Here is a 144,179-nt window from a genome sequence, read left to right as displayed (position 1 = left end):
ACTGAAAACTGTTTAAGTCATCACAGAATGGCTGAGGCTGGAAGGGACCTCTGGAGTTCATCTGGTCCAAACTCCCTGCTCTGGCAGGGTCACCTAGAACACATTGCTCAGGATTGTGCCTAAAGGGGTCCTGAATACTTCCGGAGACGGAGACTCCACAACCTCCCTGGGCAATGTGTTCCAATGCTCAGACAGTAAGGAAGAATTTTCCTCATGTTGAGGTGGTACTCCCTGTGTTTTAGTTTATACACTAAAACTAGTTCAGTTATGCACACACTGTAAGAGTTATTGCTTCTTGTCCTGATACCTCAGTTGGTACCACTGAGAAGAGCCTGGCCCCGTCCTCTTGAAACCCTCCCTTCGGGTGCTTATACACATTGGTCAGGTCCCCTCTGAGTCTTCTCTAGACTGAAGCCTTTTCTCATATGGGAGAAGCTCCGGAGTCTTAATGATTTTAGTAGCCCTCCATTGGACTTGGTTCAGGAGCTCCATGTTCCTCTTGTCCACTTCTGGGCTCTCAAGTACACACCAAGTACACAGTACTCCAGATGAGGCATCACCAGGGCTGAGCAGAGAGGAGGATTATCTCCCTCCATCTCCTGGCAATACTCTTCCTAATGCAGCCTAGGGCACCATCAGCCTTCTTGGCCATGAGGGCATGCTGTTGCCTCATGGACAGCTTGGTGTCTATCAGGATGCTCAGGTCCCTCTCTACAGAGCAGCTTTCCATCAGGTCAGCCCCCAGCCTCTAGTGGTGCATGGGGTCATTCTTCCCCAGGTGCAGGACCCCGCACTTCCCTTTGTTGAATGTCAAAAGGCTCCTCTCTTCCCATCTCTCCAGCCTGTCTAGATCCTTCTGAATGGCAGTGGGTATCACACACACAGCCTCCAAAGGATAATACACTTGTATGGCTGACTAGGGAATGCATATTCAGGAGCACTTTGTTGCTGCTTCCTTATGCCTAAATTCAACACGTCCACATGGAAATCTTCATATAGCAACATTTCAGTGGTTGGATAACAGCAGCTGTGTTTCTCTTCTACGTTTCCTGTGTGTTTTCTCATCTGACAGCTCTCAGAAAAATCATTCAAATGAAGTCTAGAGCTAAAGGGAATCCCACCTATCATAACCTCAAATCCCAGTGCAGCGTCCTCACTCCCACTGTCTCAGAGCGTGAAGAGTCATCCTATATATACAGCTGACCTATGTTCCAGGTATCTCAGTCATTCCCAGCACAAGAGGTTACAGCAGATGAATCCAAGAGCTTTTCTCATGTTGGAAATTACTTGGTTGCCTGCAGTCTGCCTTCAAGGGGAAGGATTTAGTTTGATGTGGGCCACTTTAAGATAGGGGTAAGGGAACTGTAGTTCAGCTTGGTCATCAGCCTTGGTGGGAAACAAGGTCATAGCCTCTATAATGGAGAGGAATGTTGCATAAAGCAGTATGTGCAGCAGTGGAGAAAACAATCATAAGTACTGTGTTAAAAAAGATTATGCATCCACATTATATTTAACATTCTTATTTAGTAAAAAATGGGCATGTTTTCATTTGTTACTGAGAAAGCACCAATATTAATGGGTATCATCCAATGGTAGTTACTGCGGTGTGGAAACATGAGATTTAGTCTCTGACAAATTGCCGTAAAGGAAGTCTACAACTTCTTTTTCTCTTTTTCTTCCTTCAGTACTGGTCTTTCAGGTACAATCTTGTTCTGATCTGCTGGCAGCAATCAGTAATGATGTATAAGCTAGTGAGTACATAATCTTCCCATTTTGCAGCATAGGTCTGCCTTCTTCTTTCAGTGTGTTTTCTCATCTGACATTTCAGAAATGTCTCTTTTACTCATCTAAATCCCGTCTGGAGCTATTATACGACAGACAGATTATAGCGTTCGTGTTCTCGCATACTGAACCTAGCTACAAATGAAAAATAAGCCTTGCCTAATCTTGAGATCTGGTAGAAGTGTAAATATTTCCCACTGTCTTCAGCAGCAACTTTTACTTGGTTTAGGTGCGTCTTCTCTAACCCACTTAAGGAAGTGACAATAAATGTTCAATTTGTAAGGCTTTTGACTGGGCTTACACAGCTACCTGCAGTGCCAGGCTCCCAGCCAGGCCCCTCAACAACTGGTTACTGCCGTGATACTCTGGACCTCTGTCATGTCACATTCATAAATCTAAAGTTGGGCCTCACAGTTCTCAATCTCTTCTGTTCCAGAAGTGTGTGTTTTCTGCAGCAGTGTTTAATAATCCCCAACAAGGATTAGAGCCGTACTGTTTGGCACAGCACACAAAGGCAATGTCTGCCCTTGAAAGCCTGCAGATAATAAACAAAATATAGCAGACAAGGAAAACAGTCAATGGGAATAGAATACGGTACATGTGTCTTCATTCATGATCACAGTAGAAACCAAAGGCAAATGTTTGACCTTATAATCTGCCTTCGACTGATATTTGTCATCCCATGATAGTGTCAGAATTCAGGTTATGGACCCAACGAATAGTTCTTTAATAGGGTGACACCAAGACTGGCACTAAGGTGACAGGATCAGAGTCTTTCCAATTCCTGGATGCAGCTCTGACCCCAGCACCAGCCATAAGGAAACCTCTTGTCCACACCTTCTGTTCCTCAGTTGGGTTGGAACAGCATCAGCATCAATAGTTATCACAATTAATGAAGTATACTGTGATCAGGACCCACACTAAAGCTACTTTGTGCTGCTTCAGTGTTATGACATATTTTAAAAAGCATGACTAATTTCCACCTGCTATCTGTGTGGATAGAAGTCTGTAAGTTGGCCTCAGTGTCTGTGAGAAGCCTGCTGCTAATAAACAGTTAACAAGAATTATTATAAACATTATCATTCTCAAATTCAAGAAAATGAACATATTACATCCAAGACAGTGCTGTGCAGCATCATAGCTGATCTCAATTCATGTGTTAATAGGACAGTTTCGGTGTGATGCAAGAACCCTATCAGCATGTGGTGTCGGCCAAGGAAAGTGGGAGAAGCACAGGGCTCCTCATCCTCAGCATGACCCTTCCAAACCTGTGCCAGAGTGTTTGTGGTCAGTACAGGAGAGTTCGCCCAGATACCACTAGAGTTCCAACTGTTCTGTGACAAGTATTTTTTCCCTTGCTTGAGCTGTCCCTTCAGGCTATAATTTATTGCTATTATTCTAACATCTGCAGGGCTGGTTGTGCTGGGTATTGTACTAACATCCGAAGTGCCAGCTCTCACCCTTCAAATCTGCTGTCAGAGACAAGGTAGAGCAAATGGGCAGGAAAAACAGAAGGCAGGGGTTGAGAAGAGATGGAGTAGTACGAATTAGGTGTTTGAATACGCACTTCTTGGCTGTTTGCTTCCTAAGCTTTAATAACATTGATGTGTTGATATGTACGAAGGCTTAGAGAAAAGGAAGTTAACATGATTATTAATCATATGTATACATTTCTGATAATATTTGATAACCCTAAGGATTTTTTTAGCAATTGATCAGTATTTTTCATATTTTTTTTAACCTGTGGTGTCTCTGATAGCCATGTGCAAACTGACTTTAATCGTGACAGCAGGATATTTCAGCTCAGCTGTATTTTTGAGGCTGCTGTTAATATGATCCTATAAAGAAGTGAGCAGTATTACTCACTGCCAAAATTAGTTCTAAGCTTTCCAAATGCCTACATCACAAAAGCTCCTTATCTAATTACCTGATACCCTCTTTCAGTGTGTCATTGTATTACTTTTTTTCCTCTTTTTAATATGGAAATGTGAAACAACTTGACCTTGAACAGATATCTTATGGGGATTCCTTTAATATAGTCAGTGAATTATATGAATGTCCATTGACAGCTAAAAGAATTTTACCTCTTCTATTTCATAACAGAGCTTTGCACTTCAGAAGCAGCAAGGTTTCTGGCCTTGAAAGACCATTTGGATGTTCTCATTCATTGCTTATATTATTAATTTGTGATGTGTCAACTGAATAAGAGATCTCTTTCACTTCTGCTGATTAAAAAGTTCTATTAAGAATCTGGGTGATAAATACGTAAGATGTGAAATGAACTGAGCTGTAAGTCCAAGATAGAGACACAGTGTAATAGAACGCCTTTTCCTCAATATCCTACTCCATTTTTCTAATGTCTACTCACCTATTATCACTTAATTATTTTAAGGCAAGATCAACTTTAATTAATCAAAGCAAAGTAAGACTGGCTTTGTGATATTAAAAAATAAAGGCAAAATAGACATAAGCATTGTTAATTCAGTACACATATAAGAACACAAGACTGAGCCATTATAAACTGAGCCATAGTAACCAATGATGTAGTCAGAGTTAATACTTCATTGACATGAATACGAACAACTTGCTGTCTTAATCTCAGAAATAAGCATCGTTGTCTCAGTTGTCAGATGTACCATGCAGAAAGCCTTGCGTAATGTCTGGTGTGCTAGGAGAGGGATGCACCTGAAACTTCAAGCAAAAATGAGCAGATGTCAAGTTTATTACCACGTTTTTGAGTTATTTAATTCCTGTATAAAATCCCTCTAAAATCATCAGCCAAACCCGGCCAGTTAATGAATTTAAACAAGAATTATGCATTAGAAGAAATCTTAAGCTTGCTTTTAAATAGCTTAGATTGGTTTATGTGTGGTAGTTTTGGTTTGGTTTTTCCTTTAATGGATTCAAGCTATGTTTATTCAAGGTCTGCTCTCTGTAAGTGAGGGCTTTTCGGAAGTCGCTATTAAGCTACAAGCTGAGTTTAATTCCTTCCCATTCAGGCATATCAGCTGCTGCTTCAGCTTCCATGAGACCTCCATTGAGTCAGTATTTGAAGCTCCTGCTTATCACCACATGAACTGTGTCCTGAGGAGAAGCAAGATCCACAGACTATGTCCATAGTGCCAAGCCCTGGAGGAGAAGGGTAGTACTGACAGCACCTTCATCCACACAAAGTCCTTACCTGCTTGTTTCAAGTGCCTAGACAAGGGAAAACCAATGCCTGCAAAGGGGATGCTAGGGACTGGCAGGCCCCTGGACTGACTCAGCTCACACCCCATTAGCTCCATGTGACACCATCTGGGACATCAGGTAGGATGAACAATGTCTCCTCTGTGTCCACCCCCTCGCTCAAGGGTGGTGGATTTGTGTAAAGACCTTGAAAATTACATTCCAGATCGAGAAACAAACCATCTCAAAATCCAGGATTGGTGGGAGGTGTCCAATTTTCCCTTTCTCATTTTGTGCCCATATATTTGGGGGAGAGGGGTGGGGAAAAAGAGGAGAATACATTCAGAACTGAATGTGGCGAGCATCATTCGGTTGCTAGTGATGTTCACGTGTCAGTGGTTCAGCCACACTTTATTCTCACAGCAAATCTGCCTGACTGGCTTTTCCTCACTGGAGCTTGATGGGGTTTTATTTTTTTATAATTTTTATTATTACTTTTTCCCCCACACAGCTTTAGTGCAGTGTTTTTGTGGCAATTATGTAAATTATATGTCACACCACTGCATATTTTCCACATCATTTGATTTGACCTTTAAAACTAATAAGAGAATTATCATTTTTACGGGTAATTTGTGTTTCACGGTATGAGACAGCAGGACAGGGACTGACGGGGGGAACAGCAGAACATAGAAGTCATGTTGCAGACTAGTATTAGAGGTCCATAAGTAGGTATCCAGCACACTACAGTGGCTGATGTGAGCTCCTGAAGAGTAAATCAAAAGATATATTGTGAAATAAACTTCCTAAAAGGGGGAATTTCTTTCTAAAACCATCCTGTTCGTTTGGTTAGTATTTATTTCTAATACACGCATTGATATCTCAGTGTAAGCAATATATAGATATGGATGTATATTTCAAATAACATAATCACGGATATTACTCTTTCCATACAAACGCTGATAGATTATACCTATTGGTACACATACATGTCTAATCCCACTTCACCACACCAAACCTCTAACGACATTATCTTGAGTTAGTTTTGTTGATTAAGCATATACTATATTTTTCAGTTATTTTTTTACTCATTTTAAAGCTACTGGATTTAACTTCTCTCTGCATCCACCTGTTAAACTACAAAGAAAGTCAAGGTGTTGAAAACAAACAGAAACATCTATATCTTTTCTTCCTCATGTTGTGCAGAACAAGTATTATTGTCAACCAGTTCATCAACAGCACTGAAATAATCCTCTTTCAGCCTCCTTCTCCCTCAAAAAGACCTATCGAAAGTTCAAAGTGTCAAGAAAATTGTTGCAGAACTGTGATAAGACATGAAGTTCAAGCAGTGAAGACTTCCATAACACTAGCTAAATGTCTTACTAATCTTACAGATGTCAGATAAGATTTTCCATGCGTTTAGGATGACAACTGGCAGGAGCGTAGGATGTTCTGTGTGGGCTGTGGTTCAGGGAGGGTGAGGAGTCTTCTGACTGAAACTTAATACTTTAATGCATTTAACAGTAATGGGAACTACCCATATGTAAAGTCTTAGGAAGTGATAGGAAAGATTCCCAAATGGGGTAAGATACACCAGTCACACTCATCACTTCCCAGCTTCCCCCAAGGATGATTTTTACATAGTATTTTCTTTTTCTTATTGTTGGGTTACTCAGAAATAATTTTGTTTGAGATTTTTTTTCCTGTTTCTCTTTCCTCATTCCTCAGTCCCTCAGTTCCTCCCTGGACTTCTTTGCAACACGTCTGCTGTTCTTGTACCCTCCATATTTTTGGTAGGTACTTCTATGTCCCACCACAGCAGAGCCACATGGCAGTTCAAGTACTTGAGCAAGAGGTTCTGGTTTAGGCTTATAGTGGAAGTATCTTACAGGTCAGTGTTAGCCCAGCAGAGCTCGGGTTTCCTAATCAGACAGAAGCAGGAGACATATTTCTCTTTATTCAGTCTTTCTTGGTGGTGTTGCTGATGACATTAGTTCATTCTCTCTTAAGTGCTTGTACAGTATTTCATCCCTGGGCTTTCCTGTGCCAATTTTTTGACCACAGTTAAAATATGTGAAGCTTATACTTCCCTCAGTGTGCTGATTTTGTCTTTATGGAGTCCATCGAATGAACACACTGAAAACCAGGGATTTAAGCCAAGCTACTGTCCTGTACAAAAAAAAACTAGCATTGAAGTAAATCATCATTGGGAGATCTGAAACCAAAGAAAGTAAAATCCCAAGGGCTTTTTTTTTGCATAGCCTGGTTAATTTTGCAGTTCCGTAAGACATGCGAGTAACCTGCAAACACTTTTCTCACCTTGAAAAGACGTTTACACCTGTTTCTCCACATCCTACAATGCATTTAGGTTTTTTTCCCCACCTTCATCTGAGCAGGCTTTTTTCCTTCCCTTGACACAGCATATCTTCAGGCTTCTCTTCACATAGGAAAAAAAAACCCTACAGAAATATAATGAAAAATATGAAAACCATCTGACTTAAAGATGGAGGCACCCAAAAACTTCATGCCAAGTTCCAGCTTTTTCAAGACAAATTACAAAAAATGCTAAAAGCTTAGTAACTATAGCAGCACAAACACCACCACTACAATATGCCGCAACAGATTGTTCATATGTCACTATTTTTCCAAAGTTCCTTGGCAAATGTTTCCATCAGTAAACAAGTCAAATGAGAGAATTGTAAAATGGCCAGCAAAAAGCCTCACTCTTTGTTGGCTAATGAAGTAAAATTCTGGTACTTATCACTAGTATTCTGTTCTTCAGCCCCTCTTCCTTCACCTGTGCTGACAGACTACATTTGTCTCTGCTTCTGCCTTCTCAAAAAGGCTTCTGCCTGTTATACCACCATCCTTTTTATATTGCAAGTTTATCAAAGCAATGACATGTCTAAATGTTTGGTCAGATTCTCACCTGGGGTGAAAACTTACATAGATCCATTAACTTTGTCAGAAAGATGCCAAATTACATGAAGAAGTGAGCTGGCACTTCATGTTTCTTGCAGCATGGTGCCCATCAATGGAATTGACAAAACACCATTAATAATGCCAGTCCACTAACACTTCGAGGCAGACTGGTAGTTCATTTATTTCCTATTGTCTATTCTGTTTTTCTGCTCAATGTGTTGGTATCATCAGAATTTATTGTTGAATGAAGTGTCTGGGGAACAGGCCAGCTTGTGCTCTATGGTAATGATGGCCAAATGCTGAATGTTTAGGGGTTCTGTGTTTGATTATTGCTGGAATAAGCTCTTGAAGCTGCAAAACACGTATTCCTACTGTTCCAGTACATACAGCATCTGTAAAATTGGGATTGAACCGTCCTTCTCTTTATGGAAAATCAGAACCTGATTGATCAACATTCAAAACATTCCTTCTGGGTGAGCAACTGTGGCGGTTTTGCCTGATATTTATAATTACCTGTACTTTGATTGTTCTTTAAAGCTAAGGAAAATTTAGATTTGCCTCTTCATAGATTGAAATAACTGGGAAAAGTCTTACCTTTATGGAAGTCAGTGGAAGCTTTGCCACGAGCTTCAGTGTGGAATGAATTTAACTTACAACTCCTTGACTTCATGCAAGAAAGGATATTCTGGCTGTGCTTTGACTTTGGTATTGGCTGCAGTGCCAGGTTGCAAGGAGGGGTTAGAAAAATAGTAAATGTATCTTTTACCAATGGGGGGGAGGAGATATAATTTGCCATACATCTAAAATGTGAACTTATCCATAGCATGTTATCTTTAATAATAAAGAAAGTATAATTAAAAAAATATTGGAGCCATACAAACAAAATGCAAATGTTCATATAAAATGCGCAAACAAGACTTAGGACAGGAACTGGAGCACAGCACCCCTTGCTCCCTCTTCCTGACCTCATCAGTGCTGAATTCTTCTTTCATAGGACTGGTGCAGCTTCTCAGAGAGGAGCAGTGAGAGCCTGTGGAGCCCACCACCAGGTGAAAAAGGCTTTGGGATTTGGAATTGTTGCATCCCTCTCCTTCCCCATCCCATAGAGGGCCTTGAGTTTGTGTTCTATTCCTGAGGCACATGCAGTAGTCTCATGTACATGCTTCAGTGTTAAAGAAATGGGCAACGCTGCTGAGAAACCTTTCTCATTGTAAAGCCCAGCTGTAGTTTTTAAAGGGCACGGGGAACTGGACATTCTCATGAGCCATAATGAATATGAAGTCTTGTATTAAACTTCAACAGTTGCTTTTATGCAACCCATCCTTGACTTACCAAGCATAATGGACTGCACAGGCAGGCCTTTTTATCTGAGCTTCCAGAGAGCTACATCCATACATCATCTTCCATTTATTTCTCCAAGTGCCTTTTTCCAGTGCTCATTTCTTTCCATGTAACATAGCTATAGTTAAACTTATCTGCCATAGCTATTACTTACTTAAATGGCACCATGAATTGAGACTCCTGTCGTCGCTACCTTAAGTTAATTATGACAGTATTGGCAACAGGACGTTAAGATTAACTTTTGCTTGAGGAGCCTACACAATTCACACACAGTTCACATAATGAAATAGTGTTTACAGCATGGTTGGTGTTCTTTCCAGCGTTTATTCCTGTATAGCAAAGCACTGAGCTCACAACAAGCTTAAAAAGGCAAGTGTACAATACAAACCCATGTGTGACCTTCCTGTTGATTTATTCTCAGCAGCTAACAGGTGCCTCGTACAGAATTCAAACTAATAAATGCAGAAAGACAAAACTAACAACCTTACAATGAAGCATGTCAGGGACAACTTCTAATCCTCTCTGTTTTCATAACACTGCTTATGTTGAAAAGATGAGAGGGAAAAAAAAGGAAAGGAAAAAAAGGGGGTAGAACAAAGAGGAAAATCCTGAAAGAATGCCCCAGAGAGCAGCAAAATGATTAACTATTCTTTTTTTCAAATGCTAAGCATTTCCTTCTCAGTACTGGATGACAATAGAATCATAACTTCATCAGAATTACTTTGAATAGTCTCATTAGTGACACATGGTCTTGGTTTGTCCCTGCCTCAAAGTCTGATAATATTTTCATACCCACTATTGAATGTGTGTATAGCTTTGCCCTCCTCATTTGTACAATACTTTCGACATATCAGATCGTCTGGTTTTGTTCTTGGATGTTCAACAATTCAATAAAAGTTTAACAATAAAAAGGGGGTAAAAGTGAGGGGGAGGATAAGATGAAAGTTTATTTCCAGTACAAGCTAACTAAACAATGGGAACGAAAGTGTATTATATCATTTGTAGAAAGCAGCCTACTCCATCCAATTCTAGCCACAGAGGATATTCAGAAAGCACAGGCGTTAAACAAGATTTATTGAAGAATAGCCTTGCTTTTGTTGTATAGAGTAGAGGCTTTTTCTTCTGAAATAGCTGTTTAACAGAGCAGCTCCCTTCCGAACGCCTGCACAGAGTATTCCTGTCAAGCCTCTACCTTATGTGAGTATTTTTAATTAATATATGCCTTCACCAAATACAAGGAAAAATTAAGCATTAATGATCACCAGAGGCCCTGCTATTAACGTGATTATCTGAGATATAATTTCATTTGTAGATGCCATTAATGTATTTTTAATAGATCACTCATTTACTTTTATTTATTTCCTTTTCAGGTTTTGCAAATAATTTTGCTTCCAAGACCCGTGGCTTTCCCCTTCAAGCTCTCTACTCTCTGCAGTGTGTTTGTGTTTATATTAGCCACACCACTGCAAGCTAAGATGCCGATTCATCTTCAAATGTGCCACAAGATAGAAGTTAACGGTCCAGCTGAGGGACTTGAAGCAGGGAACAGTGTTAGTGCTGCAAGTCATCTGTTCTGTTTGCCAAAGCAGTAGTTGTGTCACATAGGAGCCAGCTGCCCTTGAAGTATCTTCTCTCTGCATGAGTGGCAGTGGGTATTGTTGCGCAGTATATAAACCTCCTTTTGTCAGCTTGCATTAAGCACAGAATTGACTTGTAAGACATTTGTACTTGGAGAGAGATGAGCGATGTCTTGTCTTTAACAAAGGATACATCAGTGCTGCAGCAGACAGGTGAGATACCAGAGCTGGTTTCTTGGAAAACGACACCAGTATGGTCAAAGTTTTCTGCTGTCAGAAAGCAAGTGTAGTCCTGTATGATCTTCCTGCACTTCTACAGAATGAGAGATGAGAGATAAGAGATGAGAGATAAGCTACTTCTTTCCTGCGGCAACAGTTACTAGAAGATATCTCTTCCATGCAGATCCTTTCTGCTACTTAATTTCTGAAATACTCCATGTAGGTATTGCTGGACCCCTACTGGGTTGTGGTTATCATGAGAGTCTTGCAAAACCATATTGTATCTAGGAATGGGATTCCTGTAGTTTGCCACTTAATCTGAAATCATAGAATCATAGAATAGTTAGGGTTGGAAAGGACCTTAAGGTCATCCAGTTCCAACCCCCCTGTCATGGGCAGGGACACCTCACACTAAACCATCTCACCCAAGGCCTCGTCCAACCTGGTCTTGAACACTGCCAGGAATGGAGCATTCACGACCTCCCTGGGCAACCCATTCCAGCGCCTCACCACCCTAACAGGAAAGAATTTCCTTCTTATATCCAATCTAAACTTCCCCTGTTTAAGTTTTAACCCATTACACCTTGTCCTATCACTACAATTCCTAATGAAGAGTCCCTCTCCAGCATCCCTATAGGTCCCCTTCAGATACTGGAAGGCTGCTATGAGGTCTCCACGCAGCCTTCTCTTCTCCAGGCTGAACAGCCCCAACTTCCTCAGCCTGTCTTCATACCGGAGGTGCTCCAGTCCCCTGATCATCCTCGTGGCCTCCTCTGGACTTGTTCCAACAGTTCCATGTCCTTTTTATGTTGAGGACACCAGAACTGCACACAATACTCCAGGTGAGGTCTCAGGAGAGCAGAGTAGAGGGGCAGGATCACCTCCTTCGACCTGCTGGTCACGCTCCTTTTGATGCAGCCCAGGATACGGTTGGCTTTCTGGGCTGCAAGCGCACACTGAAGCCGGCTCATGTTCATTTTCTCATCAACCAACACCCCCAAGTCCTTCTCTGCAGGGCTGCTCTGAATCTCTTCTCTTCCCAACCTGTAGCTGTGCCTGGGATTGCTCCGACCCAGGTGTAGGACCTTGCACTTGGCACGGTTAAACTTCATGAGGTTGGCATCAGCCCACCTCACAAGCGTGTCAAGGTCCCTCTGGATGGCATTCCTTCCCTCCAGCGTATCAACCGAACCACACAGCTTGGTGTCATCGGCAAACTTGCTGAGGGCGCACTCAATCCCACTGTCCATGTCAGCGACAAAGATGTTAAACAAGACCGGTCCCAACACCGATAGTCGAACACAAGTACATACAGGGGAAAATCTATTCATAACAACCTAAATATTATTGACACTCTTAAAATAGGCAGTGTTAAACCTTTAGGCAAATCATAATTTCCTCTCTTGTCCTTTTTAAATCAGCTCCAGTGACAACGGTCTGCTGAATCACCATACATCCTGATGAGGAGGTCAAGGAATGCAAAGTGCATCAAAAACTGTGAAGAATTTCCTGATCGGAAAGCTAATTCCTGGGGAGGCCTGTGAGTAACTGCAGAAACTGAAGAGCTCTGGGAATGAGGAGCACTTTCTTGAAGACTGTGCCATAGTGTGACATGTTCTGTCCATATCTAGAAATGCAGTGTTAGTCTGTTCGCTTGCCAGACCAGCAGGTCTCACTAGCTCCAACTCAGATACATAGAAAGTTAAAATATTCTGAAGCAGGAATGAATTTGATAAACGAAGGAATGAAGAATGTGGGGGAAAATCCCAAGTTTTAGCCAAACTGATGTGAAAGCAAATTAAAGTAAGAATAAAAGGTTTGCTAGCTCCATTATGAGTCCACTAACAGTAAATACAAAATGCAGCCTGTGTAGAAAGAGCTACTGATAATGTCCATCAAGACTGGAAAGGATAAGTACTCATACCAATTGCGGCCCTGGCAACATCCCAGGGTTCCACTTCCATAGTGCCCTCTTCAATGGACTTACAGAGAAGACTGTCCCTCTTCTCCATAGCCAATTCCAGAAGTTATTTTTGACTGCTAGGGATTTTAAGTTTCATCTAGATGCCAAGGTAACCTTGAAATATGTTAAGGAGACCTGGCTGTGATCATTCATGTGTGGGTGACAGACTGGTTGTGATGAGAGACTGACTATCATCAGTTGCTGCATCAGCCAGCTATGGTGATGAGGGTCTGTGAAGAGGTCAGGGAGCTTCAATAGAACCTGGAAGTCTGGACAATTTCCAAAATCTTGGCACTAGAAAACAGTCTTCTGTTGAAATAAGTCACACAAGGAAGAAGCCTGCTGTATGAGAGATAATGAGACCATGGGTTTAAGATCTGCAGAGTCTGAAAAGGGATTTGTTCCCAGCAAAGATTGTCTTGGTGTTTACTTTGTGAGCCCCAGTGTGCAAGGACTTATGTAAACCATAAAATTTTCCCTTAGACTACGAGCTATGTCAGCTACTGGACAAGGAACAATTTACCCATGGTTGTCCCACTCCACAAATACAGTGCCTTTTAATATATTCTGGTGTTATATAAATGTGGGCTAGATATTTTTCCGGTAAAAACTTGGGCTTTGATTTCTTTTTATTGCTACAAAAAACATATTTGGCCATTGGTTATTGCAGATGAAACACCTGCTGTGCAGTACATGCTTTCAAGGAATGCACACAGGCATCACCATAAAGGTAAGCTTGACTTCTCTCCATTTGCAGAAGAAATGTTGGTTCCATTTAGACAAATAAAAGATCATGATAATAGCTGTGCTGGTTCAATCCAGGGATTGTTATTCACTCTCCTATTTCCAAATATTTTTGCAGAATGAAGTGTCAGGGTAAATGGAACACAGGGACCTCTGGGATATCATTACTGCAATCAGTGGCACATCCCTGGTCTTCTGCCTGTTCTTGTTCACCAGCATATGAATGTACTGTAAACAGCAGACATCCTCTAAATGAGCGAGCATCCTGGTGGGCTGTTGAGGTCCACACCTTTCATCATCATCCTCACAGTCTTTAGCAACTTGGATTGACTGGATTCTGATGAAAGGCTCCAGGCAAAGACACTCTGCAAAATCATCACCTGCTTCTTCCTTGTTGATTCTGGCCTCATCGAGTGGCCTCATGTTCATGTTTGGCCTCTACAATGTCAAAAAAGATCCCTTACCGAGAGAGCGGAGAAGGCAAGACAAGGAACTGATACCAAGTGAACTGTCCCCAGAGTACATAACTAGTATCTATGCAAATATCTGTGAGCGATATGTTCCAGCTTGTCTTTAGCTCTTCTGTCCACTAACCTGAACTAAGCACTCTTTCAAGTTGTGTTTATTATGTCTGTTGAGCAATGGTGTTGTCCGGAATGCAGCCTAATTTATTTTAAATCCTAAAGAATAAGGCGGATTTTACTCTGACAATGGTGATTAATTGCAAATCTTTAAGTCTATTATGGACTGGAAGTGTTCAAGATTATTCTTGATGAACTATTGAACTGATTAATCTTTTGTTTCCTTTTGTCCTGTTTCTGAACTGGTGAGCTTTTCTACGAGTGTGTTAATTGCTAAAAACTTCTGCTAACTCTTGCCAATTCAAGTAAAAATTATTACAAAGGTTTTTGATGAATTATCCCTGCTACTGTTTCTTTAAGAATCTGGTATTTTTCAGGCATTAGATTTGTCTGCTTAGGCAAGTCTTCTGTTTCTACACTATGTTTAGATAATTTAGCCTGCTAAAATGAGAAAATAACCAAAACCATCTAACCCATAATGACTTGCGATATTACTTTTCAGCATGGTTTATTATTCACTGGGTATTGTGAATTATTTAGGATTCATAAACATCTTCAGGGCTGGAAACATTCGTCATGCAGATACACATATGCAGTTAATACTAATAAGCCACAAATAATAACTGAATGAGCTGACAGTGCTTATGACAAAATTATTCACTGTTTTTTTGCGGTATTTAACCAAGTCTGCTTAGGATCCATAAATAACTGCTGACTTCCAGATTTTGAAGGCCTGATAGAACTGTTGGATCATTTTCCTGATTTTCAAGGTAGTATAGACCAGGTGCTACTCTTAGTTATGCTGGATGATGATTATATCTATGTGCATTGACCATTTTAATCCTGCTGAGTATAGATAGACTGCAAAGGTCTAAGTAAAAGCAGAAAAAAATCTGGTATTGTCATTGATGAGACTTTATGAGGAAAAAAATGAATGTTTAGTATAGCAGTTTCGTATCTAAACAGTGAAGCAGTCATGTCACAGTTGAAATTTCCTCCATATAGAAGACAGAAGGGTTTAGGGAATTTCTCCTTCCTTCTTTTTGCAAAATCATATAGAATCATGATGCAAAACAGATTCCAGAGAACAGCGACAGTTGTTCCTCTGTAACAAATGGGATTGCTAATGGAAAGAAATGCAAGACAGCCATCTGTTGGCTTGCACAGTAACATGCTTGGTTTCCAGGTCCCAGTGTGGGCTGTCAGTAGCCCAGAAAGGAATAAGAACAGTACTCATTGCAAAGGCAGATGGTGTTTGTGGACAGTTTAAATTCAGGCTGAGCAGAAGTCCCCTAAAAAGGAAATGCATGTGTCTGAAAATGGATCCTGGGATTGCTGGAGACATCTGGGTTGAAGGCAAGTCTTTGTCATCAGCGTGTTACTGGTTGTGCAGAGGTTTTCTGCATCTTTTCACAAGTAACAATTCTATACTGCAGGACTGTGTGGCGAGCTCCCTTCAAAAGCGATGGATTCAGCACTGATCCACTGCTTGGGGAGAGCAAACACACAGCTGACCTCAACATGCATGTCAGTGTAGAGCAGCAGATGAGCTTGCCCCTGGATGTGTATGACACCTTCATATATGTACTGTAAAGAACATACTAATGAAGATTACAACCATGTTTATCTTTAAAAAGTTGGGTTTAATGTAAGGTTTGACCTAGATATTTTGAATCCTTATCTTTTGTGTATTATCGGCTTTTATTAAAAACCTTTTCTGTCATATTGGTCATTAAGTGATACAGTCAATAACTGGGTCTTTGGTTGTCCCAGATCTACTGATCCAAATCTGCAATTTGATAAATTAGCCTATTTGCACATCACTGCCATTAACGCTGGAGGTCTGAGCCGGTATAACATCTTTCCCATCCAAGATACTCTGACAGACTTCTACTTTGAAGTGATTTTGTACCTTTCTTAGATCTGGGGCCATTTAAATAGGCTTAGTTCCCAATACCACAGAGGTGATTGCATTCTGTTGTTTGTCTCCAGATCTTTTTAGTAGATGGCTATAAAATAGTGGATATACTGGTCCCCCTCTTACCACAGTCGTCAGTGTAATGCTCATGTTCATGTTATCTCTCTTCCAGGTAACAATAATACAAAGGAGAACTTCTGATACGGTACCAGGGTGCTGGGGGTTTGGGCAGGGATTTGTAAGCGTCGTGCATATTGCTGTTGTCACTTCCATTACAGCTGCAAGCTGGTACTCAGGACTAAGCTCTGAACCACAGTGATTTCAATGGAAGTATTATCAGTGTTTTTATCTGTCACAAACTGTGCAATTTTCAAGAGCTTCCTGGCTTGCCTTTACTTATTTTTTTTGTCCCTGCTGAGGCCAATTACACTTAAAGCTGGAAAAATTGAGCCAGTATTGAAAATCACACCCTATGTGTTCCTCTGAGTACCAATAGACTGAATTTCAATTAAAAATGAGTGAAGTAAAAGGTCATTTGTTAATTCTAATGAAATTTAAATGGATGTAAATTAATTTTGTTTTTCTGTGTCTTCATGTTCCATCACGTGTTCTTTTGTAGGTCACTGAAATCACAAGAATGGGTAACAGCCCATGGATGTAAAAGGTAAAGGGATAGGGACAATCATAAGAAAGGTATCAAAATAACCAATTATACTAAATATTGGAGCAGAAAACCATACTGGTTGAGCTGCACAAGTGATTTGTTTGCTGCATTTTGTGGCAGACATCCATTGTGAATATTTGACACATGTGATTGCTTTGGTGAAGATATTCAAATCGTTTACAGACACTGAGGATATGACCACTGCATTCCATGTGATAATCATAAATCTCATATTCTGCATTCCTGTGCTAGTTTTTTTTTCCTCCAGTAATTTGGCTTAGACTTGACAGCTTCTGCTTGTGATGCATTTATCCCATATGTTGTCATCAGCAGATTAATATTATGCTCTAAATAAGATTCAGCTGATACGAAACTGATAAAGCTGGAAGGACAAAGGTACCAGCTGGGCTAGGCTAGCTTGTTAACATCCCAGGAGATCTTGCTGTGAGCTGAATACCTGTCACTCAGGCTGTAACTTCCTGAGAGTTTTAAAATTACATAGGCAGGCTTTATTAATTGTAAATTCTGCAGCCCCTAACAGAGGATCAGAATTAGTCTCCAATGCACTTGATGTGCAAAAGTGTTTGTAATATGTGTAGAAGGTAGATCTTGTGGTTTCAGTCCAAACTCAATGAACAGTTCAGTTGGAAAGGTATTTCAGTCTCTGTATATGCAAATGTTAGGAGTTATCCTCACGTCCCTCTTGCTAATAAAGAATCTTCTTACCTTAACACAAGGCCACTAAAAGGGGAGAAGAAAAAGGTCATACAGTTTCAGGGGAGATGCCTGACAGATGGTGCACTAGGTCTAAGAGAAGCTGGCTTTTCTGCTATGAAAGGTTTTATTCTTGCTTAGTCAGCAAATTATATACAAAAAAGGTCTTGTCTGGTTCTGGTTTTATGTTATATTTAGTATGAATTTCACGACTTCGCCTCCATTTTAATCTATGAAGCCTGGATTTTCCCCTGCAATTTAAGTGACCTGGTTTTGAAATTGCTGACTGCTGCTGTTTGGGGTATTCACTTCCAGAAGCAGGAAGAGGGACTGATCCCTAACCTCAGAGCAAGATGTAAGTTTTATCCTGCATAAATAACTCCATTCTCAGAAGCAGTCTAGAGGGGAATATGGGAACTGATTTGTTTTGAAAGCAAGGGAAAAGTTAAACAGCTTCAACAGAAAGCAAATAGCCACATTACGTTTGCTGAAAGCAAAGAAAAACCTCAGAAATTTGGGAGCAAAACCAAGCCCTTTTTTTTGTGCTAGAACAGTTTCACACTAATTCCAAATATGTTTGCTAATAACCTTCTCCAAGCTTGGCCTTTGATCCCAAAACCAAAATAGGAGAAGGTTTTGCCTTCGTTGCTCAAGGCGGATGAGTTTGTTAGAGGAAGATAACAAATGTGGAATATGTCACTACAAATACCGAAGGGGAAGGTGACACTTCAGGTGCTTGCCTCTGGCTAAGTATGTAAGGCCAGTGCTATATTCTTATCTAGGTACAACCTTTCCACTTACCTTACAATAAATTAAACTGACTGCTTGTCTTTGCTAAGGCTAAAAAAGCCATTTTTTTGTATGTGTTTGTTTTTCTCCTTTTAACCTCAGGGTAACTAATACATCTCGGCTTTCCTGAGGTAAAAACATAGGGAAGGAGAGACACTTCAATTTACAAGATCAGTGCTATACCTCTGCCTAAGGTTGACTTAGCCAAATTCATCCCACAGTAAAACTGAAGCACTCTGGCATTGCTGTCTTTTCTTTTTTTCCTTCTTTTCCTCACCTCACACAACCTTGTGTGCGCTAATTACAACACAGCACATCTTGAGCAATGAACGGTTTTAACTGCAGCGTACACAGGTTATGTTAGTATGGAGATCACAGTGCTGATGGTACAATACTTATCTTGAATGTAATTTATCTTTTCACATAGGCAAGCGATATTCCTCCTTCTCTTGGCTCATTTCTCAATTGTATATTTCAATTTGATTCCCTCACATGTGGCATTCTGCTCTTCTCCTTGCCAGATGTACCTGCTCAGATTTAGCTACTTCTAAAGTGCTTCTGCAGCTGTGGGCCTTCTGTGACGCTGCGATCTGCTCTTCACTGAAGCAAGTGCAATCAGCATAGGGACAGTATTTGGCATCTCTGCACAATTTATCCTCCCACCCCAGAGTGACAACCTGAGATTTTCTGACTTCCCTGCGCTTAAAAACCCTCAATTTCCTGTGATTCTTTTTCAGTTGTTTTTACTCTCTCTTAAATATGAATTAATAGCCCAGGATCCCGACCCTATTTCTGAGCTTCTTCATTTCACTCTACAATAGAAAAAAGTCTGTACATCACTGTAAAAATAAATTCTTTATATTCCATCCCCACTGCATCCAGAGTTTCCTGACTGTATTATTACAGACGCTATACCGGGTTATTCTGGGTATTAACACTGGTAGATCCCTCTTAGTGTATTGTGCTTCCCGAACTTGGAAACCTCTCTCAGCTCTTTTCCTAAAAGTTCATCTATGTGCCCACTCTTCTCTTGACATATCTCTCCAACAACCCACATCTGGTTAAGTTGCACTGAGTGCCCTGAAGAGAGTCATAGCATTACAAAGAGCTTTCTAGCACATAGTCTCTATTTATAACAGTCAACTTTGTTGACTAATGTGGTCAACAAAGGTTGACCATATTTTTGAGGTCAACAAAATGCATAAAGTGTTTCAGCTTAAATATTCTTATGTATTGCTAGAAAATACATTACCAGCAATATTTTTTTGTCTACTGAAGAGAGCCAATAAGTTGATGAGTGTCCAACTCTTTCCAATATAGATTAAAAAATCCTTCTGCCTCACCAAACTGAAAAGTCTTCCACTAAGTCTGAATTCAATTTTACTTTCTCTGCTTAATGGTAAAACAAGTTTTATCTTCTTCTTCCAAAAAGTTTTAGGTATAGATTTGATTGGAGCCAAAGCCAGGGGCATCAATCTGTGCTAATAGTGGCAGTTCAGAAACCAAAATTCAAATGAGCATAAGATGGATTTAACATAATGCTCTCAAACATAATCAAATTTTTGATAAATTGGCCAATTTTCCTGCTAATTGTGTGATTATCCCAGAAAATGAACTGTGAATTATATGCTCGGTAATATGTTTCTGACGCTGATGTGAAAGCCATTTGATGAAGGAATTACTTGACCCAAAATGTTTATTATTTAGATGTTTTTCAGACTGTACAAATCAATCTCAGTATTAAGGACACTCCAGTAATTGAAGACATACACTTGAATTTCTAGTCTTAAATAATGATGCTTAATATTAACCCATCATCCAACTGGCACAACCCAAGCCAGGGCAAAAATGAAAACCAACATAGATGATGTGTATGTGCATATATGCTGTCTTCTAATTTTAAAGTCTCTAAACATATACATATGTATATATATGATTCACTGCATTCTCAGGACACTTTAATGTGCTGATACTATTAAATAACAAATTAAAAAGGGTATATTTCTGGATGTTGGAATGTATCTATGTGAGAGCAGGCTATAGCTCAAAGGCTTGCTAGCCATCAGTGCTTGCTGTCTGTGCAGCAGCAGGTCTGCAAGTGCCACCCAGGCACCACTTTTCAACAGTTCTCTGGCAAAAGGAAATGTGACTTGAGTCACTCACAATATTCTGTTTCTTCACCTGCAAATGAGTAGTTTTCCTGTTGATTTTAGACTTCACCCAAGTGCTGTGCTGCACCACGCCAGCTGTATTTTCTCACTCAATTCATAGCACGTAATATTACCTGCCTGTCAAAAACCTAAGCAGTGTAAGCTAAGAGCTCATTCTTTCATGACCACTATGTCCTTTGCTTTTTCTTGCATAAAACCACACCTGCTTGTATTTAAAGCTCACAAGTAGTGATATATCTTATGTCACAGAAGTCTCCGATACATTTAAACAAGGTTCTTGATTTTGCAAAAGCCCGATTCTCTGACAGCATAAAATCCTGGAAGAAGGTGGAAACAGGTGCAGAGAGGATGCTGTGATTTAGCAGGGATTTTTGCCTCAATGGCTGTTTTTTTTCTCTATGACCACTTTAGGCTTAAGGTGCTTTTGAGTAAAAGTGCATTATCCAGCATCAGGTTCTGACTAGCTGGGATTGGCAAGAGCTTTTCAGGATTCAAATCCTGTCTTGCAAGTTCAACCTTTTAAGTCCCCGTCTTTACATGCAGTAATATTGTGTAGTAATGAGGCTTCTCTAATTTAAACCAAACATTGAAACGGTGTCTTAATGGCCTTGTGTTATCAAGTTGGCATAACAACCTCCTTGCCCTTTCCCTGCAGAGCAACTGAACCTCTGTAATTCAGGAAAGGCTCTTGGTAATGTCTAGGGTATGAGGGTTGCTGTGCCAAGACTACTGCCTTTATACTTCCTTTGGGAAAATGAAGTTCCATCAGAATAATTTTTTGCAGGACTATTCCCATCCCAACTGTACCATTGACAGATATGTTTGTAAATGTTTCAAAACAATCAACGACCTGATTTTGTTTATATTTTCTTATTGACTTTTGCCTTTCTCATTTCCTTTTATTTTGAGAGGCTATTATGTTGCATTTTCTGGTTTAATACAAAATAATCAAAGGCATTTTAGAATTGCAAGTCTGCTTAGTATTTTATGAATATCAATTTTTCTCCAAAGTAGGACAAAATAAAATTGGGAAAAGTCAGACCATCCAACAAGATGGAAATTCTGTAGCTGGTTTCATGTTTCCCTCTGTGATTTTGAGCTCCCAGGACCTGATTCAGTGCCCAGCAAAAGAAATTGGAAGCTTTCTCTCCAACTTAATTACTTTGGACTCAACTTTAAGACCAAAAATCTTTCAATCTGGTTATAGAAACCAACAGGCTTTTATTTTCTCTTTTAGTTTTAAATATTCCTGCTGCTATGAAAACCCAACTGGCAAGAGGAAACTTGCACTGAACATCCATATTTAAGTCAATGTAAGAAAGTGAGGGGGCTCCCAGTGTCTACTGAATCCCAACTAAGCCAGAGATTTGAGTTGAATTAGTGGAATTCGCCATGAACCATTACTTCCCTCCAATGCCTTGTTACTGGATCTCTATGAACATTGTGATGTTGAATGTCCAGGAACAATGTTTTAGAAATGTTTTAGAGATATTAAAGATTTTGATGTAGGTTGCTTTTTTTTTTCCTTTTGGGATTGAACAGGTTTCCTGAGGCAGCTGGTATGTATTGGGGGATTGAATATGGAGTTGAGATGGACACTGGTCATATGCCAGTATTCAAGTACGCTGCCTGGAGTGGTTCACTGTTGCGCCTGAGCACTCTAACAAGTTCTTGATGTCACCAGAAGTACTTCAGGACAAGAGATCAGGTCACCACCTCTATTACAATTGCATGAGTCACTCTGCCTCATCAAGGTAACACAGGTAGAAGTGATAAGAGATTATCACATACAGAGTGCTGCTCTCATCACCATCCTTACACCCCATCCTGCTCTGTAATGGGGTGTGGGTTATTTCCTCAGCTCTGCCTTGCTCTGTGCAATGTGGTCAACCAAGAGGAAATAAAGTCTCTAACTTCTCAGCCATTCAACCCAAGCACTGAGAGTCAAGCTTCACTTTGTAATTTATATCTTGAGTCACCCAAGTCAGCAAATATGACCCTTGACATTAAGAGGGTGTCACTTTCACAGAGCAGTTTTTTACAAAGGAACAATTATACTAGTGACCAGCTGATTTTCTTGGAAACTTAGTGGTCCATTGTTGGAAAGGCAAAAGAACTTTTGCTTATTTGGACTGTGTTCCACTTCTCCTGTAATGCTTTTGTGAGATGTGATTCTTTCGGCCTGCTCAAAAGGTAGGTGTTTTCTACAGTCTTTGATAGATATGCAAAGTAGGTGTTTGGCTTGCAGCTTCTTCCTGCAGGTAAGGTACCATTGCACTTGTTTCTTTCATTCCCAAGCTTCTTTTATCAAGCTTTTGGAGCTAGTTTTGATCTTTTTAAGACTCAAATGTTGGTGTTTGGGGTTTTTTTTTAGTAATAGTGACATTTCCACTTAAGAATCTGAAAGTTGCTGCTAATCAGAGTCCTGCATAAAGCCCTAGAAATGATCAGAGTTTGCCTCTGATCATTCTGACAAGCCCTTTGGAGAAAATCTTGACAGAATGATGATGACTGCCAACCTTTTTGGTTAAGTTCATTCTCACAGCTTAGCAGTACTAGGAAATCAGCTATTCTATGGTGTATTTTGCCCAAAGAAGTGGTAAATGCTCCATCCCTGGCAGTGTTCAAGGCCAGGCTGGGCAGAACTTGGGCAACACAGTCTAGTGTGAGGTGTCCCTCATGTACATGGCAGGGGGGTTAGAGCTATGTGACCTCAAGGTATTTTCCAACCCAAACCATTCTGTGATTCTATGATTGTGAACTCGGTAGCCATTTCATGCTTCATGTGTTTTCTTCCCTGTGATCAGAAAGATGAACTCATGTATAAAGATGGAATAAGCTGGACAGGTTTTTCAATAAAACCTTCTTGTGCAGTTTTCAAACAGCTGAAAGAAAAACAGACTTTCCATTGGCAATAACTTTTCTTGCAAACACTTGTATACATTTTCATTATGCTGTCAAAGGAAAATGATGATGCAAAGCAAAAATAACCTCAGGACTCCCTTGTAAATCATTTGGTTTCCGTCTTGAAAGAGCTTTTTTTTCTTGTGGTGTCAACATCATTTTAATCAGAGTACTGGAGCTCCTAAGGAAGCACAAATTGCACTACTGTTTCATACACATTCACAGCCATCAGAGGTCAGTACAAGTTCATTCATCTGAGCAGTTTTAAGGTCCTTTATTCCTCCAGTTTTACATATCAAGTTTTGGATAAATAAGAAAATGAGCCTTCATGTCTGTGACATCTTAGTAGATGAGAAGCTTCTCGAGAACTTAAAAAAGCTAATAAACGTAAAATATATGCTTACACTAATATCTTCATGCCATATAACATGTCAGGAGAAGTTCCATTTCGTGTTTGTTCAAATTTTGAGAGTCAGCAACTGCCAAAGGAATAGAATAGATCACAGAATGGTTGGGTTGGAAGGGACCTTAAAAATCATGGGCAGGGACACCTTCCACTAGACGAGGTTGCCCCAAGCCCATCCAACTTGGCTGTACCACAGCTCTTCCAGATTTTGGTTAATACTTGTGCCTCATTGAGATCTGTTTGACACAAATCCTACTGGTTATGAACCTAAGTTGTTAAGAGTTAGTACCAAGACAGCTACAGCAATGTATTATTTCATATTTTTTATTATTTGGGTCACTTAAGCCCAATACTAATGATCCCCAGTAAAGTGCCCTCTAAAAAAACCATCTAAATATTCTTCAGTTAAACAGAATGAAGGTTTAAAGGCAACTTTCTGTGGATTTATAGCTGATTTTACAATATGCTTTATTTATTTTGAAAAAAAAACAGCATGCTGTAAATTGGTAAAATAGGGAGTATAAAAAAACTCTGAGGAACAGAAAGTTCAGGAAGTTCTGAACTTATTTTCCCAAACCAGTACTTATTCTTAATGTGTTTTATTGAAAGATGCTCCTTAGAGGAACATGAATAAAATTTTATTTGGCTATAGTGTGAGAGAGTGAAAGACATGAATCCAGTGGTTTGAGTGCCTGCTACAGAAAAAGGCTGAGAATCTGTTATGGATCTGGCAAAGAATGAACTTGAACTTCTGCCTCCCACTAAAAAAACAGTCTATCAGTTATGGGAACTTCTCCCTCTCCCTCCAGAGACAAATTCAAAAGGTAAAACACAAAATTGGTAACTAGAATGGGTTTAAGTGTTTGTTTAGGAAAACATTTTCTAAACAATTTTGGGTTTGACTCAAAAGGAATATTGAAAAACAAGAAAATTCTATGAAGTATTTTTTTTAGTTCCCTGGACAGCAGCAGTAGTAATGTGAGCTGCTTCTTATCTGTAACTAAGCTATGAAAATAAAATTCAAGTGTAGAAGGTCAGTTGAAAATTAAAAATGCAATTCATTAACTTGGGTTTATTGGAAGAAACACTCATCCAGGTCTCAGAGGATAATAACTATCACAAAATGCTGCATAGGCAGAATTGCCAAGGCTTCAGGTTCAAAGTGGATCTCACCAGACTGGCTGTTTATCTTGAAGCTTAGTTCCCACAGCCATGTATCACCTGAAAATCTCAGTTCCTATACTGTCATTTAAAACAAATAACCAACAAAAAACCAAACCAAACTATAAAGCTAATCTTACAAAGTCCCATTGCTCTAAGAGCCAAGACTACAGGAGAAAACATTAAATGGACCATTGATTAAACTGTGTCAGTTGGCAATTCCGAGCATGGGAAAAGAATCGTCTCTCAGTACCGAGCTCGAATGTGAGTCCAGTAAATACATATCAAGAGTATCAGCTTTGAACTGACAAAGAACTTCATAGTCCTGGTGAATTACTTGGGAAATCCTAGTATCTGATCCACCCTCCATCAGGATCACACATCATCATGTATGCCATGAGGTCAGAACAAACACTAAACAAGGCAGTATCCTGACTTTTGTTGCCACATCACCTAGTGTTAACCTAAGAGTCTTTGCTTTTTACTGGTGTTAGTTAACTCAGTAATAATTAGTGCTCTTACAATCTTAAAAGGTAGCAAAACAACTTGGATTTTATTGAATGTGATGCTGAGGGACAGAGGTACATACACAGTGAGGTCTTAGGAAGGCCATGACTATGGTGTACAGAAAATTCAAATCTGTAACCACATTTAATAATCATGATCTGAGAAACTTTATAATGGTCAGGAATTTTGCTGTATCTTCTAAACAATTATTCTCAGCCTTACCTTTACACTGTGGACAGCTGTAATGATTTGATTGGGTATATTCAAAGTATGCATGTAACAATAGTAGGAAGGCAGGGGTGTTTGCAAGAAAAGCTTTGTCTGGTGTTTTGGGAGTGACTGGTTAGACAAAAAGACTTAATTCAAAGCTGTTCAGTGTTATCAAAACGTCATTATGTGAACAGTGGTTTGAGTTCTTGTAAAGTCCAATGACAATTTTAAATAAGAATATATGCAAAACAGAAAATACGTGGATGATTTTCTTGCTGTTCTAAACTCTATGAAATCTGGGATTTCTCTTTGATTAGATTGCTTCCTGAAGTTAATTCAAGTATTGTCTGAAGCATCATTGGAAGGTAGTTTTGGTTTGAAACTTTCTGTGCTTGATGTCAGGGTGGATATCTGACTTTCTCATAAAGTTTCAGTAAAGCAGTGAATTAAGCTAGTAGGAATACAAGCAATCTTAAGCTAGGCCTAGATAGAGTCTGCTGTCAGCCTGTCTAGGTGTTAATCTGAATCTGGTTGGAGTGCCCAGAGTCAGTTGAGGTCAGTAGACTTGTATGTGTATTCTTAGTGAGAGGGCCATGACTCAGTGTATAGGTACCACAGAACCTGGGTTTTCACACAGAACTATTGATTTGTGTGTGTGTGTTTATGTCTTTGTCTCAAACATCAAAATCTGGACCTGGGTAGTCCTGAACAGACTGCTTAAGTATTACTTTTTCCACTGTTGAGGAATTCTGGTTAAATTAGTGGATTTTTTTCTTGAGAGAACCTTTAGTCAAACCCAGATCATTTATAGAGCACCAGGCTATGGTCTAGAGAGCACCAAACTGAGTAAAATTGTACTGATCTTGAATGAAGTGATCTAATGATTCCAGATTAATGGTGTCTCCTGGGCTCAGGAACCTCATGATGGTGTCATCTTCACACTGGTTTAAAAGGTTAAAAACAGTATCAGAATTCTGAAATTCTTACATGACAAGGAGCAGCACACATTCTACTAATCCTGTTGGTGTAAATCCGTTGGGTCATTGGGCTGCAGACCCCCAAAGTGCTTCTGCCAAATCTGTTTAATGACTGCCTTAGGTATAATGTAAAAGAGCTGGCAGCTAGGGCAATAAAATGGTAAAATGGCTGTGGCTCAGCTGTTTCCATTACCAGGACTAGAAATCTCAGGAGGTAAGTTGGCTGCTAGAGCTGACAAGGGAAAGGTTGGAGTTTGCACCGTGGTGGTGGCCGTGGAAGGGAAAGAAGGAGTAAGACCTTTTTCCTCATATTTAGTTCTCAGAAGTACAATAGTAAACCTCAGTCTCCAAAGCTTCTCCCAATCCTTGCTCCCCCCCACTTTCATCTGTACACCTGTATTCAATGAAAAGAGAGTCTATGGAGCTTCCCCTCACCTTCAGTTCTCACCTTCCCTGTTGAGTATTTAACTCTTGTCTATCCCAGTCGGAAGTCTTGAGTCACCTCTGTTCTATTTTCAGCTTGCTTTCCTCCAGCAAAGAGAAAGAAACCATACGCAAAGGAACAGCATTAATGCTGCAGTAAATCCATGACATCAGCTGCTGTTTGCCAGCATAGGGAATAGCAGGTGAGGAAAAGAACTACTTGAGGTAAAAGACTGTTTTGGATGTCTGTTAGCTGCAGTGAAAGCACCGGAACTGCAGGACATGCACTAGTCTCAGAGTAAGTTGCACAGGATCACTTAAAAGCTTGAATTTTCAGTAACATTGAAAAAGCAGCACAAGAACTTTATTTTTGGTTAGTCACATGTATAGGAAAGGTTGCTTTGAAACCCATTGGAAGCAGTAGACTGCTAAATATAGCCGGAACAGTAACCTCTCCAGGCTAAGGGATGAATGCACATAGCTGGAAAGTAGAATGAGGCCCATTTAAAAGTCCTCTAAGTCCCAACTTGCCTAGACTTCTCCAGTGATATAAAATATGCTGCTTTGTTTGACACAGAGATCAGTTTCGAAAAAGAACTACTGGAAAAAAGCAGCCCTTGGTTCCATTTCTTTACTGATGCCTGTCAAATTTACCTTGCATAATATCAAAATCAGAGATTACATGGAATATAAAAGTGAATAAACACTGGAGGAAAGAAGCTTTAGTTTTACAGCATCTTGGCATGGCAGTTACAAGACTCCAAATGTAAATTGGGTTCCTGTAAGAGTGTGTTTAATGAAAATATTGTGACTGAAACTGATGTATTGAAACAGAACCTGCTGCTCTGAGCAGCCTTCTTTTATTTGCAGGTATATGCACCAGCTGTGAGCTGAACTTGTGGAGTCCAAGCTCCTGAAACAGTGTTTTGGAATACCAGAGTGTGTTCCTAAAGCTTCTGTAGCAAATGTAGGATGGGTCAGACTTGTACACTAAATCTTAAATACAAGTACCCCCAAGTAAGGAACAACAACGTTTTATTTGGTTGACAAAATTCTATGGTGTGGTTAAATGTAAGGCTTCAACCAATCTCAGAAAATATCTGTCTCAGAACTCTGTGGATTTTTAAAATTCCTGGGATAATTTTGTAATGTTGGCATTCCTGCATTTGGCATCAATTTCTAGGATGATTTTTTAAATTCTCATTCACCCTTTCATCCTCCCATCTGACCCTTGGTACTTCTCCAGAGCCCCATTGACTTCATGGGGGCATGAAATCGAGGATGAATTGCTGCTAAGTCTGCTGAAAACAGAATGATGACTGAGTCTGCAGAACCATAGATGAAGCAGAAGTCTCAAAAGACACAAGAAATTCTGCACAAGTGAAAACAGAAAACAAATGGATTTGGAAACAGACAAAGTGAACAGTAATTTGGTTTCTTCCATCTGTTTGACAGTGTAGGGTAAAAATAACTACTGTCAACCATAGTAAAGTACCATGAGGCAACTGAATGAAGACATTTTAGGCTTTATAAGGCAACTTGGCTAATAGCTCTTTACCATAATGCCATAAACACAGATTATCTATCTATCTATCTATCTATCTATCTATCTATCTATCTATCTATCTATCTATCTCTCTCTCTCTCTCTCTCTCTCTCTCTCTCTCTATATATATATATATATCTATCCATCTCTCTATATCTATCTATCTATCTGTCTATCTATCTATCTATCTATCTATCTATCTATCTATCTATCTATCTATCCTCTCTCAGCCTGTATTCCCCTAAAAGGTAGGATATACAGAACTGAAATGATGAATAGCAAAACTACAAGCAACAATAGCAGGAAATGAGACTATAGAAAGCCCATGTATGGGGTCGTATTTAACACAACCCTGTGTCATGTCTTGAAATGCTTTGTTCACTGGCAATGGAGAAGGCAAATAATCTACTGTATCATGTCACTAAGTTTAGTACTGCTAATAAAAATGTGTTGAAGCATAACTACTACTTGGATGAGTAGGGTTATTGACCTCACTGGGTTTAATCCCATGAAGTGCTTCACTGAATGAGTAAGAATTGCAAAAGAGCCACTTGTTAGATTAAAAATGGTTTTGGGGTGTTTTGTAATGCTACTTTTTTTTTTTAACTGGGTACCATTGCTAGCCTTCATCTTGGCCTGTATAAATCTCTTGCCTCCAGAAGCACTAAACAATTGTGTTACAGGAACAATGAGCAATAACCTTTAAGCTTTGTGTGAAATCACCTCTTAATTTCCTGCTCTGAGACTTAAATTTCATCATTAAACGTAGGTTGAAGCTATGACTTCTGGTTCAGTTTCATTAGTAATACTAAGGAGATTTTTCTTCCCTGTTAAATATCAGTTGTCTTAATGTTCCAGATGTTTGTAGCTAAGAGCAACTTGTCTGAATTGATGTGGTGATGACACAGAGAAGGAACAGATGGCACAGAGCTGTCTTTGCTCCATTCATCACGTCAGTGACTGGAAACAGTGACAATACCACACTGGCTTGTTCCAAATTATGAAGCCTAGCAAACAAATTAGCCAGGCTGGCAGGAGGTCTCAGAAAAGTAGACTGGAATCTGCTTTGGACAGCTATAGAGGTTACACAGCTATGGCTCACAACGCTGGTGAAAAAGGTATGTAGAAAAATGGCCAAAGAAAGGTTTTGCCTCTCCCTGGTTCTTGTAAAGTTCTTTCAGCTTTTGGCTTGTGTGAGTATTTCTGTTGACTTCACTGGGTCTAGCTACACAAAGAAGTCTTTCATTTAAGGAGTGAGAATTACAGATCCAGCTTGTTGATCAGATACCAGGTAAGAATGTAGTAATGACATGATACTTGTAAGTGGAAGAAGCTAGAGCAAAAGGGTATATACTAGGCTTACTTATGCTTGCCGCTGTATTTTTGCAGCAGGCTTCTAGTTACCATACTGTTATTCTTTTTGTCTAGGTCTGTTTTTCTGTATTGCTTTTGGTTTTGTCTGACCATAACGTTCCAGTCAGATTCTTTTGTATTTTTGTGTCATAAGATAGGGACAGAACCATATCAGCTGTGCAGCTTAATCCTTGCAAGATTAAAGTTTCTGGTGCCACAAATGTCCTGGGGTTGGGTACAGATTCCTAACCAGATATGTGTACCATATATCAAAAATACCAATAAGTTCCTACTGTTATGAGTACTCACAGCTGACTGACATCTGGATACACTCAGATCAAGTGCTGCTAAGACTGCTTAAGAAACCGGGGGAAAGTACATTTATATGTATATGATTTGCAACTGTTTTCCTGTCATCTTACTGTACATCATGAAAGAACAAGGAGATGCAGGATTCGTAAGTAAAGAAAAGCAGATTTTGTTGTTCCACCAAAGAAAAAAAAGGAAATTTGTTGGGCTTTTTCTACTCAGACCTGCAGTAGAGCTTGTTACAGAACACCAAATACAAGGGTTTGGTAGAAGTGTTTATTAAGTTTCTTCTGTGTCTGGGTGAACACACTCTTTTTGTCAGGGCATACTTGTAGTTTGGGAAGGATAGGAGTGTTCTCATTGGTATACTTAAAAAAATAATAGAAAATGAGTAAAATCACTTGCTCGATAAATAGAAATTGAGGAAAGTTAACTGTTTTATCCAGATTGGAAAGGGAGATGTGGATAAGCTCTGATTGTCCTCTTTACAAGTGATAAACTGGTTACCTCTTTTACTGTTGACTGCTCTAGCAGAAGACTGTTTTGTACAGTGAGTGGAAGAAGTTAAACTTGTAATTCTTGTGCTAAGGGTGTGAATAGTTCCCCAAATATGAGAGTTTGGGGATTCAAACCCAAGGTAATTTCTACTTCTCCCCTTCTATTATCTGACAGGAGTTAAATATGTCCACCTGAGAAGGTCTTAGCAAAATGTTTGTACCAACCTCATTCTGCACTCAGGAGTAAGCAGAGTTATTTGAAATGAAAAAGTAAGAAGAAGTCCCTCTCTCCTACAATAATTCTATCAGAACATTGCAGCAGCATCTGTGTTTCTAACCTCCACCTTTGGAGCTGTCAGAACTTAACTTTCTGTCAGGAGAGAGCCCCAGCTTGCAACAACTGCATTAGTACTTGAAAATATGACTCAAATGCATCCAAGAGTTTTGGAAAGGAGAAGGTCTCAAATCATTATCATATTAAACTCATTCTATGGTATTTCAGTACCTAATATTAACTGTATCCAGTAAATTATGATAACAGTAATAAAATAATTTTGTAATCTACGTAACAACCCCGAAGCAAAGTAAAGTTAAGCTGGTAAAGCTAAGAGGAAAGCACAGCTGCGACTGAATTTCCAATAGATCAGGTTATGATGAAGGCAGACTGTTAATAGAGAGTACATGTTGTCTGAGGACTTATGGTAGAATAAATAAAAGGGAAAGAAAGGGGAATTTAGAAGCTCCATTTCTCAAGAGAAATATCCAAAATCAGTGCTTCTATGCAAACTTTTTAGACCATAAAAGGATATTCTAATTTAATTTTCAGCTTATAGACACTAAAAAAAATCCAAAGAGGGACTACAAAAATAATGGTAGTGACAGCAAAACAGCAGGGAACCTTATCCAAAGTTTTAATAGAATCATAGAATAGCTAGGGTTGGAAAGGACCTTAAGACCATCTAGTTCCAACCCCTCTGCCATGGGCAGGTAAACAGGTTTAAATGGTCCAGACAAGCACAGCCCTGTAATATTAATTGACTTCCAAAAATATCTATAAGAATCACATGCCAAGAAGACAGCAGAAACTGCTAATCATAGTAAGAGTTATCCTGAATCATGATGCTTTTCCTTCATGATACATCTGATTAACTAGTAGAAACTTGGCTACCTGGAAGCCTAGTGTTGTTGGGGTTTTTCCTGCTCATAACTTATAGCCTCCTTTGTTTACGTAAGTGAGCTACTGCAGATTTAGGATATTTAAGATCTGTACTTCTGATGATAAGCAGGGAAAACAACCCAACCAGAGAATGTTATTAATTTTATCTGAACAGTGGCCTAAATAGTAGATTTCAACATTAATGGCTGTGGAATATAAACTGGAGATGTGAAGTGTGTGGTTTCCTTTCACAGTTCAAGGATAACATCCAAAATGATGTGCGCATGTTGGTACATGAAGCTTAGGTTATGCCAGTCTGTCATCTTTTACTAGTCTATAGTAAACAAACTATGGATTTCATAATCTAAAGTGTTTTTCCGATGTCAACCAAAACTTATGCCAGCTGCTGACACACTGCTGGCAAATGTTAGGAGTATAATATCATTAGAAATTGAAGATGTCTGCTACAACTAGTAACTTATTCACAGGCGTTACTCCCCTGACATATATTCACTTAAATAATATATTATTATAGTGCAAATGGAGAATGAAACTTCGACACTTATGGAGGAGGGAATGACATCTGTGGATAGCAAAAAACAGGATGTATTTGTCTTTTTAACAGCTACACATTAAGGTGGTAAAATAACAGAAACGAGATACCTAAGCAAGAATCAGATGATCTGGCATTCAGACCTACAGTAGTGTCTTGCATAACTCAAATTAGTAAAGCAACTGCACTTAGTTCATGCATCTCCTTTTAGCTGCATTTGTTGCTCAGAGAAATGTACATTAAGGTTTCAATGCAGTTTCTCCCCGTAGTGCTGAAACAGTAAGTACAACCAAGGAGGGTGTAACAGAATGCAGCATTAAAATGAGAAACTTTATGCATACCATGTTTAGTTTGGGGGTTAAGATGTGTCCACTGCAATTGAGGGTACTTGGGTTATCAGTAATGATCTGGCAATTCATGTGATACTGTCTGCTTTGAATTAACTTCACTAGTGCATGTGAGTTCTGTTTGCACTGACATCAAACAGCAGAATTGTCTGGTGAGGTTTATTCTGCATTCCAAGGAAAGAGAATTTATTTCCACTGTTATACAAGCACTTGGAGGTGTGGTGTTCGGTATGCAAGAGCCCTGTTCTGAAGAGCCTACAAACTTAAATCAAAAGACATAGAGCTGGTGGGATGCCAAATTCAGACCATGTTCTGCACCACGGGCAAGCAGCATAAATAGAGCATCTGCTCTAGTCAGCAGTGTTTGAGCTTCCCTGTGAAAACACGTACTTTCATGTAGGTGTGAGGAAATCTTCTCCCCTTTCTCCTCAGAGAGAGCAATTAGTAGAAACATATCTACATGTAAATTACTCACACTTTACTCCTCTCTCGACAGAGGTTTCGTCAAACGTTCTTGCCTTTCCCTAGCACTCCAGTCCCTCAAACCAACAGCTTCTGAGGTAAGAACATTTTAAAACCATTTTCCGATCCCTTCATTAGCATAGTGTAATCAAGTTATTCAACTGAGTTCACCTCTGTCTTTACAGGAGTTATAAGCCTGAAGGAAATGTTTTGAAAGCATGTGGAACTGCCAGCCTGGGTGGTCTTACAAGTGTTCATACAGGGCACCTCGTTCTCCACATCTTTTCAATGGGTGCATTGATTTATGATTTATATGTAATGCAGATTTCACACAGGTCACATCAAAGTAAACCTTCAATTCCCAATAAATATATATATATCACTGCTTTGCTGCTATGCAATATGAATTCCCAAAATTTTCAGTGGCTACCCTGTGTTTGTCTGTGGGATTTTTTTTCCTGATCCCACTGAGGATTTTGTGGGCAGGCAGGATGGATGAAGGCCAAAAGCTCTTTGTGCATTACTGGGAGCCTGCCTGCAAAAATCTGAAAGCAAGAGAGAAACAATAGATTACGATGATAAAGCAATATGGATGAAATTCAGATGGAAAATGTAAAAGATCAAGTCTCTGCCTGCTTCATGCTGTTTCCCAAGAGCTTCCCTTGAGCCATCCATCAAAGAAAAGAGCTGGAGAGGATTAATGAGGTGCGTCAAGTTTTAAAGGTGACACCTGTTCTGGACTGCCCAAAGATGGATTTGGAGGAGTTTATAGAGGGTTTTTTTCCTTTTAGAGACAGGAGATCAGATGGCAAGCAGGGAGCAGAAAATGCCACCTCCATGGAAAAATGTGGAATTCTGTATTTTCTTTGTGGAAGTGCTCATCATGTATCAGTGTGCCTGTGACTTTCTACAGAGCTGTATTATGCTCCTCCTTGAAGAATGAGTCTGAAAGCAGGTTTCAGTCCCACCTCTGTGTAGTGATGTCCAACCTCTGTGATTAAAAATCAGCAAATCTCTCTGGGCTGTTGCTATACCGAATAACAACAAATTTTCAAGGCCCATTTGGAGGAAAAAAATAAGATAATCAGTTTTTTTCAATGCAAGACAGTTGCATGGAGTGCTGCAGTTTCATAGTATAGCAAATGAAATTTTCAGTCATTTATAGACCCCTCAAATGTGTGAATCCATGCATCAATACTGCAAGTTTGCACAATAGGATTTTTTTCCTTAGGTGCTTAAATCCATGATCCCTAAGAAGTCCTTGCACCCTGATAGTTCACAAACCAGAGTGAATTTTCTAGGGAAAATCAATGAAGCTCAGAAGGCTGGAGTCATATTTTGACCTATGAAGCAACACTTCTTCATCCGTTAGTCTTTGAAGAGGCTTTCACCCCTTTTAAGATTTAGTTGCAGTCTGAGATTTGAAGGAAGGACATCTGTCAGCAGAATGGCAACCTCTTTGTCCCTTAGAACAGGAGCAATGTTGAGGAAAACTCATCAAGACTCGATAGAGGCTTGTGGAGAAAAAGTTAAAGAGGCTTATGTAAGTAGGAGAAAAAGTAAATACAAAAAAGAGGTTGCTTCCTGGCACACAGTCATTTGTTCGTGCTGACAGGACAAAAGTGCTACACTGGCATTCTTGCTTCACTCAGGTTTTTATAACAAGTAATGAAGTGACTGTATAAGTCTAATCTGTCTCTTCAATAGATGGGTCCAACAACAGGCTGTAAGGATGTCAGACTGCACCCACCAAGTCCTTGCCTGCTGCCCTGGTTCCTAGGCCTGTACGTAGCTTCTTCTACCTGTGCCCACACTTCTGGCTGTGCTTTCTCTTGCAAAAATGTAAGCTTTTTTTGCAGTAAATTCAATGAACTTTATCTCTTAAGTGGTGCAAGACTTCCTTGTTGGCAGGACCTTCCTGTTCTGGAGATCTCACAACCTCTCTTCCAGATTTCACACAACCCAGAAAAACTGTAGGTTCCCCTGTGGTTGAACTTCCCAGACACTAATATCTGATGCAAGTCAAACAATATATATAACCCCCTCTACCTCATCACTGAGAAGCCTGTTTGTGCTCTTCTCTCCTCTCCAGCACCCAGTCTGCAGAGGTGAAAGAGGGGATCTGTGCCAGCCCCAGGGTTCTGCAGATGATGCATGGACCTGCCAGAGCTGGAGGAGCCCTGATCGTTGTACCATGTTGCAATGTCTCTGATGCAATGCTAGTTGCATGCATCCACCTATGCCGTTGGGTCTTGGTTCTGAGATGCTCTACTATTATTTCCTAACCAATTTCAAAGCTTTTTTATATCCACCAAAGGGTAATTGTGCAAGGGCACTTGAGGGGATCCATCAGCACTGGTGTGCAGTTTCATGCCCAGGTAATAGGGAGATATCCCTACTCAGATAGGGTTTAAAGAAGCATAGGTGGATTGAGGTTCTTCCATCTGAACATTTAAGAAGTTGAGCCTATAGCCAGTGTTGATGAAGCCTGGGTGACTCTGGAAAGACACCCAGGGAGATGACTGACCAGCTGATACCTGATGCTTGCTGTTGCTTATGTCAGTTTGTTGTTGTGTCTCCCTACTTGTTCATTTATTTCAGCCTCACTGGTGTTGCTATATTGTAAGTCATTTACATATCCAGTGCAGGAATTGTCTCCAATATTCATGGGTCCACAGGTACCCAATGTACTGGGGTCCTAAACAGAGAATAAGCCAAAAATGGTACACAGAATTTATAAGGCAGACTACTGTTGTAAGATAAACAATTGGGAGAGCAGGAGTGCTTTTTAACTGGGGGCATGCTCTGCAGCTAAACTAAATGTTATTAGAACCATGACTTTTAACAAAGGAACTGAGTTAGGCACCCAGTTTTTTGAGCTCTGGTTTGACACTGGTGTCTGTCCAATGAAAATAAGCGTAAAAACGGTAGTTGCCTTTGTGTAGCTCCTTATTGTTTCATGTGGCACGTAAATTTACACCTGTCATGAAGGGAAATCATCAAGGTCTTGCAACCACACTGTAAGACCATTTCACAACTATGCTGGAACTGTTCTCTGGGATGAGCACGGGCCGTGTGGAAATCATTCTGGCTTATGACATTACAGTTTCTGGGGATCAGCTCTCACGCTTTCTTGCAACATGTACTCTTTTTATCAGTAGGTAATCTAGTGGTGCTATCATGCATGGGGACCCTGTGGCCACCCTAATGACTCTACATGGTCTGACTGGGCTGGAAGTCTAATGGAAGGTTAGATGGTTTTGTCCCTATTTCTTGAATTCATCAGCCAAGGTCGACCTTTTAACCTACCCTGTGTAACAGTGGTAATGCATAGCAGAAAAGTGGTTTTCTTCAAGTACTGAGAGACTGCTCAGACAGAGCCCTACCCCTCCCTTCTCTCCCTGCTCTGTTGTTAAACCTCTGCTAATTAACTGTATATATTTTACTTTCCACCACACTCCTTATCAATTAGTCCCAGTGCGTTTACAAAGGATTTAAACACTTTTATCCGGATTTCAAGAGGTGAGTCAGCAAAGACCCAATGGCGTTGACATGATAACGACAAAGCAAAGGATAAAACTTAGATCTGGGGAATTCACTGATGGTTTTCCTACAGATTTATAGTAGTCCTAGCCATGGCTTACAAGCTTTACTGGCATCTGCATAGAGCATGGTGTGTGGTCTGCTAATGACCTTAGAAATTCATCATCTTGCCAATGTATGAAGGGTAACTTCTGACCAGAACCCAAGCCACCAAAGTGAGGAGCACATACAATCTTAGCAGGATTGGGGTCCCCTGCAGTTAAATGCACACAGTTCTTGTATAGTCAGCATAGTAAGGTTTTTTTATCTCTTGCCTCCCAGAATGGTAAAAAGAGACAGGGTACCACTGCTGGTCATTTTGGTGTTGCAAAGTACATTACTGAGTCCTTTCCCCAGTGTCCAGAATGCATAGACTTTCATATTTCAACTAGATTTAGACACAGCTAATCAGTAGCATGATAAATACGGTTATAGAAGCCTGAGTAACAGATGGTTTTGAATAAGATGGAGTTCTAAAGGGCACAATTCAATATACTTCTTTTTCTGCAGGAGAAATACCACATCCTGTTTACAGATCATCTGTGTGTATTTGTCCAGACTCATCCCTTCTGTAAATCTTTTGCTGTGAATGGAATCAAGGCAGGAATTTTACTCAGCCCTCAGTGGTATTTGTTTTGTGAGCTCTGGCTTTTACAGTGTGGTTAAAAGAGACCCTAAAGGATAGCTGTTTTCTGAGGGTTTTAAAATTGCTCATTTAAATTCTTATTTAAAAGTAGTCTATTTTTTTGTGGTGTTTGTGATCTTAAACATTACAGACATTGAAAGCTAAAATTAATATAGCATATTTAATTCCCTTTTTTATTCATATAAGGGCACTGATATTTCATAGGCCTTGAAATAGATAAAAGGTGTAGACTTACAGCCTGGGATTAGAGACAGAATTTGCATCACCTGAACTGTTATTTAATCAGATTCTACTTCCCCATAAACCTAATTGGAAAAAGAAAAAGAATAAGACACACCTGAGATGTTAATTATATCACTTTGTGCCCTGAAAGGTGCTGAGTCTGTTGGGAAGCATATATGGCAGAGGTGCTGAGACTGTTAAGGGAAAGAAGTCTACTCCGGTAAGTTTTCTTGTCTTTATCACAGCAGGATCAAGATGATCAGTCACTGTCTGAACAGATGATGTGTTTTACAGGGTTTAGTTTTGCTGTGACAGTCAAGGAAGCAATTCCCAAATGAAGACAGATTTTGGTGGGAGGGTGTTGCCAGGAGCAGAGTATGCTCTATATCATTGTGCTGCATCTGTCGTGGTACTATGGGTGAGAGAGATGTAGGAAAGTATTACTAACCATTCTTTCAGCCTTCTTCTGGCTTGTCCTAATCTCTGTTTTCTCCTTGTAGATATGAACTCCTAGCCCCTTATCATGACCAATTTATCTTATCACTACATATTCATGATTAATCTGTAATTGAGTTATCCTTGCAGATGCCTTAATGAAGCCTAAAAAAAGACTGTTTCACAAAGAAATGAGGCAGTCTGCCCTAGGAAAAAACACCAAAAAGACAAACCTAGGAAATCTGAGTTCTGATGGTGAATCTGGTATAATTGTGAAGCAAAGCATTTTGATGTTTTACTCTTTCTGCGTCATTCTGGTCAGTTAAGGGGCTATTTTCTTGACCAAAACTACTACTGTCTTATTAATTGAAATATGTAGTAGAAGGCTTCTTTCAAAGAATATAAAAATCAAACCTGTTTATAAATGGACTGCTTTTTCAGTTGGTGTACTCCATAGTGTATCATGGAGGTTTTCTGCAGGTCTTAATGGAAGTTTCAGCAGGCCACCTCTGAAATGAGGTGAAATGTAGAGGGGAAGATGCAGAGATACTTCTTTTAAACACATTTCAGGTCTATGTTAGGTAGGGACCAAAAGATTTCCTAATTTTCCATTGAAGATACACCACTTTGCAAACCACTTCAAAGGAGAAAATACATGCTAGCAAATCAATACATGACTAAGACAAGTTTTCAAAACCAATGCAGTGTGTTTCCCTTTACAGTGGCTCACTAAATATTTAAGTTCTACATGCTCAGGCTGTAGGCTGCTTTTTCTGTACATCACTTACATTTCATTGCTGACACGGTAATTTTTTCTAGTTAAAACACTCCAAGTGTTTTTATTCTCCCAGCCTTTCATCCTTACTGTTTTCCAAAATGGATATTATAATACGCTTTCCTTTAATCTCTCTCAGTAATAATTGTAATCATTTGGGGAGGAAGAGATTCTATCAGATGCTGCCAGACACTCTTACGCTTTCATGTTTTGCCACTAAAATCTGAAACATGAGAATTTGCTTCAGCAAAGACGCTATATGCGAGTATTTCCTCGTGTCTTAGAAGCAAGGATGTGTGTTAGTCCTGGTTAGTAATTTCATATGTGATTAAAACCTAACTTGTTTTAAAACTAGATGAATAAACTTTATAAAAGTCCATTTCCTCTTAGTTATAATAGCATGCCATTTATCCTATTACTGGCCAAACTGATTTTAAAGAGACAGTTCACTTCAGTAAACACCTGTGCACACATCTGTAGGATCGAGCTAAATATATTTTTTCTAGCTCTAGGTAAAATGCCATTTAAATACTGAAACGTTTTCCATTTCCTTGCAGGATTAATGTTGTTTCTATCATGCTACTTATATAAGAAGAGATTAAAAAACAAACAGAAAAGAAAAAAAAAGCTGTTCTGTTCCACTCAGTGAAATACTACTTTTTCAGCCAATACACTCTGAGCAAGATGAACCTTGTAATTTTAAAGATTACCCTATTTAAATTTTCCAAGCATTTTATTATTCTAAACGGAGTAACATAGCTCTACATTCAGTGTAACCAGGAGGAGAAACTCTAATGCTCCTCACTGGGAGATGTTTAAGAGGTAATGTATCTTTAAGTGTCTCCGCCTCTGAATCCACCCACTTCTTGATAGCTGCAGCAGCCTTGTTGACTCATAGAAGCTGTGTTCATACAATAGCCAGCAATGAGACGTATTCCTCAGAGATTTTAAGAGCACACGTCCTGCTATGTATTTCGCGATCTAGCCTGCTGGGGCTGAAGGTATATGAAAGAAACAGTTTTAGGTTTCTAAGGTATTGCAAAAGATAGATCTTCCTCTCATCCCGGAAAATCCTGACAGACCAGTTGGATATCTTTCAGGCCTTAACCAAGAACTTTATCTGCTCGTCCCACTGTCTTTTTTGTAGTAGAAAGACCTGAGATACCCTTAGAGAACTGGGAATCTGACTAATTTAAACAGATGGCTAATCCCAATGCTGTCTGCAATGGACATCTACATCACCATCATCAGAAACAGAATAACCTCTTAAAAAGTGGAATCTATAAGAAAAATGGAATTACGAAAGGAATGAAGGTAAGGTTTAATTGTTTACCCTAATTGCCTCAATATTGAAAACAAATAAGTAGTTGCACCATTACTTATTAAGCTAGTTTCATGGCAGTCTTGGTCTCCATTGAACAGGTTGCATGGATTGGGTTTATATGTTCAGTTTTACAATCTTGGGACCTGACACTGATTTTTTTTCTGTCATCCTAAACTGCAATGAGAGTTGTGAATGCTCCAGCAACTTATTGCTAGTCCTGCAGATTAACTAGTCTCTAGTTCATATCGAACACAGCAAACACTTGCACGCTGAAATGCAGTAGTTTCCTTCTTAAAGCTTAACCAATGGTGGAGTTGACTTTATGTTGCATTAACCACTAATGGAACGCTGTTTTATCAATTTAAAGTGTGTGTGGATTAGTTTATAAAGTGTGATTTATTGCTGTACAAGTACAACCAAAAAAAAAACCACATGCAGGGGAAGCTATCTTTTCTTGATGTTTACGTTACTGCAAGGTTGGTTTAACTGATGCCTGCACTTTACTGACGCCGGCTCTCTCCAGTCTTGTACTGCTTCAAATCTGAGCCAGTTTGCTTCCTAGTTTCTCAAGCTGTTCTCTTTGAACCAGTGCTCCCCATTTACGTGGACGTTTTGTAGCACGGTTGGCAGGTAGCAACCTAAAGAATAAACCACAAAACCAAAGGTTTGCCTCTGCCAAAAGAACCCAAATCTACAGGTTGTCTGTCTGTGATGCCTGTTCTGAGAACCTACAGCCTGCCTTGAAGTGTCCTAATTCTGGATCACGATGTGGTCATTAGTAGAAAGTCTTGTAGCGACGAGCAAAAGGCTGGCTTTACCATGGGGTGTGATGGTGAGAGGGGAGAGGAGAAGGTTGCTTCTGGAGCCTGAGCACTGACCTGACCATCCCTGCTGAAAGCTTTAGACAGTGGCTGTGGTGACGGCTCCACTGTTTTAGAACCAAACTGCTATCTTATATCTTTCTCGAAATGGGGCTCTCACACACCTAGCACTCTAATGAAGGCACACCCAGTGTCATGCTTAATGGTTGTCTGCTTTAGGTGTCTCCCTTGGTACCGGTGTTTCCCAATCTTTGGCTTGTGTAGTAGGATGAGGAAAGCAAAAATCCTTGTGCAATGATTGAAAGGCCTTTCTTGGGATTCACTTCCAGAAACCTAATCTGGCATCCTTTTATATGTCATCATTTTCCATATTAGCTGTTTGCCACAATGATGTCTGAAATCTCTGCTTTCACTTTGAGTGGCAAATTTCAATAAGCCTTGCCATTCAGTTATTGCTAACCTTCTGCAAGTGAGCAGCTTTGAAAGCAGTAGACTCCCATGAGGGGATTAGTTAGAATACCCTCCTTAATAGGAAAGCTGTGGCTAGAGAAGTAAAGAAGAATATTGCTGAGGGTGAGCAAAAAGGAAATAAAGATTGGCCTGAAAGGGGTGGCAAAGAAATGGAAGAAAATGTTAGTAGATGTATCTGCTAGATTTGTAAGGTCTTACAAACACCATGTGGTTGAAGGAAAAGAGGCTTTACCCTGCCATGTGATGTGTGAAAGAAGCACTGAACCACTGACAAATACCATCCATGGCTGAGGAAGTGGTGAGGAAGTGAAGCCGTAGAAAGTTCAGGAGGCTTATCGCAGGCAGATTTGGTATGTCCGGGTCTAGCACTGTGTTCTGAATTACATGCCATTTCACCTCTCTCCTGCTTCAAACACAGATTAGGAAAGAAGGAAACAATAACAGACAGGAGTCCTGTATGAACCAGGAATCTCATTCCTGGTAGGAATCTCCCCATTCCTGTCTGGTCTGTTTCTCCACCCCAGCTGCCTCACCCTGTTGGGTACTTATGCTTTATCCTATTCCACATGAACAGATACTGTTCCTTCCTACCTGAGCTGTTTACATGGCATACTGCTCTAGGTGCACCACTTCACGCAGTCTTCCAGGGTGTTTGTATTTGCAACACCTCGCTGAGGTGTGCTTCCCACTTCACAGCTGGGATCTGAAGAGTAGGCAGTATGGCAGCTGGGTGCACAAGGAATTCTGTGAGGGACCAGACCCAGGTTTGTCATGATTGCAGTCATCCTCCCTCCTCCCTTCTCTTTTGCTCTTTCTCCACCTTGACCCAATTTCCCCTAGCACTTTCACACACATGCACGCACACGTATATGTACTTTGCTGCTTATTGAATAAATTAATTCACTACTAAACACCTTATATTGGAGGTGAAATACAGTGCTAGGATATTCAGGGGACATGACTGATGCTGGTTCTAACACTGAAGACTTGTGGCAGTTCTGAAACTCTCGGGGTTGGTTACAGCTGTGTTACTTTGCAAGGAGGAGAGGCGAGAGTGCTGGTTTGAGAGAGGCAACTGGTGGTACAGAGGCTGCAGCAAGGGCATGGCACAATGAAGGCTTCTAAGCCAGTATTATGTAGCAATAGCTGCACACAACTGACTGACAGGAACATCAGGCTTTGCAGAAATCTGCCCCATAAACCCCTTTTTTCTAGGGAGCCCACAGGAAGCACTGGCTTCAGGAAATGCTGGCTTTGGAAACGCTGCTTTGGAAAACACTGGCGCAGGAACAATGTGTTTCTCATCTTAATGATGTAAGGGCATTTTTTGTGTCTCTGAGTGCACGACAGAAAGAGAGAAGCAATTCTGATACAGCAAAACCCCCAGGTTACCAAAGAAAGGATTTTGTTTAATGGTTTGGGGAAGGCAATTAGGGATGATCAAATGTGGGCGAGTAGGGAGGTTCTCTTTGCTTCTAGCAAGCTGTGGCATACCAAGGACAGGAAAGGAGGTATCCGAGTGATAAAGAAGCAGGGAAGAATCCTACCAGAAGAGATACTGCTTTTGTGGGGAAAGAGATCTACCCCTTTGGGGTGGGACTCCTGGTTGGAATAGCTTCTGTGATTATTTTAAGTCTGACTCACTCAATTCTAGCTGATAGCACAGATTCCCACATAGTAATGAACCCAGGCCTAACCACATCCCCACAGCCATGCATCCTTGTATTCCTTATAGCGTATATCCTTATAGAAGCCTTCCAATACCTAAAGAAGGGCTACAAGAAATTTGGAGAGGAACTTTTTACAAGGACATGTAGGAATAGGACAAGGGGGGATGGCTTTAAATTGAAAGAGGGGAGATTTAGATTACGTATTAGGAAGAAGTTCTTCTCAATAGAAGTGGTGAGACACTGGCACAGATTGCCCAGAGAAGCTGTGACTGCCCCATCGCTGGCAGTGTTCAAGGCCAGGTTGGACAGGGCTTGGAGCAACCTGGTCTAGGGGAAGGTGTCCCTGCCTGTAGCAGAGAGCTGGAACTGAATGAACTTTAAAGTCCCTTCTAACCTAAGCCATTCTGTGATGCTATGATTCATTGGAAGGTGGGCCACAGTGAGACATAAGCTTTGGCTTGGTTGAGCGCCATGTCTTTCACTTCATTAGAGCTTTTAAGATATGTTCTTTCAGAACTTGTAGCCTGGACTTGCTTTTATCCAAAGCACAGTTCAATAGGTAACCTATTTATTCATGCAATTGTAGTATTCAGGAGAAGGTACTTTCCTAACAATGGTTTCTTTTGCTGTTATGTTGCTGTTGATTGGGTGTCTATTGTTGAGAACATTGGATTTTTAAAACAATAAATATGTTTGTCTAATAGAAACATTTTTTCCTGAAGTACACATGCAGCAATTTTTTTGATAGATCATTTCCTTGGATGCCTTCAAGACAGTATAAAGCTATTTGCAAATTCGCTTTTTCTGTTCTGCACTAAGAATGGCATTAGCTTGCATTGAGAATGGCACTTCACTTGCAGTGAACAGCACTAACAGCCTTTTCCAGGGCTTTCAGTCTCCCTTCTGGAAGAAAAAAAAAAAGAGCTTAGGATTAGGTCAAACCCAGTAACATCTGCCCCACTTATTTGATAGCCCCAAAATGTGATAGCTTCTGCTATTTGGGGGCTCTACAATTCAGAAGCTGGTTATATTTACCCTCTGTCCTGTGACATCTGGACCCCCTCCTAACTGTTCTACTCTGCTATTGATTTGGTATTCCAGTAGCTGTCTTAGTACCTGTCATGCTTTTGGCTCCCCTGCTTTTCTTCCTCCTCTTTGTGCACTCCAATGTCACTTACTCCCTAGTGGAGATCTTAAAGAAAACATTGGTTGTTTAAAAAGAAAGTCATGAAAGGAATATGCCATGCAACTGTTCTCATAGGAGTCATTTTCTTGTATGCTGCAAATGCCCCCTGTAATTTCTCTGTGCTCTGTCCTCTCACATATACAGATAGCTCTTATTTCATGCAGTGGCTAGTGCAACTGGGGCATTTTGGATGCAAACTCAATACAAATGTTAATGAGTCCTGTGGGGAAAATATAAGCTGATTCCCACAATTAGAGTCACGTGATAAGGTTTATTAATGAGAGAAGATCAAGAAGAGAGGATTAAGGCTGATCAGACACAGCCCTTCCGAATGTTTGCAGCCTCAGCTGCACAACCATAAAGTGATCTACCGACAGAATCATCTTCTCCTGAAGTATCTTTGTTTCTTGGTGTTGCTTTGGGTAAAAACAAACTAAAAGGGGACTTTGCTGGCCCCAGCTTGTTTCATCTGCGGCATCTAAACCTTTTGAACCTGTTCCACTGCGCATGTATTAGTGGAAAGCTCAATCTTCATAAGCCCTCTGGGTTTCATAGCTGTAGTGATGACAAGTAAATAGAGAGAATTGGTTTCCAGTCAGTTCTCTACCAATTATTACACCTGTTGCTTCAGCTGCACCACAGACATGACCTCCTCATCCTCAGTTCCTGCCTTCTCTGGGTTTCGAGCCCCAGAAATTTGCTGCTTTGTACCGGCACTCTCAGCTAATAATCACAGGTCTCAGATCCACACCCTTGTTTCTGTCATTTACTCTGCTATGTGATGAGCTCAATGCATTGGAAGCAGGAAATGTTGAAGAAGTCTTTCTGCAAACTGAGATGTGACAAGTGTGTAGGCATGTTAAGCATTGCTACAAGAGTCACTGTTACATGTGTGTTGTATGAGACTTTACATGCAGGGCTAGGGATCACATGGCACAATAAGTTTCCAGTAGGGATGGACTCACTACCCTGTTAACACGTGAAATGTCTTAATCCAGCTAATTAAATTTTGGTAGTTTGAACCCTGCCTATATGCAAAACCAGCATATAGTGCTTTGCTTTGGCTTGGAAGACTGAGCATGTCAGGTCTTTAAGGACAGCCTCCTCTTAGTGCAAGAACATGGAACAAGTCAATGTATCAGGAGGCTGGCTCAGCTAAACAGATAACCCATGATTAAGCTCCAGTGCAAAAAAAACACCAGTATACAAAAGGCAGAAGCAGGAATTAGGTTATGAAATAGGAATTTTCAAACATTTCAGGGGCATGAAGGAATGGTATTAGGAAATACAAAGCTCACCCAGAGTCAACATTTGTGAGGAACATCAAGGGAAGCAAGAAGAGCTTTTACGGCTACATTAGTAGTAAATGAACAAACACATGAAATGTGGCTCATTGCTGAATGGCGTGGGTAACTCGGTGACTGCAGACACAGGTAAGGCTGAGGTATCCCATGCTTTCTTTCACCACTGAAGTCTTCCCAGGCTCTTTGTTGTCAAACTACCAGTAGCAGAAGACAATTGAATCCTGGATCTATTGAGAACTCCCAACCTATACAAGTGAACAGGATCAGAAGGAAGCATCCAAATGTGCTGGCTGATGTCATAGTGATATCACAGGCTACCATGTTTGACAGATATCAAAGTCCATCCCTGATAAGTTCAGAAAGACAAATGTTTCATGTGTTTTCAAAAGACAGGATAACTTTTAGGAAATGTAGTTTCCTATAGAGGAAGTTAAGGAATAGCAAGCACGGTTGTGACAAATACAAACGATGTTTGTCTGACTGTCTTCTATGATGAAGTGACCAGATTTGTGAATGAGGGCAGAATGATGGATGTCATCTACCCTGACTCTAGTAATACTGTCCTCTTCTGCTCCTTGGGACATTACGGTCTCAATGGGTAGACTACTATATGGGTTAATAACTGGCTGGATCATTGGGCTCAAAGAGTAGTGGTTAATGGTTCATACGTTGCCTGAAGGCTGGAGAGGTTTCATATATGGGGTAAAAAAAGCATCAACATACAGATAACAGCACTGGGACATGTTGCTCTGGAGCCTACATCATGGAGGCTTTCAGGACCCAGCTGGGAAAAGCCCTGAGCACCCTGCTGGGAATCTGGTGTTGAGCTGCCTTTGAACACAAGGACAAACCAGAGACCAGCTGAGGCCTCATCCATCCTAAGGGAGTCTGTGACCCTTTAGCATGAGGACACAGTATTTCTTTGGTGATAGTCAGCTGCAGTGATCTAAAAATGGACAGAATTGAACCAGAACCCCTGTGGGGCTTCTGTGGGTAATTACCTGGCAAGCAGCTTATTCTTGCTCAGTAGAGACAGTTTGTAAAGAAAGCCTTGAAGTGGGTAGTCTCATTGCCTGTCAAGTATGTCCCTTCAGCATGAGAATAAGCTACCTTTGTAAGTTGTAAACAGCAGTCTAGCTTTCAGATACAGGCAAGATAATGTGCATTTTCTATCTACTAGGTCAGCCAGGGACATAGCTGACTGCAGTCCATTGCAGAAGCAAGTTCATGAATATAATGGGCAATAGGATAAGATAATGGCTGTTTGGGGACTACCTGCATCTCTGTGTGAGCTGGCAGAGGCAGGAGCATGTTTATAATCCTTACCAATGTTCCATCATTTTCCCAAATTCCACCCCCTTTCTTAAGGCACCATTTCCACTGAGACTGGCAAAGCTGGAGGTGCCCATTTGGGATTGTGGGGTGTAGAGCAGGGAAATTTAGAGGCACGTAATAAACACATATAGAAAAAGGAGTGAATGGATCACTACAATAATGCTCTGAATTGGGTGTTCCATTCATCCTGTCAGGGAATTAAACCACTCAACCAGCCAGGCTCCACCAGTAGATGTTTTATTTGATGCTTTAAGCCCTCAAGATGCTGAATGTCAGCCTCCATGCTGGCTGATTCACCAGATGTGTTGAAACAACACATGCCTTCAAAACTGGAGCAGTGTTTATGGTGTCAAAGAAGGAGATATTCTACCACCAATCGATTTTGTAGTGTTCCTTGGTGTATGCCCGTTATCTTCCTGGAAAAAATAACAATGAGGACCATCAATATCAAAAGGACCCAGCATAGCATAATTCTGCAGTACAGCCTCTAGGATTTACATTTACATTAACTCCATTTCCCCTGGAGTTAATATTCTGGGAGAATTTCAGTGCTTACTGTATTTCATTCTGGAGGTGTTGTATTAAAATCATAGGGGTTTTGATTATGAACATTCTGGCTATTTAAGACAAAAACTGCTTTAGTAAGATGTGAACTCCAGTGTTCATTATTTTACTACTGGTTAGCTTATTTAATTGTTCCTTCAAAGTCCCGTTCATTCTTTCAATCAAACCATTAGTTTGGGGACGTTAGGCAATGTGGAATATCGAATCTATCCCTAGCCCTTGAGCACAGTCTTGGCTATTATGTCCAATAGAATGTATTCCTTTGTCACTTTATTTGATGGGGAGGTGTGTATTGATGAATGAGTTGTTCTAAAGCTTCAGTTGTGCTGTGCTGCTTAACATATTTGGTAGGTTTTGCAAAAGCCAGTCCTGACACCATATCCACTGCCGTGAATTCATATCACCGCTACCTCGACAGGGGCATGGGGCCTGTGTAATCAACCTGCCAGGTATTCAAGGCTCACTGACCTCATTCTATCTTTCCCCATAGCCTATATAATGCCCTTAAATGTAGCTGTGTACAAATAGCACAATTACATGTACATGCTTTATAAGTATGCAATGACTATTGAAAGCATTAGCAAAAATCTGTCACCACCTTCCAGGGTAGTAAATTTTTGCTGACTTTTTCTATAAGAGTAGCTATGTTTGGTACCATAACTGCAAGTGGGGGGTGACTTTATTCAATTCTTTATAACCTACAGTCATTCTCCAAGTGCTGTCTGGTTTTTGAACTGGTCAAATAGGATTATTAAAAGCAGTCATGTGTTCCTGAACAATTCCCACTTGCTGAAGCATCTGAATGGTTTGAATCATTTACTCTTTCCCCTCTGGAATATGGTAGTGTTTTACAGTTACCACCTTGCGAGCATGGGAGGCACAACAGGATCCCACTTTAGGAATCCATGCAAGATGGCTATGGATCAAATAGCAAATCCTGCTTGTGGAGTCTCTTGAATTAAAAACAGCCATTTAAAGTATCGTTTGTCTTGCCAACAGATCAATACCCAAGATAATACTCTTTCCCTGGGGCAATTAATGCTATCCTAGTAAATGGAATGGCGTTTCCTATTGCTAAGGTAACCTTAGGTCAGAGGGCAGGGGTCACATTTCCTCTGTCTCCACAGATCTGTGATGTGGCTTCTTTATTATTGCTATTACTGTGTAATGCAGCAACTTCAGCTCTAGAATCCATTACAGCTGACACGTGTAAAATCCCCTCAGACTTTATGGTTAAAGGAATATAGGGGTGTCAATCCCTCCCACACTAAGAGGTTACAGTGGCAGCAATTTGGGGGGATCTTCCAGACCTTCATTTCTGCTGTTTTGGCATTTTCCACTTCCCTGCCTTGAAGTGGCAGGCAGGGTGGAAGATGGAAACAGAGTTGGTGTGGCCAGGGGTGGATGGCTTTTTTGCTTAGGAGCTAACTTTCGCCATTCTGGTGATGTAATCCCATGTATTTCTGATTGTGGGACACCGGCTTGGACAAGATTATTCCACGTTTGTTTCCTCATCACCTGCAATGTAACTTCTTGGTTTTACCAGCTTTCATTTATTCACCAGCCACACGGATGGTCCCAGAGTTACAGCCCCAGTTTCCCTCAAGGTATTTGTTATGGCACCTACATGACCTGTATCATTTATGACTGCTGGTATAACCAAGGGTTTGACTGAGGTGGAGGTTCCTCTAGAAGCTGCAGTTTGATACCTCTTGTCTGACTGAATCCCATAATCAATACATGAGCCATCGTTGTTATCAGAATGTTCCCAGGTACAGCAGAGTGAGATGATGATCAGAACAGCAGGCAGTGAAAACAAAAAGCAGCCATCAAGGAGCACTGGACATTAACACACAGTAAGGTAATCAAGGCCCATCACAAGCACAGAAGCCTGCCGATTAACAGCTCAACAGCAAAAATAACTGTAAGTTTGAACTAGTACATTCCAATCAAATCTGTCTCAAACCCTTCGTGCCCCACATCGAGTACCAAAAAGGACTGACATGTTTTAACCCCAGCCAGCAGCTAAGAACAGCACAGCTGATCTCTCACTCCCCAGCTCAATTTGTTGGCAATACACACTATCAACTGTTCTGCAGTATCTTGCAGTCCATAGCACCTCTCTGCTTGAGTAGTAATTCTTGCACAATTGCCTTTGCATCTCATAAAGTTCTGGCTTCCTTTTTCCTTTCTCTTGTTTTACTCCATAATGCAACAACTTCACAGTCAAGACCTCCAAGACCAGTAACTAACAACCATTCCAATCTCCCTGTTAACTTGTGAGAAGAATCCAGTGCTGTTTTCCATGGCAATCCATACATAGCCATTTCAGTTATCTGGGGGATAACCACCACCCCATCACCTATTTCAGGCCATGCTTCTGACAGCGCCCACATAGGCAGGAAAGTAGCCACTGAGGTTCAGCACTCAGTATTGGACCATCCAGTGGAGACACAGGTACCATGGAAGTCTGTGCTAGAGGATGACCAAACCTGCTGTTTTCTCCTGTATTTCAGGGATCAGTGTAGGTGGAGTTTGCCCCTGTGCTTTGATCTGTCCTACAGCATGTCTCAAGCATGTTTGATTCTAAGTCAATCACAGGCCTATGCTATTTAAAGACAGATTTTCCACTTAACCAACACACACGACTAAACAACAATTGGTATGATATACGTGTGTTTTCTAACCTTCAGCTGCAGGTCATTTGACTATATTTATAATCCTTCCCACCAATCTTCCATTATTTTCCCACAGTCTCTATAAAACTGGAGTTTTCACCAGAATATTAGCTAACATCACACCACCTCTCAGAGCTTGCTGTTTGCAAATGTGTGGTGGGGATTCATAATCCTGTTTTATAGGCTATGAGACATACAGATCCCTTAGTTTATCATAGAATCAGAATGGTTTGGGTTGGAAAGGAACTCAAGATCATCCAGTTCCAACCCCCTGCCATGGGCAGGGATGCCTATGCAGGTCAGTTTCTGCTGCCACCAGAGGTATGAACTCTCTTCATGGCTTGTTATTTTTAAATATCTATTTAAAGAAACTTTACGTCTGTTGTGGCAAGGTCTGTGGCATTACCCAGCAAAACAGGAAATTAAACCTCCCTACAATGACCAGTGGCTCGGACAGAGAATTCCTGCCATTCCTGGCAGCGAATTTTTCCACAGGAAACACTTTTAGAAAGCAATCAAGCCAGACGTCTTGTGAGACTGTTGTCTGAGGGCTGTCACTGTGGGATGGATGTTGAATTGGGAAGGAAAACGTCATTTAAGGAGAAGAGCAGGCAGCAAGAACCAGCTGTGTTGTGCGCCAGACTGAAGAGGAGCTGGGGTATATCACAGGTTAGGATATATTAATCACAGAATGGTTTGGGTTGGAAGGGACCTTAAAGCTCATCCAGTCCCAACCCCTTGCCATGGGCAGGGACACCTTCCACTAGAGCAGGTTGCTCCAAGCCCCGTTCAACCTGGCCTTGAACACTGCCAGGGATGGGGCAGCCACAGCTTCTCTGTGCACCCTGTACCAGTTCAGCCAAACAGCTAAAGCATTCAGTGTGATGTCTTCACTATAAAACTGCAGGGAGAAGAGCCAAATTCCCAGGGCAGGTACCATCTCTGTGCACCCGTGTCTTAGCATAAACCTGTTCTGGCCAGGTGACTCTCTTCCTCTTGTAGCACTTTGAATATGTGGGAGAGCAAACAGTGTAGTCTTCTCTGTTCTTCTGACCATCTCAGTCTTATAAATTATTCAGCTGTACCCTTCCCTTTGTTCATTTGGCCAAGCACAGGCTTTGACATGTGCTCTGTCATTCCCCCTCTTCCGACAGATCTGTTTTTTTCCCCTTAGCCTACCAAGAAGTGAGGATTTATAGGAACATGGAACTTTGCAATGGGGAGCTGAGACTTTCAGTCATTTCAGCTGACATCATGCTGCACTCTGCTTCCTCCAGGAACTTCCACTGGAGTTTCTGCTTCCCTATTGCTGCTGCTGATTCATGCTGTCTGAAGTGCTGCCATACTTCCCTCTCTGTGACTCACACTTGTCTATCTGAGGCTTCAACCTGGGTAATCTTCTCGCAGCCTCAAAGCTGTCAGCCTGCAAGTGGAACAGCAGCAGCCATTTGTGCATTCTTAAGCTTCTTGGGGATGTTCTTCAAGAGTGCCTCAGCCTGTCCCTGTATTTCAGTTTTCTGTCTATTACTTGTGTTTCCACAAAACTTTGTGCTTGTATTCCGAAAGACAAATCCCAGTGTGTCTGAAAGACACGTTTCTCCCTCTGTGGTCCCCAAGCTGAGCTTCCTGATGACAAAGGTATCTGTGATCAGGCATTTGTGCACACTGTTTTGGGGGGAGATCTGTAAAGGTCACCCAAGCCAACAGCCATGTGTCAGTGACTGTAGTGATTTAGATGGGAATCCTGGGGGCCAGGAATGTAACTTGAGAAATACATTTAATACCACCCATGTTTGTCACATTGTACCTTATTGTCAGCTGTGCCCTGAAAGCATCCCAGCCCCTTGATGTGATCAAACACATCTCCTACTCAAGCCACCTGCTGATCAGCCTTGAAATCTCAGATACAGACTCCAACAATGAAACAATTCAAAGTGAATGAACTTTTGTTGAAGGGATTTCATGGTCCAAGAAAGCATTTGAAAAATCAATGTATTTTTCCAGCTTTTAAATATCATGTTCATGTAAGTTCATGAGTTTGAGTTTTTGAACTTCCAGCAGCTCTTGACATCAGTCATGCTCAAAGAGAACTTCTTACTTTGTCTCTGGCACAAAAAAACGTGTGTGTGCACATGTCTTGGTGTCCTATCTTCTTTATATAAGGCTTTGCTCTCCTGTGCAGTTCTATCCTTGCATCACTGTTATACAAACAGCATTTTGTTTGCATATGTGGGTGGTAAGATTGTTTGGGAGGTTCTAGCAGGTGCCAGGGTGTGTTAATCCCAGAGGAAAACCTTCTCGGCTTTTGTTGCTCTGCTTTGATCATGAAGGAGACAAACCCTGTTAAACTGTTTTGATGCAATCTCCACCCCTTTTCCTCTCTTCTAATCACAATTATTTATCACCTATGGGCCATCATCCTCAGTTTCTTTTCACTTGCCTTAGGTTACAAGAGAACCAATTGTGAGATTTTTATGAGTCTTTACGTGTTGCATTGGTGCATCGGGGGGTGAACATGTAAAGGGTGTTACAAAGTAGATCCGGCTTTCTCTGTGTGTGCAGTTTCATCCCAGGTTAAGAAATACACAGTTACGTTATTAAGTAACCCAGGAAGAATCCCACATGGGTGTAACTTGTCTATTGATAAGTTTTGGTTTTCAATGGAATTCCGAAACGGTGTCTCTCCAAGTTGAACTCAGCTTTTGCTTCTAAAATCTAATTCTTACCCATCATCAAGCAGGAACAATTACAGATTCCAAAGCAAAAATGATCATTTGCCAAATTCTACACCTTTTAAAGAAAATAGTTAACATTTTCACTTTTCATTCTGTAACAAGTATGCTGCTCTATATGCTAAATCTATTTGCTTGTTCTTGAAATCCACACGTGTTTTCAAGGGATGGAAAGCTTATGAATTCTGTAATCTATCTTTATTTTCAGATGTATATGAATGGATCTGGTATATTGACATACAGTAGTGTGAAATGCTGGATATGTTGTGTACATTAGTAAGACTTGGCAAGATAATTAGAGTGAGTTTGTGTCCTGAGACGGGAGACGTGATTTGGGAACTGAGGAGTAGCATTAATAAAATTCAGTTTCACTTGTGTTAAACCTTTTGTCCCAGGAGACGTGTAATTTATTTCGTCCCTCAAAAGGAGTTTGTTGGCCTCCTCACATCCATTGCTCACCAGTGAAAGCTAAAGAGATAAAATTATGCAAAAAAAATTACTGTCTTTAAGCAGAGGTATACAGGATCAAGAAGGGCTGCAAGGAGGCTGTTGGGTTTTTTTGTATGTCCAGTGTAAGGATGGATAGCTTACCCAAAGTCCTGGCCTTTGGGTATTGATGCTCAGTGTAGTAACCCAGCAGTGGACTTCTCATTATAGCAACAGTTTCCAGCATGAAGTAATGTCTGCAAAATCCCTCCATCTCCCTCCATGTCTACCCAAGCACACACGTTCACCCATCCATTTCCAACAAGCTTTTCTCTGCACTTCATTAGCATCTTGGCTCTTCTTAAGTTTCTGTTGTGACAAGAGAAATTTCTTTATTGCCTTACTATATAAAGGAAGCTCTGTCATCACCTCTTTGATTTGCTAAAGAAACCACCGTGGCTTTTACATTAGAGATGCATCTCTGCAGGTTACGCAAGAGTGAAAGTCAACAGACTCACTGCTAGTAAGGAGCAAGACGGCATTGCCGAGCATGGCAGGTCAAAAAATGGAGCTCTGACAACTTCCATCGCACCCCTAGCCCAAAGTATGCATTAATTGCTGGGATTTAAAATGTAGGTATGAACTGTGTTTTCAGCACAGAATAGTTAAATCAAGCAAATCAGAAGGGGGAAAATCCACTTTGCCCATCAATAGGTGGAAAATACTGTAAAATTTGCAGAAATAAGGTACTATCGGAATTTTTTATATCTGTGATTCAGTATGACTGGAAAACTTTTCAAAACTTTTCTTGCTGTAGGCTGAGAATTATATAGATTTATGTAAGTAAAGCAAAGCAGGTTTTTATTTCATCAGTATTGTATCAGAGACTTCGGCTGCTTTGATTGTTTCACTATATACCTGGTGAGAAACAAAGCCTTGTAATCCTGTGATTTTGTTATAAAGATATTAACATTTACGGGAAACAATATTTGATTCAATGACAAGATATGCGGTTGTTTAGCATATCAGGTTGGCTTGTCTTTATTCCCTGCTGAACACTTTATAGGTGTCAAAAATGTATGTGGTTCGGGAAGGGGAGTGTTGTATGAGGGGAAAAAAACCCCACATATGTGGTTTGTTCTTTCAGCATGGTATCAGTCAATCTTGGTTGGTTTTGGCTTCATTTCCTATAGAAATAAGACTTATTTAATGATACTATCTGTCAACTCCTTAATGACTTGTGAGCTAGTCAGCTGTTTTCAGACAGATCTGACAAAGGCTTATCATCCACTTTTTCCTTAAAGCAAGAAGCTAGGCACAGGAGAAAAGCCCTGAACATTCCCTGTTGAAAGAGAAGCTGCAGCATGAATTCATTCCTCCAGCACCCAAGAGAATCTGCAGTAGAAAAGAGATTGGATCTCCGCCTCAAATAAGACGGAAGTTTCTGTCAATGTTACTTTATTTGACACCAAACTCAGTCAACATAAGACAGATGTAGAAACCCAGAATTTATTATTCCCAGAGTTCAAGGTGCTCTCTTTATTCTGCTCTAATTCATTTCTGCATGGTGCGTATCTTACAATTGAATTTCTCTGGAATTGATTTAGGCTGTAAACTTGCTGAGATGAAGACTTTTTTTCTATCCTCTTGTAAAATGCTTGGTACACATAGAAGCAGTATCTGTTAAATGTGCCTTCATTCATAGGAATTTTCATCAAAGTTTGCCCACTTTTTCCAATATCACTGATCTGTTACCAGTATTGCAGTATTACCAGTAAAGCAGTTGACTTACCTCCTATTCTAGTTGCTGCTAGTAAGTCAGGATAGAAAAGTGTATCTTAGTCTTATTTCTCATGGGACATTTCTACTCTACCAGTCTAGCTACAGATGAAAATTGAGTTCAAGTTAAATGTTATACTTACTGTTTCTCAGTAATTCAATTCTAATTCAGTCATGCATCAGTTCTTCATCTTTAAAGGAGACTGGTCCAAAAGTGAGCAGATTCAGACTCATCATTTCCATCTGGCTGGTGTTCATCCATTTCACAAAGGCTGCATGATTTCAGTTAATCTACTGATCAAGTATCTCACCTACTCAGCAATGGCACCCTAGTGGGAGCTGTATTTCAGGACATCAGCATAACAGAAAGTGGAATGGATGCAAAAGACAGAAGTGGAATGTATGCATACCTTTAACTCTGACAAGTAGTTTCTGTAAGCTTCTGGAGGTTGGCAGTTAGGCATTTTAGAAAGCTTTGACTGTATCTTCGTTAAGATTTAGGTAATCGTAGTTAGAATATTTTGGTTTTCAAGGCTACCCATATAATAACTTGAATAGTGTGGAAAGCCATTTAACCAGCTTTTAACCAGATATCCAAAGAAGGCTTTTGCCTTAAAAATGTAGTCTAAAAGGCTGACAGAGGATGGTTTGAGGGTTCTTTAGTTCTCTTGTTGTTCTGAGTTTTGCTGGGGAAGCTAATCAAAATACCTCCTCACCCTGATGCTTCTCAGTAAGTAACCACCATGACTGACTGACAGTGATTTGTTTGCAGACTTCACCATTTGCTGCTTTTTTCTATCTTCCTTTGTTCCAGCCCTGTACATCTCCTGGCTTATGGATGACATTTCAAGGTTACGTTTAGTCACTGTTGTGCAGCGTGTTGCATTCTTGACTGTGCTACATTCCCTTTTAGCTGTGTGTCTAAAGAAAACAGGCCATTTTCCACAGGACTCAGACAGGGTTTGCAATGCAGCATTTCAGCAGAGGTATGAGAGATGAGCATCAATCATGTGTAGGCAATTGTATTTGTCAGCTATACCTTCTTAAAATAGGAATGAGCTTTATCCATGAGATCATGATGACAGTTACCAATTCTGATGATAAATCTTTGAGTGCAATTTCCTGAAACTATTGGTAGAGGCAAACGAACCAGTATTAATTTCAATGGTATTGGAGGAAAAACTTCTTTCTCTAACTTGAAACAACTGCTGGAGTCTTGTTTCTGTATTAGCCTCCTTTAGCCACGGTTAAAACAAGCAGACGCACCTGCACTTTACCTATTCACGTGTTCTGGCAGATCATTGCCAAACTGAACATGAGTTTGTGATTTTGGGTTTAGCTGGGTTTGTTCAGCCTGTATTGTTCAACATGTAAAACTCAGAAGAGTACATAAACAACATTGTTTTAACAATTGAGTAGATAAGAACATTGCCTTTGAAGACTTCGAAGCATTCTGTGTTTTGACAAGATAATTAAACTGGGAAAAAAAAACATAAAACCAAAATGGCACACACACATGAGACATTGGAAGGGATGGATGTCCCTAAAGCTGCCAGAAATAGGTCCTTATGTACGGGTACTGGCCACTTTTGGAATAGGAATATTAATTTCTCAGATGCATGATATCTAATTTACCTAATAGTGGTTAGTTTCGCATATTCAGATTACTCATCAGGTAGATACAAGAAACATGAGTGTCATAAGCCAAGCAGGTTACAATTATGAATAAACAGTTTGGTTTAGATCCCATTTTCACACCTGTTAAGAGAAAAGCATACTTGTGAATCAGGCATACCTGCCTGGCACAAGTTCTGATTATTCAAATGGCAGTGTCGGGGGCAAGGAATCATAGCTGAACTTTTGTAACTCCTCACTTTGAAGGCAAGTTCAGTAAAGTCTGTATAAGCAAAGGGAAGGGACAAAGAGCTCCCTCGCAAGTGACAGGGTAGAAATGGAGGAGTGAGATAAAGCAGTGGTTGAACTGGAGAGTCCGGCTTGCTGGGTTGTCCCAAGGAGCCAGCTTCATTGAGCAGTGCGGTAGTGCTCGAGTGGAGGGAGGTGGAGCTGCCCCAGGGAGCAAAATGCACTGTGAGAATTAGGTCAGGGGAGTGCCGAGCTCTTTGGGGGTGCCGGCATAGCCGGAGGCTAGAGAGAGAAAGCCAAGGGGAGGTGAAAGGTGGATGGGTTGAGTCTGCGGCAGGTGATGTCAGCCAGGATTAAGGCAAGGAACCAAGGAATGGTGCGAGGAGGGGAAGATGTAGATCTGTGAGCAGCTGCCATCTCAAAAGAAGGGTGTTGACTTATCTTTATTTTTAACTTCCTTTTTTTTGCACATAGCAAAGAAATAGGACTGGCAAGCGTAGAACTGCAGAAACATGAATTATCTCACAGCCAGCATGTGTACTGGGTAACACGTAGTACTCTGCAATGAAATGCTTTAGTGTTGACTGAGCGTTTAGTTAAAACAAAAGCAGCAGTGCTTGCCACGGCTGCTACTGCCAGCTTCTTAGCTTACTGCCATTAAAAGAATTCTAGCATAACCTTTCGTGTAACTCTTTGCAACACTCTTCTTCTGTTTGTGCTCATAAGAGTGCTTTAATCCATTCATTCACAATTTTTTTTCTAAAATATCACAATTTTCTTTCTAAAATTTCACAATTTTCTGTCTAGAATTTCACAATTTTCTTTCCAAATCCAAAATTCTGCTGTAGTGTTTCTGTGGAAGCATTGTCTCCTCTGCAGTCTGTCTCTTTAAGATACCAGAAGCAGATTTGAAGGCTGTGTGGGGACTGAGATGGATCCTAGAGAACAAGGATAGAATTGCAGGTTTCTGTGTAGGAGTGCGAGTCTTTCACATTATTCTACTGAGGTCTGTAGCACAGGAAACACTTAGCTTTCATTCCCTGCAGAAACACAGGGACATCTATGGAATTCCAAAATGATTCAGCTCTGCTTTGCAAACTGAGTCAGATTTTTGGAACGGCCCCCAACAGAAAGTAAAAATCTTTCAAAAATCTGAGGTTTGGCAGTGCAGGAATTCTCATGTCAAATCTATTCTATCTTAGCATGTACTTATTCTCCCAGAGGTTATATTCTGTTTTAATGCAAATGATCTGTATGGTGTGATGCATCTGAGTAAAGTACTTTAAAGATTTGACATTCCATTCCCATCAAGATGATAAGTGATAAACTGAATCTTAAGCTGAATCTTAAGTGTCAAGTGATAAGCTGAAACTTAAGCATAATTATATTCTTATTTTCTAAACCTTCCTGCATATCATCATTTACCATTGCACTGTCTGACAGTTGTACTTTCAATTCTCTAGGTATGGTGCAGGCCCCAATCTTACTGCTTGGCTGTCCTCAAGAGATTTTGGCATACAATGGATAGATCTAGCCAAGCCTATCTTTTTGGGCAATATGTCTATAGTAGAATCCCAGTTTGAATACGCTTCCATTATTTTTCTTTCTGAAAAAAAACTTCTGATAGGTTTTGTTCATTAACAAATAGGGTTTACTCTCATGCTTTGGCTTATAGTGATTCTGTGAGAATAAAGCAGTAACGCTGGGTAAGGCAAACCTGCAAGTAAACTACCTGAACACAGATTTATGTTGTATTTAACATGAAGTGACATAATCTCTCTTCACACTTTTCTCCAGCTCTTCAGAAACAGGCATAACTTTTTGTTGGTACCTTTCAAGGTCCCTCAGGGAAGCCAGTGCCTTTCACTGTAGATTTCTATATCATTTACACACAACAGCTCTGATGGGCATCATTATACTGAGCACTTAGCTTAATCTGAACTGCCTTAACCCTCCTTTCATCCAAAAGTAGAAATGTCCCATTTATTTACTTTTTAACTTGACTTGTGGGATTAGACCCTAGAAATGGATGGGATATGTATTGCCATCTCTTTCTGCATGGATGGAGGGAAGACTCAAGCCAGACCACTGCTCTGATTGAGCTGAGCCCAATTCCAGTGTCACTGCAGCTTGCAGAGGGAAGGTATAGCCAAGGTATCTTGCTTTCATAAAACTCATTGTCAGGAAGCAGATAACAAGCCCACCAGCTCCTGAACAAGCTGTGGGCCAGGATCCCCTGCATGTCACTGAGGCAAGACCTGGCATTGCAGAAATCCCCTGACACATGGCCTGACATACTTACTGGCAGCAGAGGACATCATGTGTGATCTCCTGCCAGCCTGATGTGAAAGCACTGCTGGTTAAAGAGAAGAGTAAGAAGCATGATTGGAAGCATCAGGTCCTCCCATAATTCAAGCAATTATTGGAACAGGTAACACAGGCTAATGACATAGATTAGTCTTTGCAGCTGATAGTTCTGTTGTTCTGGAAGCAAGATTCATCTCTTTTAAGAGTTTCTCCAGGGCCTTGTGCTGGTGCCTATAGCTGCATTTCCTGAGTACTGAGTTATGCTTTCAATGGAGCTCAGTGTCTTAGCCATATTCCCTTACTGATAAACCCAGGATTCTCCCTCATGAGACCATGCTGCTGGACAGCTCTACCTGAGTTTTGTTCTAAGAGCTTCCACTTTTTTTCTCTTGAGCAGAACGCAGAAAAAGATTAGTACGTAGGAACTATAAATACTGTTTTACTGCTTTTTATATTCCAGGAGCTGCTATGCTCTGAGATACTAGTTTTGACCTATGAAAATGAAGAAAAGAGGCAACCATCCAATCTGTTATGGATTTGGTCCCCACGGGGGGATAGTCTTGGGTTATGCTGGTTACTCTGCATGTCCCTTTTGTATTTCTTGATTTTGTATCAAGCAAATTTTTACACAGGCTAAAGTTATTCCATTAGTCCATAAGGGAGCTCTTAGGATGAGCACATAAAATTTCTTAATTCAGTTTAGGATGATTGAATTCCTGTATGAGAATGAGGAGATGCAGAGCTTCCTTCCCTGTGGAATGGGAAAGAATTTAAAATAAGGAGTTAATCAGAGCATACAAATATTGTTTCAGAATTCACTGTGAAGCTTTGTGTCTGAAACATCTAAATACTCCCCTACAGGAGTGTCTCCTGAGACAGATTTTGTGAGGATTTTATGTGCATGAGATTGTCTGGTTTTTTCCCCCATGGTAACTGAGTTTTATTAATTCTTTATCAGTTGATTTGTGCTATGGGACATGCTTGTAAGGTCATTTTGCTTTGCACATGTGGAATTCCTCAGGAGTAAATGGTCATAGAATCACAGAATGGTTTGGGTTGGAAAGGACCTTAAGATCATCCAGTTCCAACCCCCTGCTATGAGCAGGAACACCTCACACTAGACCATGTCACCCAAGGCTCTGTCCAGCCTGACCTTGGACACTGCCGGGGATGAAGCACTTACCACTTCCTTGGGCAACCCATTCCAGTGCCTCACCACCCTTACGGTAATGAACTTCTTCCTTATATCTAACCTGAGCTTCCTCTGTTTAAGTTTGACCCATTACCTCTTGTCCTATCACTACATCGTATTTTTCTCTGCTAGGTGGTAGGATGTAAGCACATTGTTCACCTTCTCAGAGTAGTTACTGGATGAATTTAAGTTGTCAGAAGGAATTTGAGACCTCTCTCCACACAGTTGAGACACCTGCACCAACCTTTTCTAACGGCTCGTTCTTTGCCTCATTGCACAAACATATTTATAGCAGCCACTCTAGAAGGGCACAACATTAATCTTACGTTCAGGTTAGTAATTTTCCCTTTTTCTTTTTTTCTTTTTCTTTTTTTTTTTGCAGATATATTGGAAAGGTAGAGGTGAAACATGAGGTCTTCTGAAAAAGGTTTCTTTATCTTCTATGTGAAGCTTTGCTGTGACTTGCTTATCAGTTATAACTGAAAATAACAACTATTATTTACGGAAACATGACACTGCTTGTTTTACTAGTACTTGAAAATCTTTGCATTTTAATGGCCTTTAAAACTATGTTCCTTTCTGAGAGAAACTTTTCAGGTTTTCTTGACAATGGTCATATTTGAGAAATAAAGATTGATGTGCAGGCATCTTCTGTTACTCCCGAAAATGTACTGGGTAGCTCAGGAAAGTGTATGGTTGATCAGAGCTTCAGCACATTCCTTCTAGATGGTTCTGCCTAGGCTGCTTTGCCAGCTACTGTTGGTCTGTCTTGGTACTTCCCAAATTTAGGAGCACAGACTCAGATGTGCAAACAGAAGTATTAGACTAATGGAAAAGTCAGAGAAACATCTTATCTTTCGGAGGATTGGTATACTAGAATGGTGCTACGTAGAGATGTAGAGACAGAGATAACAGAGCAGCACGCAGAAGATTGTCTACACAATCTGTTAAGCAGAAGCTTGCTCACTGATCTGTCAAGTGTGCGGAGCAGATTTACGTTCTCCAAATACAGACAGCTGCCAACAGCCAGAGTCATGTTAATTTTATCAGAAACTCTGTACATCTATTTCTTTCTTCCAGCATCTATGTTTTAAAGGTTCTCTCTGTCTTCTTGCATTTCATTCAGTGCAAAACGTGTTTTGTCTATTTTCAGTGTGGTCTGTCTTTTCTGTTCTGCTTTTTGTGTCACGGTAAGGTTTATGAACATAAGGTAGAGTGGGAAAAATAGGTAATAAGGCTTAAAAGTGTTTCTTCGCAAAGCAGACTTAGTTTTATCCAGAGCTAGTTTTATGCTATAATACCTTGAAGGTTATTCTGGACCCTCTTAGCCCATAAGCCATGCCACTGTACTGAGAAAGCACTGCTTTCTGATATCTTTTGCTAATGATATTAGCTGTGTCTATACGTAAAATGTTCCTGACAGAGGTTTGCTTTATACAGAGGTTTGCTCATATCTTACACACCTCCATTGCTTTACCTTCAAGTTTAACTGCTTTTATATGTTGAAAGTTCTTTCTAATATCTGATTTAGATCACCTTGGCTGTGATTTATGCATGCTGATGCTTCTCAGAGCATAATTATTCTCTTCCTCTTACACTTACTTTTTACATGCTTAAAGATTTCTCAGGCTGCCAGTTGTCAGGGTTTTCTCTTCTCTGTAGAAAGTTCAAATTCTTCCATTTTTAACTCATAACTTGCTTGACCAGGCTTTATGCTTTTCTTCCCAGCTCTCTCCATTTAGTTTACCTCTTCTTTCTCAAAAAGCATTGCCCAAAGCTGGATGGAGCACTTCATCCAACACCTACATACTGCTTAGTAGCACTGGAGTGGTTTGTCCCTTTGCCCTTATTTTCTTAAGAGATGGGTGGTTTTATTCTAACTCTTTCTAGCTTTAATATTTCTTCCAATAGGGTTGCCTGCTATTTCTGAGTACAGTTGTGCTCTCCTGAAATCTGTTATTCTGCTGTTCTATTTCCTGCTTTTCCTAAGTCCCTTGGTTTCTATCATTTTATGACCAGTATAAATGAAAACTTTAAGATACCCTAATGTCTACCTAAACTACCTTCAAGGTGTAGCAATGTTTTGAGTATTGTTTTTTAATTTACCTAGCAGCAATACGGGAAGAAATAATATTGGAGGTGAGACAAAGGCTTGTGAAATGTCCAGAGGTTTTTTTTTTGCCAAGAGCAATGGCTCTAATGAAATTTGATTTCATGTTGTTTTCTGTTAGGCACCTTCTACCACCTCAGAACATACCAGCTTCACTACCATGTTCTCAGGTCTTTGCCTTCCATGTCCCACCATATTTGCAGATGGGCAAGTGACAGAGTTAACCTTGCTCAGAGTTATGTAGATGCTGGTTCATGAGTCGTTACACATGTAATTCACTTGTGTAATTCACACCAAGAATGGATAAATAGCCAAGTTATTGCTGTCTTTCCTTCAGCACATAGATCTGGATCTCTGCTCCAGCAAGGTGAAATTTGTATCTTGAAGGACCTCTATTCTTCCATCACATTTGATTGAAATTGGTCTATGAGCTCAAAAAAAGCCACTAGAACGTTACTTGCAGGCAGAGGGGTGTCATGAGGGCATAAGCCATTGCTTTCTTAGAAAACAGGTTAAAGTTATTTAAATTCAAAGGATAATTCAACTAAATCTTTACTTCTTCTATGGATTTGAACATTCCTTTGCTGAATCAATAAAACATGCTTCACCTACCCCTTTCCCTCTGTACTCTTGCACTTGATTTGTCCCCTGAAATTCTGGTGTGCTGCTTTTTCTTATTTCATGTCTTCAAGAACCAACAGCTTGTAGGTGTTTGCCTCTAGGTAGATGTAAGTCCACTGATGAAAATTAGTAGACAGTAGGGTGAGGACTTTTCTTTTTGTCTATGCCTAGAATGCAATGAAACCTCAGGAGAGCACTTATTTGAGTGATTTCTGTAAACCTAATAGTGCCATAATGTTCAGATGAGAGAAAGCCAGCCATCCTCATCTTCAGTGCTATGACTTTTACATAATTACTGGAACAACTTACGAAGAGCATTTTAATGTATGATGTACCAAAAAAATAAATCATGTAACAATTTATTTCTGGATTCTTTTTTATTAATCTTCAAGTATTTGAAGTAGAATGCTATTATTTTTTTTTTTTTGAGCTCCAAGATTGAATTAGCCAATTTAAAACTGGTTAATGAAAATCATTACAATTAAATAGACATTAAGAAGTCATCAAGGCCCAGATCATCTTCTCCAATTGTACAGGGCAGAAATTTAAATCAGTGGGAAGAGAAAGCCTCTTGAAGAACTGTTGTACTACTTCAGGGATCCTGGAGAATTCCACTTGTGAGCTTCTCATAAGCATGGAAGTGGGCATTACTTAATCGTAATAGATTGAAGCTACCTTTCCTTGATAATTTCTAAACAAAAAGTAGGTAGAGAAGGATGTTACTGTTTCTGTAGAGTTTTAGGTGGAAAAGAAACCTAAAGTAAATAATTGGTTGTCATCTGCTGAAATATATAGCTTTTCTGTATTAGGGCAGAAGTTGTTGAATCCAGGTTACTTCTGGGGTTCTCACAAGGTAATTGGAGAGTAGGTGGGTTGCAGCACTTGTCATGTTGTTCAATTATTATTAAATGGTGCACTGATTTGGTCACATAGGCCAGTTCTGATGCTGGCTTTGGTATAGTCCATCTGACTCTAATTATGCCATGGTCACTGCTGCCAAGTTGCCTAACTACTGTTTAAATGAATTCCTGTCATCTTGCTTAAGACAGCTTCCCTTGTGTTTGAAGATGTCAAGCTATTAATTTTCTCAAGTTTATTCCCACTGTGATGTGCTGTGAAACTCTTGGCACGCTTATAGAATGCCAGTCTCCCTCATCTACCTCAAATTCTTCTGCCCTAAAAACACATGTGCTACACAATAAGTGAGCTTATTTTGAATGTTTTTTGTTCCCTGGGCCTCTTTTTTGATGCTTAAGTCCTATCCTACTTCACAGAAGGACCTTGTCTACCCAGATGGCTGTCTTCCTACTGAATTCTTGATTCCCCTACCTGCAAAACTAGCAACACAAAACCCAATTGCCTCTCTTCCAATTTTTCTTGAGAAATTCTGCTTTCCCCATCATTAAATTACTATTTTTTTAATTATGTTATTTCATCTCTCCCTTTCCCTCCCTCCATGGTATGCCAAGAGATCTGTATTTAAATGTCATTTAAAAATAGTTAATTACCTTGAAGAAATAGCATAAATCCAGCTATGACTCTGATTGCATTAACAGAATTGGCAGTGATTTTCTCTGTTGTCACGTTTCTGAAATACGATACTTGTTACTCCTTGCAATAATAGCAATGTCTTGGAGGGCACACCACTTCAACTTAACCCATGCATAACTCTCAGAATAAATAGAATAATGTGCAAATCATTCTAAAGATACGCAGCTTTCAGGTAGGAAGTGTGAATGCATTTGTGATCCTTTAACAAGGAACCTGTGCATTATGCCTTCCAGAAGTCTTCATCAAAGCTGATGCTGTCATCTTGGGAACCAATGATGGCCTGAGACTGTTTCTGCAGTTTCAACATATTAAGATTGAACCTTGTGATGAATTTGGCATGCTCCAGGCAAGTCCAGGGACACATCCATTCTGAGCATGAGCTAGCTGTGTACCCAGGCAGCCAAGAAAGCCAACAGCATCCTGGTCTGTATCAGCACCAGTGTGGGCAGCAGGGCCAGGGCAGTGATTGTCCCCCTGTACTGGTGAGGCTGCACCTCGAATCCTGTGTTCAGTTCTGGGCCCCTCACTGCAGGAAAGACACTGTGGAGCTGGAGTGAGTCCAGAGAAGGGCAATGGAGGTGGTGCAGGGCCTGGAGCACAAGAGTGATGGGGAACGGCTGAGGGACCTGGCGGGACTTAGTCTGGAGAAGAGAAGTCTCAGGGGGACTTTATCGCTCTCTATAACTGCCTGACAAGAGGATGTAGTGAGGTGGGGGTCAGTCTCTTCTCCAGGTAACAAGCGATAGGACAAGAGGAATTGGCTTTAAGCTTCACCAGGGGAGGTTTAGACCCAATATTAAGAAACAATTCCTCCCCGAGAGGGTGTTCAGGCATTGGAACAGGCTGCCCAGGGCAGCAGTGTAATCGCCGTCCTTGGAAGTGTTTAAACCCCGTGTAGATGAGGACCTTAGTGACATGGTTTAGTGGTGGCCATGGCAGTGCTGAGGTAAAGATTGGACTTGATTTTAAAGGTCTTTTCCAACCTGGTTGATTCTATGTTTTTATGAAAGCAGATACATGTCTCAGAATTAAACTGCTCTGATTTGTTATCTGTGCAAAATCCTGGCCCTGTTTGCAGCTGTTGTACTATATGGTGTGGAAAGCTCTGGGATTCAACGATTCATTATTATTATTGGTGGTAACAATAATAGTTTGTGTTATACCTTATTTACTGGACTATTCTTATCTCAGCTCGTGGGAATTACACCCTTTTGATTCTCCTCCCCATCCAGCTGGAAGCAGGGGGAGGAAGGAGGGGAGAGCAAGTGACTGCTTGGTTCTAAGTTACTGGCTGGGCTTAAACCACTACATCAGTTATGCAAGTTAGTGCATAAGATCTGTCTCTTCACCTGTAGTGTTTTGCTCACAAGGGAATTTTCTAGGGAGGGCAATCTGACACTAGTTAAAACATTCTCTGGTGTTCCTTGCTAATTCACTAGGTGGGAAACTGAGCTGGTGGACTGCTTCATGTAGACTGTAGCTCAGAATCCACATTGGGCAAAATCACCATAACAGTCTGGTAATTTCATCTCAAGTATCTTTCAATTCATTCACAGTCTTGGTCCTAACAAATATTAGATTCTTATAAAAAATGTATGAGATCCATAGAATGAATTTCTAAATGCTATATCACTTCTGGAAGAAATCTTCTCTCTTAATAGATCATCCCCAGTGACGTGCAGGAACTGACAGCCTTTGAAGTGGCTTTTCATCTTTTCGATTGTTTGTTTATTCTTAAAGCCAAAGCCATAGGATTTGAATGATCAAGAGATACTCTGATGTGGTCCGGCAGTGCAAATCTTGTAGCTTACTCTAAGCCTTGGAAATGAAAACAAAACACTTGCTGCAACTTGACGCCATGAACTATGTCAGGATTGCTGTAACCTAAGCGTTTCATCCTGGTCTTTTGTCTGATTCAACGTGCCTGGCTTTCTACTCTGTAATTGCTGTAAGGTTAGGAAATAGCTTCTGGTGTTCTTAAGTATCTCTCTGGGTAATGAACTTCATTGTATTGTCTTTAATAATTTGAAATTATTAAGCTCCCTTTTTGTCCTCATGCAATCCTTGTTATATTGAGTTGAGTTCGTTTTGAATTTTCTGGGAGTAATGGCAAACAGTAATAGCTGTATCAGGTACACATATTCCTTTTTCTTTCCAGTGTTTCTTGATATTGTTTGCATAGATGTAAAGATGTAAAGCCACTGGGAGAAGAGTTTACTGTGCAGGCTTTTCAATCTCCCATATACTGTTTTATGTGAGTGCCTTAGTTCATGTTGGATGGTTGGATAGTATCTGTTATGGTTTATATTGCAATTCCTGAAACCTAGTTCAAAGTAGTGTTTCCTTAGATTTTTGTCCCCACCATCACATTGCGTTTCCATGGGTTACTACTGTCATTTGTCCTGAGCCTGTGTGCATGACTCTAAGCTTCTGTGCTGTAAAGTTATGTATGTAGCTTTTCTTTTGATAAACACTGTAGTATGACCGTTCTGCAATGTGCAGTTCTACTCACTGGACTGAAGTCATACCAGGTGAAAACATGTGCTGATCTATAGGTTTTGTGAAAATTGCATACAGTAGGCAGTTTACTTAACAGTTACAAATAAACATTCACTGATGACAAAATTCACGTTGCATTTAGTGTATGCTGGGCTAGAAATTCATATCTTGACATACCAGGCTAAAAGACTTCTTGAATTAATAGAAATATCTTCATAAAAACTTGCAAACCAAAGACTAATAAATGCACACCTTCCAAGCTCACCTTTGTTCTAGTTTGGACCTCCTGCCACTGCTGTCTCTAGACTTTTACCAACTCCTTTTCTTCCTGAATGTTATTTAAGAGTAAGTCTTCTGCATCCAGGAACAGCCTCACACTCGCAGGCCCTTGTCCTCATGGGAGACTTCAACCACCCTGATCTGTTGGAGCGACAGAACAACCCGGCACAAGCAATCCAGGAGGTTCCTCGATTGTGTGGAAGACAACTTCCTTCTGCAAGTAACAGAGGAGCCGACAAGGAGAGGTGCCGTGCTTGACCTCGTGCTCACCAACAGGGAAGGGCTCATTGGAAATGTGACGCTCCAGGGCAGCCTTGGTTGTAGTGATCATGAGATGGTCAAGTTCTAGATCCTCAGGACAGTGAGAAGAGCATGCAGCAAGCTCACTGCCCTGGACTTCAAAAGAGCAGACTTTGGCCTCTTCAGTAGTATTTAGTAAGTACATTTAGTAAGGTTCCATGGGATATAGCCCTAGAGGGCAGGGGGGCCCAAGACTGTTGGTTGATATTCAAGGATCACCTGCTACAAGCTCAGGAGTGCTGCATCCCAACTAGAAGGAAGTGCAGCAGGAGGGCCAGGAGACTGCCTTGGATGGATAAGGAGCTGCTGAGGAAAATTCCAAGGAAAAAAGAGGCTTATAAAAGGTGGAAGCAAGGAAGGCGGCCTGGGAAGAATACAGGGACGTTGTCCAGGAAGCTAGGGACCAGGTTAGGAAAGCCAAGGCCCAGTTAGAATTCAACTTGGCTAAGGATGTGAAAGATAACAGGAGGGGATTCTATAGGCACATTGCGAATAAAAGACAGACTAGGGACAATGTGAGCCCTCTCTGGAAGCTATCGGGAGAACTGGCTGCCCTGGATTTGGAGAAGGCTGAGGTCCTGAATGACTTCTTTGCCTCAGTCTTCACTGGCAAAGGCTCTGACCACACCACCTAAGTCTTGGAAGGCAGACAGAGGGACTGTGAGAATGAAGACCTTGGGCCCACTGTAGGAGAGGAACTGGTTCGAGACCATCTCAGACCTGAATGTGCACAAGTCCATGGGACCTGATGAGATCCATCCGCGGGTCCTGAAGTAGCTGGTAAATGAAGTCGCTAAGCCAATTAGTCCTGCCTGACCAAATTGGTGGCCTTCTATGATGGGGCTAAGGAACTGATGGACAGGGGTAGAGCAGCTGATGTCATCTACCTAGAATTGTGTGAAGCATTCGGCACTGTCCCGCACCATATCCTTATCTCTAAATTGGAGAGACATCAATTTGATGGATGGACCACTCAGTGGATAAAGAACTGGCTGGATGGCCGCGCACAAAGAGTTGTGGTCAATGGCTCAATGTCCGTCTGGAGACCAGTAACGAGTGGTGTTCCTCAGGGATCGGTGTTGGGACCGGCCTTGTTCAACATCTTTGTCGCTGACATGGACAGTGGGATTGAGTGCGCCCTCAGCAAGTTTGCCGATGACACCAAGCTGTGTGGTTCAGTTGATACCCTGGAGGGAAGGAATGCCATCCAGAGGGACCTTGACACGCTTGCGAGGTGGGCTGATGCCAACCCCATGAAGTTTAACCATGACAAGTGCAAGGTCCTACACCTGGGTCGGAGAAATCCCAGGCACAGCTACAGGTTGGGCAGAGAAGAGATTCAGAGCAGCCCTGTGGAGAAGGACTTGGGGGTGTTGGCTGATGAGAAAATGAACATGAGCCGGCTTCAGTGTGCGCTCGCAGCCCAGAAAGCCAACCGTATCCTGGGCTGCATCAAAAGGAGCGTGACCAGCAGGTCAAAGGAGGTGATCCTGCCCCTCTACTCTGCTCTCCTGAGACCTCACCTGGAGTATTGTGTGCAGGTCTGGTGTCCTCAACATAAAAAGGACATGGAACTGTTGGAACAAGTCCAGAGGAGGCCACGAGGATGATCAGGGGACTGGAGCACCTCCTGTGTGAAGACAGGCTGAGGAAGTTGGGGCTGTTCAGCCTGGAGAAGAGAAGGCTGCATGGAGACCTCATAGCAGCCTTCCAGTATCTGAAGGGGGCCTATAGGGATGCTGGGGAGGGACTCTTCATTAGGGACTGTTGTAATGATAGGACAAGGGGTAATGGGTTAAAACTTAAACAGGGGAAGTTTAGATTGGATATAAGGAGGAAATTCTTTCCTGTGAGGGTGGTGAGGCACTGGAATGGGTTGCCCAGGGAAGTTCTGAATGCTCCATTCCTGGCAGTGTTCAAGGCCAGGTTGGACGAAGCCTTGGGTGACATGGTTTAGTGTGAGGTGTCCCTGCCCATGGCAGGGGGGTTGGAACTGGATGATCTTAAGGTCCTTTCCAACCCTAACTAGTCTATGATTCTATGATCCTTCCAAACTCCTATGTTGCACTCCAAAGTGTCATTTTAGCATCAAAATGTCAGTCTGAAAATTACATAGGAACATTATTGTTTTCCCAATTATATAACAACGTTTTCTATTTAACAGTATATTTCTAACATGCTTGTCATTCACATAACATTGGTATCATAATCGGCATTGCAGGACTTGATTATTTGGTGTTGAAAAAAATTTATTATAAGGTGAATATGTTGAGAGTTTCACTTGTGCTTAACTGAAAAATGATGCAGTTCTGGAAGGTGAAGATCCTGTTTTCCGTACCTTTATTGGCATGTGCCTGTAGTAAGCTGTCAAGTGTTTTTACAGAGAGGCTGCAAGTTTTTAGTCAGTAATTAGATGACAGTTCAGTATCAAATCAAAAGCCATTTCCTGGTACTTTTGAACAGTATGGTGAAAGGACTCAATCTTCATACAAACGTCAAGCAGCAGAACAGAACCAGCAGCAGTTAGCACTGTTTACTGGGTGAAAACTTTCCAAGCTCCTGAGTTGTTACTCCTAAATCTCTGGCAAGTTCAATAGCATGTGGATTCTTAAGTTATTTTGATGCTGCCTTATGTTTCCTAAACCATCTGGACAGCCTTGGAAATTTTACTCTTAGTCCTTATCGATTGCCTTACTACCAGGTGTATATTATTGTCCTGAAACTTCAAGAGAAATCAACAATCAGTCTAAGCAATGGTTCTGCAGACACACACTAATGAGAACTAAAGTTTCTTTGGCTTGGTTGCTTATTTAGTTTGGGTTGTGCAAAGATTCTACTTTCTTGTGGCGTTGTCACGTTGCAAGAGGCTGTGACCTTTATTTTAGCACCTTCTAGACAGATAAGTTTCACAGCTATTTGCAATTTAAGTCTTGTCTGTGCAGCACAGTAAGCTATGAATTCCCTCTGTGGCCATTTTTGACTCACATTTTAGAAACTTCAGTCTGTAAGATCTGAAATGTGTTGTAACAGAAAAAAAACAACCCATAAATTTAAAGAATATCACAAACAGTAACTGAAGAGATTTGTGAAGTAATCTCCATCTCCGCTCTCCTGACACCCCACTTGGAGCATTGTGTGCGGTCCCGCTGTCCTCAGCATAAGGTTATGGAGCTGTTTGGGCAAGTCCAGGGGAGACCATGAGGATGAGCAGGGGCTGAAGCACCTCCTGTATAAAGACAGACTGAGAAAGTTGGGCCTGTTCAGCTTGGAGAAGAGAAGGCTGTGTGGAGACCTCAGAGCAGCTTCCAGTATTTGAAGGGGACATTCAAAGATACTGGAGAGGTACTCTTCGTCAGGTATGGTAGTGATAGGACAAGGGGGGGTGGGTTTAAACTTAAACAGGGGAAGTTCAGGTTGGATATAAGGAAGAAGTTCTTTACTGTAAGGGTGGTGAGGCACTGGACTAACTTGCCAAGAGAAGTGATAATTGCTCCATCCTTGGCAGTGTCCAAGGCCAGGTTGAGCAGAGCCTTGGGCGACATAGTCTAGTGAGAGGCATTCCAGCCCATGGCAGGGGGGTTGGAACTGGATGATCTTAAGGCCTTTTCCAACTCAAACCATTCTGTGATTCTATGTGTCAACAGTATATTCATTATAGGAAACTTCTGATTTTCATTATTTCATTTTCGTTTTGTCTTTTCCTGGGGGCTGCATACAGTCATTAAGAATCCCCCAGTATGGAATGGTTGTTTAGGTATGGTGGTTTGGGGGGAAAATATTAATTATGGTAGCCACCTGGTGGGCTTGCACAGAACCTGACAGTTTAATTCTGTGAGACCCAGTCTTCTGGTGACCCCGATCCATAAGAGACAGAACTGCACAACCATCATTTCAATCTGTGACTATCCAGTGTCAAGTTCTCAGTGGGATTCTGCCAGACCTTCTCACAGCTAAAATATGTACCTGTAGTACCTTGTCTTCAGCTTCTGCTCCAGAAGGGTACAGGCCTCTATATGGTATACCATGTGGCTGTCTTGCAAATTCTAGGACATCTAAAATCACTTTCCTTGGGGCCTTGTCCCAGATGTTTTTCTTCTAATGCTAGGGAGGAATGGTCTGTTTGGAACCAAACCATCTGCAAGCAATCAGATGCTGCATCAGGGATTATCAGTCTGTTCTCCTGTAAGTTTTTAGCTGTAGCAATGCACTGTCCTAATTTGCTCAAGATTTCAGTGTCATCTTGAAATCTGGCAGATATTGAGCAAATGTAGCTATCACTTTGTTCACAGTTTTCAACACCTGTGTCTTCATGTACATATCTGTCTTGGAAGGTTTATGGTGATCAATCAACTTGCACTGCTTTTTTAATAGATTCTCTCCAGCAACGTGATAAAATCTCATCCAGAAACAGATGAAACATTCTTAAACTGAGGGAGAGTAAAATAAAGTTACATCTGCTTCTGGATCAGATTTTATTCCTAGTGGGGTACTTATATTTTGAAAGACTTTTATTATTCTCTCAGTAGTTTATATCCAGTATACAGTCCCCTGCACCTACTGATGCTGTTTTGGAAGTGGCCATAATAGCTAAAAAATATTAAATTAAGGAGAGGGTTCAAAAAGCAGATTGGATTTCTGGATTTCTTTAGAGTTTATGTTGCTTTTGAAGAACTTGAATGAAAACATGAATTCTCATGTCTGTTTCCTTGATGCAACTCCATTCACACAGCTTTACTCCTAACTTAACTCCAGCAGTCGTGGTTACCTCTTTGCTAGTAACCTCATTCAGGGCCAGCACGCATGTAACGCAATGTCTGTGCTGTTCCACTCTTAGCTCTCCCCTTGGTACTAATCTGTCTCATGAGCACTATTCCAGTGGCTACAGCACCTGAATGCAATGAAAAAATCTCTCCTATCTTTAAGGGTTGTAGGAACAAATATTGAACTATTACTCATGCTATTGCATAGCTATCTTTTATTTTACTTTGTAGTGCAAATATAATGTTTTATAACTATTCCCTTTAAAGGTGTTACCAGAAGTGTGCTTATTAGATTTCAAGATTAGTTTACATTATTATTAGAGCAAGCTATTTTGATTAAGATTGTGTGACCAATATATTCAGTATTTTATACTGATGCCCATTCTAATAACACTGTTAGAGTTGTTGTTAGTGTTAATTTCTCCATTTCTTCGTTAGGGGAGAGTTTCAAAATATTGTGGGTAACTATGGAATATGGGGATCTAAGAAGTGTTGCACTTCAAATTGACTTTGCTGTATTGGCATCACTCCTGTTGACTTCCTTGGCATCAAAATCTTGTCCAGGAAGTCTCTTGCTGTGAGTGTCTTACTGGAAATCAGTTTGCAGCTGTGGTTTAAGGCCACTGCCAAATCTGTTGACATGGGTTTTCTGTTGACATGGGTTTTCTGTAACTGTGTGCTACAGAGTTCCAAAGCTGAGCTGCCAGTGTGGCCTTTGATACCAGGAGAGTACAAGACAGCATCATCTAACAAGCTAAGCAGACTCAACACACAGAAGTTGTGTATCCTAATTGTGCTTTTGGCTTCCAAGATGTCAATGAAATCCAAGATTGCTCAAACTCTATGCAAAGCATCCTGTTCTTTGGAATTTCAGCTACATCCATTCTGTACTGGGTGTCTTTACATTGCATTAGTAGATTCCTTGCATTTGTGCCTGGAAAGTATACTTACTCTGTGGCATGCTGCTGGGAAACTATTTTGGTTTGGAATGCCAGTAGACTGTTTAAAACAAGCCAATAAAAAGAGGCTCGCATATCACAAAGGTTATTTACTCAAGACTTTGAAAGGAAACCAAACATGAAACTGCTGAGTAACTCTGGGTCACCGCTTAAGTTAAAAGACTTTTTTTTTGCCAGAGAAATGGGGAATTAGGGTTACAAATATAAGACTTTTTCTAATGAGGTGACCAGGGACAGTCCAGGAATGAAGTCCTGGAGGGGCCTCTCATTGGACCTGTGTCCTCTCACATTTCCACCAGTGCTCTGGAAAAAGGGATGAGAATAAATAGATGACATTATGTGTGGACACTACCAAATTCTTCAGGGAGTGAAAAATTAACTCTGGACAGCAAACACTGCAGAAATTTCTCACTGTTAGTGCGTGGTGTGATAAAACAGTGGAAAAAAATGTAGGTCACTAGAAAACAATTCATGAATTGGAGGAAGAAACGATCCTGAGAATGCATAAATAGTGTGAGCTAAATTAAGTATTTATTCCAACAAAGGAAGGATATATTCTAATCATGAGAGATTTCTGAAACTGTGAACTGTGGCAAGAAGGCAAATAGAATGTTAACAAGCTTTAAAAAGCAACAGAAAACAAGGCAAAACATTTACAGATGTACAAATCCATACTGTGCCCTCAAGTGTGCATGCAATGTTAATTTCCTTCCTCTGCATTTCAGAAAGGTATTCTTGAACTTTGCAGAGTGAAAAAGAGTCGAGCATTAAAATATAGATTTATTTTTGTTTAATCTATGTAAGGACCAGGACACTAAACTAGACGAGAACTAAATAGATGAAGATTCTTCAGCTTGGGAAGAAAGAAGTGGAGATGCAGAAGCCATTTAAGTACAGAAAACTGAGTTGTGCGATTGGTGGAGTAGGAAAGCTGAACAGACAACAGTGGTCAAAGTAAATGGGCAAATGGAATTATCAGTCAATTTTACAATAACAAAAAGAGGAAATTTATTTTTATAGATTAAATTAACTGTTGAATCCACAATTTATATCCACAGTAGTTGTGGGCTCAAAAATTATGAGCAAATTCATAGGTATTCCCTGATGACTCTTAGCTGTGATAACACAATCTCAGGTTTTTGGAATCTCAAAGCCACCAATTGCTGGAAGTTGGGAGAATTTACTGAGTAAAGTATATTTCTCTGGTTAGGTTTTAGAATCTTTGCCTAATCATTTGATATTTAGGATTGCTACAGTTGAAGTATGGAGCTGGAAAATGTATTGTCTACTACAGGTGTTTTTACAGGTAATAATATACTAGCGAGTGTACAGTTCAGCAGCGCACACATTGTGTAACTAGTGATCTCTGAATCATTTCAGGCATATGTATGGGATCTGCTGTGTTTGATTTTGGTGCCAGCAACCGTTTAATTACATCTATCTTCACTGCCTAAGCGCTTTAAATGCACAGTCTCCAATTTCACCTCTTTCTTCTCACATAAAACTTTATGTTAACGTGTGCAAAGTCAACAGTAATGCAGTGTAAAATGGCAGTTAACCATTCGTGCACTGACTATTCAGTTTGGCTGAAACTGTTGTTCTGTCAGTCACCCATACCCTGGTGCTTGGATTTGAAGTGCTGCACTAAAGCATCCACGTTACCGCTTTCTAGAAGCAGCTTGTTAAACCACTTGTTTTAGTTATTCCAACCCAAAGACTTTTCCTCTGCTTTTTTGGTGGGACTTTAGGGATGAATGAAAAGCTTTTTGTTTCCCTCACTTCAGTTTTTAGACGAGATGTCCCTGATGTGTTTCAAATTTGTTCTCCCAGCCTTGTACTAACTTTGGGCTATTTGAAGACTTTTGTTTTTCACTATCCATAGACTGGAGAATAGGGGTCACAGCCTGACTCCACGTTCTTACTATTGATGTCATTTGCTACTAGCTACTTGTAGGTGACAGTGGGTACATGTTTAACCACAAATGTCGTACTGGCTGCATAAGATAGCAGCAACTGAAATGAGAGCTCCACAAGAGAAGAGTTTTATTGTGGAAGAAGAGTTTTTCAATGCAGGAGTCTAATATGAGCTTCCTCGTTCCATTACAAATAAGATACATAACAATAAAGTGTTTCTTAATAAAACTGATAAAATTATTGTGGTAATTCCTCTGGGCTCAGGTGCATTATCATATCAGCACAGCTTGACAAGCTGTGATGTCAGTTGAATAGCCACAGATAACCACAAGTATGCTCTTAGCTCATGGCAAATGTAAGGTAAAATGGCTGAGCTTAATCCTTGATGAAATATTTACTTTATCTCGATGCTGTGTGCACACAGCTTTTGTGACTCATGTGAAATACGACTTGGCCATGTATTTAACTCATCCTCATAAAATGTTTTTCATGGTAAATAGGTTGCCCTAAAAGAGTGATTAGCCTGAGGCGTGTGTGTGTAGCATTGTTTCAAATGTCCACCCTCACATGGTGAGAGACAGCCCTGCATTCCTTCCCCTTCACAGAGCAAAAAGTCTTTCCAAAGTCTAAATATTTCTATTAAGCTCTACCAGCAATTTTTTCCTTCTTGGATTTCCTTCAAAATCTTTACATTTCATCTTGAGCACGACACCTTTTTTCTTTCCGTTTTTTTTTTTTCCTTTCCTTTTTCCCACTCTTTCCCAAGAAAACTGTGACTGTGGGGTTGGACAGCAAATTACTGCTGAAATCAAAGTCATTTGAAGGATAAAGGCATTTTAGCGTAGTATGAAGATCAATAATACTCTAGTTCTGACAAGTAAAGTGAATTTGCAGTTGTTCTTAGCACGAGTATCCTATGTTAGGTTGCTAAAATAATTGCATTCTATAAATTCATCAGCTATAGTCCCACAGACAACATATTAAGGGTATTTCTTCATGTGTTGGTAGTTTTGCTTCATAATATGCTTAAAAATGTATGGGATTTTTTTGTTCATTTTAGGTTTTTTAATAGAGATCATTATTGTTTCCGAATTACATTTTGTTATTTTGAATTGACAGGCTGGCTGTTACTAGACAGTAACTGTAAAAGCCATCATGTTTTGCAGAAATAAGGGAGTTACCTCTCTTGCAAAGAGTAATCTGATAAGCCTACTGAATAGAAGTTGGTTTGAGAAGTTTGCAACCAAAAAACTTAGATTCTTCAATACATACATGGAAATTTTAGAATATTTTCAAGACACATTATTTTGTCCACATATGGTTTTATATTTCTAGAAGTTGGTCACAATAGGGTCACCAGTTCCAAGAAGCAGATTATCTGTGTGTCTCTCCTTTCCCCTCATCCTCCCTCCCTCTTTTCTTTTAAGTACCTTTAGAAGTGTGGGAGAGGTCACTGAAAAGATGATTAAAAGCATTTGTGAAGTCAGAACTGTAATAGAAGGCTGGGATCATGGCTGGTTTGGATACTTCTTCAGATCTGAAGAACATCATGGAAAAGGTGCCCTGTTTTAGACAGGATTTGTTGTATATAGGTTAGTTGTTGCAATGTGTTTCACAAGACTTCCAGAAGCAGAGTCAGATGCAGTGTAGGTGAGTTTTTAATGCTGCCCTTCCCTTTTTATAGCTCTGTCTTGCAAGACCAGAGTACTGTGGTTTCCATTTAATCACCTTTGAAATAATTGTCCAATTACACAATAATATGTTGCCAATATTTAATAAGTTTCACATGTTTCAAAATAGACAAGGGAGTGGTGTTGAAGACACCTGCAATTGAGGGCATTGGTGGAGAGGAGAGAAAATGGAAAACACTTGTAGTGGTCAGTAACAACTTGCAGGAGGTAAAAGTCCTCTTATTGAGGTTTAGGTTGCATAAGCTGATACAGTGCGAGGTCTAAATGTCTCTTTTAATTTGCATTGTATTAGAGAAAATTATTTGCCTTGAGGTCTAAGGTCTAAGCTTTGATGAGATGCGTTGTATTAATCACAAGTTTCTGTTCTGTATTTCCAGAAGAATGGTGTATCAAATGGAACTCTCTACAAAAAAACCTTTATTGAGCACTTTGAACAGGCACCAATGTATGTTGCTGTTTTTACTTTCCTGGGTTTTGGAGTGGGAACAATATTTGGCTACCTGCGAGATTTTATGAGAGCCTGGGGACTAGAAAAACGTCACATTGCTGCAGAAAGAGAACAACAAAAAGTATGTATGGAAAAGACATCATGTATCCACAGCTGAGTTTTCCCCTGCTTGCAAGTTATGTGCAATAACCTACCGAATTAACAAGGCAAACAACTTTCATCTTACAGAAGATCACTGCATAGCAATAAGAGGAATGACACACACTGTGGAATAAACACCTGTATGAATATGTCCCTATATGAATGTAAAATCCTAATTTTCACACAGAGAGATGTTCAAAGAGCGTCAGAACACTCTCAACAAAATAGAATCCCAGTGTATTAGGTCAATCCACAGAAAAAGAAAACTCAGAAATACCTCATTGTTAAATATATCATCTCTCCTAACCGCTTAAACCCCAGCTTTTCTTTGCCCCATGTGGCTGTCCTTGTCCTTCATAGCAAGAGGCAGTGCTAACATCTGTAATTGCTGACTTCTGTTTGTTGAGCTCCTGATCACAGAGCACTCAGCAATCACTGTCCCAGCTACAGAATGAATGTAGCCTGAATTCTTGCAAGTACTGACTTAGAGATTCTTTTTATCCCACATAGTTCTAAGTGAAACTTACACCTCAGCAGGCTCAGTTGTGGTTTTAACTTTCAGATCTTTTATTGCTCCTCCTTATCTGTGCAGTTTGAGCCATCATTTACAGTAACGCTCGCCATAATGGAGGAAAAATGCAAATAGTCTTACTGTTCCTCTTACAAATAGAATTCCTCAAACTATTTCCTGTTTCGGCTTCCCGAAGATGCACGTGCGACGTGATGAAATATCATGGTGCAGTCTTTTTGTCAGCATTCTCATGGAATATCCTTTTCATTTCATGATTTGTCCATTTGTGGAGCTATTTTGATTCCAGACATGCCAGTTAAATCTTTTTGCCATCCAGTATGCGTTACGTGTTCATTTAATTCTCCAGTCTTCCACATATGTAACTACATACCATGTTATTTTGTCAGTTTATTGTATCCAGTGTCCGATATGCCTATATTGCTGTTTCATGTAAATCTTTGTTTAGATTCCATACCTTTCTTTTAATTTAATTTCTAAGTAAAATCCATGGATAGAAATTAATTGTCAACCAAATCAGTTGCCTTAACTGGCTGTATGAATGTGCAGTCTAGGCCAATAATGCGCAGATCAGTTACACTGGACTAGCTTTAACCTAATGTATCCAGCATTTCATGAAATATAATGAGTTGTTTATCTTAGTTTTGCAATCTGCTCCACACATAGCAAAGGAAGCATTTGGTTTCTCCCACTGAAAGAATCATGAGTTCTTCCGTTTCCAGCTTTCCAAATGCTGAACTGTTTTAATGGCCAACCTGTTGACCATTAAAAAAGGAAACAAAACCAACAACAAAAGAACCAAAAAACCCACCCCCTGAAAAAAAACAACACTGTATTTCAAGGAAATAAAGTAAGATATTTGCTGGTAGTTGTTGCTTGTGTCATAGGAACATGTGGCTGTTACAGAGCTCTGTTCACTGATGAATCTGTTTTTCCTTTTTAATGGGAATGACTTGGGTACAGCAGCAGACGGTTTCCCAGCAACATAACCCTGTGCATGTTTTCAAACCAGGATTTTGTGCCACTTTATCAAGATTTTGAGAACTTTTACACCAGAAACCTCTATATGAGAATACGGGATAACTGGAATCGTCCAATTTGCAGTGTCCCAGGGCCACAGTTTGACCTGATGGAACGCGTTACAGATGATTACAACTGGACATTTAGGTGAGTCAGCTACTGCAGCTGTCAGCCTCATAAGAATTCTCCTGATACATCTGCAAAGCACAGAACGTTGCATCCAAGCCCCTCATACCTAAATCCTCCACTAATACACATCAGCATATTTTTTCCTGAAATCATTACTGTGCTGACAGTCTGTCCCCTTTCTTCTGAATGTTGTTTGGAAATGCAGTATGGAAGGGACTGAACTCTGTTGGAAATGGGTTTTATTTGGCTGTATTGGCACAAGCAAGACTGCTTATGCTTCATCAATAGCAACAGGCCTTTAGCCAGAATATTACAACAGAATTTGTTTTATCATAGAATCATAGAATCACAGGATGGGTTGGAAAGGACCTTAAAATCACCTAGTTCCAACCCCCCTGCCATAGGCAGGGACACCTTCCCCTAGTGCAGGTTGCTCAAAGCCCTGTCCAACCTGGCCTTGAACACTGCCAGGGATGGGGCAGCCCCAACTTCCTTGGGTAGCCTGTTCCAGTGCCTCACTACTGTCACAGGAGAGTATTTCTTCCTTATAACGAACCTAAATCTCCCTTGTTTCAGCTTGAACCCATCACCCCTTGTCCTATCACTTCGTTATAATGTAAATCATGATTCCTTGCAATGCATATATGTTGCTTCTTACTTCCATTGTGAGTCTTTGGCAATGAGTTTTAAGCAGTTTACAGCTTGAAGTTTTCAGTGTATCCCAACTGTTGCTGAATTAGATATGGAAATTCACCACATAGGCAATGTGCAGGTTGAGTATATTCAGCTTACTGAGAATGCATCACAGTGTTTGCCACAACATTTTCTTCATGTTTGATTTCTGTGCGTGTGTGAACACTGATGACTCTGTAGAAGCCATTGACAATTTGCTTGAAAAAATAGTGTCTATAAGTTATCCCTTAAATAAAGTTTTAGATTTGATTGTTTATTCAGGTCCATAAAAGCCCCCTTCCACCCAGTACTAACAAATTGCCATCTACAGCTTAGAATCTAGAAAACGTTCTGAACAAGGAGTAATATTTAGTCAGGAATAGAGAAATGCTGGAAACAACTTTGGGGATGTTAAAGTAGGAGGATTATAAAATCCCAGATAGGAATTTGACAGTGAACAGAATTCAGTGGGAAAATTTGTGGTTTTTTTTTCTTTTTCTTTTTTGGGGGAGCTGGAGGGAAAGTTGCACTATTCTTTAAAATGTGCTTTGATTATAGGTTTACAGGAAGGATTATCAAGAATGTAATCAATATGGGTTCTTATAACTACCTCGGCTTTGCAGAAACGGATGTTAATGCCTTGAAAACTGTGACCATAGAGTTACAAAAATATGGGACAGGAATCTGCAGTACCAGACAGGAAATGGGTGAGTAAACAGCTAGATAGCCACCACAGCCTCTATAACTATGTGCTTTTTCTTACAGATATCTTGAAGGAATTGGATACTTAGAGAATTTTAGTCGCATAAACAATTACTTGTTTCACTATTAAAAGGGCTGCTGTGTTTTATTCATTATCACATAAGGAGCTTTTAGAAAGGAAACATGTTGCTGATTCTTAGAAAAGCAAAACCAAATGTATCACGTAGAGGTCTGGGATTTTTAATGATGGAAGTAAGAGGCTTATTTTCTAAAACAAGTAAAATAAACATTGGGACTTTGAGAATTGTTCCAGGGCAAATTTAATTTCATCACATTTATATCAGTTACCACATACAGAGTGCTCTGATTAGTAAAATGTCCTTCCACATCATTTATTTTTTACTTAATTCCATTTTCTAAGACCATAGTGTAATGCTTTATGGGACATTAATGGGCACACCATATAAATTTCTACTGTGCTTCTAATACATAAATTCGGGAAGGTTCCGTCTGACTTTTTTGCTATTATATGTTCTTAATGGTTTGTCTGCTTTTCGGTTTGGAGACTGCATGTAGTGTTATCTTCAGTCATATTTTTCCACAAAGCCTTACACCCTAATGGTGCAACCAGCCTACATTCCAGAGAAAACGATTTTGATCCACAGAAATGCAAGGGGAGGTTCCTGTTCAGGCTGTATCTTTCATGGGAGCTATCAGCCAGAAATAGAAAAGGTAGGCTTCCCAGCATGGACAAGTATTTTAGACTATTTTTCCCCTAATCCAGCAACCTGAAAAATTTTCATTTTCATAGAATCATAGAGTAGTTAAGGTTGGAAAGGACCTTAAGATCATCCAGTTCCAACCTCCCTGCCATGCGCAGGGACACCTCACACTAAACCATCTCACCCAAGGCCTCATCCAACCTGGCCTTGAACACTGCCAGGGATGAAGCATTCACAACTTCCCTGGGCAACCCATTCCAGTGCCACACCACCCTAACAGGAAAGGATTTCCTCCTTATATCCAGTCTGAACTTCCCCTGTTTAAGTTCTAACCCGTTACCCCTTGTCCTGTCACTACAGTCCCTAATGAAGAGTCCCTCCCCAGCATCCCTATAGGCCCCCTTCAGATACTGGAAGGCTGCTATGAGGTCTCCACGCAGCTTCTCTTCTCCAGGCTGAACAGCCCCAACTTCCTCAGCCTGTCTTCATGCAGGAGGTTCTCCAGTCCCCTGATCATCCTCGTGGCCTCCTCTGGACTTGTTCCAACAGTTCCATGTCCTTTTTATGTTGAGGACACCAGAACTGCACACAATACTCCAGGTGAGGTCTCAGGAGAGCAGAGTAGAGGGGCAGGATCACCTCCTTCGACCTGCTGGTTACGCTCCTTTTGATGCAGCCCAGGATCCGGTTGGCTTTCTGGGCTGCAAGTGCACACTGAAGCCAGCTCATGTTCATTTTCTCATCGACCAGCACCCATAAATCTTATGGAATTCTATTTTATTGTGATCTAAGTCTTATTTTCAGGCAAAAATATTGCAAACCTTGTCATCCGCTTCTTATCTTGTCATCACAGTTTGATTTGTCAATAATAAATACGCCGGTGACACCACGCAGAGAGAGTTTACAGATTGACCTTACTTTCCTTTTGTAGGTGACCCATCTGGTGACTGCAGTTTATTGTTTAACCTGAATTGCATGCTTGAAAGTGGTCACCATTGCTAGTCATCTAAGGTACTGAAGGAACATTTCTCTGCATCTTTATCTCTTGGATTCTATTTTGTCCGAAAACATTTCAAGTTGTTTTCTCTATGTCAAAGAATATGTCTGGTGTTCCTTATTCTTTATCTCTGTGGAATTTTTCATGTGGAAGACTTGCATAACTTTGACTTTTTCTCAAAAAAAAACAAAAAAACCTTTTGAAAATATTGATTCTGTTTTCAAATATTAAAAGTCTTACCACTTACCTTCATCTAGTTTGTTTGGAGAGCCAATGTATACAGATTTCTAGGACTTTCTCTTCATCTGAACTCCTTTGGAGTACTCAAAGTTATCTGAACAGGTTGGGCAAAGTTTTAGATTTATTCCAATTGCTTTCATAACAAACAGTCCCATGAAATTCGTTCAGACACTTCACAATGCAAGAATGGGCTGCAATTAAAGAACACTCTGTATGTCTTGTCAGTGTCAGTCTTCTAGGAAGTGAATTTCAGAGAGCAGCTTGGACATCAAGAATTGCTAAAATAGGAAAGCAGAGTGTTAAGACCTGACTTAGATTGTGCAGAAGAGCAGTCGTTGCATTTTCTCCCAGGGAGCTGACAGAGAGCCTGTGTTTGTGTAGTCAGTGGAGAGTTTCCTCCACAGAGCAGTTCTGGGCAGTGGTTACTTCATTGGCTCTGGGTCTGTTGGAGCCTGTCTACTGCCAAAAACTGTATAAACAGCCAAAGAAAAACAGTTCTTTACTAGTAGTAAGGATACTCTGTTTTATTTTTGCCTTACCATTTTGTGCCGCTTCAGCTCTGTTTTGATTCATAGTTGAGCAGATCTGAAAAATTCTATCTATAGCTAAATATAGATATACACATATACATGCATGAAAGAGGTAGGGAAGAGTCTGTATGAAAGGTCTTACCGTTACGAATCATCATTTGCCATCTTCACCTTAGGAAAATAGAGCAGAATGGTTCTGATCCTGAGCAAATAACATTTCAAAACTGTTGTTGTTGTGCGGCTGAGCTAAAGTAGTTTGGAGTAAAACATGCAGTGAGCTGTAGGAGCCAAGGCTCTAAATTGCCTTTGGGGTCCTAAATATAAAAGAGAACTTGAATGTATTTGTATTTTCAAGCTAATTGACTTTGAAAGTACTGTTCTGTTTATGTGCATTTAAGTGTCTGGCATGTTTGGGGTTTTACCAAGATCTCTCTCAAAGCAGTAAGAGGTCTCTCTTTTAGAGAAGGATCATTCCACTCCTTTGGGAAGATTTCAGAGAGAGTGGAAAACAAAGAAAGACATAAGAATAACATGGGTGATGTTTGGAAGAGTGCATTATAGTTAAACTGTCCTTTGAGGGGTTCTGCCAAAAACTCCTTCTCTTATCACTGTGCTGACTGTGGAGTGGGTACAAAGTGTTGTCATATCAGAATGTTGTTGCAGGTAGTTTACTCTCGGAATAAGTTAATACGGCTGTTCTAACACGGTGGTTTATATCTTTACAAAACTGTGTTTTATTTAAGGAAACTTAGTGGAGCTAAACCATGCTAAATGTAAAACAGTTATTCTGCATTCCCAGAAAATTAACTTCAGACGGTGTGCAAACAGTGCAGAAATTAACTTCAGTGAGAACTGTGAAGCCCTGCTCATGCTTTCCCTGAAATAATGCATATGCCACTGGAACAGACATTCCTGTTCAAGCACAAAAGCATAGGAAACTGATTAAAACAGTGGCTGGTCTTCCTGCATTTGTCCTCCGTAACAAGATTTAAGGCTTTTCACTCCATTTTAAATTCAACACTCTCTTAGAATTGTAGTAATAATAATAAATCAGTTTCTTTGCATAACAGTGTCATTTAAGACACATTCCTGAGGCTTTTGTGGGACTTTTAATCTGAAAGAACAATATTTTCCTTTCTTTAAGACCAAGCTAACTATTATCCCTGTTGAGCATGATCTTGGGGTTATAAGTAGTAGTTCCATGAAAGCATTAGCTTATTGTCCAGTGGTCAGAAAGCAAGTCAAATACTAGAAGTTATTAGGAAGTGAATAGAAAAGCAGCCATAGAACCTCAGTATGCAATTGCATAAAGCTGTGGTTTGCTGTCATCTTGGGTACTCTGTGCAATTCTGGTCAAAACAATTTGGCAGAGCTGGAAAGTGTCAGAGAAGGGGCAACAAGTCCTTTGAACAGCTTTTGGGTGGAGAACTACTGAGCTGGCTGTCTTTAGGTGTCAGAAATGCCTGCAATTTGGCTTAAAAAGAACCTGAAGGAGGAAATTACAGAAATCTTCAAAAATGCATGTGGCATAGAAAAGTGGTCAGGGTGGCTGTCCATTGCCTCTTCCACTGGAAGATCTGCAGGGCATTGTATGAAGTTGGAAGAAAGTTTCCACCTAAATACAAGAGGCAAGTCTCTATGCTGGAGGCTGGCAGACCTAAAGAACTCATTACAAAGAAGGTTGAAGATACTAAAACTTCATACTTCTTTACATTCTAGGAGAGGCTGGCCACATGCAAAGGAGAGATCATTGATAGGTACTAGAAATACTGAAACCATTACTTGATTCAGGATGTCTTTATGCTGAAATTAGTTAGAAACCAAACTGCCATTATATATATGTTTATCCTGCATTCATTCTTCCCCAAACATGGATAGAAGGCCACTGTCAGATGAAGGATTATGGGCAAAAGGTGCACTCTTCTGTGGCATGGTTCATTTAATACTAGTTGTTTAACATAAGCATACTTTGTTATTAACAGTTTAGTATTAACTTATATTATTACTTATATACCTATTGCTACTGCTGTACAGTCATTAATACTGGACTTGTGGACTAACAAATCATCATACAGATTTGGCTTGACCTAGGAAGATGCACATACAGCTTTATAAATTTGGACAGTATTTACAACAGAAGTAACATTTACAGAACTTATGAAGCAGTAACCTGGCTGTTTTCTGTGGTTCCAAGGACACTAAGATTAAAAAGACATTAAGGGAATACACTTAAAAGAGATCAAGAGTTGCACGTATGCTTGGGGCATGTCTTCTAAGGGTAGTAGCTTGGATGAATGTGTGAAAGTGGTTGCCTGCATACAGTAAGCAGAAGGCAAAAGATGCTTGTATCAAGGTCTGCTTAGAGGTGAAAGACTTTTCAGTTGTGTGGTACATGGAATGGAAATAGACACTAAAGAATATTGACAGCAAAAAGTTAATTGTAAGTTAGATCCTTCAGAAAGTTTTGGAGCAGCTGGACATGTAGGATGAGGATAGGGAAACCTGCACCTACCGTATCTGACAGAACTGACCATGGGTGTAATTGAAATTAAACCAGCTTTTATCAGCAGAAGCCTCTCCTGCAGGTGCAGAAAAAGTCACTTTTTCATTTCTTTGCCTAATCATTATAAGTAAAGAAACCAATGGGGACATGAAAAAGCAGGAAGTTGTGTTTTCCATGAATAAATGTTGGATCTGAGACAATAGTTTTTAAATGTTGAAGGATTTAAGTAACTGGAAACTGTTCAAGTAAGTGGAGTATTTGGAAGGTTACGGTATTTCATGTAAACTATCCCCCAAAAAAACCTCTATACTATGTTTTATTTATGTTTTATTTATTTTAATCTTCCTCTCAAAAGTGTTATTTTTTTAGCTCAATGAAAATGCGAACAAATAGGAATCTAAATAAATCTGTAATAGCATCTGTTCCCTCTGTATTTTCCATGTGCAAATCAAGGTATTTTAACGGCTAGAGTGGCAGTTGGCTACTGTTGGAGGCAGGATCACAAGCCTTTTGTCTGAGCCAATCCTGCCATTCTTATGCATATAGTCAGCCTTTTCTAAGCAACCTAACTTAAAATTAGTAAGGGAGAAACATGCAGATGATCATTTAACACTGCTTCCTGCTTGCTGATTGCAGACGATAACAAAATCAGTAAAGTTACACTTTTTGTAAGATAAGGCAGATGATTATGCCCTGAATGCTTCTAGGCTTAGCACTAGGGTGGTGATGGGGCTGTCTCATGAACAGCTAGTAGCTCCAGTGCTCTATTTATCTAACTCACCATTACTCCTTATGAAGATGACATACGTGAGTAACAGGCACAAATGTATCATTAGCTCTATTTAAGCAGCCAAACAGGATTCCTGCCTTTTGAAATCCTTCTCCTGTGATTATGCCTTGGACCAAAAGACAAGATGGAGCCTGCACGGAACACTTGCAGGGTGATTCATTCTGGAGGGCATGGTTAAGAGATTGCTTTTTCACGCTCAGCTTGCACTCAGTTGTAGAGTTTTGTATTTGTTTGTGGATTTTTTTTGTGTTCGATTGTGATCTGATTTCTAGAAACCAGATTTGAAAACCTCTGCCAACATTTAAACTATAAAAGCAGCTCTATCCCCCTCCCTTCCTTCTCTTAGGTTCTAAGGCATAATGTGAATTTCTAGCAGCATTTCAAGAAGGTAAAAATAGTTATTTGGCCATTCACTCTTTTAAACCACTTCAAAGCTTTAATTAAGGCCAAGACTCATTTTAAACTAATTGTAAACATAAATAAATGGTCCCTTTTCAGTTAGGAGAGAGATAAGGAACTAAAGTTCCCATATTTCGCAGTTTCCAAGTAGGAGCTTAAGGAGAAATCCAGCCACATAAATAAGAACTAGTGTGTATGTATTTCATAATCCTGTTTGCTTTCTAATAGGGTATGGTATGAATTAAGAAACAATTTATGAGAGGAATTTTCGTCCTTTGTCATCTCCTACTAACATCATTTTCCTTTTGTGCCTACCCTCTCATAAATAACTGATCCGACTTATGATCAAAGGGTAAAGTTTGTTCCTGGTATTTCGCCATTGCAAAAGTATGCTTTGCAAAGGATGATTAAGCTCTGGACAGTCTGTCTTCTGGCAGGTGGAACTGAAAGCATCAGGAGTAACTAGGAGTTACAGGTGTGACCTGTTGAACACCTGAAATATCTCCTGTATATAATACTATCTATGTGCATGCAAATATTTGGACACTTAACACACTGCTACTCGGGCTGTGGCATGAAGGGGCTGGACTTAAACTGTAAATTTCAGCCTTGTGTTTTTAGAAAAGAAAAAAGCAAACAAATCTGGAAGATTTAAATTAAACTGGAAGTTTTGTTAAAATGAATCCACTCTTTTCCCAGAATCTGAAAATCACACAGGTACATTGTTATATCTATGACACCCACAGCACCTTTCTGGACTGAAAGCCCTATCAGCTGGTAGCAGCATTAAGAAAGCTAGAACATTCCAATTCTTTCAGATGCTTCCTCGAACCCCACTTCTTTTAGGGTTCTTTTATGCACATCCAGTGTTAAATGAGGCAACTACATAACGTTACTCTGAGTTTCTTTCCCTCTGTCTTGCCTGCATGTATTCTACAAGTTTGGGCTTTGCTCTTGTAGTGGACTCTATAGGACAGTGATACCACCTGCATCATCCACTCTCGTAGAATGGTGTAAATGAATAACACACTTTCTATGTATTCTGTTTCTTCATCCTTCCAGTAATAACTCATCCAATCTTGCTTTTGTAAAAGTATGTGTTTCAGTAATATTATTCTTTCATCTCTGACAAATATCTTACCAGAGTGAATTTGTGACCTTAAGTTTCAAATGTGGAAGGGAAGTTTAGGTGTCTTGTTCTCTTCCCCACCTCCTAACCTCTGACAAACCCTCATTTTCATAGGGTAGTGGTTCTTATTCACATTGATGAGTCACACCAGTGATCTACAGGATTCCTGGGTCCTGTTCGTATGTGGAAGTGGCTTTTATGGGAATCTGTTCTGTTCTTTATTTTCAATGACTTGTTGCTTATATCTGTTTACTCCTCCAGCTGTTGTTTAACTTGGAACAAGCAGGTATTTTCCTGTCTTCTTTGGGTATCAGTATCCCAAACAAAACAATCTATTACAGGATACTGTTGCCAATGTTGTCAGTTTAACCAGCACGTCATTAGCACGTAAGAACCTGAAAGACTGTGTTGGGCAGACTACCTAGTGGCATAAACCACCTTGTCCAAGCTGAAAGTGTCAAAGCTAAATAATGAATTGTGTGGATCATGGGAAGTGCATTTTCAAGCTTTATCTGTCTAGCAGACTGATGGGGACTTTCAACCCAAGAGCATGGGTAAGCCTATGAAAGCCTGTAAAAGCACAGTGTATTTCATGTTCCTTGTCCTAAGAGTGCAGTGACAAGTTAAGGGAGGGAACTGAGACATCAGATTTTGAAAAGGAGGGGATTTGCTTTGGAAATTGTGGGAATCTGTGGAAGTGGCTAACATTGTGAAAGTCCACTTTTGATAACATCTTCAATTTTACTTTCCATAACACCTATATGATCTTGAAACACCGTAACCACTGCTGTACTCTGTTGCCTTCAACTGTCCAGCAGGGAGGAATAGCTTTCAAAAGAAAGTATTCCATTTGGAATGACTTTTAAAACAAAGCATTCCATTTGTATACCAAATGCAGATAGCTTTCTCTTTTCCTTTCTGTCTTAAATCTTCCCCAGTAAGATGGCATACATTATTGAGTTGTAACCTCATTTCTCAGGTCAAACCAACCTATAGTCAGCATGAAAATTAAAGCAGGTAGAGTGTGTGGAATAATCCTAAGGTCTATGTATAGGACAAGTATAGAAGCTATCTGTGTATCCAGTGAGCTAATAAAAATATGCCTAGTGTATAACTTTTCATTTTCTGGATCATGATGCTGATCTGAATTCAGCACAATACACAACATTTAAGGGTCATGATAACCTCACTTGACACTGCTAAGGTTGTGTTTAATGCAGCCTAGTGTAATTACTGCCTTTCTCATCTAGCTTGAGATGTAGCAGCTCGTGTAAGTGGATCAAATTTGCATCTGTCTGGTAGTGCTGTTTATGCCTCTTGGGGTGGTTCTGTGACCAGTTGGGAATGCTATTGAAAAAGCCTCATTCAAGCAGGGCATATCTGACCTTATGTTTCCTCCAGTAGAGCAAACTGATATAATCGGTACAGTTTATACTGTGTCCAAGGATTGATAAGTACTAGAGAAATCTTCTACTATGATTAAATAGTTGCCTTATTTATTAAATAAATATCCTTTTGACTTTAAACCTAGAAAAATGCAAGCTGATATGCTATATCAGCTGTACTCAATGTATATCGCTGTCATGAACCTCCCACTGTCAGTACCGATGCATACTGTACTGCTTCTGCAATACCTCAGCTACCGCCTACAATATTGCAATTATAATTAAAGTAATCCAAAACTGAGGCTCATTTTGCAAATCCTTGTCATTCAGGTTTTGTACATTCCAATTTGTATTCCAGGATTTATAGGTAATAGCGATATACAATAGCATCTACATTCACTGTTAGGATTAATAAATAATCAGTAAGAATCAGTCACCTTCAGAGTCTCTCATTCTTCACCATCACAAAATCAATAAAAAATAGGTCAAAAATGTGCTGTTCCTTTCTGCTTCATCTAATAGATGCTTGAATAGGATAATCTGTAATGAGTCAGGCTTTTCTTGTTTGTAAAACCAGAAAACATGATGCAACCCCAAAAAGCAATTTAACTCCACCCCAGTCGTGTCAGATTTACCCCTGGAAGAATCAGGGAAAATTTTCTCATGCCTCAAAATGCCTGCCTTGCAAAGCACACACTGCTTGTTTCTCATGTTTTCACAAACACCTTTCTAATTCAAGCTGTGACAATAGCGTAGTTGGCTTCAAGCTTCAATTTCAGATTTCATCTTCCCTTTGTGCCAATAGCCCCCAGCAGCAAAATAACATCTGCAGGGAGCACTGGGGCAGCTGACAGTGCTGGAACCCTTGGTTGTCAATGAGTGCTGTAACCAGGTTGAAGATTAACTGGGCCCAAAATGCAAAAAATGCAGATCTAACCATAGGAATACAGCTTGGGACCTCCTGAGTTTACAAGTTCAAACATAGGTTTTCATATCTCCAGTGAGCAGCTCAACTCTGAAACACTATGTGGGTTTATATTTTATGCAGCTTAGCTACTAAGCTGTGGCTATGTGCCAAACCAGCACTTATCCTGGTGTATCTCGGGCTTTATAAATGCAAAAAGTAGCTTTCATCAAATAGGTTCATGCAGAGTCAACTCACATCTACTGGAGGTTCTGCAGAGACACATTTTCTGTGTCGTGTTAACCAACTTAGAGCACAAAGCCAGAGACCATCCATCCCATGCGATACAAGGAGTGAAGAGACACTCTTGAAGCCTTGCTGGAGTTAGCTGAGGTCTAGCAGAACCCAAGCAGATTCTGTAGAACATCATGTCACCATTGTTCTTCACTGTCTATGTAATCAAGGTTTTTCTAGAAGCCACATTGTGCTGCTCATCTCTGTGGTTTGCAGGGAGTTACCTTCCAGCATGATATTTTTCACTTTCTTTTTCCAAAAGAATGTCATTCTTGCTTTGGATATTTAGTGAGAACAGATAATGAAAACATTACCTCACTGTAACCACCTGCACTAGTGCTATTGCTGAATCTGCACTGCTGCTGTTATTATTTGATTTTATTTTATGAGCTTTTCTCCATGACAGAGGTAAGATCATCTTCCTGACTCATCGTTCTTGTTGACACACTCTAGTCAATCTTCTGCTTTCTCCCATTCATCTGTCCTTTATCCATCACAGTGAACACAGATTTCTTGTTCTCATCGATTTTAATTCACTTTGTTTATATTTTTGTGACATCAGTTTGTGCAGCCAGGTGATGTGAGATATTTACTCTCTTAATTTTTTAATTCTGGTCTCTGCTTACAGCCTTCTTCGTAGGGAAGGTGCTCTGTCAGAATCCAAAGGCTACCCTCTTTTCTTCCCCACAGATCATCCTGTAAGAGTTCCTTCTGGTTTGGTGCCCGCAGTGCACAGCCAGGCAATCAAAGACTAGAGAGCTGGCAAGTTGAGATGATTCATTACTGTTCAAAATTATTTATTGCCTCAATCTCTTAACACCACTCTGACATTTATCGCCATCTGTATTTTGTCATCCTCTATTGTGAGCTGGGTGGAAAAGATATTGCCTTTATTGGATAGCTGGAGCGCCTTATTTGTTTGGAGACTCCAGACACTAATATTAGATAAGTAACATGCAATAAGGAAGGCTCTCTAGTATTGCCTCATTATTTACGTTTGACTGTTGAAAGGCACTGCATCAGGTTACCCAGTGGCTGTGGCTGCCTCATTCCTGGAAGTATTCAAGGCCAAGTTGCAACCTGGTCTAGTCCTGTCCATGGCAGGGGGTTTGGACCTAGATAATCTTTAATCTTTGGTCCCTTTCAACTCAAAACAGTCTGTGATTCTATGATCTTGTATATATATATCTTGGTACCCAAGAAGCAATGGAAAAATTTTGTTGTCATCAGGTTTGGATTTCACATCCAGAGAGAACTCAAGAATACCCAAGATGTTTGTCCCATGTTCCCTATAAAAAGGAAGGTATTTTTGTCCTCATTGCAAGGGTGAGAAAAAGGCAAAACATTACTCCTCAGAATAAAGGAAACTTTTTCCCAAGGTAACTGCTTTGCTACCTTCACAGCAACAGTATTTGGTAGCATTAGTTATAGCTGGTTTGCATCCTTGTTTTTTCTTGCATTATACCACGTTAACCACAAGTTACAAATGGAAAACCTTCATTGGAACTTAATGTCATATAGCTTAATGGCACATTTCAAGCTGGTTCTTTTGTATGTTTTATGTCTTTAGAATTAATAACTTTCACAGCTTAATGAGCTTTATGATTCCCTGTCCTTATTTCTGCAGGCACCCTAGACAAACATGTAGAACTAGAGAAACTTGTGGCCAAGTTCCTTGGTGTGGAAGACGCTATGGTGTTTGGGATGGGCTTCGCAACTAACTCAATGAATATTCCAGCCCTTGTTGGAAAGGTGAGTACTTCCTTAAGGAACGCATAGAACAATAGTTTATTAATTGTTGTAACAACTGTTGCAGTATTCCAGGCATGCATTAAGTGGAAATGCTTGATCGAGGAACAAAGCTTGTTATCAGGAGTGCATGAGTCATCAGGCTGATGACCTTGTGAACATAAATATGCTCCTTCATCATTTTTTTTTAGTTCTGGGTGTTCCTATCAGACATACCTAACATCTATTTAAGGATGAGTGATATGGTTGTTTATCTTCTCTTAGTGAAGTTGCTTCTCCCTAAAAAGTAAGCAAATGTTGCATCCCATGTCTCATCCCATGAAGCATTTGAGCTACTTGCAGAGATACTACACAGTTAGCTGTGGTGAAAGATGAGGATCAAGATATTCTTTACAAGACTTTCAGAAAACAGAAAGCACAGTATTTAGCATTCCTGGTGAACATGTCTCCAGCCAGCCTTGCAAAGAGAGGTGGCAGCAAATGCAAGTCTTAAGTCGAATTCTAGAACTACAGAATGGTTTGGTTTGGCTTGGAAGGGGCCTTAAAGCTCATTCACTTCCAGCCGTCTGCTATGGACAGGGACACCTCTCACTAGAGCAGGTTGCTCCAAGCCTTGTCCAACCTGGTCTTGAACACTGCCAGGGATGGGGCAGCCACAGCTTCTCTGGGCACCCTGTGCCAGCGCCTCAGCACCCTCGCAGGGAAGAATTCTTCCTAATACCTAATCTAAATTTCTCCCCTGTCAGTTGACAGCCATTCCCCCTTGTTCTGTTACTACATGTCTTTGCAAAAAGTCCCTATCCAGATTTCTTGTAGACCTCCTTAAGGTACTGGAAGACTGTTATAAGGTCTCTCCAGAGCTTTCTCCAGGCTCTCTCAGCCTGTCTTCACAGGAGAGGTGCTCTCCTATGTTGTGACTGTATGACAAAAGTTGGGTTCTTAATTGATGTTGAAGGGACTTCATCTCCAGTTTGGGGTATCTAACACCAAGGCATGAAAATCCGTTACTGTGTCAATCACAACTCCTGACTTAACAAGAAGATACACTCTGCTGTCAGCCAGGAAAGTGGATAAGCTCCTCTTCAGTTCACACAAGTGTGAAACAGTATGAAGTGTGTCATGCAAGTGAGAAACAATTTCTCTCTCTTGGTTGAGACAGAATGAACTCACTCTGTGTGCTTCAGAAGCATTGCCATAGAGGTGAAGTCACTTCTTCACTCATTATTGAAGGTGAATCCAGCTTTTGCAAGAGATTTCTAAAGTACATGTAGACAAGGGTTGAGTAGGGAGAATTGTTTCAGCTGCTCAGAACATGAATTTAGATCTGCAATGGTGCTGGAGAAGTTGTCCAGCAGTTTCAAGGGGAACAGATACAGAGAATTAATAAAGGTAAATGTATAAAACTGCAGACATACATCACAGCATAAGATACTTGTCGCTCGCTTAGCTATAAACCAATTTTGCCTCACTTAGTTGGCCTCATATTGAGACTCAGGCCTCTGTCAGAGGTGGGATACTTAGATATATCTGGCACAAATAAAGGTATGACTATATGCATTATATAGAATATAACTGTAACAATTTAGTATGTATTAATATTCTATAGTATTATGATATATTATATAATTTTTTATGTATATGTAATTGCCTGTGTTGAGGAGACTTATTCCTAATTTTTTATCTGTAATTAAGGCTTGCAGCTGCATTTTCTTGTCAAGACGTGTGTACTCTTAGTGATAGTCCTGAATACCAGTCTTTAAGTAGATTTGTGTATCTCTCAACCTAGGAATAATCTGTGTTTCCAACACAAGTATTTACTTAATGTTGTATTGACCTTTGAGTAATGAAACCACACCACAAGATGTGCAATAGAAAGCTGAGCTAAATTAGGGTTCCATCTTGAATTTCAACTGTGAATCCCGTCTCCTATTAACATAATATACAAATCTATTTATTCTGCATTCCTATTTTAGTGTCTAAAAACAAAATGAGTTTTCAAGTGGGTTAATTAATGAAAAATATGCTACAGGTGAACTGTATATGCATTTAACAGAGGAAGACTGCCTGGTGCCTAGGCTCCACTCACGTCTTAATGGAGGTGGGATTTATGAGGCATCTGTCTGTCCTGATCTCATCCCTGCAGCCCAAAGTGCTGATGTCAGTTCAACCTCAGTATTACTCCTCCTTCAAGTACTGTCACGCAGTCTTTATATATGGGGTGGTGACTGCGTTTTCCTTGCAACACAAAAAAGACTGTAGATAGGTGGTGGAGGAAGCAACATCTCTTGGTTTTATTATAAACCAGTCAAACTCTGCTAGGGTTATTCACTACTTTCCAGTTGCAGGGAATATTTGTCCCCTCTGCACCACGTGAGAATCTGATCCTACGTTTTCTGCCTGCCTTTACAATGCATCCTGGCAACTTCAGAAAAGTGTCAGAAAATCTTGTTAATGTTTTATACTTACAATTTAATTGGTGCAATGCTATATTGCAGACATGGGTGCATGCTGTGCACGCCTGTCAACAGCCTCCTAGTTCATGCAGATGCTTATTGTACTCCTTCTCCACAGGGCTGCCTCATTTTAAGTGATGAGTTGAACCACACTTCTCTCGTTCTTGGTGCGAGGCTTTCAGGTGCTACTATTAGAATCTTCAAGCATAATAGTGAGTATTGAAGTTGGGAATATTTAGAGGCAGAGCTGTTCACACCTCAGAGTCAGAATGCTTCCTTTGAATGCTTGCTTTGCTGTCAGTTCCCAGATAATACTTCTGTCCAGGCAGAAGGATTAACTGTTCAATACTATGAGTGATTTCTAATGGGAAAAAAATAATAGCATAATACTATAATTGTTATTGTGCATGATTTAGGTCATCAGGTTGGACCTGAATTTCAAAATCCAGTCTTACTCTCATTGCTGTCTTTTTGACGTGCTGAATGTCAGTGTGCTGTCATAAAGGCTTTACTGTTATTGTTGCTATAGCCAAAATAGTATAAACATACTTACAAAACGATAGTCCATATTTCCTGACTCTACCAGGTTCAGTGCAACCATACATTAATTACATTATTGCTTTAATATGGCCATACATTAATGTGGAATTATGTTAATGTGGCATTACTTTGAAATGGGTACCCCGTTACCAGGGGGCTATTCCAAAGGTGCAGATATCAAGAGCATCATCCCAAATATTCTTTTGAGTACAGTTTTGGTATAGAAATCACACAGTAACTTTGCAATCATGTAATTACCTTCTAAAATACTCATGCTTTTCAACTTTTATTTAGTAAATGCTGTAAATTACTGTCAGAGACATTGTGATGGGCTTTGATGACAAGAGCTCGTTCATTTCCCTTATTCCCCCATTGCAATTCCCCTTTCCATCTGCACTGTGCCACCAGGCAGTCATTGCAACAGAGGTTAAGAAGCTAGAGAAGTGGTAAGGAATGAGAAAAGAGGTCTGATCACCTTTGTTAATAGCTAATACACTACCTTCTCTTTATTAAGTGTTGTGTTCAGCCCAGAGGTGAGGAAAAATGAATTATGCATATGCTATAAAAGGCCTAAGGATCTGTTGGAACGAAAAGCACATTATAATTATAAGGTGTTATAATTAATATCTATTCATAATTTGGGCAAGAAGCAATTTCTGAAGATCATTCCAGAATTAAAGATCATCTGAACCTGAGTGTTTTTACAGAAGTAATTATTTATAGATTAGCCTGTAGCATACCCCAACACATTGTACTTCTACAAATCTGAATATGCTAGGCCACATTGTTATACCAGTCTTTTCTCAACAATCCCTTAGTTCGTTCAGTGCCCTATCCCATGCAAACTCAGGTTTGCACCACATCTTGCAGGATGACCTACCTCTACCCAAATCCAAATACTCTCACAGCCTCTCCACCCATATGCGTGCAGCCCTACTGGCTTGTGTCACTTCCCACAGCGTTTCAGAGGACATTCCAGTTTGAGGAGTGTACTGCTTTCAGCTCCTAGGGAAGCAGTGAAGACATCACTTGGAGCTGTCATTCTTGCTTTAAGGAATTTGGTCTCTAACCATCTCCAATATTTCATTCTGCTGCTAAGAACCTGATCCCTAACCAGCCTCTGCATGCGCTTATGAGAAATTAAAGCTGATATTCTTTAGAATAATGTGTGAACCTAATAATATAGTGATCTGTCCAAAAAGCATTATTCCACCACTGGAAAATATAGACAGCCTTTTTTAAGGTCTCAGCAAACATCAGTGGAAGCCCATCCAAGTTGCTTTGGAAAAACTCCTTTCTTTCTAGATTAAAGATCTGTTTTGTCAAAGTGCATCTTGTATGCCATTTCTAAGACATCATTTTAACTTCTTTTCAAATGAAACCTTGGAAATTTGTGCAAATACTGTTTGGAATTTGAGTATCACCTTTTGTCATCGCAATTTTGTAGGCCCTAAGTCTTAACCTATGTTGCGTTTAGAGAGCACTTCACGAGAAGAAGCTTCACACACTCGTGCTTTCTCAGCCAACTGTGAGCCTCTCAGTATGTTAGTTCCATGATTAGAAAGTTCTTTCTAGTATTTCATTAATCATACCTATAAGTTCCACATCACCAACAGCTTTTAAAATCATATGTACAGTAATATATGTATGTGCCTTTGCTTTGGAGAAAATAGGATGTGTACTGTGGTAGGATAACAATCGAAAGTATAATCCAGCAGGACTGCCTTTGTAGGGTGCCAGTCAGTACAGCAGATTAATGGACACACATAACCAAAACTCCCAGCTTGTGTTGGGAGGGTTCTTTTCAGTTAGGCAGGTGCTTGTTTGTTTTGTTAGATCAGAGCTGTGTTGCTTTTGATCCCAGATTATTTTTCTTGCTAATGTGTGGATTTATAGCATATATACAGGCATGCACATGCATGCCCAAATTGTCAGAGTATGTTAGTGTTGACATTGTCATGCTTACAAACAGGGGAATTAAGCCATTATCCATGTCGTACTGCTTGATGCAAAAGAAAGGTTCCTAATGCTGCGTTGGCCCTGCGGATGAATAGAAAACTTTGCACCTGGAGTTACCACTTGAAGAGCTTTAATAGGTATTAATTTCAGCATCAGGTAGCAATATCTTACTTTTTAATATCCTCCCCTGTATTCTAGTAAAACAAAGCAATATCCTCCACCTCTTCTTTCCAAGGAAGGGGGATTGATATTATGTCATTTCACATAAGGAAATCAATGACCTTTTAAAGGGCTTGGCCCTGGGCATAGACTGGAGGATGTTACTGTTGTCAAAGGCTTGGCTATGGCGCTTTGATGAGCAGCTGGAACAATTCTCCAACAAGGTGCAGAAACAAAGAATGAATCTGAGTCCTATCCCAAAGAGGATTAGGGCTTACTGTGCATTTCATTCTTACTTGCATGTACAGAGCCAAATTGTGTGCTGACATGCGTTGGCTCATCTCCTTTGGAGCTGTGCCAGGTTATACACACATACTGTTTGACTCAGTATTGCCCTACGCTAAAGAGAATAGAAGAGATGCTGGGTGGTACCACTACTAGTGCCTGAGACACGTTTTCTGTGCAGCAGAATTGAAATAAATTCAAATCAGGCAGCAGATTTTGAAGTTATCTTTCAGCTTTTCAAGTTATCTTTCAGGTTTTTGTCTATGCTACTTGTTGCTTACATCAGGCTCTTTTGAAATGCTGTGTAATACCCCTGGTAAAACTGCTTAGAACATATTTACTTTGGCTGCAATTTCTTTGGTTGCGCCATGTTAGAAGAGCTGCTGGGAGAAGGGTGAGGTGTGAACATTTAGAATAGAATCATAAAATCATAGAATAGTTAGGGTTGGAAAGGACCTTAAGATCATCCAGTTCCTACCTCCCTGCCATGCGCAGGGACACCTCACACTAAACCATCTCACCCAAGGCCTCATCCAACCTGGTCTTGAACACTGCCAGGGATGGAGCATTCACAACTTCCCTGGGCAACCCATTCCAGTGCCTCACCACCCTAACAGGGAAGAATTTCCTCCTTATATCCAATCTAAACTTCCCCTGTTTAAGTTTGAACCCATCACCCCTTGTCCTATCACTACAGTCCCTAATGAATTGTCCCTCCCCAGCATCCCTATAGGCCCCCTTCAGATACTGGAAGGCTGCTATGAGGTCTCCATGCAGCCTTCTCTTCTCCAGGCTGAACAGCCCCAACTTTCTCAGCCTGTCTTCATAAGGAGGTGCTCCAGTCCCCTGATCATCCTCGTGGCCCTCCTCTGGACTTGTTCCAACAGTTCCATGTCCTTTTTATGTTGAGGACACCAGAACTGCACACAATACTCCAGGTGAGGTCTCAGGAGAGCAGAGTAGAGGGGCAGGATCACCTCCTTCGACCTGCTGGTCACGCTCCTTTTGATGCAGCCCAGGATACGGTTGCTTTCTGGGCTGCAAGGGCACACTGAAGCCCGCTCATGTTCATTTTCTCATCAACCAACACCCCCAAGTCCTTCTCCGCAGGGCTGCTCTGAATCTCTTCTCTGCCCAACCTGTAGCTGTGCAGTTATAAATGGTTATTTGTTATTTGCGGTTATTTGTTATTTGCAGTTATTTGTTGCAGTTATAAATTGTTATCAAAATGAGGAGGATTAATGATATAACGATTTAGTGAAGCAATGATACATTGTTTGATTCAGCTACTTCCTGAATGTTATAGATAAGACATGCACACATGTGTGCTAGTAACCTCCCTTTCTAACAAACTTGGCATTGTAAGTCTCTCTCCCATCCCTTTTTTTCCTGTGTTATGGAAAAAATATTTTTAACAGAAAAATTACAGCAAACTTCATTCTATGATAAAAATATTTCATAGAAAAGAGAGTAAACCCTCCTATTTCCAACTTGCTACTGAAGCACATCCATTTTTCAAGGGCTATGTTGCAAAGTCTTAGCTTGTTTTGTAAAACTGTCTTATCTCCAAGCATACAGTCTGTAATACTGGTTCTATTTGTCATTAGTCAGAAGTAAATAAGTATGCTTTTATTAATAATAAATACTTCATTAGTAAACCAAGAGGTAATCTCTACCTGTTACCTTAATTGGGGGTAATGTAATTCTTATTCTTACAAAAGTTAATGAAGTTCTATTTCAGTATGTTGGTAGCTGTCCTGGGCACTGCACTTTCCACAATATATCTGAATAGTTTTGCCAGAACAGACAGAATTGCTATATCTCTGTGCTTCTCCCATGTAAAGTAAAAGGCATCTGGATGTTTCTTCTGTTCGACAAAAACATTGCCCAGGTGTATGGGAAGGTTATCAAGCCTTAAGGTTAAGAATAGAACAAAAATGTATTGTGGACCTATAAGTTCATTTTTATTTGGTCGTAGGAATGTGCCCTGCATCTTGCCTGCCAGTGAACAATCCCTTACTTGTAAACAGACAGGAATTTACAGTCTTGGGCTGAGAGAAATGCACAGGCACACACCTATAGATGAGAGAAATTAAGAAGATGAAATTAGAGATGAAATTAGATGAAACTAGAGAAATTAGATGAGAGAAACCTACCTATGTGAGAGAAATTACAAATACTCCATTTCTGCCCTTCCTGTGTGCTTTCATTAGCACTGTTTCTACTCTTCGCCCTGCACTGGTCACACCAGTATGCCACAGGATATTTGGTCTTTAAGGGACTTTTTCTGTTTCAGGGACTTTTGTGGATGCTAGCAGCAAAGCTCTGATCCCTGGAGACTCTGCTCTGAGGAATGGATGTAGAGCCATCCAAAATTAGGTAGTAGTGGTTTTAGTGGGCTAAAATCATTCTGACATGCCCAAAAAGCATTTGCCTCTTGTCTCCCCTGCTGTGGTGTGGGTGCCATTCAAGTTACGATTTCCCAAGCAGCGATTTGTTGGGGAAGCTAGAAAAGAGATGCATTTCAAGTGTAGAAATGCAGCCAGCAGCATGGTCCAAAATCTACTATGCTGTGGGAGGAAGGTTGGAGGCTGCAACATCTCCCTGTCTTTGTGGCCTTGGTTAATGTTGTTCTTCAAGGTTTCTAATGTTATCCTTACCAGTTCTGGGCTCCCCATGTAACCAGTTTGGGGGTCCTTTGGCTATATGAGGGCTACACTTTTGGATGTTTTCATTTCCTGGCAGAGGAAGAGACTGATTTACCATGTTTTTTATTTCTAAGACAATCTTTTATTAATAGCCTATATTTTAAAGCACTTTTTTTCAGAACCTCTGGCCTTTATCTTGGTTAAATATTAGCCAAAATCCCTTGACCCTTCCAATAAAACTTGAAAAGCAAAGCTAAACAGCTAACCATTAATCAGCTTGTGATTTTATCAAGGCTTTTCTGACATAGCAGCTCTGGGTCTTATACTGGTATCAGAGGAAAGAGTGTCTTTGTTCATACAGTGGGAAGTTAAGTGTGTTACTAGCTACATCCAAGTGAATTCTATTCATTTAAGTCTATATGAGAAGGTGCTGTGTAAGATTTAGGATTTGTTTATTCTTTCTAATTCTACTACATTTTCCCCGTAGAGCATCAAGCAACTCAATGGCAGTCACATTTTCAGGTTTAGATTCGCAATTGCACAAGCAGAATGTGGGAATGTCATGACTACACACTGATATCACGACACGTGGAAAAAAATACCCAGTTCTCATCGTTGGAAAGGCATTTTAACCTGCAATCAGAACAAGTGATCATATGGGGAGGGTAGGCAATTGCAAGGCACAACCTTGGGTAGATGAAAATCTGGCCTCTAATCTGGTGCTTGAATCCACATCTGAAATGGGAATCACAGTAGCGCATTCCCAGCTCCTCCTTATGCACCTTTTCAGGGTGTTGTGAAAGTAGTAAGGGGGGGTTTGAGGTTCTCACAAATCTGATGGTTGATGACAGAAGTGCGTCACTCAGCTGTGAGCTGTTCAGGTTTCCATACAAAACATAGTTTCCTGCTCGAGCAAGAGTTGTGAATTTATGTTAATCCAAATCTGGCATTTCTCAGGCTATTCAGTCAAATTAATGCCTTGGAGCTCAGATGTGTGTGCCATGAGGACACCTTAAAGAGAAAACACAGCTACCTGGAGGAGTTGTAGTTAGAGCTGAAAGAGCTTTAGGGCAGAAGGTCCTCACCTTTCCATGCAAATATGTTCTCTAGCACAAAAAAAAACTAATGAAGAGAAAAAAAAAGAAGTGGAAAGCTCTAAGTGCATGCTTTTAACAAGAAAGCAAATACAATAGGGAGGGAACAAAAGAGATAAAAGAACAGGTTAAACTCAGCAAAAAACCTCTTTGGTTACAGAAAACAGGGTTTGCAGGGGCTTAGTACAGATGATTCCTTAATTTTTTTACTTTTCCTTTTGAAAGATGTAAGTGCCCCTGGAATTTAAGAAGGGAGGGCAGCTTTATGGCTATTACAGAGCAGGATGAAAGGCACATTACCCACTAAGGTTTTGTCCTCCTTGAAGCCTCTGGCCACTATCAGAGACAAGATTATTGCACCAGATAGGTGGACCGCAGCCTAATCCAGTTTGGCGTGTATTTCCCTGTGACACATGCAGACGCTGCCACAGAGAGGAGACTGGTATATCCTGCTCTGAGCATGCTGTGTCTGCATTTGCCCTCTCTGATTTGAGAAAGCCATGTGTCTGACTTGCCAAGTGTGAACAGGAAGCTTTCTTGGGTGAGTGCCCTTTGCTTCTACAGAGATACGTATTTACTGAGGGGCAGGGAGGGGAGTCTCAGACTGTTAGTGTGGCTGCAGTAATCGCCACTCCCACCACCCCATTCCAAACAAAGATATCCAAAGATGGGATTTCAGGGAAATGACTCTAAAGAAGATTTTGCTGCTCAGAGCTGTGCCAGCAGTCAGGGACTTTTCAAAGACTAGTTTGCGCTAGAATGAAAACCACCTTCCACAGTCCTACAGCTACTGATGCAGTTGCTTTAAGGATCTGCAAGGAGGGACAGCATTGGAGCTAGCCTCATGAGGCATCATGGAAGGACAGTGACCAGGAAAGGTACCAAAAGGGGGACAGGAAGAGAGGAGGAGGCGGCAGATGCTGTAGAAGATGCACTGCAGCAGGGAATAGGTGGTGGCAAGGGAGGCTGAGAAGGGACAGGGAGCCACAGAGTCTGCCTGAACGTGCATGAAAGTGCAAAATGTGAGAAATTAAAGATGAGAGTGGCAAGCAGAAGGCGAAGGAAACAGGAATGTGATAAGGGCAGTAGGGGCCTGTTTAATTAAAAAGGATTCAGCTGACATCATGCAGGAGATTTCCATCCCACGCAGAGGAATGGTGATGACATCCCCAGCATTGCAATGTACGGATGAGGGGTGGAGACGCCGTGTCTCCCTGTCAGGAGGCACTGAGTGTGCCTGGGAGAGGGCAGGGGCCTCTCCAGGAGCCTGAAGTCCCACCTGCACTGGAGGCAGCATGACACACGGCTGCCTGCCCAGGTCCAGGTTCATTCTACCCACTGGCATTTTGAGTCGTTGGCATTTGTGTTGAAGTAACTCTGAAGGATCCCAACGAAGGATTATGCAAGTCTATTCAATTCTGGAAGACATGAGAGACCCACTGTCCCCACCCAGCGAACTTTATCCTCCATGTCTATACAATATGCCGTAGGGAGAAGGCAGAAAGTAAGGCAAGGAGAGAGTTGGTTGTGCTTTGACTAGTTAATCAAGTGAAATTCTTAACACCACCTTCCGGACTGGTGAACGGTTATTAGCCAGTACCGCTGAAAAGCCTAGGCTCTGATGGTCAAACAAGGAAGGACAGTTATTATGCCCATAACTGGTTATGCAAGATGGACTTGTGCAATTCATCATCTCAATGTCCCAGTGTTTCACTATGTTTCATGTGCAAATAATTTGATAAAAGTCACCTGGGGTTGCACTGTTTTTCCTGGCATTCAGTATATCCTACTTTCTGGAAAGTCTAAGCACAAGCACATAGAGAGCACTGCATCTTCACTTTGAATAACAGAAGCAGCCTTTTGGGGGAAAGATTAAAGGTAACAGATTTTCTCTTCATCCAAATTTCCCCTTTCCAAATGAGGGATTACAAACACAAAGGTCAGTAAAATTCGTTTGCACCGAAACAAGTTATGTGTTGACTGTTACAGGCTGAGAAAGGGTCACACATACATGCTCTTCAGAATAAGACATCAAAATCAAAGTGGGACAGCCCCGTTCCTGCAAACAGACATGTCCTTAGCCTGTACTCCAGCAGCATTATGTCGTGTATAAGGTCAGGCAAGCACATTCCTTGGGGAGGTTCTTCCCTATCAGTGATCTCACGTTCCACACTAGTTTGTACAGAGGAGCTATTCACATCCATGCATTTTTTAAACAGCTTTATTAAACAGCTTATATGCATTTCACTTCTGCCTACCCTCTTCTCTTTCCTCCTGTTTTTTGCATGTGGACACCCATGCAATCTTGAAGCTCTGCTTTTAGCTGAAGTCTAGAACCAGTCTGGACTGACATGTAGGCAGAATACTGAATCTAAAGACCCTGCGTGATTCAGAGGAGGGTTCCAAAGGTTCCAAAACAATTTGGGTGGCAATGATTTCGGTAGAGAAACAATTCAGTGGAGAAAAAGGGTGCCCAATGAGTTACTGAGTGAGCTTTCTGTCATCCTGAGGAATCCTTTAATGCTTAAAGCTCAGAAGGATTTATGAGTATTATCTACTCAAAACAAAAGAGAAGGTGAGCAGCTCTCTTCCATGAAACATGCACATGCTGCAAATGCTCAGCTGGTTTATAAATGCCTCTTTTAAAGTACCAAGGAACTTTTATTTCCTTGGTTGCCATCTAGTGGAAACTCTGCTGTCTGCATTGCATTACACATAATAATAGCATTTCCATCTCGGAGCCCATTGAGCTGTGTAGATGATGGCACCATTGAAAAGAGGGTCAACTTACCAAGCATGTTTTGTGCTTTCTAAATTAAAGCAAGGTCTTGCTAGGTCAAGAGATTACACAGTAAACAGCAGAACAGGACACTTATTTCTCTTCACTGACCACTGTATGGTACTAGCAAGAGGTGAGGTATCAGGATAGAAGGGCTCAGGTCATAGATTATTCATGATGCGCAGTTACTGCGCAAATGGCCTGGTGCCAGCTAGGTGGAAACCACATTATAGGTCAATATTAATATATCTCAGGTGTATTTTCTTCACTTGGGACAACTGTATTTAACAGTTCAATGTTGTACTGTTTGAGATTATAATAACTGTGTTGTGTTGCTGAAACAATGGGGTTATATATGGAAAAAAATGCTATTGATTTTCTCAACCCAAAACTTGAGTTACCTGTGCCATTGCTGGGGGTATCATGAGTCTCTGTAAGATGTTCTTTGAAAACATGGTGAAATGACAATTCCAATTCCTGAAAAGTACCAGACTAATTCATTTTGGAGAGTGTTCATTCATGTGGAGACACCAGGGAGCTGGCTAGATTCCTGTGATGTTTTTTCTTGCATCTTCCATTCTTCATTTGCTTTCCTTGAGGAATTTTATTAGATTACACGCACACAGTCCTTGAGAAAGCAGCTAAGTTTCCAGCATTGCTCCATGCTTCCTTATATTGAAGTCCTGCCAGAGCCAAGCATTTTGGCACCAAATTAGTGTACCCACACCATGTGCTTGTATCTACTTGTCTCTCCCTTTCTCATCAGCAATAATTCACTCAATTTCCTTCCTGAGAAGGACAAGATTTCTCTTGCTGCCATCCTGATGTGCTTCACGTAGCGTGATTCAAACCTTGCTGAAGCAATGCATGTTATTCAGGGGAGCCAGTGGTGATGTTGGAAAGCAGACAAAAACTCACTATTTGGAAGCCTTGAGACATTATGAGCATCAGCAGCCCATACAGACAACTGCTGGCAATTAGCCTCAGTACTGAAGAAAAATGGTTCCCTTTTGCCTTTAAGTAAAAATGTATGCCAAGAATTTCTAGAAGTTTCCCAGATAAGCTGCATAACTGAAAGCTTTTTGTAACTGTCCTTGTCACTAAATTGCTGTCAGGGAAATCACATCAATTGTTAGATCTTGCCTATTAATAAAGGAAGCTTATCTTTGGGACACGTTTTTTTAATGTCATCTTTTTCTGCATAGGAAAACAATCGTGCTGAGGAGAAAAGCAAAAGTTGTGTCAAAAAAGCTTTGTTAATGTTTTTCCTTCCTCCTTTTTCTTCTTATGAAATAAAGATATGCAGAGCCTTGAGAAGCTGCTGAGGGATGCAATAATATATGGGCAGCCTCGAAGCCACCGAGCATGGAGAAAAATTATCATCCTCGTGGAAGGCATTTACAGGTATGTTTGTGCTTTAGAAACGTGAGTACTTGTTATCATTTCTGATGACAGAATGATGTATTGAGTGAAGTGGGCACTGACTTTGAGAGAAATCTTAATGACAGTGGACGTTAAAACAACATTCTGTGATCTTATAAATATGTTGATTTCCATTACATCAGTCTGAGCCCTGGATCCTGCAGCTCCAGATAGATCCTGTGTATCGTTCTGAATGATGATTTAGCAAATCACCATGGAGTGGGAGATCCACTCCAGCTGGTGTATGTTGTCACAGCTGTGATAAAATCCATGGAGCTGCAGTAGGTGAGGAGTTTTGTTGAGTAAGCTGGGTTTTCTAGAGTTGATTGTTGTGCACAGGCAGATCAAAAGACAGCTACTCTGAATTAATTAAATTCTGCATGCCCAGTTCTTACCCAGCTTTTGGAATCTAAAAACTCAAGCTGAACATAGGCCAAGTGATATCAGCACCTTTCTAGTAATTAGTGTTGGCTCTAATGGACTTGCTGTCTAACAGGAAAAACAATTAAAAGATTGGCTTTCAAGGAATTATCTAGCCCCAGTCCCTGGAGGAATTTGAATGAGAGAAGTGCCTTTGATAACCCATCAGATAATATAATCATCAATAATACCACGTAATTATAGAGCATCCCAAGTCAGATAGCTCCGGTTAACTAGTGTGGTGCATCTTACACCCAATCAGAATGACAAACCATCACTAGAGTTGGGCAGCAAAGCAGAGGCACCAGCCAGTCTCACCATCCTGGGATTCAACCTGGCAGTCACTCAAGGCAGGCTGCTGGAGAGGCAGCCATGGGGCTGACGGATGGCACAGAGCAGGAACCTCTGGTGGACAAGGAGCTGGAATGGGAAGAGATAGAGATCATGAAGAGGAGGGAAGGGCTGAAGAAGCAGGGATCTGGACAGTGAGAGCGTCTGCAGAGATCTAGGCAAGGATACTGTGGCAATGGCAAGAGGTGGGGAGTAGGAGAAGGATGGTTTGGGGAGTAGTGACATCTGCACCACAGAAAAGGGAACCAGAACGATTCATTCACAGGATGTGACATGGTTATGAAAGCAGTATTAAACTTTATATGTAGGGATCATGTCGAGTGTTGCTGATACACAGCTGGTCTCGGATGGGCAGTGGTTTATGTCATTTTATTGAGACATTCTGGCACAGTTGAGCTGATTAGCTTTTTTTCATAAGGAATCCTACTACAATCTCTTGTCATCACAACTTCATAGATCTCAGTGCTTTCTTTTCACTTTAACATTTTCCATCTGTAAAGAGAGCAAATCAGTCCTTATCTAAACACCTGTCACTCAGATCTGAAACAGGTCAGCAGCACATCAGCTGATCCAAAGCAGGCTGAACGTCTCCTTTCAACCAGAATAAACAGAGCAAAACTGCAAATAAACATAGCTTGGCACTACTAAAGGAAACCCCAGATTTAAGGACTTTGATCATGCAGAAATTAAGTGGACCACCAACATTTTACTGACAAATGTTCCCATCAGTCACACGGCCTGCAGAAAATGCTCCAGCTGCTGAGCTTCACTCACTTATAAATCCTTTACCCTGGGTATTGACCACTAGGGAGCAAGAACATAGACTGTTGACACAGAAGCACAGATTGGTCCGAGCACTGGGAGATACCCACTGTCAGATATTTGCAACTATAATAACTGTAACTGTATTTCAAGGCCAGGTAGGACAGAGTCTTTGGTGACAAGGTCTAGTGTGTGGTGTCCCTGCCCATGGCAGGGGGGTTGGAACTAGGTGATCTTAAGGTCCTTTCCAACCCTAACTATTCTACAATTCTATGATTTCCAGATGTATATTTGATATATATTTCCCTCTCTAGTTTTGCAGTTCATTTTCAAAGATTTCATTCTTAAAAGTTCAAAGATGGAACACAAAATAAAAACATGTTAATTCCCCAAGAACCTCACTAAAACTGAACCATGAAGCTCCTTCAGCCCCATAAGGGCTAAATAACGTTAAGACCCTGAGTGTCTGTGCTTGTGAAAGTCACGAACTAAAAGAAAAAACAAAGTCAGATCTCCAATAGTCTCCCATTGGAAACTGGCCCTAGCAGTAGCTAGGTTGGCTGGTTGGTTGGTTGGTTGTTTTCATAGTCTAAGCAGATCACAAGCTGAAGATTGTGGCTTGGTTGCAAAGCAAGTCTGCTCTGACTGGAGGGAGAATATCACCACACCCCACCGTGCTGTGTCCTGGCATCACTGCCAACCCGAGGTGCACGCAGCTGATCTTTCCTTATAGCATTGCTGGCAAAAGGCTTAGGCCATGCAGTCTAATTCAGCAAGTAGCTAATAACATTTCATATGCGAAATGAAAATATTAGAAATGCTCTCTCTTTTTTTTTTAATGTGTGCATGTTCTTTCTTTTCTTGGCCCATGAGTTTTTAAAAAGACTAAAATTTTCCAACCCCACACTGGCTAACGCTAGTTTCCTTCAAGGTTTGCCAGATGCCAAATTAACATCCATCCAGAGGGTTTAAGAGGAGGCAGAGTGTTGTTAATATATGCTTCTTACAATAGTTAATCTTGCTTTCTTTTTTTTTCCTTAAAGGGCTTAAGCTATGCTTCAGGGACAACTAATACAGAATTGAAATAAGTTGGTCAGAACTATTCTCCAAGTTAAAATACCTTGGACTTGCAAGCATGGCTTGGCAAATTTTGTCAGAAATGCTTTTTCCAGAGATGCAGAGAAAACATTAGACTTTATTATTTTCCTTCTTTAAAAAAAATATTACTATATGAGACACCATGGTCTTAGTGTGATGAAGTTGATGGTATGGAAAAAGAAATTGCCTTCTGTTTCCATTAGGAGTATGTGAAAGTGTTTGCATTGTGCATAAGCCTGGGCTTACCAGCTGGCAGAATTTGAAAAGGGTCGTTGTTGGCCAACATGAGCATTTTTGGAAATCAGGTTTGTGTTCGAAACCAAAAGCCGCAGATTTTGCTTGGTTACAACTGAAGGCAGAATTGGCCCCTTCACTTGGGAAGCACTCAAGCTACATATCAAATAAATAGTAATATGTCTCTTTGCTTTTTAATGTTTCTATTATCTTAAAAAGAAAAAAGTCATCAGGAGTAATTGTAACTACTAGTGAAAGCTGGTTCTTAACTTGGACTACCCTAGGAGCAAATATGTTCCATTTGCATTCCAAGCTGAGAGAGATCATCTAGCTATCAATCTTCAGCATAAAAAGCATGAACAAGTTTTGGCAGTGTCCAGGGCACAAGTTAAAATGACTTTCAAAACCATATTTCTATTATTTAAAATTCCAGTTAACGTTTTCCTTGGCTTCTACCATTTCCAGTTCAGGATTAATCAGTTACTGTGTTCTGATACGGTTTGTCATAGGCTTCTGCTCTTTTGCACACATATTTAACTAGGAGTCAGATAGGCCAAGGCCCAGGGCAGGAGTTCTGGGGCACCAGAAATTGATCAAAACCAATTTTTTTTCACTTTGTTTTTCCCTGCTTTTAATTTAATTTGGGTATTTTCCCTTCCAGCTAAGAAAATAGCTCTCTGATAAGTTAGATATTGTCCAGTGCCTGTTCACATGCATTAGAAGTTCCTTGGGATTCAATACCATAGGAAATTTATCAGGGTTATTTTTTATTTCCTGAGATTAAGTGACTGGACTTCCAGAAAAGAATGGGGTAACATGTAATGTCTTTGGCCAGGAAACAGCATTAAAGGTTAACATTTCTATCGTTTCAGTGTGGGGGCTTATATTTGAGAACAGGATTGGAAGGTTTCCTTACAACTATTGCCCTGAACTACAAAACAGAGATTGCTCTATGAATGTGCAAGGTTTATGCAAGAAAACAAAACCTAAAGTAAACATTAACATGGAATGCATACATCTTGGGAGTAACAAGTCAGGAAAAGAAGGATTTTCTCAATTAGAAACTAGCCTGAAAGGGGAACAGATAGTTTTTAAATGTTGAAAGGATAGCGGTGCTATAGGACATGTTTAGAGGCATTGAGTGATGCAAATAGGAAGAAAATAATGGGTTGAATACCAGTAAATTATTCTCCTGACAGACAAAAAATGAATCTGTGGTACCACAGTAGGATGTAGAAAACTCTTTTTCCCAGGAAGTTTCAAAAGAAACTGGGCAAAACCCATCAACATCCTGTCAGGAGCAAGCCTGTGTCCCAAGCAAAGAGACCAGCACAAGTGCACGCTTCCTGTCTCTCACAGCACCTGGCTCCACAATTCATCAGGAAGAATCTCAGTGGTTTGGTAGGGATTGAATCAAGCTTCAAAACTCAATGATGCCAAAATCTTGGATTACCTCCTCACATCCAGAAGTAAATTCAAACTAAGTGTGTATTGAAGCAAGCTCTTGTGCCTGCCCACCAAACAAGGGAGTTGAGGGTCAGCTACAATTTAGCTTTACATCCCTGCCACCAAGCTACAAAGACAGGATAGAATAACACATAATGAAAACATCTGGCCTGGGCAGAGCCATCTTATGTTCATCTACATCCACCTTTTTTGATGTGCCCCGTGTGCTTTAGGAGATCTGGAAACAGATCAATAGCTTTGTAAAAGTGACACAACCAGACTGAGACAGAACAGTTACAGTTCACTGCTGGTTGTCTGGTTTAAACTCAGTCGACATCAATATTTACTGAAGGATCCAGTAAACTTTCCATTTGGGCTACCCAAGGGGTTATGTGAAGGGAGCTTTATCTTGGAGCAATTCTAAACAGAGCAGCATCCATATCACAAAGCATCCACCAGGGTCAAAAGAGAGACCAAGAACAGAGCAGGCAGCAGAATTGCTCTCATCTCTGCCATCAGGAGGGCTGAGGCCTGTTTGAATGGCAGCACAGAAAATGTACACAAAATCAACAGTGCTTTATCTACTCTATGGACACTTCAAGGCCATGTTAGGACCTCTGTCAACTATTGTAACATTCTCCTACTCACATGAGAAAGAAACATTTCTCTAAATTCTCTTAATGGTTAAGTCTTGCACTAGCCATGTACCAGCTCTATGTATTCTGGGATTCAGCAACAACACAAATATGCAGCAAATCAAGCTCTGTGGTTTTAATTTACTATTTTCACTCTTTTTTAAGATAAATACTCTTTCCCATCTGAATCTCCATGAGCCAGTAAGCTTAATGACATCCATGTAAATGTAGAAAAAACTGCTGTTGTCCTTTGCCTAGCTGATCTGTCCAAGTACTGCTGGAAGGTAAAGGGTGGGATACCTATTCACTTCCCTCTGTAGGGATGCTCCATGGCACCACTGTCACTCTGACCATATAGCCAACCTATAGGCTGACCAGACACAGCTGAAAGCTGCCATCTTCAGCACACACGATGCTGCCTAAGCACACCACTGGCTCAGGATCATTTTTAGCTGACTAAGCTTTGACCCTGGGCTATGTGAGGACTGTGGGCTCTGCCTTTGTATTCATGAGGAAAATAGCTGTAGTGGTTCACGTTGCTTCTCACCCAGCTGCCAAGTGCCACCTGGGAAAAGTGAGAAAGACCAGTCTTTGGAAGCTTGCAGCACAAGCCCACCCTCCTTTACTGCAAGAGACCATGGTGCCAATGTACAGCCCCAGAGCTGCCTCTTTGTATGGATGGGCAAGACAAAAGGGTAAGACTTACCGACAGTCACTGGACAGTCAAAAACATGCCTCCAGGCCCATGCAGTAGGCTCTCTGAACCTCCCAGTATGAACAGCACAGGCATCCCTTGTCCATGGCTGCTCCCCTGTGCTGTTCTGTCAGACAAATGGAGACTCGCCTACAGGCAGGTGTCCTTCAAAACTGGAGACCAAGATGAAGACCAAAGGATGAAGAATGACTAAAATTGGCAAAGGTTCCCTAAGTGCTAAAAGAACATCCTGCTCCTTTTGTGGTACCAAGCTTCCAGCTGCATGGTGTAGCTTAGAGTGGCAATAAAACCATCTGTGAAAACCATTGGCCTGCCATCTAAAAGTTGCCAAAAAGTTTTGTTGGTTGCACTGCTCTTTTGTACAATTTGGGAGCAAACTCGATGTTTCTGCTTTCTCTTGTAGCTTTTGCAATTGGATAGACCTTTAGCCTCAGGCCTTAGCCATGGAGCATTGGTTTTCCTGGCATACAGTGCACTCATTTTCTGTTTGATAGGAAGTATTTAGCATTTAAAGACCTGCTCACTGGAGCTAGTGGAAGAGAACATGTTTAACTCATTATGAAATGAATACTGAGTGCATCAGAGCATATCCAAGCATAGCTGTAGTCATCTCACAAAGGCTTTCAAGACATAACAGTCTTCACAGCGACACTATTGATACTTCATTTTATGGGATTACAGTGTATTTCTCATTTATCTCCCTGGGTTTCATTTTGCTGTACACCTCTTCTGTGCTTTCTAACTTACTGATGTGATTGCCAGCAATACAAAAGATTTATCACTTTTTCTTATTTCTACAAATCTCAATACACCATTAGTGCAACTTCAGAATATTTCCTATTCTTGCACAGCTGTAAAGAGAAGTAAAAGGAAAAAGAAAGAAAACCTTTTTCTTTTTGAATATTAGGTAGTAGGCTACATCTCCTAAAAAGCACGTATTAGGAGGAACAATTGGCAAGAGAAGATTTGAGCTCCCTTTTCTAATCCTTGATTCTGTCCACTCTGAAGACTGCTTACAGTTCTAGCATATTCCCTGGGTTTCATATGGCCCATCTCTTCCATATGTTAGACCCAATTCCTCTGCACCAGAGTAATTTGCTCTAGAGCTGTTACCCCCAAATATTACCACAGTAGCTGACGATGAAGTAAGCAAGGACCAGACCAAATTACAGGGGTTCCACATAGCTCATTACAATATTTGTTTGGTAACGAATTGCAGTGCTTCTTTGGGTGAGTATCTCCCCCTTGTTTTATACCTTCCCTTCTTTTTTGTGGGATGCTGAAAATTTGCAGATGTTCAGCATCTTTTGGACTGATGTTGATGGTTTGAATTCTAAAACTCACCTGCAGATAGGAAAGCATTGCACCTTTTCTTTGAACTGCAACTACAAATTGAGGTTCCAGAACATCTTTTTTTTGGACTACGGCAATTAATGACTATATTTTCTGGCGGTATCTTAAAGAGAAAGTACAGGATTTGGAACTAGATGATCTTAAGGTCCTTTCCAACCCTAACGATTCTGTGATTCTATGATTTGTTGTTCATCCATAATTCTCTCCATCCACAGCATGGAAGGGTCCATTGTGCGCCTGCCAGAGATAGTCTCCTTAAAGAAGAAATACAAAGCCTACCTCTACTTGGACGAAGCTCACAGCATCGGTGCAGTGGGAGCAACGGGCCGAGGAGTTGTGGAGTACTTCGGTATGAACCCTGATGATGTTGATGTATTAATGGGAACGTTCACAAAGAGCTTTGGCGCAGCTGGAGGATACATAGCTGGCAAAAAGGTAAAAGGAAAATGCATTTTATCATCAGGGAGGGAAAGGGGGAAGCATCTTCTTATATTTACAATGTATTTTGTTTCATCTTCTTATTATGTATCATATATTTCATTATCTTTTTGCACAGGCTGCTTTACAGGAGCACTGTTCTCATGTTAGTGCCATTTTTGTCTGGATCCCAAATGCGCATCTGTTAGACTTTCTTATTTTTGTCTCCTATTCATATTATGTAATTTGCTTGGGTCGGGTATTTCTGTGCCATCCTGATGATTGTTGTTTGTCTTGGAAATGTTTAGACACGTTGTGGTTGGCTAAATATACTTCACTACATTAATTTGCATGCAGATTGCTCATTACTTTGTTTCACATTTGCAAACAGCGTGGAGCAACACGGAGATTAAAGCCACAGCTTCATCCACTGATAATAAAATTCCTAAACAGTTGTGGATTGTCATAGTTGCATTTTTTAGGAGGATGGAGAAGGAGGGTTACTGAGGGCCTTTTGCTATACTAAAATCCATGTCCTCAGTTGCTCTGCATACATTAGCAAAATAACCTCTTGCCAACAACAGATGTCAACAAAAAGTAGAGCATTGGGGGTGTACAAGAAGAGAAAGCCTAATCAGCACCATTGTGAAATGTCATCAGCTTTGTTGCTTGACAGAGATATCAAGTGGTTGCTGATTATTTACCCTTTTCATACCCTGCTGAATGTATTTCTCAAGTAGTTTGCTGAATGAGTAGGAAGCCTGTTTAGACAGCCCATATGGTTGTTGTCAGGATAACATTAGTAAGCGTAGCACTCGAGTAGAATAAAAGAGCTGTAAGAAAGTATAAAGTGCATGTTTCTTACTGTCTTTTTTGGTTTTGCCCCTGGAAAACTTAAAACAGGCTATCATGATACATCAAGAATCAATTTTCTTTGTTTCCTTTGCTTCTTGAATCTGTATCTGAGGGTTTTACTCTCACCAAAGACTACGTGACTAATGTAGCTGGAGATTACAGAAAGCACACACCAGTGACAAGCAGCCTAAAGTAATTAATCATCTAATCCTTGGCAGTTTTCTTAAATGAAAGTGGGTCACTCTTTTCACGCCTGTGTGTGTCACTGAGTTTTGCCTCGTGTTTGCAGGCCTTAGTGGCAGCTGCTCACCCGACACACTTAGCACTCCTACACTCATTTCTGCAGCCAAAAACTCACTGTGGCAGTGCTTATTCTGCAACAGCTAGAGCAAGGAAGCCTTGTCAGCTGTTTGATCAGACCCTTAGGATTACAATTGCACTATAGCAATGCATAACCTGTATAACATTAGGTAAATCTTTATCCTTAGCATGGGAGTTACTGCATAGACTCATGCAGCTTTTTTTTGGCAATAATTTATGTTAGGCTTTAGGTTTTTTTTCTGGTGATATTTTTTAACAAAGCCAGTTTTCAGTCAAGCCTCCTCTTTTCTCACTAACTTACATTCAGCTTATAGTGTGGTAACTGTTACTCTGGTATTTTGTATTAGGAGGTATAAGCTGTCATAATAATGATGGTCTTAACCAAGGGCTCAATTCCTACAGTGTCCCTTGATTCAGGACAGTGCTGTAGGTGTGCCTAGAGTACATCAATGCTTTTTCTAGGAGCACAGATTGTGCTTAGTTATACAAGGAAATGTTAAAGCAATTATACCAACCCTAAGATGACTGCCCCTGCCACACTGATGGAAAGTTTCAATTGAAAGAAATTTACATGCTAATAGCCAAAGATAGATCCCAGTAAGGTTGGTTTTCCTGTCTTGTGGCAGAGGAACTATACTGATGTCATACAGGCTTTTCTTCATTCCCAGAAAGAAACCAAGCAGTATTTTAAGTGCAGCTGTTCATTGGCCTTTAAATGATTTTGGCTCCTTTATAATAAGTCTTAGCACAGAAGTAAACATTATTCTGCTCCAGACTTTTGTTTCAGCTGCAATTGCCCCTCTTACATGGTAAAGTATTTGCACCTGCCTGATGTTTCTTCAGGCCATGTAGTAACAGTAGCAGCCAAGAAAGCAAACCAATAACTGGTGAAACATCCTCTTCCTTTCACACGTTCTCACTCAGGCAGTAGTTAAGAGGGAGATCTGCTCTTTGACCAGCTCACAGCTCATTCATGCTTTGTTTTGCTTGTGTAAGGACCTTGTGGACTTTTTACGAACTCATTCTCACAGTGCTGTGTACGCCACATCTATGTGTCCACCCGTAGCAGAGCAAATCATCAGGGCAATGAAATGTCTCATGGGACAAGATGGAACAACACAAGGTAAGCCACCTTCTTTAACTTCATTGACTGCTGCTGTGTAGAGCATCTGCTGTGTAGAGGCACACACAAAAGGTCATCCAGCTGCATAGTATGGTAATACAATGCAAAGGCAGTAATTCTTACTGTAAGATTAATATCCAAATGATCATATTTCTAAGCACTATCAGCTCTCTTTTTCCATGCTCACCTACATACAGCAGGAACTGAAATATTCTGGAATTCTGGCTCCATAGTTGCCAGCCCCATCTGCACCAACAAATAGAAGTACACAAATTGCCCTTGGAGTAGATTGTCTGCCTTTGTAGGAGGGGTTCATAAGAGCATGCCTTCATTTATGGGTTAGATGCTGCCAGCTTAGCTTCCTTGTAAGTGTGAACCTTCAAAATGGCAAGCAACTCAAGCATGGGACAGAATTTCAAAGCAGGTATTGTATGTTAATATTATAGTATGAGAAGATGATTGCAATAATTCCTACCTCACTCAAGCATTAATTACAGTATCCTGAAGCTAGTGTTGAAGTACATTTTGTCCCAGAAGAATTGACTGCTTGGTGTATTAGGTTTATCTGTGTTGCCTTCCTGAAGCTGCAGATGCAGCTACCATCCAGTCCTCTGTGTAACATGCTTTCTACGCAGCAAACAACAAAACAACTATGTGACAGATCTATCTGCTGCTGTTTCAGAGTGATACTGCTGTGTGCTCAGTGTTCTAGGACTTAAATCCCAACCCAGAGAAAAGCTGGTGTTTTGTGTAGTTTTTGTTAGGAAAGCCTAAGAATTGTGTGATTGTGTAACATGCAGTGGGAGATACGGATTCTGAATTGCAGTCTCATTTTTACTGGTCCAGCAGCACTGTGCTCTGCTGTTCCATCTTACTTCCTATAGGAGTATTAGTCCTCCATGTTTGATGTGGTTAGGGTAAGGCTGGGGATGGAAAGGCAAAAAGGCTATGTGAGAGCAGGTAAGATGCTGACCTGCACTATTCTGTTACAGTGCCCTAGAGGGCAGCTTCAAACCGTGGCAGACACGAGGCTATAAAGACGTTTATCACAGCCCTTCAGCGAGGCCGGTGTACAAAAGGAGGGATAGAGAATCCAGCCCCAGTGCCAAATTCTGCCGAGTGCAATAAGAACTCCAGTGCAATGTGTAAACAACGAGATCACGATCATACAAAAAACGATGCTTTTGTCATTTTGGCAGAGAAGTCAGTGTTACAGCTGTTTCCAGCTCGGAATTTGTAAGGTCAGGGTTGAGTGTGCTGATGTCTACATCCTGTTCAATCTAAGAGAGCAGCTCTGACATGTTTCTTCTGCCTTGGGGACTAAGCCGGCAGCCGGTCCTGCTGCGCTGCTCCCTGCGCCAGCTATAGGAGATGCTTGCCGTCAGAGGGCGGTCTCGGTCTTAACACTGAGCCTGCCCGGCAGTTAAATACTTAAGGCTCTGAGAGATGCCGCACGCAAAGCATTAAACACGCAGAGCATTCCCAAACTTTCAAAGCCTCTCAAAAATTATCTTCATCTAGCGTGATTCTGCATGCAGTTCAGTGCAGGCTAATAGGAGAACTTGCTTCAAGACGGAGCCTTTTAAGATGTGCGTGTCTGACTGTCTTAGGGCTAAGAGTTTGCAGCATTTTCTCTTCCAGAAGCATTGTTTAATGACACAATGTTTGTATTTCTGCACAAAATAAGTGCCTATTAAGTCTTCCGCAAATCCTTTATGAAATAAATTAGTGTGCTGTTATTTTTTAAGGATTTGCCTTGTAATACAAAATGCAAATGAACAGAAAAACAAACGAATAAATCATATATCACAACTTAGAGCATTGCACAAAGGCTAGGAAACTGGCTATGATGTGTAAAAATGTCTCTTGTCCTTCCGAGCCAGACTCATTATTTTAGTCTATTGGGTTTTCTTTCATGTGGGCCTCCCTTCATTAGGCTGTCTTGTGGACTACAAAAAAACCCCACAACCCAAAACACAGGAAAAAATGTTGTGCTGGACCACACTACAGTGTTGCTTTGGCATCAGAGAGAGGAAGGTGGTGGCTTAGAAAGGAGGGGGGAACAGAAGGGAGAGAGCACTGTCTCTTCTTAGATATTTTTGTTTCCAAGGACAACAGCAGCTTTGGCTGACTCCTTTTGGTCCACCCTCATAGGAAATGGTGAATCCTGCATGTGAGCCATCATGCTATACAACAAGAGCTGTATAGCAGAGACACCTGGCAGAGGAGTGGCAAGTGAACCAGAATTGCCCCAGGGTGGTATTGCACCCTTTGTCCTCTGGAAGCTTGTTCAGTTGACAAAAGGAGTTTATTTTGCCATTTATTTCAAATGGCATCCTTTTCCTTATGGATGATGTGAAGAATCCTTTATAAGGAGATGTTCACTGACAGCTTGTCCTCTGGAGGGCATTTCCAAAGGGCAAAAAAGATAATAGGAATCTTTTGGAAAAGAATGAAATTAGAGTTTGCTAAAAAGTTCCATGTTAACTGGAGGGTGCTTCTTGAAAAGAATGTGAAATAATGGGATGACAAATCTGTTAACCCAGTGTGTTCTTACAGCTGAAATTCATGACTGAGTCCTTCATAAGTCAACAGAAAACTAAGACAAGGAAGGCTGATTTGGTCATTTAAACTGCTGCTCTGAAAACTCTTTATTTTTTAGCACTTCACACAGCCTTCTCTTCTATTTTACCAGATATCATGCTTTTACATTCCCTTCAGTTTCTTACCAGTTATTCTCCACTAACTTGTTAAGCAGCTGATCTAGAAAAGAATAGCATAGGTGGAATTATAGAGTAGGTAACGCCAGAGGCCAGAAATGCAGTGATAGTGCTTGTGTTTATCCTGGTGTGTATCTAATTGATTGATCTCCCATACTTGCTTCCTTTATTTTCAATTAGCAAGAATATGGCTGTTTGGAAAAGGAATCAGGGTGTGCATTTCCAGGACAGGATCAGTATTCTGGAGGCATGACTGCAGGATATGAATAGATGTTTATGAACACAGGGGGTACAGCTTCATTACAAGGAATAGGTTAGCACTTTAAATATAATTCTATAAAACCTAAACTGTTTAGGTGGAAATTATCCAGAGCAGGTGTCTGTTTCAGGCTACAATTTTCTCATATAACAGAAAAGTTTCAGCTCTTCCATAGAAGAAGGCTGGATATGCACACAGGGCTTTGATAATCTAGGGAGAAAAAAGGAGGGGAGGAAAAAACAATTCCTAACAAAATCCTTTTCTCCTAAAGATCTTTGGTTTCTCCAGGCTTAGGGTGGAAGACTTAGACTGTGGCAGCCAAGTTTGTAATTTTGGCACATCTATGAATTTACCACCCGAGTCTTGTGATGGGGAGGGACTCCTCATTAGGGACTGTAGTGATAGGGCAATGGGTAACGGGTTCAAACTTAAACAGGGAAAGTTCAGATTGGATATAAGGAAGAAGTTCTTTACTGTGAGGGTGGTGAGGCACTGGAATGGGTTGCCCAGGGAGGTTGTGAACTCTTCCATCCCTGGTGGTGTTCAAGGCCAGGCTGGACAGAGCCTTGGGTGACATGGTTTAGTGTGAGGTGTCCCTGTGCATGGCAGGGGGGTTGGAACTGGATGATCCAACCCCAACCATTCTATGATTCTATGTTACAAATATCAAAAAAATCTCTGTTTAAAATATATACTGACAAATCTGAAGGTGCACTGAGTGAAGGAGCGTCTTCCAGCTCAGTTTGGAGGGGCAAGAGCAGAGCATCTGCCATCTGGTGCCTAGGCAGAGGAGCGGGGCCCTGAGCACCTGCATCCATCCTGCATTGTCAGGCACTTAGGGAGGTGACTTAGGATGATTAAAGAGAGAAGACACTCTGACAAGCACAACAGGGATAGCAAGTGGGTGATAAGGATGGGGACTAGGACCAAAATGAGGTGCTGAGAAGACAGTCTGGAGACGCTGTGAACAAATAGGGCCTTGCGTGGGGAAGGAGAAGAAGAAGGACAAATGTGCCTATAAGAAACTGTAGGAAACACAAAACCCTCCAATCCAGTGCTAGTACCTGAGACACTCCTTGCTCATCTCTGCTGTGGAAGGGTCACAGCAAGATGTGTGCTTGCCTTCCTTTGCACTAGGAGACTTCAGTTTGGATGGGGATGTTCTCATTTTGAAAGCCTTGCACTGTCGTAAGTAAAAAGATACAGAAAAGACATTGTATCTCACACAAAAACCATCTATAAAGGTACGGGCATATCCCATAACAATATTTGTGACAGTTGTGAGACATTAATGTCATGATACTGTGACTGGAAGGATGCTGCAGAGCCCACAGACAGCTATTACGGTTTCCTTCTTTTGCTGTGTTTGCTGCTGTGACTTGAGAAAATGAAGCACAAGAACTGATGGATTAGGAAAAGATATTAATTCCCTCAAAACTAGACAGCTGTTTCTGCCTAGGAAAGAGGAGTAGGTTGGGGTCGCTGTGACCAAGTCCTTTGTTTCTTGAGTGACTATCAGAGGAGTCAGAAACTGACAAAAAAGAAGCAAATGTATTTCTATTTTCATGTGAAATCCTATTTTTAGTAGAGTACAAGTCCTGGTCTTTTTCAATGCCATGTTTTTTACAGCACACTGAAAATTGACAGCTTGTAGAACCAGACACATGTATTCTTGGTACCATAATGTCATAGATACTATCATAGTTCCTGTTATAGAGTTGTTCTAGTGTTCTGGCAGCTGTATTTGCTTTAGTAATGTCACAAGGCAGCAAGTTCCACAGTTCAGTACATGTAGTCTATTAAAAAAACCCTCATTTTATCCCTCTTAAGCCTTTGTGGCCTTTTCATCTCAAACATGTGCCTCCTCATTTATTTGGAGATATGGGAAGCAGGAGTTCCCATGGCATTTACTCTTTATAATTCACAATATAGATATTCTCTCTATGTTCTCCTCGTGGCTTCTCATTACACCACTGGAGATACGTCAGGAAACTCAACAGCTGCTTTAGTGGTTTTATCCCCATGATGAGGCTGGAGTTGACTCAGTGTTTGGACCACGCACAGATTTTCAAGTACTCTCACTTGCATGCAACACAGCCCCTCCAGCTGTGACCTTGGACCGTTTTTCCCCCCTTTCTGTCTGAGAATACCAAAAGTGTATTTTTACACCTAAGATGTGATAGGTAACAAAGAGAACCACTAGGCAGACGGAATTAAGAGTGCTGGAAAACCTAAAGCAGTTTTCTTGCTGACTAATAATAGATTATAGCGGTGTAAAAAGAGAACTGCAGCATTTGCAAAGGCCTCATTTGAACGTTTAACTCCTGGCAAACCATAATTCACCAAAAGCAATAGCATTTTCCATGTTTTTATGGGATACTGAAAATTTTCAGACCCTATCCTCAGGAACCTACTGCCCCCGTTATGTGAAAAGGTAATTCCTGAGGTGTTTCAGACAGACATTGTTTCTTTAAAATGTTCATTTACTTTTCCATTTGTGCCCATTGGTTTATCTCTTTGCAACTCCTAGTTTTCTTTTTTGTTTTTAGCCCACTTTGAGTTCCTGTATTTGAGCTCATTCGGTTTGTGAGAAGCTGCAGAATACTGCTTTCTGTTTCAGCTTGGCACTAAAGAGATCTGGTTGTAAAAGGTTCCTTTTTAAAGCATTTCCGTCTGCCTTAGATTTTTGCAGAACTGGAGGACCAGCTTCTTGAAATGCTCAATTTCCAACATTTTCCATTGCTATCACTTAGCAGTCTTTTGAAAACTTTAGCTTTGCTGGTCAGGATCCTCTGCAAACCCAAACCCCTTAGTTTCACATCACTACAACCTGGCCTAAGCCAGCCCTGGTGCAATGAAGAGCAGTCTTTCCCTCCTTTTTGCCTTTGTCCTCTCCCTGTCCCCTTATTTGTGCCCCTTTTCCTTACACTAAGTGTTAGTGTTCATGCAGCCATGCAATGAACTGAACCAGAGGACTGATCTAGCTGAAAAATAACCAATCTTCCCACAAATGGTTAGCCTACAGCCAAACTGGTTCCCTCAGCCAATCTACCATATGGCTACGTGAATCCCAGTGCCAGGACTTGAGCAGCTGGAGCTGCGAGGAGCAATCCTTTTTGCAGCAACATAAACCCATGCCAGACTAAACTGATCATGAAACTATAGTTGTACGCTTTAATTCTGCAAGCCACTTAGTATTGGAGCCCTTGAACCTGCTCAAAATGGCTTGCAGAATCAGTCATCCCTGAGTATATCTTTTTACTCTTCCCTCTCAAATTCTTATTTTGCTGTTTCATTTAGAAACTACTGTTTCTTTTGGGTCCTCATCAAGCAGAATGCTTGTACCCTGGCTTAATTTTAATATTCCAAATAGGTATGTGCTTACATTTAAAGCACTTAAGTGAATTTATTCCCTGTTTGCAGAACATTGGCTCTGTGACTAGGGCTCCCAGTCACTATGAGGGTGAAGGTGCTAATGATGATAACATGCTGTCATGATTATTTGTCTAAGATGAACGTCAAAGGTGTTCTCCCAAGCAGCGGATGATGAAGCAGAGCTAAATTCTGTCACCTTTGTTCACCTGCCATGTGGTCCTCAACCTACAGGAAGCCATACTTATCCATGAAGGGTCAGTTGATCTGAACAACGCAGGCTTTGGAGTAATAGTGCTTGCAGTGATTTGCAAGAGCTCTGAGAATTGACCAAATTCTACCTCATTTGAAGTTACTTTTTCCATGCACCAAGTTAAACCGGTCTCTAGCAGACCTTATGCAGATTGTGTCCCCTGTATTCACAAATAACATTAACTGCAGGCTGAGGAGGGATGTGATCAGACTTGGATGTGACTCACAGCCTGTCCCCCAGCAAAGAAAGTTATGCTTTCCCCAGGGACAGCAACACACAGCTTCATGACACAGTCACCTTTTAAGAGTGCCTTTGCTGCCAGGATAGAGCGTGAGCATCCCTCCTCCATTCCAGATGCTGCTTGCAGATGCCCGAGGAATCCAGTGCTGTTATCAGCCTGAGGAGCACAAAGGAAAGAAGTGCCTTTCCTAATGGTGTTTGGATCCCTGGCATTTCAGAAACACCTAATGTGATACAGATGGAGCAGTTGTGCACTGGCTTTCAGCAAGGGGATTGATGTGCCTTGTGATTAATCACCTGTGCTGGGAGTAAATAAGGCTCGACCAAGGCTGGCTGCTCTGTCCCTGCTTTTGTGCAGGACACTGATTGCTTACATTATTTATCTGAATAGAGACAAGGTGGTGGGCAAGCAGAGCTGACTCATTCAAGAAATAAGGTAAAAATGACAGAATTTGTACAATTTTTCTCCTTTTTGCTTCAGCTGAAATTGCTGCTTTTTCTTCCCTTCATCTGCTCTGGAAAGTGTATTGCAGCAGTTCACAGTTAAAATTGGACTGACTAAGCAAGTCCTTAAGGGCTTATTTAGCAGATGAATGAAGCTGAAATTACTAGGTTTCTAGTTAGCATTAGATTGTAGAAGAAAATGTCTTCACTTCTCCCCAATTCATAGCAAAGTCATTTTTTATGAAGATTTTTGATCTGAGAACATATTTCCTTTAGGCACCCCAGTTTTATAGCACTCTATTTGTGATTTAATGCACATGGAGGTAAATGTGCATTACTTTTATAATGGAACTAGAGGGGAAAAAAATGAAAATCTGTCCATCTGCAACAGTTTAGTGGGGAAGAGCTGTTGTTTTCCAAATTTCTTTTCAGCCTATGAAAGTTCCCTTTTTACTATCTACTTCTTAGTAGAGGAGGACAGGGAGTGGAGTCCTCCATCCAAGGAGCACAGATTGAAGAGGCACACTGACACCAGTATGTAAATCTTTGATTGTGTAACTAATTACCTAGAAAGACCCTATGAAACAACATCTGGAGAAGATTAAAGCAGGTGGATTTCTGTCTTGAAGAGTCCACTGCGTGCCAAAAGAAGTACAGCGTGGGATTATCTTTCCTGGAATGGGTTCAGGAAAAATAGCTCTCCTTCAATTAAAATACACCTGAGATCTTGATATGAAAGGCTACAGGTTGCTTATTCCTGTTTTCAATATTCTGAGTCAGAATTTCCAAAGGGTAGAAGCCTACAGGAAGAGTTCAAAGGTACAATGTTTGTGCAGGAACTGAGCGAGGCCAGCTTCTCTGCTTATTAACATCCTGCAGGAGCAAAAACCAGACATCTCTGGAAGAGGAAAACAAACTTTTGTTGCAGAGAGCTGATAGTTTTACTGCATCTTTTGCTGCCAAGATAAGGTCTTCAGCTGGCATAAATAGCAAAGCTCTACTGAAGTGCACGGAGCTGTGCCAGGTAACACCGGCCTGAGGTCAGGTCCTCAGATGTGTAGTGAGGATGTCTTCCTGCTGTTAAACTCCAGAGTGGGTCACTGAGAGCAGGTCCAAAGCCATAGCCTGGCATGTGACAAAGCATCTACCAAGCCTCTTACTCCAAGCGGCTCTCTTAAATGTCTTGCTGCTTCAAAGAAATTATGAGCAAGCCTCTTATCATTTCTCTTTCCCTTTTTTATTTTTCCTTAAACTAAACCATATTAATTTTGAGCTATAAAGCCTTCGAAAAGCCTGCAGCAGTTAATGAGCTAAAAATGTGTGTCAAATAAAAATATAATCAACATTTTTCCCAGGGCTGCCAGCACCTTAGAACTTTGCAATAAACCAAATATTTTTAAAGCAGTGCAACAAATGTAAACTGTAAATTTGCCAGCGGTAGGTGATTGCAGATGCAGTAGATCTGTTTTTATTGTACCGTCCAGGTAATTAACCCTGTATTTCAACAAAATCCCAGTAAGCTGCTGTGTATTGCTGTGAGTTCCAAGCAGCATGAAGATAACTTAGAATTATAGACTCATAAAACGGTTTGGATTGGAAGGGACCTTAAGATCATCCAGTTCCAAACTCCTCCTATGGGCAGGGATGCCTCCTGCTAGACCAGGTTGCTCTAGACACCGTTCAACCTGGCCCTGAACGCTGCCAGGGATGGGGCATTTGCCAGTTCTTTGGGGAGCCTCTTCCAGCGCCTCACCACCAGAAAGAGTTCTTCCTTATGTGCAACCTAAATCTCTCCTAAGTTTGAACCCATCATCCCTCGTCCTGTTGCTACAGTTCCTGATGATGAGTCCCTCTCTGACATCCTTGCAGGCCCCCTTCAGACACTGGAAGCTGCTCTGAGGTCTCCAGGAAGCTTCTCCAAACTGAACAGCCCCGACTTTCTTAGCCTGTCAACTTGCAGAATTCAAGCAACATTCATCATTCAGTTTTCTCTCTTTCTGGCCCTTCTTATTTCAGCTAATAAAAAGATGTAGAGCTCTTACTAAGGTCATACTCAACCTTAGCTAAAGACTCTGGAGCATTAGTGGGCTTAGTTTTAATTAGCTAAGAGTCAGTTTTCCCTGTCCTGGATGCTTTCTCTGAACGTTGGCTGTACTGTGGTTCCCATGTTTTATAGAATACAGCTATCTGGACATCCTGCATGCTGTGCTAGAAGCTATTTGCATAGATTATAAATCCTCAAGAATTTTGCAAACTAAGAGTTTTTGAACTAATATATTACTGTCTAAGGACCTGATCCTCTTATTAGTGCCATAGGGGTGAGTTCTTACACTCAAGTAGATGCAGCTCTATTATTTTAGCTCAAGGGTCCAACTCCACAGATTTTCACTGAATAAATAATGAAGGATGCAAGATCACAGCCTCAAGAATCAAAGAAAAGAATTCTTAAATGCAGTGCCTTTGGTTAAACATACCACAATGAAATTGGTATTTTGGACTGAGATCTGATTCTAAACTATTCACCACTCTTACACTGTTTTAATCTGTGGTGTGAGGGAAAAATGGGGCCAACAAGACCAGAATAAATATTTTTCTCAGATCTGCCCCTTATCTGACATTAGAGGGTCCCATAAAGGAATAAAAAAGAGCGTTGAAATACAGTTACAAACTTTAGGGGGTATATTGCTCTTATTAGGACAGCATATAAGATGCCTGTGTATATGATGTGCTTATGTGGTCTTTGACCACAAAAATTAACATGAGAAAGGAAAGTGTTGACACTTGGTAAAGAAATAGGTTCCTCCCAGCCACCCACCCACAAACCCAGTGTGTGTAGCAATCGTCTCCTAATATGCTTTTTTTTCCCTCCAGATATATGTGAGTGCTCTGATCTTTTATTTGGCTCTTTAATGCATCCCTGCAAATGAAATTACTATTCTGGGATGCTGCTAAAACGCTAAAGTGGTTCTTTTGCATCAAGCACTGGCTGGCTTGAAATTGACTCCATAGGGATTCTTGAAAAGGGAATCCATCCCATCACAAACTGGTTGAGGAAATAGGTTTAGCAAGGGAAGACTGGAAAAAGGAGTTTGACTTTAGGGGGATTGCCTGAAACTCATCTTACAGCTCTAATGTTTCCTTCGCTGAATTCCCCCTCTTGCTTTGGAGTCTAAATTTCCGGTACCTAAAATAAGTAGAGACAAACTGATCGACTCTGGGCCATGTGCATATGGTTTGATAAATACCAAAGGGCCTGGAATCTTGCATGGCTGACACTTTGTTTCCAGCTTTGCGGTAAACAGCTGAATAGGAAGGAGAAGGCAGAGAGTCTCAAACTGCACTCGCCAAGAACATCTGCATTTATGAAAACTTTCCCTAATTGAAAATCTAGTAGTTGCAAATGCCATGGACTGAGAGCTTGGAAACTAGCTCAGGGTTGCTAAGATAGGAAGAAGTAGCAGTGGTTTTGAGCCCCCAGTTCAGGTTATTCCCCCACCCTCCTCCTTGTAATTTGGGCATTCAGGAGGCGCTAATAACATCTTCACAAATTCCGACAAGGGAAGAAGTGTCTCTTTAGGCTTCAGACTCCTTATTCTGCAGTTCTTCTCTAACTGCTTTTCCTTGCCATCTCCCCTGCCCCCATTTCTCCTCCTCCTCAATGTTTCCTCCTGGTTCTTTGAGATCTACTACACCAAAAATATTTTTGGAAATACCACAGACTATTGTTTTTATTAGTGACTGGAAAGCTTTGTAGTAGGATGCTTTTGTGTTTCATTTGTTTTCCTTGCTCTGGCACAGCTGTTTCTGGTTTAGCAGCATTAGAGAGATGGTTAAACTATTTGTGGCCTTTTCTAACCCAGCAGATCTCTTCCACTGAATGCTTTAAACTGAATGACTGAAACTGTAACTAACAGGTTGTCTGCGTGGGCAGTTCTGTGCATAAAGTTACAAACGCACTGGTTTTATGAGATCTTTTAATTTGTTCAGCAAAACACTGATCACTGTGAAGCAAGTCCCAGTTTCCCTATAAATTTCCCAGCCAGAACACTGACAGAACCTTGACTCGGGAAGATACAGAACAGATGAAGCAGTAGATCTTGTTCAAACCTATGCACGCTCAGAAATGATTCATGGAAAAGGGGTTTATGTCGATGTGGTGATCCTCACCTTAGCCAAGAGGGAATAGGAAGAAATGTGCCACAGCAGGCGGTGGGGCAGAATGTGGTCTGAGGACAAATCTGCCAAAGGGGGTATGTAGCAGCTCTAAATGCCTGACTGGCTACTTGTGGTTACAAGGAGGAAGATGGGAAATTAGGAAACAGGAATTCAGTTGGACAAGGGTGACAGCAGAAAATAGTAAATGAAGAATGAAGCAAACAAAAAATAAAGTAAAAAAAGTAAATAGTGAAAGCATAATGCATCTGCAGAAAGGCACCTTAAAACAAAGGGAAAAAGAGGAAATGAGTTGTACTGGAGGCTTCAGTGTTCATGTCTGGTGACATAATGTAAGTGATATTGTAAGTATGGGCTAATGAACGGCAGGAAAATGAAAGTTAAGAGTGTAAGTGAGATGTGTCTCGCTAAATCCCAGTCTTACCACATGATCCCACCACCTCTGCTGGGCAGGCTCAAGCAGCCACACAGCGATTAGGTTTAGAGAACCAGTCTGTTTGACACTGGTTTGGCAGGTTTCTTTCTGGTGACGTCAGGCAGATGACAGACCTGGTGTGATGCATCATGTGGCTGTGTGAACTTAGGACTGGTCCCAGGGAGGCACCTGGGTACAGGGTAGGTAGGGCTTACTTGTCTGTGTGGACAGGCGAGGGTCGGAACAGTAGGTGACACGGTGCATGGGTAGCTGCAGATCCAACCTTGCATGAGGGCGGACCAGGACATGGGTAGCTCGAAATCACTCAGGAGATCACAGTCCTGGTTGAACACTTCCTGATTGCCTAAGCACCCTTTTTTCCAACCAGATTTGCATATCCCACTTGCCCTTTGTCATCGTGCTTGTAGTAAGCGTGGTTAAAGCCCTTCCCAAATCTTCGCTCCCGAAGCCAAGCCATCAATCAATCAAGGTGACACCATCCCCATCAACACCTTACAGGATTGGAAGAGCAGTACATATATCAGCTCACTGATGAAATATAATGCAGGTAGAGTGGAGAAAGGACACACTATGTCTCCTACCTACAGTAATGTTGAGTGTGGCTCTTCCCTTTTTGTGTGCAATGGGTGGGGAAGAAACTGCTCTCATCAGAAACCACCTCCTTAATAATACTGCAATAGAAAAGGCTGAGATGACTTTTCAAGCACATTTTTTCAATGCTGTTTTTGTGGTTTTCCTGTGTTAACAAATTTTTGTTTTCAACTCTCCTGTCAGTTTTGCTGTGGGACACATCAGTAGATTCATAACTGAATGAAGCCAGGGACAAAACTTGCATCTGAAAGTCCCGAATGACTGAAGTCTGTTGTCAGATGATGATATTGGGGTAATAATAGCGAGAAAAGAGGACAGGGAATCTAAGCAGAACTCAGCAAGGGATTACATATCAAGATGCATATTACAGTAACTGGAGTTACACTGAATGCTGCTAACAAACTGCGGAAGATCAGACCTTGTGTAATAACAGTTTATCACATGTATTCCTCTGTCTAAAAAATCGCAACAAAAGCATCAGTTTGAGCTACCCCATAATGTTTAATGTTTTCTACTATAAACTTAATTACAGTCACAGAATAATAATAATAAAAACAAACAACAAAAGAAAAACATATTCATAGAACTAGCTATGATCTAAGAGTATAAGATATATCGTTAATGAGAAACATAAGGCATACTGACATCTGTATCATCTGTAGACATTGGTTATTTCCCTTTATAGTGAACTGTATTGAGAAAGAACATATTCTATTTACATTCCTGTATCTATACAGACATACAACTACTTCTCAATAGCTGTGTGTTGTTCAGTAGGCTTTATTCAGCCCAATTCAGTAAAGGGAATTGTTTACCTATCATGGAATCATAGACAAAGCAGTGAGAATGTTCCTCACAAGCACAGGTATATCCATCCTCTCTCCTACAATGCCATAATAATCAATGTAGTTGAATTCAGCTCATTTCATGTTTTTCTTCCGAATCAAATAGCAACACCGACATTTTACCCAAACTTTTTTGACCTGTTACCCACAGCACTATTTCTTGCCTGTTCCTAGACTCCAGTTATGATCCCTGCTCTGACTGTTCTCCTGACTGACTCATTTCAGGGCTCCAAAGAGTACGCCAGCTGGGGAAAAACACAAGATACTTCAGGCGAAGACTGCATGAAATGGGCTTCATCATTTATGGCAATGATGATTCACCTGTTGTCCCCTTACTCCTTTATATACCTGGTAAGATAGGGTAAGTACTGAAAAAAAACCCTGTTGGCAAACTGAACCTCATTCAAGTTCATTCAGGCTGTTTGGTATCCATTAAGAAAAAATATAGTTATGTGCAGTAGATTTCTTCACAGGAGAAACACACATTGTTAGGTGAATTCATTGTTTAGTTATGTTCCCTTTTAAATTTGGCCCTAGACCTAATTTTGAGCTGTTACAGTATTTAGATGTTTTTAAAATTTCTCTTATCCTTTCTTAACTTTTGATGGCACTTTGAATTTGGATTTTTTTAAACTTTATTATCATTAAAAGAGATACATTTCCTTCCTTTGGTGTCTGAATTGGTTTGGATGGATGTTCTTTTTCTCCCATCTGATCATTGAACAGTCTTTGCATGTTTTACCATTCAGTACCTATCAAGCAGCACTCGTGTACTGACTTGGACACACGTACCTGAAGTCAGCAGTAGTTTAATGTAATGGTTGAGATGTAAGGAGTATTTGCAAGTAGCTTAGGGTGGCTATGTGCTGTAGGTCTACTAAGTACCACACAAAAGGTTCCTATATTGGCAGAGTAACTTGAGAGCAAGGAAACCATCACAGAAATTGTTTTATTCCTTTTGACATGCAGGAACCCACTTCTCATACCTTTCAGAAGTCAGGCCTCTTCTGTACTTAGGGACTATGAATGCCCACACTCTGATTTGCACTCAAAGCCTTTCATTAAGTGTCTATTCTACAGTGCCTTCTCTCTACCATCACACTTCTAGTATTTGACACCCACTTGTCTTCATGAGCTGTTAAGCAGCAAAGAATCTCAGTCCTACTGGTAAAATTCTGGCTCTTGTTGAATTCAATGGGAATATTACCACCCACTTCAGTTGAAGAGAGGATTTTACCCATTGTTTTATTCTACTTGAATGTTTTCTCTCTGTGGTCAGTTTATTGCAGATAATTTACTTTTATTCTTTTCTTCTTTTTCTCTCCTTAGGGCTTTTGCAAGACGCATGTTAGAAAAAAACATCGGGGTGGTTGTGGTTGGGTTTCCAGCTACTCCTATCACAGAATCCCGGGCTCGGTTTTGTGTGTCCGCTGCACATACACGGGAGATGTTAGATACGGTAAGCACAGCAGATGGCCTGCTGAAATTAGCTTCAGATGCAAAGGAGGTTGGGAGAAGCTGTGTGTCTGTTACCTCCAATCTCAGTAATACAGTTTTACATTTGTTTTCCTGGCCCTGTCACTTGATCTTTAAAGGCATTTTAGCCTTCTATATTCTGTTTTTAAAAATAAATTATGGGACAGTTAACTTGTTATGTTCTTCTGTCTCTAATAGTGACCAAATCTGTCATCACTAATAAAGACCTACATGAAGAGCACAGCAAGACAAAAGTTAAACGCTAGGTCAAAACTCTCAGAGTAGGAAACCTGAAACGATGTGGAAATAATTGAAAATCAGGTTTTCCATACTCTTATTTTCATTCGGTATTTCCACGTGCTTCTTGAATTGCAGAAGTACATGGGACAGCCTTGGGGGTACAGGTGGAAATGGCAAAGAGTATTTGGAACTGTTTGAACCTAATGAAATTTAATTGGTGCTGTCTGGCCTGTCTCAGTTCTGTATCTTTCACTGATAGCAGACATACCGTTAAGAGTATGTTGAGATTTCCACCATAAACCTTCATTCCAACGCAGTCAGAAATGTGTTTAAAATAAACTCTTTGAAATTTTCCATCTCCCTTTCTTGCCGAAGGTGTTTTTGGCCTGGCTTGATATACGTTCTTTCATTCTCAGCATAAGCCAATCTAAAGGCATGAAACACAGAGGCTTAACAGTAAATTTCAGGCTTTTTCCTCTCTTTGCACAAGTATGATGGTCAATGCAAAAACGCTGTGAACACAGAAGGCATTTAAGATGCCATCCCTTCATCCAGACAAGCACCTGTGCCTGCAGAGAGCCCTTGCCTCTCCATTTGCCTCCTGAGATTCATGTGGAGCTGGAGGCTGGAGCTCAGCCCAGCTGACCAGCTCCCACACCAGTGCAGACCTCTCTCAAACACCACCAAAAAATCTGCCTTGCATGTGTGCGGTAAAATTCCTGCTGCTCTTAAAGGTGCAGTACTTAACTAGCAAGGTAAAATGCCATAAAGAGAATATTGCATAGAACAGGGCATAGCTACCTCCTTGTGTTTGTCGTTGTCAGCTTTTGCTGTTGACTGTGTAGATTTTGGCTTGTGTAAGTTTTAATAGGTGATGAATTTGATCTGAAAATTAATCTCTTGATTTGCTGCTTTGATTTTCTTCCTTCCCCCTGTGCCCCAAATGTCAAGTCCACTACATTTTTGAGCCATCATTGCATGTTCACTTCCTGCTACCTGCACATTGCTGCTTCCTAGTGCTAGTGAAGGCCTGACCCACTCCCCACCCATCATTCTTGAACATGCAGTATTTTTGCCTTCGAAAGCGGGATCATTGCTGTAGTACTTGTGGCATTCTTGAAATGTCCTTACAGCATGGAGGAATGGAAATGCCCTGAGTTTAATTGCTTGCAGATGGAAAAGGTTTTAGGACAAACACTTTGTGAATATGCCCAAACCCAGGGTAACAACAGGTAACAAGCACAATGAAAACTTTTCCCTTTGGCAAAATTTGTTTTGAATCTCAGCCTGGAACTAAAAAGAGGAAAGATCCCTAAAAGGGCAAGTTCCTAAGAATAACTTCCTTAATGACCTTGAAGCTATCTCTCTGCATAAACCATTACTAAATTACATCTTTTTGTTCTTGAGCTCATTTTAGTGGCTTCACAGAAACAGGCTCAAAATCAAAATTGCTGTTTTCTTCTTTGATGGCAAAAGGTTGGCTGCTCTTGAATGTGGATCAGATGCTGCAAAACACTGAGCTACTTCTTTGTGGCATAGAGTTCCCTGGCTACTTTTTGAATCTACTGAGAACTGGGAGCACAGCTAGTGAATTGCATTACAACATTGATGCATGATTAATTATGCCTGTGATATTAATACAAGTAGAAAATGGAATGCACTAAAAACATCTTAAACTATTCAGACTATTTATGAGGAGTCTGATCAGCACTGTGGGCCGAGTGCCATCTAAGAAAATGCAGTGGCAACTCCAGTCTTTGAGATCCATAGGGGAATACTGAAGTATTACCTTACACATTCCTTTTGCACAAGCAAAGATAACTTTTTATCTGGATTATTATCTCCCTGTGCTTTAGAAAAACAGCATTGTTTTTCATCTGTGCTTAATTAATGCACTTACTAATAGACCATAACCTACTGAAGGAGTAAATTCTGTTCTTATAGATGCTATTGTACATCCATGACTGCATTGACGTTCACTACAGAAGGATGGAAACAACATTTGCCCGTTTGCCCTCAAAACTTTCTTTAATTGATGCTTTTATAATCTTCCTGTTCTGCTGTAAAGTAGAGGTTACTAGAACTTCATTTCTTTTCTGAGAGAATTGACACAATATAATGGTCTTACAGGTTTTGAATGCTCTGGATGAATTGGGAGATTTTCTACAACTGAAATATTCACGGTATTCCAAGGCATCTCATCCTGAACTGTATGAAGAAACTAGGCTTGAACTTGAAGATTAAGTTTTCCGCCCATGAAGAGAACATTATGATGTTATGAAAGGGAGGAAAACCCGAAAGCTAAGAAATACGAATGCATTTCTCCCCTTCTAAGGACAATTTTTGTTTCTCAGTTAATTGAAAGGAGGGGAAGCTCGGGTGTTGCATCTTATTGTATCAAAGTTCTGCATCCAAGAGACTGAAATATTGATTCAGATTTGCCTCCCCAGGAGATCTGTCCTTCTTACGGTATTTTTGATGCAGAATGAATGCATCCATTGATCGAGTTGCTAACGTACAGCTTTTGTTATATGGCCCCTTTTTATGAAGAGGCTGAGGTAGTCTTAATTGTGACTGAAATAATAAAGTTCAAAACCTGAATGGATTCCAATGTAGTATGGTAATGTAGCTGAGCTTCACCAGTGAGATTGACTTTTATCTCTTAAAGAGGATAAATCAAGACATCGGTGTGGACCGCTGCAGAGGAATGAACAGAAAGTCACCTTTTTAAGTCTCCCTACCACGCATTTCTACAAGGACAGAAAACGTTAGAAAAAGGCTAATGCTGAGAACAAGAAAAGTAGCCTGATCAGATCATGCATTTCTGACAGCGGATTATGGGAAAGGGAAAATGCCTCCTCCCCTCCACAGACCACTTAAACACTCTGTAAGCTTCATAATGTACAAAAACTTGAGCTTGGACATAAACAGAAATGCTTTCCTGCTAACACGTTTGACCTACAGCCTATCACATCTTATCATAACCCAAGTTTTTCAGCAGGCTTGCTCCCTTTTCGTGTGGCAGCAGTAAATAATTTTAATAACCATTTAACTTTCCCGTAAAAGCCTTGATCAAAACAGTCAGATACTTGCAGTTCACAAACTGCAGATGACATTTATGGGCCCATTCCTGCCTTTCTTGAACTACTTATGGGCTTAATAAATTCACTAACAAGTACATAATGCTGTTAGTTATACAGAATGTGAAGTTTGAGATACCATGAGCAGTCCTGCCACCTGTAAAACTGAAATCTCTGCTGTTCGAAAATGTGCTGAAGTCACTCATTTAATACCATTTCTTGAAATAGATTGCGCCTGTCGGGTTGTTTTACTTGCAGACTTTTCTGAGTGGTTTGTTTTTCAAATAACTGATTATAGAAGATGTCCTTGTCCCCTTTCCCACTGCCTGAGTGCCAAAAGCTCAAAGATACTTGAAGGAGTTGTTACAACCAGCATTTTCCCTGCAATGCCTGCAGCAGCGTTGTCGCCAGCCTTATGTTAGCTGAGTTGCTTGAAGGAGATCGGAGGCTTTTTCCCTTTTTTGCAGCGTTGAAAAGTGGTTCTGCAGCTTTAAGAATGAACTCCAAACAATTCCACGCTATCAAATGTCATTGTAAACACATCAGATGAGAGATGTTTAGCTTTCTGTTGCACAGATGTACCACACTTTCATGTTCTCTTGAAAGCTGTGGTGTAAACTTAACCCACAGCTGCAATATTAGATTTAAGAACAGAACAATTAAATTGTGGAGTACCAATTACACTATATTACTCCCTGCTTGTTAAAGCAGCTTTCAGGATATAACAAGGCTGATTGGTTACGAGGGCCCATTTTTCTGTTGGATTTTTTGTTGTTGTTGTTGTGCAAGTTAATAAAAATCCAGTGGTGCTATAACTTTAAGAATTGATTACAACACATTCCATAATATCAAATGTCGGCTTTAGGAAACATATATCAAGGGCTGGGGGAGGACTAAATGGTGTCATACGATTCTTCACTTTGGTAGACGGACTTGAAAAACACTGCAGAGGTTCAAGGGAGCTGTCGATAAGAACAAACTCACCGTATAAATGTTAAAATAAGCACAGGACAAGGAGAAAATAGGAGATGTGAACTTTGTCTCGGAGTAACGCGGCAATTTGCGATGTACAGCTTTGTTATATAGGGGACGAGCGCACTTACTGTGAAGGAGAGGGGCTGAGCAACTTCTGCAACCTGTTCCTCGAGGAAAAGTACTGCATTTGATAGATTGTGTTTTGATCTCTGTTGCCGAACATCTGCGACCAGATCCTCAGTTGACTTCTGACCTTTCATCTTGGGGTATACGGCCATAGTTTATATTTCAGCAAACATTATTACACGTGCTGTTGCAAGCAACACGCTATTTCCCTCAAAGAGAGGCCTGAGATTGATTAAACTACTGAGTGATCATTTTTTGTCCCCCTATAGGGGAATGTTTTCAGTCGAAAGCCGAATTCTTCCTGCCCTCAGAACATTACTCTCTCTCATATTAAGGAGACAGGACAGCTATTTTTCAGAGACTGCCAGTTGATTTATTATGTGCTCTCTTCTGATTTCTTCCATCCCTTACACATTAGAGAAAGTACAGGCTGACTACCCCTGGGCTTGGGGAGCAGTTAGGGAGAAACCCCTGCTCCGCTGGTGCAATAATAAAGCTCCCAGGAACTATAGACTTTTAGAATTTCCCCATGAGGCTTATTTATGGTCTGGCACTGGCCTTTCCACCAGCGTAATTTCAGTGGAATTCTTTCAGATTCACATCCATTATAATAGATTTAGAGTTGATCAGCACTTGGAGACTCTGTTTCAGCTAGCTTAAATAAAAAACCCAATGGAGTACTTAGTAGGGAATTAGCGCATCTACCATAAGGATCACATATTTCCTAGAATGTACTCCATCTTCAGGCGTGTATGTTCTCAGGAGATGTAGTTCTTTGTAATTGTTTTAGAAGGTTTTGAAGAACTGCCTTCAATAAATAAAAACTGCTGAAGTTGTCATATTTCAATGCAGTGGAAATGTAAGTATAATTACACCAACTTTTTGTTGGCAAGCTGCAGTTCCAGCAACTTGTTATCTTACATAAAATCTCAACTGACCTTCACGCTGTGGGATGACTCAAGATTTGTCTGACAGAGTATCTGAATTGTTTGCCCCTCCCTGTACCTTTATCCCACCTCATCTTTTAGAAAGCCTTCATTTTCTGACCTTATTGAACTTGTCAAGGTGGTTCCCCAACCAATTCTCCTGCCTCTTTAGATTATTTTCTCTGTTCTGGTAGTTTCTGTCATAGAATCATAGAACCATTCTGTCCTCTGGGTGTAGGGGAAAACATGCTGGCAGCTGCAGGGGATCTGAAATTAACAGTTGGCTTTGTAGGCATTGCCTGGCTCTGCCTGCTTTTCCTGGTATCCTCATCAGCACACTTTAATCTTCCCTTCCCAAATAAAAATTCCCTCTGATGGTGCTAAATTTCTAAGCTGAACCGAATCTGAACTGCCAAAGCTGCTGAACCAAGAATGGGCTTGATCTGTCACTCATGCAAGTGTAGATCAGGTTAAAGCTTGCTTTGAAGTCAATACTGTTGGTTTAAAACTAATGCAGCCATGAGAGCAACCTGTCAGCATGAGGTGAGCTGCCTGCATTTGTTTCAGAGGGGTTTGAACACTGATGCCTCTGGACTGTTTCACAGCCGCTGCTCTTCACAGGGGACCAAGATGTGGGAGTGGATTTATTTAAGGTAGGATTTCACTGTTCTTTTTCTTTTCCTTTCCTCCTTCTTTTCTTTTTTTCTTTTGTTTTTATCCCCAAAATGTGTTTGATTGAAGGTGTTTTCCTGTTCTGCTGAGACAGGGAACAAAATAATGATGTAAGAAAAGCAATCTACACTAAAGGCGTTTATGCACTTTCAGGACTGCTTAGAAATCCAACAGAGATTCTCTAATATATGATCTGATTTTTATTTGTGCATAAAGTTTAATTGTTCTTCAAATTAAAACACAGCTCAGGACCAAATTTTAAAGAAACCACACCACCAGCTGAGAAATGACAGACGTGATTCCGCTATTGGAAGCTGAACATTCAGGCTTCCAGATGCCTTCAAAATAAGCATATAGGTGTTTCCCTCATTTACTCACATCCAGTGCTGTTTGTGCTCACTGCAGACCAGTCACAGAATCACAGAATCCCAGACTGGTTTGGGTTGGAAGGGACCTTAAAGCTCATCCAGTTCCAACCCCCTGCCATGGGCAGGGACACCTTCCACTAGAGCAGGTTGCTCCAAGCCCCGTCCAACCTGGCCTGGAACCCTGCCATGGATGGGGCAGGCACAGCTTCTCTGGGCACCCTGGGCCAGTGCCTCAGCACCCTCATAGTGAAGAATTTCTTCCTAATGTCTAATCTAAATCTACCCTCTTTTCATCCATTCCCCCTTGTCCTATCACTACATGCCCTTGTAAAAAGAGCTAATGAAAATCTCACTCTATCCATTAGTGAGACAGATCTTCAGACCACTCAGGATGCTCCCAAAATCACCATACAAGTGCCCACACAGAGCAACAATTCAGCACCATCAGAACATGAGTCTGGCGTCTGAATCACAGCGGTCGCTCAGCAGTTACTTAGGAGGTAAGTGTGTTTCTTTTCACGTATGTAGTATGTCACTGACAAGTGGCATCAGGGAGAGATGGTAAAGCCATTTATATCATATGCTAACCAAATGGAAAGGGTAATGTAAACACACAGGATCTGGAGAGACGTGGTGGATCTGGAGATTTAGACTAGATCCGTTGTGTGCAAAGAATTATTTTGTGCAGGTGTTACAGGAGTTGCTAAATTCTGTTAACCAGCCAGGTGGAAAACTTGGTCTTTAATATCAAGATAGTGACTATGAAGCAGGCAGAGAGAGATACCACGCTCTCTGCTTTACTTCAGTTTGTTCATGAAGAGAAGGCAGGGTACATAGGGTGCCAGAGCAGATGTCCCTGACATTTGGTACTCTATTATGTTTCATAGACCCTTTTTAAAGTCTCTTTTGCCAAGGTCAGCAAGTGTTAATTGTTATCAATACACCTGGATCCAACAGCTTGTGCTGCAGGGGTAACCAGTTCGCAGTAATGCTTGAGCTGCCATCTACAGAGGACAGTGTTAATGATGAAAATTGTTCAGAGATCATCCTGGTGATAGCCATGCACAGCATCACTGATGATTGTGATGGTCTCGCTGAGCATCATTGCTGGGATGCCACCACTGCGAGTGGCTGTGGTATGGTGATAGCTGCCTGTGCTGCTCTCTCTAGGTGTAACTGATGTAGCTCCAGGATAGGCATGACAGTCTGCTCTCTTCTTTGCAGATACAGAAGGGCATGGCCTGTAGGGCACTCCAGCAGATGAGTTTCTTTCTGGCAAATCAGCTCAACCAGATGTAGCCATGAAAGGAGCACACTGTAGGAAGTCTAGAAAATGAGTTCTCACAAGTTAAGTCAAATATTTGCTGCAACAGATAGAGAAATGTTGGTATGTGTGATGTGGAACAGTGGTGCCAGATGACATGAATGAAGCTTGTTTTTCTATCGCCTCCGCATAAATTGTCTCAGAGAATTTGCTATGAACATGAGCTGGCTCTAGCATCCTGTGAATAGGCCAAGGTATATGTATCCTCCAGTTCCTGGAGCACAGAACTGATCTCTTATGCCTTGAAGTGTGAAGTACCAGCATGTTTGGTGCCCTTTCTTTGGTAGCTCCATTTCTACTCCCAGCACAGTAAGCAGCACATCTGTCTTACCAGTTCAGAGCACAGCATAAAGTGGATGGCTAAACCTATTGGGGTCCACTATAACCCTATATGGCTCACAGCACTATAGTGAGTACGTGTTTCTTGAAACAGGCTGGCTTTTGTTGTGTGGCAGATAGTCTGCTGTCTGAAGCTTGTTCCTCATCTTTTGACCTCTCCAGCAGCTGTTCTGGATAGCACAGAAGTGATGAAATCAGTGGGGATATTTCAAAAGCATATCTTCCCCTGTGTGTTTCCTGGAGCTTGCTCTGACACAAGTATCCTGTGTGTGTCCTACTCTCCTCTTGTTACCACACAAACCTCGTGATGACTTGGCTCTCTGCACCGTACAGAAATGGTTTTGCGCTTTGCTGGGGATCCTACTTTCATGTGGGAGCTGCTTTTCCAGAAACGCTGACACAAGGATGCAGCTACTCTCAGCCAGAGTGGTCAGAAGAGGCATGACATTTTTCATAGTTCCTGGACCATCTATTTACGCTTTGGCACTTCCCAGTGTGCAGAACATCCTGATACAAACGTTCTGACTCCCACTGCACACTCATATTTTATAGTTGCTCTGCACTGTAACCTATGGAGCAGAGCTCTCAACTGGATGTAGGAGATTCAGTTCTGATCTGTCTGTGCTCTGTTAAGTAGTTGCAGATGAGGCACAGTAAGTTCCTTGCCTCATTTCCATCCCTTCCTAAAACTGTGATAGTGATCCTGATTTATTTGTAAAACACAAAGTCGAACTGATGAAAAGAGCTACAGAAGACCGAAACGCTGTTATTATCCGAGTGATCTTTTAATCTCCACATCTCAGGACTTCTCCATTAGTCCTGGAAAAGTCACGAGTACCCTGTTTACCAGACCTAGTGTACGAGACAGTCCAATGATGGAGACTAATTATAAATCAGGAAAAAAAAAAAAGTACTGGAAAACAGATTCTTTTAACATTTTCGCTCTGTGCAGGCTTTGTCCGTGTCTCACTACAGTGATGCCAGTTGGATTAGGAAGCTTTTTCAAATGTGAATTTATAATTTCAAAGATTTGCAGCCAAGCCTTTCCAGTTTGTTAAAATGTAATTAGTGTCTGCTTGTTAATAGGATGTTCATTGATTTTTAAAGTACACAGACTTCAAAGCCAGAAATAAATAAATAAAAAGAGAGATAATTCAAACCAGAGTGGAACAGCTTGGCCAGTTTTACTCTTTTGCCAGGATCCCAAAGCTGTTGTGTTCAAACAATGCCACAGTTTGAGTGGAAATGTGAAGATTAAATCCAAACCCTGCGTGTCAGCTTTTTTTGCAAATGACTATCCAGGATTTCACTAAAATGTCCAGCCACAGGAGATCATGTTGCAGGGATTTTTATTGCTTAGCGGCTTGTGATAGTCTCCTGTTTCTCTAACATGCATAGTAAACCGACACACTTAGCACCTAGGAAGTGTCAATGGAATTTTGGTACCTAACTCTGTTAGGTCCTTTTGAAGCGTACTTGGAACTAGACAAAAGAAGAAAGGGTTCACAAAGATGATGGATGGTTGCAAAATCTCCCAGTTGCATGTCAGTGTGGTGTGGCACATGATGGAAGGTACATAAGTATGAAATGTCATTTGACCATGCTCATGGAGGAAACAATGCAAGTGCTAGAGGCAAGTGGAGGTAACTTGAAATTCATACAGGAATTCAAAGATGTGGCTGAGGAATACCCTGAGGGGACAGCAGGAGCACACAAGATGCTTTCTGAAGAAGAAGGCCTGGAGAATAGAAAGGTGGGAATGGATATCCATGGGAGAACCCTACCCAAGTGCAAGAAAGAGGATGAAATTAGCTAGTGCACAAGAGACAAAGCTGAGCAACAAGTTTGTTCAACTGAAGAAGGAAAACAATTCAGAAGCAAAGAAGAAAGGAAGGGAAACTACCCCCCAAAGACAAAATGACAAGACAGTGGAGACAGACAGGATTGAGGCTCCACAGGGGATACTGAAGGGGGAAAGAAAAGACAGACTGATTTTCAAACAGGCAGGAGAGGAGACCCCACCACACCAGTATGACATGGGTGTTCATGACAGCAGACAGGTCCCTTGATTGTTTAGAACAAAGGAGAAACAATGTGGAGCCAAAAAGCAAAGAGGTTCCTTGTTCTTCCATAACTAGGAATGATAGATGTGAACCAATGGCAAAGAAAATGAAGCAAGTTGATGGAAACAAGGAATGCCTTCTATTCAGGACAAGTGCAAGTGTAGAAACAGGTCAAGGACAATGCTTTAAGAGAGAGGTGCTCTGGTAGTTTTTTCCATGGAACTTTTTCAGTCCCAATGGAAAATGATACGGTAATAAAAAAATGTTTTGTTTCTTCAAAACTAGCTCTGTGCAGGAAATTTGGCCATGTTTGATCACTGAGAGGCAAACAGCTAAAGCAGATTCTTCTCTGAGGGTGGTCTCCATTTGGCCACTTGTGATACTGGTCTTACAGGACTGAAACTGGCAACAGTGAGTAAAGCCAGCTTTTAAGTGTAAAACAGGGAGAAATGGGCACAAGAGCCCTGTCTGTTTTTCATGCTGGGTTTTAACAGATGGGAAAAGAAATATCTTGGTAGTGAATATAGCAAGGGATAATGGGCCTCAAAAGAATAAAGGCACACTGAGAGCAAAGGCTTCATTCTGTGCTGGTCCCAGTATATGAATATGTTTTTTTCTAAAGGTTTTGAAAGTGCCATTCACTTCATAATTGCAGATTTTCTGTGTGATGCCATCCATGGTGAGCACAGAAGGAGGTCAGCTGTGTGATAACATCTAAGCTTTGATTTCTGTATTGTATACAATGTAAGTGTTCTGGTCTCTTTCTGTTCTTTGAAAATCAAGGGGCCACCTAAGTTTTAAAACGGCTTCATAGTCATGCCAGACAGTACTGACAGGAGATGCAGTCAGTGAAAACACTTCACCAAGTGGTAAAAAAACGAAAGTGGAAAAAGATGGAGAGAAATCATTCCGTTCAGGATTGCCCAACTGCTTTTAGAAAATGCTTTTTGTAACACCCTCCCAAACTGTCTTGTCGAGTCATCACATGAGGCTGCAGACATGGCTTGGTTTGGGCTGTTTCAGTAGTAAGTCTTCATTACCTTGGTTCACTTTGACTAAACCACGAGCATAGACAGAAACACCTCTATAGACAGATGGTAGATTATAAATAGAAGCAAAGTTTAGGCAATGGCAACTTTCAGAACAGGGATGATGCTGAAGATCACAAGGGAGCAGCAACAGCTTTCTTTGATGCTTCTGAAGCCAGCAGAGATATTTGTCCATGGATTTGTCCATGAATGCAGCACACTGAATGCATTTAAGTCATTTACAGAAGTTCAAATCACCATCAGCCAAAGTAAGAGTCAGTGAGAGTGGAGAACTCAGAAGTTTTGAATGTGGAGTCAGGATCTTCTCTAAGTCATCTAAAACACCTCAGTGGTGTCACTGGGGGGAGTCTTGGGGAAAAGGAGTTGGTAGGGAGAATGCTCTCAACTCAACTGGTTAAGTAGTCCTCTCTATCTGGGTGTAAGAAGTAAGCTCCTGTAGGTAGAGGACAAGTAGCAAAGAAAAGCAATGCTGTGGCAAGAAAGCAAAGGCATAAAGTGAGAACTATGAAACATCAATCTGAGAGATATGGTGCAAAGGTAATGAAAGGAAATCATAATGGGTCTGTCAGCTATAAAAAGAGAAGCAAAGAATTGAGGCTTGATGTACTGAAGTTGGGTAATTTACTACATATGGATGGAAGTGGCAAAAAAAAAGTCAAAGATTTGGCTATGAATGTGACCTGAGGAGCCCAGCGTAGTGGCAGAGGTGTGATGCAGCATTGGCTGGGCTGCCCTTGAAACAGAACCTGCAGCACTGAGATTTATAGAGCAAATGAGTGAGAAATTAACAAAAAAGCAAAACTCAGTGCTGGAAAGACTTAGAGTAATTAGGGGAAGAGGAAATAGCATGGATCCAAACACCCTAAAAATCACTGATACAGTGAAACTGAAGACCTATAAGGGTGATCAAGAGCTTGCTTAGGCAACACAATGAAAATTTGCCCATGGAACAGAAGTTGTAAGGTGGGTCACAATCAGTCAGCAAAGGATTAGATAACGCACTCAAGGGAACAACGAAGGGATAAAGCGATGCTAGGTTTAGGGGACTGGATTTGAGGACCCACAAGGCCCTGTCCAGCTTAATCATCTACAATTCCATAGAGACAGCAATGAAAGACCTGCATTGTCTCCCTGAGAACTAATTTCATCAGGTATGAGCTTAGGTCACGTATTACAAATAGGTCTCTCTTATGTAGGATTCTAGTTTGCGGTTTGCAGTGATTGATGGATTCATTAAAACATCATCACTGGAACAGAGAATAATTCTCTGTTTAAAAATAAATAAATGACGACAGAAACAGCAAAAGAGCCCTCTGCTTTTCTTGCTGATTCTCCCTACAGCTTAACATGGTTCAGGAGACTGCTTGGTGGGAGAGAGAGGAGACAGGATAAGAAAGGATTAGCAAAGGATATCAGCATTTCATTTAGATCTTTGGCTACCTGGTTGCTCTTACATTCTACCTCCCAGTATCTTTGTTTTTCTGAATGTTACATAGGTGTCATTCTGGTACTGAATAATGTTTGTGCTGTCGTCTCCCTTTTGGTTTGGAAAAGACACTTGGCCAGATTCTCAAGTACTGATAACTGAGCTTTATTGCACAGATGTAAGCAGAGTTGCACTTGAAGATCCAGCCCACTGGATTCCTGCTTGTACAGCTGGGCTGTTTAAAGCCAAATGAGTCGGTATAGAAAGATTTTCTCCACAGAATTTGGCTGTCATCCTCGTGACAGTATGTTACATTTTCAAGTAGATCCCATGGGCCAAATTAATTGTAGTATTCTACTGATGTCAGTGATGTTACCCCAAGTGTGAATGTGGCCCCATTGTTCTAAGGCTAATAGAGATTTTTTTTAATGAAAGTGAATCATAAAATATTCTCAGATTTTCATCTGGTTTTGCTTATAGTAATTATCCTTTCCTGGAGCTGAGTAGTAAAGAAAATATTCATGTTCTCCAGTGTCTGGTATAAATTGCAGTGCTTGTTTGCTGCAGCCCAAGACACAAGCTATGGACAGAAAGTGATGCATTTGCCCATTTGTGTATGGACAGAGTTAGCCACTTTCTCCATGTAGGAAGCAGCACAGCAAAGGCTTTTGAAGTTCTCTAGTATCAGTGATATATCAGTGAAACACATTGATTTTCAGTGGCTTTACATACTTTAGAAGGAAACTCCACTGGCAACGAATGCATCAAGATAACATTGAATTCCACCCTTTGTTATTAATGGAGACAAAAGACATTCTTTCTAACAGGTTTCCATCTGAAAGGCTTGCAGAATTAATGCTACAAGAGGGAGCCAGCAGATTTTTGCTGACAGCTTGCACCCAGTTAGGTCAGAGAAGATGTGGGATGTAATTACAGTAAAATTAGCTGAGCCAGGCAGTTACTACAGGTGGTTCCTACTCCTGATCCGAAGAACACACCTGAGGGACAGTGCAGCTGGAACATTGCTGCTATCGTTTTGGAGAGACAAGCTGGCTATCTCTGCTTGTTCACTG

The 144,179-nt window shown here is 40.8% G+C and overlaps 1 protein-coding gene and 1 long non-coding RNA gene across 3 annotated transcripts; both read left to right on the top strand.

Moving 5' to 3' along the window:
• Positions 1–13,357: 13,357 nt before the first annotated feature.
• On the top strand, positions 13,358–17,116 carry LOC130606844 (uncharacterized). The gene is made up of 2 exons (XR_008974084.1): positions 13,358–14,232; positions 15,731–17,116. It is a non-coding gene; the product is annotated as an uncharacterized LOC130606844 (long non-coding RNA).
• A 22,585-nt stretch (positions 17,117–39,701) lies between these two features.
• On the top strand, positions 39,702–133,363 carry SPTLC3 (serine palmitoyltransferase long chain base subunit 3). 2 transcript variants are annotated; one of them, XM_057423314.1, is made up of 13 exons: positions 39,702–40,022; positions 40,169–40,335; positions 77,735–77,926; positions 79,488–79,642; positions 80,855–81,003; positions 92,519–92,643; positions 95,212–95,305; positions 105,856–105,961; positions 113,209–113,428; positions 115,583–115,709; positions 129,268–129,403; positions 130,372–130,501; positions 132,889–133,363. In XM_057423314.1, exons 2-13 carry the CDS (start codon positions 40,222–40,224, stop codon positions 133,000–133,002), a joined length of 1,662 nt encoding a protein of 553 aa, XP_057279297.1. In that variant the 5' UTR covers positions 39,702–40,022; positions 40,169–40,221; the 3' UTR covers positions 133,003–133,363. The 2 variants fall into 2 exon arrangements, with proteins under 2 accessions (XP_057279297.1, XP_057279298.1); XM_057423315.1 differs by having other exon boundaries at positions 39,711–39,843.
• Positions 133,364–144,179: the final 10,816 nt, after the last annotated feature.

Source organism: Pezoporus wallicus, unplaced genomic scaffold (genome assembly GCF_028554395.1).
Source record: "Pezoporus wallicus isolate ANWC-B61680 ecotype Strahan unplaced genomic scaffold, APGP_CSIRO_Pwel_v1 contig_4191, whole genome shotgun sequence".
Lineage (NCBI taxonomy): Eukaryota > Metazoa > Chordata > Aves > Psittaciformes > Psittacidae > Pezoporus > Pezoporus wallicus.
This window is presented reverse-complemented; position numbering and strand designations above follow the sequence as displayed.

What these genes read in the sequence shown, in the direction of transcription:
- SPTLC3 (XM_057423314.1), top strand. Translation starts at nt 40,222, where the DNA reads ATGGCTAATCCCAATGCTGTCTGCAATGGACATCTACATCACCATCAT. An exon ending in TAGAATCTTCAAGCATAATA is followed by an intron (nt 95,306 to 105,855) that starts GTGAGTATTGAA and finishes TATGAAATAAAG; the next exon opens with ATATGCAGAGCCTTGAGAAG. An exon ending in ACAAGATGGAACAACACAAG is followed by an intron (nt 115,710 to 129,267) that starts GTAAGCCACCTT and finishes GACTCATTTCAG; the next exon opens with GGCTCCAAAGAGTACGCCAG.